The 120,218-nt window shown below is 44.3% G+C and overlaps 2 protein-coding genes across 3 annotated transcripts in view; one reads left to right on the plus strand and one right to left on the minus strand.

Annotated features, from left to right (window-relative positions):
• Window positions 1-17,373: 17,373 nt before the first annotated feature.
• COG3 (component of oligomeric golgi complex 3) lies at window positions 17,374-85,552 on the plus strand. The gene is made up of 23 exons (XM_002749031.6): window positions 17,374-17,675; window positions 22,247-22,393; window positions 24,068-24,129; window positions 25,159-25,324; window positions 26,403-26,477; window positions 27,488-27,580; window positions 28,277-28,402; window positions 30,011-30,091; window positions 35,379-35,422; window positions 35,855-35,981; window positions 36,906-36,997; window positions 38,394-38,533; window positions 42,112-42,272; window positions 52,111-52,216; window positions 56,721-56,845; window positions 59,796-59,885; window positions 63,752-63,872; window positions 66,337-66,425; window positions 66,516-66,650; window positions 72,957-73,032; window positions 77,952-78,079; window positions 79,168-79,266; window positions 83,356-85,552. The coding sequence occupies exons 1-23, from the start codon at window positions 17,502-17,504 to the stop codon at window positions 83,383-83,385; spliced, it is 2,487 nt and encodes an 828-aa protein (XP_002749077.3). The 5' UTR covers window positions 17,374-17,501; the 3' UTR covers window positions 83,386-85,552.
• Window positions 85,553-96,021: 10,469 nt separating this feature from the next.
• Window positions 96,022-120,218, minus strand: part of ERICH6B (glutamate rich 6B) — a 90,275-nt gene continuing 66,078 nt past the window's right edge. The window contains exons 11-15 of one of the 2 annotated variants that reach the window (XM_035302603.3): window positions 120,154-120,218; window positions 107,583-107,668; window positions 107,271-107,420; window positions 99,527-99,752; window positions 96,022-96,394 (exon numbers count right to left, since the gene is read on the minus strand). The exon at window positions 120,154-120,218 is cut by the window's right edge and continues 93 nt beyond it. In XM_035302603.3, coding sequence (XP_035158494.3) covers window positions 96,179-96,394; window positions 99,527-99,752; window positions 107,271-107,420; window positions 107,583-107,668; window positions 120,154-120,218 — 743 coding nt within the window. In that variant the 3' untranslated portion in view covers window positions 96,022-96,178. The remainder of the gene's footprint in view (window positions 96,395-99,526; window positions 99,753-107,270; window positions 107,421-107,582; window positions 107,669-120,153) is intronic. The other variant, XM_035302604.3, reaches the window with a different exon arrangement.

Consider the following 120,218-nt stretch of genomic DNA (forward strand, 5'->3'; position numbering starts at 1 on the left):
AATACCAGTGAACTTGATCTGAGGGCTGGCCTGGCATTTGAAATACCAGTGAACTTGATTTGAGGGCTGGCCTGGCATTTGAAATACCAGTGAACTTGATCTGAGGGCTGGCCTGGCATTTGAAATACCAGTGAACTTGATTTGAAGGCTGGCCTGGCATTTGAAATACCAGTGAACTTGATCTGAGGGCTGGCCTGGCATTTGAAATACCAGTGAACTTGATCTGAGGGCTGGCCTGCATTTGAAATACCAGTGAACTTGATTTGAGGGCTGGCCTGGCATTTGAAATACTAGTGAACTTGATCTGAGGGCTGGCCTGGCATTTGAAATACCAGTGAACTTGATTTGAGGGCTGGCCTGGCATTTGAAATTCCAATGGGATGACATCAGTGTGGTGAACTGTCAGGCTCCCTCAGCCCTTCTTACCGTGTCGGGTGTTGCTAGAGGCAGATGCAGGGATCCTTGGTCAACTGTGGACCAGGCAGGGACACCTGGTTGGCAGAAAACAGCCAGTGAACTCAATGTGAAGTGGATCCATTAATCTTTTTACTTGAAAGTATTCTGTAGGGGCCTGTTTTAGCACTTGAATTAAACGTTGTAGTTTATTTATAAACGAACATTGGGGCCAGGGTGTGATGGCTCATGCCTGTAGTCCCAGCGCTTTGGGAGGCCAGAGAGGGTGGATAGCTTGAGTTCAGGAGTTCGAGACGAACCTGGCCAACATGGTGAAACCCCATCTCTACTAAAAATACAAAAATTAGCTGGGTATGCTCACATGTGCCTATAATCCCAGCTTCTCAGGAGGCTGAAGCAGGAGAATCTCTTAAACCCGGGAGGTGGAGGTTGTATTGAGCTGATATCGCTGCAATCCATCCTGGGAGACAGAGTGAGACCCCATTTCACAAAACATAAATAAATGCTAAAGCTGGGGAAAGGGGGGAGCTTTTTGTTTTTGTTTTATTTTTTTTTTTTTTTTTTTTTTTGATGGAGTTTCGCTCTTGTTACCCAGGCTGGAGTACAATGGCGTGATCTCGGCTCACCGCAACATCCGCCTCCTGGGTTCAGGCAATTCTCCTGCCTCAGCCTCCTGAGTAGCTGGGATTACAGGTACACGCCACTGTGCCCAGCTAATTTTTTGTATTTTTAGTAGAGACGGGGTTTCACCATGTTGACCAGGATGGTCTCGATCTCTTGACCTCGTGATCCACCCGCCTCGGCCTCCCAAAGTGCTGGGATTACAGGCTTGAGCCACCGCGCCCAGCCTTTTGTTTTAAATTTTATTTGTTAGAGTGGTTATAGCAGAATTAGTGGAAGGTGCAGAGATTCCCATATACCCCAGTCTCTTCCATCGTCAACGTTCTGCACCAGAGCAGTGCATTTATTACAACTGATGAACCTGTTTGATGCATCACTGTCACCCAGAGCCCATAGTTTACGGAAGGGCTCACTCTTGGTGTTGTACTTTCTGTGGATTTGGATGAATGTATAGCGATGCATGTCCACCATTATAATATCATATAGAACAGTTTCACGGCCCCAAAACGGGGAGATCTGGCCTCAATTTTCCTACCTAAGACTGAATGACATACCCATGTACGGTTGCCTCCATGTGAAGGGCAGTGAGAACAGCTGGCTGCCGGTGCGTCCCAAATGCCTGTGAACAGTGAAATCCTCACTTGGATGGTGGTACCTGATAGATACGATTGGCTTTAAATCCCGGATATTTATTTTTAAACCTGCAGCTGGGGAAATGTGACAGGGTAAATTTTTGGTAGATTTCAAGTAGATTCATTCTCTGGCAAAGCAGGGGAATATAAGACAAAGGCAATGCATAAATCTGTTTCTCAGAAGGTTAAATAGTGGAACTATGAGTACCAAGAGCAAAACACAGGAAATAACTTAAATGTCTGTAAGCATCCCCTGCTTACCAGACTATGGTCCCTCTGTATAATGGCTTGCTATGTTCTTTTTTTTTTTTTTTTGGAGATGAAGTCTCGCACTGTCACCCAGTCTGGAGTGCAGAGTGCAGTGGTGTGATCCTGGCTCACTGCAACCCCTGCTTCCCAGGTTCAAGCGATTCTTCTGCCTCAGCCTCCCGAGTAGCTGGGACTACAGGCACCCGCCACCATGCTCAGCAAAGTTTTGTATTTTTAGTAGAGACAGGGTTTCACCATATTTGCCAGGCTGGTCTTGAACTCCTGACCTCGTGATCCGCCCAGCTTGGCCTCCCAAAATACTGGGATTACAGGTGTGAGCCACCGTGCCCAGCCTGGCTTGCTATGTTCTTCATGAGAAGAATAAGTTCCATCTCAGCCTGCTGAGACTACTATTTTTTTTTTTTGAGACAGTTTCTTGCTTTTTTGCCCAGGCTGGAGTGCAATGGTGCGTGATAATGGCTTGAGCCTGGCCAATTTTTGTATTGTTACTAGAAACAGGGTTTCATCATGTTGCTCAGGCTGATCTCAAACACCTGGACTCAAGCAATCCGCCTACCTTGACCTTCCAAAGTGTTGGGATTACAGGCATGAGCCACCATGCTTGGCTGAGACTCCTTTACAGGCAAAGAAATCAAAACTTCTGTCAGCTAGTGTTCACTTCAGGCTGAGATGATTTTTTTTAAATTGTGAAATACACATAACATAAACGTTTACCATCCTAACCATTTTAAAGCGTACAGTTCAGTGACATGAAGCTCATTTGCATGTCGTGCAACCATCACCCCCATCCATCTCCAGAACTTTTTAGAAATAAATGGTTTTGGATAGATTTTGGTTTTTAATTCATTTAGCATTGTGTGTCCTTGTGGCCCTGATACAGGCCCAAGTTGGAAGGTAAGAGCCCCAACTTCCATGTGAATACTTGGATTTTTCATATTTGAGAGGTTCCCACCGTTCCCTGAACTGATATGGAAATAGCAATTATCGTGTCAAGCAAATATTTTCCATTCAACCAGCCTACTCCCTGGGCTTCGAATCCTTTCGTGGGGACCAAAGCCAAATACCAGCAGTTGGTGATTGCTGTTTGGTTGCTCTGCAGTGCTGTTCCTCAGCATTACTGTATCTATACACAGGCACGGCTTCACCAAACACAACAGAGAGTGGCCCAGTGCACAGCTGCTTTTGAGTTGTGTAATAACTGGTGGTGCTTGTAAAAGCCCCAGCACTTTGTGAGGCCAAGGCAGGAGGTTTGCTTGAGCCCAGGTGTTCAGTTTTTTTTGAGACAAGTTCTCTGTCACCTAGATCATAGTGCAGTGGTGTGATCTCAGCTTACTGAAACCTCCCTCTCCTGGTTCAGGTAATCCTCCCCACTCAGCCTCCTGAGTAGCTGGGACTACAGGTACATGCCACCACACCCCACTAGTTTTTAAATCTTTTGTAGAAATGGGAGTCTCCCTATATCACCTATATCAAGGCAGGTCTTGAACTCCTGGGCTCAAGAGATCCTTCTGCTTCAGCCTCCCAAAGGGCTGAGATTACAGGCAGGAGCTGCTGTTCCCAGCCTCAAAAATCTTTAAAAAGTTAACTAGGTGTGTTGGTATGTGCCTGTAGTCCCAGCGTCTTGGGAAGCTGAGGTGGCAAGATCTCTTGATCCCAGGAGTTTGAGTCTACAGTGAGCCATGATTATGCCACTGCACTCCAGCCTGGGGGACAGAGCAAGATGCTGTCTCTAAAAACACAGACAAACATACGAAAACAAACAAATGGAAAGCTGGCGTGGCCAAGTCACTCAGAAGTTTGCCCACCATGCCTTAGCTGTGACTGTATGCTGAGGCATGGGGTAGTTGGAGGTTACAGCAGATCCCACACTGGGACAGGAACGGTGGCGTGCTGAAACTGGTCCAGCAGTGCACGAGAGCAGATTGTCACATTTTTGGGAATTTTGTGAGCCGGTTCTTACAGACATTATTTTTTTTGTTAATCAACGAGAGCTTGTTAGGTTGCTCAGGTTGGCCTTGAACTCATAGCCTCGCCTTCTCAAGCTCCAGGACAACTGGCCGGAGCCACTGCGGTTCCCTGTTACAGACACTATTAACAATTAAGTTATATAAACATAGTTAAATAGATTATATAAGACAAAGGCAACAAATAGACCTCACCCCTTCCTAACATCCACTCGTGTCTGCACTCTTGAGGTTCTTTCCGTCTGTTGTATCTGCCTGGTAGAAATACTGTAAAACGTGCTGTTGCACGTCTGCACAGCTGCACGTCGACGTTGTTGATAGCGTGACACTGGCCGTGATGGGGGTGCTTGTACTGCAGATACCGACAGATGCTACAAGTCAGGCCGTTGTTTTGTTTTTGCCCTCAAGAGCTGGTTGTTAAACATTTGCCAGCATTCTGCTCGCCACTGGGTAGGAGGGTGAACAGAGCCAGGTAGAATGTTCTATGAAGTCAGCCACCTGCCCCTGTGGGAACATGCTCCTGCAGACGTTGTTATTTTGCATCATATGTGGACCTTCACACCAAGATGATAAAAAATTCATCCCTTGACTGTGTCCCTCGAGAGGGCCCAGGGGGCACTCCCTTTAATGAGGTATTAGGAAATGTGCAGGCTGGGTGTGGTGGCTCACGCCTGTAATCCCAGTACTTCGGGAGGCCAAGGCGAGAGTATCACTTGAGCCTAAGAGCTTGAGTCCAGCCCAGGCAACATAGGGAGACCCCGTCTCTATAAAAAATTAAAAACTTAGCTAGGCATGGTGGTGTATGTCTGTAGTCCCAGCTACTCGGGAGGTTGAAGTGGGAGGATCGCTTGAGCCCAGGAGATCAAGGCCACAGTGAACTGTGATTATGCCAGTGCACTCCAGCCTGGGTGACAGAGTGAGACCTTGTCTTAAAAAAAAAAAAAAAAGAGGCCGGGCGCGGTGGCTCACGCCTGTAATCCCTGCACTTTGGGAGGCCAAGGCGGGTGGATCACGAGGTCAAGAGATCGAGACCATCCTGGTCAACATGGTGAAACCCCGTCTCTACTAAAAATACAAAAAATTAGCTGGGCATGGTGGCATGTGCCTGTAGTCCCAGCTACTCGGGAGGCTGAGGCAGGAGAATTGCCTGAGCCCAGGAGGTGGAGGTTGCGGTGAGCCGAGATCGCACCATTGCACTCCAGCCTGGGTGACAAGAGCGAAACTCCGTCTCAAAGAAAAAAAACTGTGTGGAAGAGAGCTCCATTTTCCTTTAGAAGCTGTGCAGTGGGTGTCCTCTGCCTGTTGGGGGTGATGATAAGAAATGCTGCTCTTTAAGAGGGCTTCCTAATTTTAGAGACACACTGGGCACAGTTATTTTCGTGGACGGCAGGGCCACAGTGGTAAAATGAATATTTTCAACTTGTGAGGATGTTTGGTAAGATCTCTAGGAATAAAATAGGTGTCGACTAAAATATGAGTTGATCTACATAATTGGAAATTATCGGTTCAGTAGAGTTCTAATTTGGGTCACCATAATAGTCAGGGCCCCTCCCGTACTTCTAGGATCTGAACAGTTTTGCAGACTGGAGCCCACTGATAGATACTAAAAATCATGGCAATAGCCTGAGAGACCCACGGCCATTGCCACGGGAGAGAAAAATACTTGGGACTGTTTCAGGATTGCTAAACACTGACTCTGAACTGATTCGAGTCTCTGAGATGTATGTGTTGGGTCAGGCCACTTTAGGCTTTGGTAACATTATCAAAACTCCCAGTGGCAAACAGCAAAAGTGTCGTCCTGTCACCCAGGCTGGGGTGCAGTGGCATGATCTCGGCTCACTGCAACCTCCACCTCCCGAGTTCAAGCGATTCTCCAGCCTTGGCTTCCTGAGTAGCTGGGATTACAGGTGCCCGCCAGCACACCTGGCTAATTTTTGTATTTTTGGTAGAGATAGTGTTTCACCATGTGGGCCAGGCCTGTTTTGAACTCCTGACCTCATGTGATCCTCCTGCCTTGGCCTCCCAAAGTGTTGGGATTACAGGCGTGAGCCATCATGCCTGGCCAATGAAAGTTAATTTCTCAGTCTTGCTAGGTGTCCACTGCAGCTTGACGGAAGCTCTTTTCCATTTTATCTTTACTCCAAATCCAGGCTAGTCTTGTGAAGAGGGAAAATACATCATAACAAAGCACACGCCTGCTCTTAGATCTTCTGTCTTAAGGTGACGCATGTCACTTCTGTTCACATTTCAGTTGCAGGTCACGTGGACAAGACCGGAGTTAGGGAAGTGTGATTCCTCAGTAGTACAGGAGCCAGAATATTTGGCAAACGGTGATATTCTACCACAGAGGTGATTTCCTGTTGTCTCTCCATTGCTTATCATCAATATTTAATTGATTGCTGCTGCTGTTTCAAATGTGTTCTTCTCACTAGAGCAAATCAGAATGGCCCTTGGCACCTGGGCTGCAGCTATTGATGTAAAACATACTTTTTTGTTTGTCTGTTTTTCCTGCTGTATGGGGTACAGGCTTTCACACGGCAGGACAGGAGCACATCTTCCTGACTTGAGCTCAGGTCTATGGCCACGCTCCCGTTCTGTCATAAGCGTTCTGTCATAAGCGAGGCTTCAGGGATCTTGATAATCACAACATCCCATAAAATGCAGAACTAGTCCATTATATGGGTAATATGCTGAGCATGTGACATTTCTAGGAGTTTAGTGGCCTGAGGGCTGTTGGTTGTTTCCTTTAAATGAGAACCAATTGCTGCTCATGTACTCCTATGGTAGGAAAGGATGGGTCTGTTAGGAGGTAATATATAGCACATGTGACCTCGCCGCCCTGGCCCATTTGTGAAGGAATTTGTAAGTTTGCGAGTTTTGAGTGGGGCCCAGAGCAAGAGAAGGGTTGCAGCACATGTCCTGTCCTAAAGCTTCCAAGGCAGACAGAGACACTGTAGGGAGCCTCCAGCCAGCCCTGATAGGAGAATCACAGTGTAGACCTCTGGGGATTTGCAAAAAGCCATATTATCTTTTGCAAATAACGTTTTTCTCTTTGAAAAATAGCTCTTGTTACTGGGTCTTTGTTAAAAACTGAACATTTGATTTGGGAACCTGATCATGAACTGGGTGTGCACAACAGCAGATGGGGGTGGTGTCTACACACAGTGCTCAACAGCACTCTGTCAGCAGATGAAGGAGGTGTCTACACACGGTGTCCAGCTCAAACAGCTCCTGAAGGCAGCAGTCCAGGCTCAGACATCTGCTGTGCACAACAGCACTCTGTCAGCAGATGGAGGTGGTGTCTACACACGGTGCACAACAGCACTCTGTCAGCAGATGGAGGTGGTGTCTACACACGGTGCACAACAGCACTCTGTCAGCAGATGGAGGTGGTGTCTACACACGGTGCACAACAGCACTCTGTCAGCAGATGGAGGTGGTGTCTACACACGGTGCACAACAGCACTCTGTCAGCAGATGGAGGTGGTGTCTACACACGGTGCACAACAGCACTCTGTCAGCAGATGGAGGTGGTGTCTACACACGGTGCACAACAGCACTCTGTCAGCAGATGGAGGTGGTGTCTACACACGGTGCACAACAGCACTCTGTCAGCAGATGGAGGAGGGGTCTACACACGGTGCACAACAGCACTCTGTCAGCAGATGGAGGTGGTGTCTACAAAGGGTGCACAACAGCACTCTGTCAGCAGATGGAGGTGGTGTCTACACACGGTGCACAACAGCACTCTGTCAGCAGATGGAGGTGGTGTCTACACACGGTGCACAACAGCACTCTGTCAGCAGATGGAGGTGGTGTCTACACACGGTGCACAACAGCACTCTGTCAGCAGATGGAGGAGGGGTCTACACACGGTGCACAACAGCACTCTGTCAGCAGATGGAGGAGGGGTCTACACACGGTGCACAACAGCACTCTGTCAGCAGATGGAGGAGGGGTCTACACACGGTGCACAACAGCACTCTGTCAGCAGATGGAGGAGGGGTCTACACACAGTGCACAACAGCACTCTGTCAGCAGATGGAGGAGGGGTCTACACACGGTGCACAACAGCACTCTGTCAGCAGATGGAGGTGGTGTCTACACAGGGTGCACAACAGCACTCTGTCAGCAGATGGAGGAGGGGTCTACACACGGTGCACAACAGCACTCTGTCAGCAGATGGAGGAGGGGTCTACACACGGTGTCCAGCTCAAACGGCTCCTGAAGGCAGGAGTCCAGGCTCAGACACCTGCGGCTGCCTGTCCCTCAGACCACACCTGCAGCATCGTAGGGATTTCCCTATGGCCAGTCGACAGAGAAAGAAAAAACTGAGGCCTCATTTATTGATGGTTCTGAAATATATACGTGTGTGTGTGTATGTGTGTGTGTGTATGTGTGTGTGGGTATGTGTGTGTATGTGTGTGTGTATGTGTGTGTGTATGTATGTGTATGTGTGTGTATGTGTGTGTCTGTATGTGTGTGTGTATGTGTGTATGTGTGTATGTGTGTGTGTATGTGTGTGTGGGTATGTGTGTGTATGTGTGTGTATGTGTGTGTATGTATGTGTATGTGTGTGTGTGTCTGTATGTGTGTATGTGTGTGTGTATGTATGTGTGTGTGTGTGTGTGTGTGTATACATATATAGGCACTTATCTATCTATAGGCACCAGATAGAAATGAATTGCTGCACTATGAGAGCCCCAGTCATGAGTGTCACTGAAAAATAGTTGGATGGAAAGAAAATCTTCCAAGTGTTTAGAATTCCGAACAGTACATATATACCTCCAGGACTGGAAACCTTGAATCCATGAGCAAGGACAAGATGATCAATCTCCATTTGCCCTGAGAACTGTGACTTCAGTGCCCTGCACAAGGTCTCTCTTTGCCTGCTGCCATCCATGTAACATGTGACTTGTTCCTCTTTGCCTTCTGTCGTGACTGTGAGGCCTCCCCAGCCATGTGGAACAATAAGTTTAATAAATCTCTTTCTTTAGTAAATTGCCCAGTCTCGGATGTGTTGTTTTTTTGTCTTTTTTTTTGAGACAGAGTCTCACTCTGTCACCCAGACAGACAGGTGTGCAGTGGTGCGATCTTGGCTCACTGCAACCTCCTCCTCCGAGGCGCAAGTGATTCTCCTGCCTCAGCCTCCCCAGTAGCTGCGATTACAGGTGCATGTCACTACTGCCTGGCTAATTATTTTATTTTTAGTGGAGATAGGGTTTCACCATCTTGGCCAGGCTGGTCTTCAACTCCTGAACTCAAATGATCCACCCACCTCAGCCTCCCAAAGTGCTGGGATTATAGGTGTGAACACCGTGCCTGGCTCTTGGGTATGTCTTTATCAGCAGTATGAAAATGGACTAATACACAACCCAACACACAATAAATATTTGACAAGTGGATGAGCAAATGAATGAATGGGTAATCTGTAATGTTACGAGATCTCTAACATTGTACAGCAAGCACACACACATGCACACACACAACAAACATGTAGGCATAATTATTTTATATATTATATCATTATAAATAATACACACTCATTAAACATTTTTTTTTTTTCTGAGGCAAGAGTCTTGCTCTGTCACCCAGGCTGGAGTGCAATGGCGCCATCTAGGCTCACTGCGATCTCCGCCTCCCGGGTTCAAGTAATTCTGTCTCAGCTGGGATTACAGGTGCGTGCCACCACGCCAGGCTAATTTTTTGTATCTTTAGTGGAGATGGGGTTTCGCCATGCTGGCCAGGAGGGTCTCGAACTCCTAAATTTGTGATTTGCCCACCTCGGCCTCCCAAAGTGCTGGGATTACAGGTGTGAGCCACCGCATTTGGCCCATTGAAACATTTAAAAAACAAAATACAAGTAAAATTTTATGAAAATTTAAATGTAATTGAAATGATGATAAGCCATCAAGCAAATTCACTATAATTCTCTATTTAAATTATTTCTACATGTTTGTTAATATCCTACTATGAGCATCTTTGTAGATTAAGCTTTTATTACAAAAAAATTAAAGGATTATCAATTTATGAAAAAGCCGTAGAAGGGGAAGTTAAAAAAAACATGAGCATTTCAAGGCTAGTGACAGATACAAAAATGATTTTCCTGACATTTACTCTCGTTGCCAGGATGTGACTTTCTTACATGTGTTTTAATTTTACTACTAGCAAAGAGGCAGTTCATAGCTTTTTGAGGTTGAAATCTTGGAAGGTAATTACGCCTTTCTTCAAAATATGCCTTGATTCTAAATATTGATTCTGAATTCTAAGCTGGGGTACGACTCGTCTAATTTTTCTGTTATTATGAAATAAAGTCTTAGCTACTGTTTAAATTGTCAAGGTTTACAGTGATTTGTGCAGTCATTGCTGTGTGAATGGGAAATTGATAACGTGAGGAAGAAAGGAAATAATTTGGAAAGGAAAACAGACCTCAGACCCTCGATGAAGCTGTAAAATCCTACAGCAAGGGAAGTGGTTCTTCTGACAGGCTGGAGGACCGGACACAAAGAAATCCACCAATTCCACATGAACATGCTCTGAAAATTCACGAGTTACGTGTACACAGGCAGGTGTATGACAATGATTTCTTTTTAATTATTCCATTTTGTAACTTTGCTGTTTTGTTTGTTTGTTTGTTTGTTTGTTTGTTTGTTTTTGAGACGGAGTTTAGCTCTTGTTACCCAGGCTGGAGTGCAATGGTGCGATCTCGGCTCACCGAAACCTCCGCCTCCTGGGTTCAGGCAATTCTCCTGCCTCAGCCTCCTGAGTAGCTGGGATTACAGGCACGCGCCACCATGCCCAGCTAATTTTTTGTATTTTTTTAGTAGAGACGGGGTTTCACCATGTTGACCAGGATGGTCTTGATCTGTTGACCTTGTGATCCACCCGCCTCAGCCTCCCAAAGTGCTGGGATTACAGGCTTGAGCCACTGTGCCCGGCCAACTTTGCTGTTTTATAAGCAATGAAGTAAGAAGGAAAATGACCCGAGAAGTCTGTGTGTTCTAACGTTCCTCCTCTTTTGTGCCATGATTTAGTGTTTTGGTGCTCGTACAACCTTGAAGTAGCATAGAACGTTGGCAGGCAGGGCTGCGCATCCTCAGAACTCATTCTAGCTAAATACCTGTGACAGAACAAGTACTAATGGGTTCAAATGTATGTCTTCATGTTGCTCATTTTCATTTGTATTAGCATAGAGGGAAAGGAGAAGGTCCTGCCCAGTGTCCTGGTTCCAATGACAGGTCTGCCCTTTACTGTCGAGCAGCTCCCAAGCCTTCCTGAAGTTTACTTTTCTCATTTATTAAATAGGGCAAAAAATAATATCTACCAACCTCCTACCTGAGTGAAAGTGAGGAGCAGATGGGAGGTGCTTTGGAACCCATCCCACGAGCTTTTCTTGCAGTGCCACGTTATTAGCAGGGGTCCCTTGCAGTGTCCAGGTTTGAGTCATTGAGGCAGGCTGACCACGGCGAGGCTATGAAGCACCCATTACAGGGAGGTCTTTGGATCCTCACCGCCATCTCCTTCCCTCTCTCTCCCCTTCCCTGACCTAGAGCACCTCTGCCCCTTGTCCCTTAGGCATTTTTCCATCTCCTGACCTCATGACCCACCCGCCTCAGCCTCCCAAAGTGCTGGGATTACAGGCAAGAGTCACCGTGCCTGGCGTTTTTCAATAATCTGAAGGAAGACCTCGTCCTACTCTCTTCTACCTGCTCTGCCAATCCAACCCCTAGAGATGAACTACAAATACCAGTTTGATGTGTGTTTTTTTCAGACTTTTTTACCCTGTGTGTTAGTGTTTTTGAACCAAAAAATGGAATTGTGGCAGGCCAGTTCTCCCTGACAGTCACACAGACGGGCCTGCATGATAGAGACACAGACAGGCCTGCATAGCACCCTAGCTACTCAGATTTCCACAGCACTGCCTTAACACTGAGCAGTAGTTAAACTGAGGGAAATCAATGCCCAGACCTCAAAGCTAGAAATGAAACATACAGTCAGTCGGAGCCTTGGACAGGATCCTCTCCCTTGCTCCCTGGAGCAAGCCAAAATAACAGAGACAGTCTCAAATTCCTGGTGCCAGGACTCATCTGAGACGGAATCTGAGACAAGTCAAGATAACTGAGGCAGCTGTTTGAATAGGTTCATTGGAGATTCTAAGGCAGCTCTTCGGACCAGCTGTAAAAGAGATAAGATAGAATCACTCCAGTACTAATTTTTTTTTTCTATTTTTAGTAGAGATGGGGTTTCACCATGTACCACAGTAAACAGGCCTTGAAGGTACTGGCTCTTTTAAATTCGCCTTAGCAAGCATTTTGCCTCTGACCTTCGAGTTGAAACAAAATTAATTACCAGTAGACTTAGGCGAATGCTGTACTGCATGTAGGCACATTACCCCAACCTGTATAAGCGCTAAGAAAACTGTAACACTTTGAGTTGGTCTGGTGGAATTATCTCCGGCTTTCTCCCTGTATCCAGTCATAGCAATAAATTCCCTTCTTTCCTAGTTTGTCTGCTTCTCATCATTGGGCCTCAAGAAAATGCAGCTGAACTCGGCCTGTTTTCGGGAACAGAATTACGTTCATACTGTAACTGATGTAACTTGCTTTCTGAATTCAGTAATATATGGCGAACTACCTTCCATGTCAGTACTTACAGATATACTCACTTCTCCCCTCCCTTTCCGTTCTGTTAAGGTATAACTGAAGTACGTTGCATATGCATGTGTATACTACACATTTAAAATGTACAATTTGATCAGTTTTGGGGTATGTGTACAGTTGTGAGACCATCACTAGGCTAAAATAACGTTTTAATCACTTTTGAAAATTTTCTCATGACTTTAGGTAATCCACAGATTACACAGAACAAGAATCCGTAAAATACTTCCTTTTAATGGTTGTAAAGTATCACGTTTGTGGTAGATTTAAAATGTTACACGGTCTTTGCTGCTGCTCTCATTGAGAGGCGGAGCATATTTCCCTTCTCTTGAATCTGGACGGTCCATGGAGGTGTGCTGGTGCGCTCTCTCTCTCTCTCTGTCTTTCAGTGCAAGTGACCTTCTTTTTTTTTGAGACGGAGTTTCACTGTTGTTACCCAGGCTGGAGTGCAATGGTGCGATCTCGGCTCACCGCAACCTCCACCTCCTGGGTTCAAGCAATTCTCCGGCCTTGGCCTACCGAGTAGCTGGCCACCATGCCCAGCTAATTTTTTGTATTTTTAGTAGAGACGGGGTTTCACCATGTTGACCAGGATGGTCTCGATCTCTTGACATCATGATCCACCGGTGATTAGTTTTTTAAACATCAATCGGCGACAGGAAAAAAAAAACCTGCTCCTATTGATGAATATTTAGGTTTTGTCCAATTGTTCTCCATTAAAAACTATCCTGTAAATGTACTTTTTTGCATACATAAGCATTTCTCTAGAATAATGTCTCAGAGATAGAATGATAGACCTGCTGGATCCAAGGACTATCTTCTCTATCTCTCTTTCTCTCTCTCTGTCTCACTCTCCATTTCTCTAGCCTCCATTTTGATAAGTGTTGGCAAGTTTCCCTCTAAAAAGAGCATATCAACTCCTGCCCCCCAAAAAAGTGGCATTTTTCCTTCACTCTCTGAAAAGTCTTTGACAATTCACTTCATCTCCTTCTGTTTTATTTGCTTCTCTTTAAGTGGAAAATAATAACCCTACCCTGCTAACGTACAGGGCCGTGATGAAGACCTCAAAACTGAGATCTGTTTTTAACATTTCTTTCATTTTTGTGTTTTTCCTTTATGCAAAGACATGCTATTTTGACAAACAAAGCTGAAATCTGAGTACGATTTTACAAACAAGGTGTCATCCACTATGATATGGGGACCTTAATCATTTGGGGATAAGACTCCTCGACTTTGTCCTTTTCCTGAGATGTTTTGGGCAATCCTGGCTCTTATTTTCTTGCTCTTTCTAGCTCTCTCTCTCTCAAACACAATACGTATATTTAAACCTTCCACGTATGGATGTACTCCATGTTTAAGTGTTTATTCTATCTATTTGAATCATTTTATGGGAACATTACCAATACTTAAACACATTTTAAGAACTGCAATTGTATTCATCCTGGTGTCTAGTCCTTCTGGCAGTAAGCTAAACATCACCTAGAAACAGGAAGAAATTTGACTTGTAATACAGAGCATGACAGTGAATCCATTCTAGGGAGTTTGTACTTTTGGGTGGTGGTGGAGGACTAGACAATATTTCTTCATACAGAAGAGAAGCCCAGAATGAATAGAAGCTTCAGCATGTTGTATACCACACTTTCCACTAGATTTTGAGCAACACTGCATTGCTTAAATGTATATACTTCCATGCTAGTGTTCTACACAATTAGAATACCCCATAAAAACTGCTGTTAGTCTATTTCATTGGTTCCTCTCCTGTCCTTCATAAGCCAGATGGTGACTGCTAGATCCTGTAGGCATGGCTGACTTCCTTGGCTCCCTCAATTCCTCATTCAAGAATAGATCAGTCATCATTGTGTCTTCCTTCCTCTCTCCTCATTTGACCTGATTAAACCTTCAGCCTTGGCCCAGATCTTTTCCACTGTTATCATGACCTACTTTGCATCCCTTTAGCACCATGAATCACCAGTTGGTAAAAATATTTTGGCAGGGCAAGGTGGCTCATGCCTATCTTCCCAGCACTTTGGGAGGCTGAGCCAGGTGGATCACTTGAGCCCAGGAGTTCAAGACCAGCCTGGGCACCATGGTGAAACCCTGTTTCAACGAAAAATTCAAAAAAATCAGCTAGGTGTGGTGGCCCATGCCTGTAGTTCCACCTACTGGAGAGGCTGAGGCAGGAGGATCCCTTGAGCTGGTCAAAACCTCAGTGAACCGTGATCACGCCACTGCACTCTAGCCTGGGTGACAGAGTGAGACCCTGTCTCAAAAAAGGAACTGAAAGCAATGCTTAGAAGAAAGAGGAGTGATCTAGGATTCAGGACAATCTGCGGTAGCAACACATTTGGGAAAGCAGTTGCTCACGTTTGGCCCTTGAAGGATAGTGTTTGGTAAAGAGATGCCATCACAACTTTCAGCAGGATTAAAATTATTTTTGAGGATTGTGGAAATAGAGATCACTCTGTCTTGAAGAAGAGAAATTATGTTTTAGGCACTTAGGCAAATAGAGTCACATGTCTGTACATATCTATAAGGCGACTTTCTTGCTGGGCGCGGTGGCTCATGCCTGTAATCCCAGCACTTTGGGAGGCTGAGGCGGGTGGATCATGAGGTCAAGAGCTCGAGACCATCTTGGTCAACATGGTGAGACCCCGTCTCTACTAAAAATACAAAAAATTAGCTGGGCATGGTGGCGCGTGCCTGTAATCCCAGCTACTCAGGAGGCTGAGGCAGGAGAATTGCCTGAACCCGGGAGGCGGAGGTTGCGGTGAGCCGAGATCGCGCCATTGCACTCCAGCCTGGGTAACAAGAGCGAAACTCCGTCTCCAAAAAAAAAAGACGACTTTCTTTAGAAAATAGTGGTGGATTGGTGATGGGGAAACAGTGCTCCAAAGCTGAGTTGAATAATTTAAAAAAACCTCTTATTCTACTTATGCTAGAATGCAAAACTCATTATAAAAAAGAAAAAAAGAAGAAGGAAGAAAGAAAAGAAAAGAAAATCATCAGTAATCCCAACCACCTGTCTATGTTTTGGAACTGTTCCTTTACGCCAAAAGGATCATATACTGTTTCATTTGCCTTAATTATATTGGAGCCATTTTCTCCAAACAAATACATGTTTTCTATAACATGAGATTTTAAACTCTATTTTGAGATAATTTTAGACTTAAGAAAACTTAAGAGTAGTTCAAATATGTTGTTCACTCAGCTTCTCCTAAGGTTATTATCTTACCCAAACAAAACCAGGAAATGAACATTGGTGCAAAACGATTACCCTATCCCCTAGCTACAGACCTTGTGTGAATTTCTATATTTTATTCTATAATTTTCTCCACAAATGTCCGTTCCTGTCCCAAGATTCACTTCGGGATCTCACATTGCATTGAGATGTCTTGTCTTCTCAGCGTCCTCGGAAATGCAACGGTTCCTTGTCTTCCCTTTGTCTTTTATGACACACTGACACTTTTGAAGAATACTGGTCAGTTGTTTTGTAGGAGGCTCTTCATTTTGAGTTTGTTTGATCTTTTTTCACGATTAGAATGAGATTTTGCATTTTTGACAAGAATACCGCAGAAGTTGTATCCTGTCTTCAACCCATATTTTCAGGAGTTTCACGATAGTTGACTTTGGTCACTGGGTTAAGGTGGCGTCTGTCAAGTTTCTCGTCTGTGAAGTTGCTATTTCCTCTTGTTATTAACAGATATCCCAGGGAGATTCTTTGGGATTAGGCACATTTCTGTTTCTCCTTCAACTCTCACCTGTCATTTTAGCATTGATCCTTAGATCTTACCCGCAACAATTATTACTGTGGTGTCCTAATGATTTTTAATTTCTCTCTCTCTTTCGACATTTATTGATTGCAGTTCTTCTGTAAGGTAGAAGATTGTCTCTTCTCCACCATTTATTTATTCAATTGTTTATTCATAGCAGTATGGACTCATGGGTATTTATTTTATTCTGTAAATTATGATCCGATACTATCATGATTTATTTTGTTGCTCAAATCTACAATATGCTTTAAATGTTGGAATAGAATTATGTTTTGTGCCACAAATTATTATTATTATTATATATTTTGAGACAGAGTCTCACTCTGACATCCAGGCTGGAGTGCAGTGGCGATCACTATAACCTCCACCTCCCGGGTTCAGGAGATTCTCTTAACTCAGCCTCTCAAGCACCTGGGATTACAGGCGTGTGCCACTATGCCCGGCTAATTTTTGTGCTTGTAGTAACGACGGGATTTAACCACGATCCGCTCATCTCGACCTCCCAAAGTGCTGGGATTACAAGTCTGAGCCACCGCTCCCGTCCTGTACCACAAACTATTGATCCAGTCCTTCAATGTTAGACATTCACGTTGCCTCCAGTTATCTGATACCGTCAATGACGTCTGAGATACACATTTTTGCATTTTTTATGTTTCCATAAATTAGTTCTCTAGCAGGGGAACTACTGGATGTTGGAAAAGTTTATGCTTTATGTTTTGATCCAAGAGGCGGAAATTATCAACATGCCAACATGGAAATTACACACTCCAGACACTCCCCCCAGACTACCCAGCTGTGAGCAGAGAGGTGTAGATCCAAGTACCCTGCTGGCAGGGTGATATAACGCAGTTGTCAATAATCTGTACAACACGTAACAATAAAGTTATTGATGTTGAGGAAGAGACTTCCGGTAGGGGCATTCCTATTTCCGTTGGGTCCCGTCTTCACCTTCTACGTTTCAACCGGAAATAGTCGTACCCATTTAAAGCCACGTCTGTACTGGCCTCGCTCCCGCCCCCCACACTGCGGAACCATTTCCGGGGTCAGGGCATTCCGGCCCGCCCCGCCGCCGGTGCAGTGCTGGAAGCTCCGGGTCTCCCGGAAGTGGCCCGGGTCTCTCTGTGGGGGTCCCCTCCACCCCCCCTGCTGCTGAAGGCCGCGGGGGCGGGGGCGATGGCGGAGGCGGCGCTGCTGCTGCTGCCCGAGGCGGTGGCGGAGCGGGACGCTCGGGAAAAGCTGGCTCTCTGGGATCGGAGAGCGGACACGACGGCGCCGCTGACCGACCGGCAGACGGACTCGGTCCTGGAGCTGAAGGCGGCGGCAGAGAACCTGCCGGTGCCAGCCGAGGTGAGGTGATGGGCGGGAACCGGGCCGTGGCGACGGGGCTGCGATGCTCCTCGGGCGCCCCGACAGGACCCCGGCCTCACGCAGCTTTGCCCAGGATCTCTCTCCACTCCTCCCTGGCCCTGGTGGCGGATCCGGTGGGAGGGGCCTCCACCTCCTAGGCTGTCAGGCTTAGCGCTGCCTGCGACCCGCACCCTAATCCTGCCCGGGGGCTGCTGTGAGGGCGTCCTGCGGCTGGTGCCCACCGGCGCCCAGTCCTCCCCCAGCAGCGTGGGATGGTTGCCCGGGAGTCATGCCCTGAGCGTCTTCCCCAGAGGTCCCTCCTGTCAGCCGAGGCGTAATCTTGCTGCCCACTCTCTCCCAGGAGAGGCAGTGAACCCGAGGCGCTCTGCTGCGGGAGTCTCCAGTGCGTGGTCCTTTACCTGCTGAATGAATCACCTGGCTTGTTTTGTCCATGGGGGTCTTGGGGAGACCAAAACTTGATCCTGAATGACAGTTTCATTTATCGCACCTGTCAAGTGCAGGTTATGGGAGATCAGATTTATTTCGCCTATAGCAAAGCAATAAAAATGAATTTTATTTGAAAGCTGGGTCAGTACATTATTGAGCAGTGCTGGTTTTCGGTTTTAGTGTCCACATGCTTAATCCACTTAACGTTAGGATATTAGGCACTGCTGTACTTGTGCGATTCAATTCAATGAGTTATGATAGCAGGACGTAACATGAATTGTCAGATGTTTGACAAACTTTTTCCAGTTTTGAGGGCCAGGTTTAGGAAGATTATTTTGCAAGTAGTGGTGATTGTTACTTTTGATATTGGAAGCATTCTTTTTTCTCGCTCTGTCTGCCAGGCTGGAGTGCAACCTCCACCTCCCGAGTTCAAGCGATTCTCCTGCCTCAGCCTCCGAGTAGCTGGCAGCACAGGTGCCTGCCACCACGTCCGGCTAAATTTTTGTATTTTTAGTGGAGATGGGGTTTCGCCCTGTTGTCCAGGCTGTTCTTGAACTCCTGACCTCAAGTGATCTGACCGCCTCGGCTTCCCAAAGTGCTGGGGTTACAGGCGTGAGCCATTGTGCCCGGCCCGAAGCATTCTTTTTATACGATTTGGAATTGTGTCCAAACCGACATTGAGTTTAGGATCTTCAACTTTTTCTGTCCTCCTTCTTTAGAGGTTTGATTTAATCGTTCTCTTCACATTCACTATTGTATGCTCTGCCTCAAATAGGCGTTCTTCTTGGGTTTCTGTTTCTGCCTCTAGGATGTGGTGCCGGAATGGATCTGAAATGAGGGAGCAGGTGGAAATTTTTTTGGCTCATCCATGAAACTCTTTTATACGCTGGATAATAAAAGTTGTTTGCTCTATGATTTTCCATTCTGTTTATAATTGATTTGGCACTGGGGGTGTGATGGGGGCGATACATATTCTACAAGAAAATTTGTTTTCATTGTCGTGGATCATGAACTATTATTTCTTATTCTCATTGAACATGAAGGAGAAGGTTTGGAATGAACTAAATGGACTTGTTCATTTTCACCCCGCTCTTCCATGTCTGTCATCAGCCACGTGCAGTATTTAACGTATGTTGCGTTCCTACTCTGAGTTAGGAATTGGAGATAGAAAGGTAAATAGGAAAGATGAGATCCGTAGCCTCACGGAGCTGACATAATTGTGGGGATCATGAACATGGAAAAAAAGAACAAAGAAAGTATGTTCAGACAGTGGCTCATAATATAAGGAAAATCAAATAGGATGGTGTGACGGGGGCGAAGTGTGCCCTAGAGACAGAGAGATGGCCTCTCCAAGGAAGTGACAATCTGAGATGAGAGGTGATGGCGGAATACCCGAAGCCAGCTTTGTAAAGACTGAAGAAATAACATTCCAGCTGGAAGAAAGAACAGTGTCAGCTTATGGGTAGGGGATGAGCTTAATGAGTTCAAGAATTCAGTGAGGGGCCTCTGGTAGGTATAGCTTGGTATTAGATTCCTGTGAGAATGCAGTAGCTGAGGCCAGGCTCAGTGTCCCACGCCTGTAATTTCAGCACGTTGGGAGGCCAAGGCAGGCGGATCACTTGAGGTCGGGAGTTCGAGACCAGTCTGGTCAATGTGGCGAAACCCTATCTCTACTGAAAATACAAAAATTAGCTGGGTGTGGTGGCACATGCCTGTAATCCTAGCTACTTGGGAGGCTGAGGCACGAGAATAGCTTGAACCTGGGAGGCAGAGATTGCAGTGAGCCAAGATTGCACCATTGCACTCCAGCCTGGGAGACAGGCAAGATTCTGTCTCAAAAAGAACAATGCAATAGTTGAGCTGTTATGCACACATCCTGGACTCTTTGAGATGGAAGTTCTCATTGCTCTTCAGTTTTACAGCCCTCATTTTCCTTTTCTAAAGTGTTTATATGTCTGTTGGGAAGATTTTGGAATTAATTTTTTTAGCCCCATTACTACTCTTTTAACACTGGCACCAAAGAGAGTGTGACAGTTTTCATTTTGTCCAACCAGTATAGCTCAAGGAGTTTCTGTTTCACCATTTGCACGAGATAAATTACTTCCTGAACAGCTGGAACTGAGCAGGTTAGTAGAAGAGCAAGAGGCCAACTAACTAAGTACATATCATAAAGATGTCAACTTCTTTAGACAATAGCTTTCTCTTTTATGAAAGAGAACTAGTTTTATCTTAAAAAGGAAATATGCCTTTTTTTTTTGCCATTAGAGAAAATAATTTACCATAGAATATTAGGTAGTCTTTTGTAGCCAGGGCAAACTTACTAGTAGTGAGGGGCCTATTTCTTTATGCTGAATTTAGTAATTCCTGATAAAATGCTAAAATAATTTGCCATGACACTTACTTATAATTTACTGTTACAGCTGTTGTTTTCTTGTAGGCTGTGTGACCGTAGATGTAATGTTTATCTTTTCTGAGCCTTAATTTTCTTTTTTATACAATAGGGGCATAACTCATGATGGATACTTATAGGGAGTTGTGGGAATTACATGAAATCACGTATGTAAGGTGCACATGGCAAGTCACTTGCTAGTATTATTCTTGTGCTTTCTTTCAAATCATTAACATGTTAAAAGAATAGATTAAAATCCTGTGATGCCGAGCTGGTCTAAAGTGTCATTCAGACCAAAGGTAAGAAAAGGAGAGGTCAGGTGCTTGAGGAAGAGCTTGAGACTCCGTCTGTACCGCTTCAGTAATTTGCTCCAAACTGAGAATGTAACATCAGGTTTCATTTGGGGAATTAATTGATCAGAGTGATCATAGAAGTGGTTTTCTCCAACCCAGAACTCTGCAAGAAGTAGAGCTTGGGACAGAAAGTTATGTTACTTGTTATGTCCTGGACCTGCTCAGCTGGTCAGGCAAAACTTGATTATTTAATGTTAGTGTCTCCATTTGCGTAAACTATACAGTCGCTCTACGGCACCGCCGCTCTCTAGTGTGCTCCATCTGGAAGCCAGGACAGTGCTAGTAAGCAGGAAGCAGTCACCTCCTCCTTAGAAGTGAATGAGAAGTCAGAACAGGAAAGTGTGAGTCCAGGAGTTTGAGACCAGCCTGGACAACATGTACAGACCCCCAACTCTATCAAAAATACAAAAACTAGCTGGGCATGGTGGTGCATGCCTGTTGTCTCTGCTCCTTGGAGACTGAGGAGGGAGGATGGCCTGAGCTCTGGAGGTGGAGTAAGCAGTGAGCTGAGGTGGCGCCATTGCATGCCAGCCTGGATGACAGGCAAGACCCTGTCACCAAAAAAAAAAAAGAAAAGAAAAAGCTTACTAACGGTGGGACTTCAGTGTCATGTTTATATTTTGAGACTAGCATTTAACATAGAGCCTGAAGTGTTAGTATTATATGGTATTTGTATTAACCTAATACAGTTTTTTTTTTTTGTTTTTTTTTTTTTTTGAGATGGAGTCTTGCTCTGTTGCCCAGGCTGGAGTGCAGCCTCAGCCTCCTGAGTAGATGGGACTATAGGTGTGTGCCATCATGCCTGGCTAATTTTTGTATTTTTAGTAGAGACGGTGTTTCACCACATTGGCCAGGCTCGTCTTAAACTCCTGACTTCGTGATCTGCCCGCCTTGGCCTCCTAAAGTGCTGAGGTTACAGGCCTGAGCCACCGCACCTGGCTAACCTAATATGATTTAATGGAAAATATTTCTTTCTCTTTTTTTTTTTTTTTTTTTTGAGACGGCGTTTCGCTCTCGTTACCCAGGCTGGAGTGCAATGGCACGATCTTGGCTCACTGCAACCTCCGCCTCCTGGGTTCAGGCAATTCTCCTGCCTCAGCCTCCCGAGTAGCTGGGACTACAGGCGCGCACCACCACGCCCAGCTAATTTTTGTATTTTTAGTAGAGACGGGGTTTCACCAAGTTGACCAGGATTGTCTCGATCTCTTGACCTCGTGATCCACCTGCCTCGGCCTCCCAAAGTGCTGGGATTACAGGCGTGAGCCACCGCGCCCGGCCTTCTTTCTCTTTCAAAACAACTGAGGTGGAAACTCAATCTTGAGTTAAGTTCACAGACTTTTCAAGTTTCTTAAGTATTATCTTTGTGACTCTCTTTCTTCAAGCTCCCGATTGAAGACTTGTGCAGTTTAACGTCCCAGTCACTGCCCATTGAACTGACTTCAGTCGTGCCTGAATCCACAGAAGACATTCTCTTGAAGGGCTTCACCTCCTTAGGAATGGAAGAAGAAAGAATTGAGACCGCACAGCAGGTGAACTGCAGTGTCTTTTCTAAGGATGGCTGATTATTTTAGATGTCTCAAGGCAAGGCTAATAAAGGTCCTAATTAAAAGTTGTGAACACGTGTCACCATAGTTAACATCAAGTCTTTCTAGAACATTCTCGATTGTGTGATAGTTGTGGCTGTTTAAGTGTTTCAGATGAATCTATTGCCCAATTATAGTTATGGATATAGGGAGAAAACATGATTTCCAGGCTGGATGTTGATAGATTGTTGAGGTTTTAATGATTTATGCACTGACTCCCCCGCATCTGTCTTGTGTTGACCTGTCCCCTTGGTGTATGCGTGCGCACCCCTTCATCCCACTTGTGGCTTGGTAGGTCCTTTTTTAAAAACCCAAATATCCTCTTTATATCAACACTTACAGTTAGTTTTCAATAATTTAGCGTGTGTAATTTTTCTTGGTTTTTGTTCATTCCTAATGAGAAGCCTAAACTTATAGTAGTTTCTTCTGCCACTTTTCTTGTCCTATTAAGAGTCAAAGTCGAGGCATTTACCAAACAAAACATAAAGTACATGCACTGGTTTGCATATATAGTAAGTCGGGAGAGGCAGTTCCACAAACCCATGAAGAGCTCCAGCTCCTGAGTTAGGCTGACCTGCATCGGAAAGTCAGCGCCATCACTTAGCATCTTGGTGAGCTTAGGCAAATTACTTAGCTTCTTAGCTCTTTAGTTTCCTAATCTGTAAAACAGGGATAATTGTATATTATCTCGTAGGATTTTTGTGAGAGTTAAATAAGATAACGGATGTAAAGGCACTGTGTAGCAAGTACACAATACATGCTCAGTAAATGATAGCCAAGGCACGCGGCGAGGCTGTACACCTTGACATTGAGTCTTATTTGAGATTCAGTGTTCTCACTTTCACTTGAAGGTAGTCTTGTACCACATCTGTGAACTTGTTTGGACTGCTTAAAAAAGAATCTTCTGGATGAAATTTGTTCTGTTCTCACTTCAATTTAAAAAAAAACTAATATACTGACTTATAATTTATGTACAATAAAATGTATTCATTTTAAGTGTCAGTTCAACGAGTTTTGAAAAGAGTATATACCTATGTAATTAACAACTATAATTGAGATATAAAACGTTTCTGCATACCTGTTTAAGGTCAACTCCCCACATTCCCCTTTTAAATGATAGATATTTTTTGGGCCAGAATTGAGGCTCAGGGCCAGCTGATACCAGAGTCCGTATTCTTAAACCCCTCTGTAATATATTTTTGAGTTATGGCCTCACAGTTCCTATTAGATAACGTTAATATTGATATTTACTCAGATTTTGTAAATGATTATAGCAAGTAGGCATTAGCTTATTAGGAAGAAATATTCATTTTTTACATATTTTATGTTTAAAACTCTTTTTTATTTGACTCTGAAAATGGCCAGTTTTTCATTTGTTTGTTTTTTCAGTCCTTTAAGACATCTGAAATGGCCAAAGTTTTAATATCCTTTGCTTTTCCTTTCATGTAGATATTGTGGATGTAATTAAATTGTCTTCTCCTGGCTTAAAACTGATTCTGTCTGAGCCCTAAGCAATGAAACTTGGATAGCATCTGTCCTTTTGACTTGATGTTTAGCATGTAGCCTCTTTTAACTTTGTCAGTTTTACTCTTGTTGACAGTGTAATACTCTGTTTTCCAGTTTTTCTCATGGTTTGCAAAGCTGCAGACTCAGATGGATCAAGATGAAGGAACCAAATATAGGTACGTGTGTCTCTTGCGTTTGTGGGGGATCTTGAGTTTTAGATCACATTTCATAATCAGTGTTTTTAAATAAATTAAGGTACTAAGAAGACGCTAACAGCCATATGTTCTTTAAGAATAGCCAGTGAGAAGATTTGGGTCTTTAAAACTGTTATTAGAAGTTGCGTGATTAAAAACAAAAAGAGAATGATGTTATAATTAATAGGTTAGGAGGCACAGAGTTTAGTTTCTAGTTAACTCCAGAAAGAACTAGGTTTAGGTAGAAGCTTTAGAGGAATTCTAGAAGGTGTTTGTTGTTCTTCTTTAGAAGGAGAAACATCCCTGAAAGACTTTCAGGATGGCCCCTTAGGTTGGGTGTAACATGGTTCTGTCAGTGGATGTTGACAGCATGAGGGAAATGACAGTGTACAGTTTCTAGCTGATTTGGGGGCTGCGGGTTGAGTGTTCACATTCAGTGTATTGATCTATAGATGGCTATTATTGCTAGGCAGTGTGGTATCATCCCATTTAATCTTCATAACAGCTGTGTGAGGAAAGATAGTACTATTCTTACTTTACAAAGAGGAAACTGAGGCCTGGAAATGATAAGTAATGTCATGCAGATTGGGGCAGAGCTGGGGCTTGGACCCAGGTCTTTTAATTCTAAATTCATAATTCTTTCCATGACATCACACGATCTTTCAAAGAGGGAAGTGATCTGAAGGATTGACCTTACTTGGTTCTTTGGGATGGCTTTGGTGTCCCAGTCTTTAGAAGTTGAGCCAGTGATTAATTACCTTATATGTGAAAAGCCAGGTTATGGCTTCAAGGCTAATTACTTTTGTTACTTACAGTACTTGCCTTCTTAAGTATTGAAACAGTTTATGACATCACTTTTGATACATTTCTTAACATAATCAACGGGGTGTGTAGGTCAGACTTTCCTCCTGAAATCTGAACATTTTGGGAAAAATGAGCCTTTGTTGTTACTTTACTGTGCTTACTGGGGGAAAAGATTATTGCCAATCCCCTTTTGGTTCTGTTTTCTAGACAGATGAGGGATTACTTGTCTGGGTTTCAGGAGCAGTGTGATGCTATACTGAATGATGTAAACAGTGCTCTTCAGCATCTGGAGTCTTTGCAGAGACAGTATCTTTTTGTGTCCAATAAGACAGGAACCCTACATGAAGCCTGTGAACAGCTCCTTAAAGAACAGGTAATCAGAGTAAGAGAGAGGATTAGTCATTGTGCTTGATATTTTAAAATAGATGAATACAGTTTTTTAAAAATGTTCCTAATTTCTCTAAGATGTTCGACTCTGCTGTGTTGAGGCCCTGTGCTAAGCATGCAGATAGTTAAACTGACAGTACTTTTTCTAGTAAAGTCATGGAATAAGAGGAAAGGCAAGCTTTCTTATGTTTTCAGCTGTTAGGTCTCAGTACAATTTCAGAGTGTAGTGGACATGTTAGTTTGCTCTTTCTCGTCTTTATTACTGAGACTTTATTTTTTATTTTTTCACTCTGTCCCCCAGGCTATAGTGCAGTGGTGCGATCTCAGCTCACTGCAACCTCTGCCTCCTGGGTTTAAGCATTTCTTCTGCCTCAGCCTCCCAAGTAGCTGGGTTTGCAGGCCTGTGCCACCACGCCTGGCTAATTTTTGTTTTTTTAGTGGAGACAGGGTTTCACCATGTTGGCTAGGGTGGTTCCGAACTCCTGACCTCAAGTGATCTGCCTGCCTCGGCCTCCCAAAGTATTGGGATTACAGGTGTGAGCCACTGTACCTAGCTACTCACACTTTTCAAACAAGCATAGTGATTGTACTAATGGTGAGATTTTGAAAAGATCAACTGATGGATTACTTTTGACTTAATGGTGAGATTTTGAAAAGATCAATGATGGATTACTTTTGACTTAATGGTGAGATTTTGAAAAGATCAACTGATGGATTACTTTTGACTTAATGGTGAGATTTTGAAAAGATCAATGATGGATTACTTTTGACTTAGAGATAGAACACTCGTTACTATATTTATCTCAGTATGTACTTTTCTCTGTATGTGCTTTTGTGTGTTTAAAAAGTGTCATCATTTATTATTTTATAAAGAAACATGAAATTTACTGTAATAATTATCACATATTTGAGAATTCTACATGATTGTAGAAATACTTGAGCTGTATTCTTATATCTGATATAAACCTCTGTCTAATGTAAATCTGTTTAGTGTAACTTTGAGACTGGTGTGCTGATTCTTGTATTCTTATAATAATTTATTTTTCTCTTTTAAAAAATGCAAGTCGGAACTTGTTGATCTGGCTGAAAACATTCAACAAAAGCTTTCCTATTTTAACGAATTGGAAACTATTAACACAGTAAGCATTGTTCTTTACTTTTTATAAAGTTAGTGATTCTTATTTTATTTTTGCCTTTCTTGGTGTAATCTTTAAGTCTGTAAGTTGGCTTGAGTGATATTTTAACTGAGCTTGTTTGCTGATAGATATTCCGATTTGTATACCGTGGAGGTACCATTACCAGTTCAGATTTTTAAAAATTTGAGTTAAGATGTATTTCTTAAATTGTATTCTTGGTATTAAAATCTCTTTACTGGTTACCTCTTATGGTTTCTTATTTGCAGGCTTTGAAGAAGATTGTAAGAAGAAATACTCAGTTTTAGATCTTGCTGTGGTTGTGCTAGGACTAGGACAGTAATCAAAACATTTTTAAAACTTACTCTCATGTTTACTTTGAAGAAAAGTATGGTCCTCCTAGTGTATACTTGTATCCCAGTAAAGACAGCGACGTCAATTATATTCTGTGTTTCTGACTCATAAATTAATCATAATTATCTATAAATCATGTAATCATAAAGTATTTATTAAAGACATAGAAATGAGACTAGTGGGTAGTTAACAATGGAAAGTAGTTCATTGCCAAGCTCTTTGTATATCAGGTTAAGAAATGATTGACTTGTTGTATTTTACTTCATGTACGACTGCTGGTTAACCCTTTAAGCTTCAGGAAATCACCGCTGTTTGCAAGTAGAAAAATTATGTATATTGTATATCAGAAAGTGAGAACTCTAGGTACTTCATATATTATGTTAATATGACATTGTCTACTGGGGTGAGATACACTGTGTCCTCATTCATGAAGAGTCCCATTAAAGCTTATTAGGAATAAACGGAATTAAATCAGAATTCTTTTTCTATTTATCCCTTTATTGTACATGTGGGCTACATTTGCGGATATTCTGGTGACTTTTAAAATGTATTATAAAGACCTGTTATATCCTAAAGGCAGATACGCTGATTCTAATCCATAGTTCCTAACTTCCGTCTGTATGCTTTTTGTGAATTAAGATTGTTTTATTTTTCCTTTAAAGAAATTGAATTCCCCTGCGTTGTCGGTGAATAGTGATGGATTTATACCTATGCTGTCCAAGTTGGATGACTGTATAACATATATCTCATCTCATGTAAGTCATGGTGTTTTTGCATGTGTTAGAGAAATCTTAAGATTCCTGTTATATCACCTCTTGTGCTGTAAAGTGATTATTTCTGCCCAAGGGAAGAATGTGTATTTGTAGCATATTAAAGAAAAGCTGTAGTGAATTCTTGGTCATTATTAGCAGTGGTGTGAAAGTACTTTCAGCTCCTGCAGTGGCCCCTGGAATGGACCGCAGCCTGGCTGACTCAGCTTCATCCCACCTAACAGGACAAGGGGTTTTTAACGTGTTGGCATCTTGATGTGCTAGGATTTCTTTGGAAACAGAAAGTGTTACCTGGGGAGAAATAAAGGGACGAGCCCTTCAATTGAATCACCCTCTATTTGTATTTCTTCAGGATTTATTGCTGTGTTTATTTCCCGTAACTCCTGTTCTTTCCTTAGTTGGGCGTTGCATATTAGCCTTGAAGTCTGTGGGGTGCTGAAAATATCTTTTGCTAACAACTGCAAATATGTGTTGAGCTCCCTCTTTGTGCTAGATACAGTAGGTTTGACTATGACTAAGACAGTCACAGTATTTATTCAGCTTTGTGGAGTTTATGATCTTTGTGAAACCTGTTTTGAACTTTATATATTGCTTTACGTGGGGACACCTTGGTTTTCACTAAAAGATTGCTTTTTGTCAGTGTTTGTCCCTGGTTTTTGAATCTTTCTCTTTTCCTTACAGCCTAATTTTAAAGATTATCCTGTCTATTTGCTGAAATTTAAACAGTGTCTTTCTAAAGCCTTGCACCTCATGAAGACATACACTGTGAACACACTACAGACCCTCACAAATCAGTTACTGAAAAGGGTGAGTTAACTCATCTCAACAACAGATCATTTTCGTTGGTGTGTTTTGATTCATTCATCTTCCATCATCTTTGGCTGAGGTTAGTACTTTGTAATGCGAAAAATGTTAAGTAAGAAAAGGTACCGCAGCTTTTTATTTATACTGGGGAATAATGACTATGTTATAAATACCCCTTGCAAATCTTACTTTCAAATAACATTTAATAGTGTGAGAAGTATTCAGTACTATATGATGAATAATAAGATACAAAGTATTTGTTGCTTAAAACACTCCTTTTTCATTCCATATTAGAAATTCCAATTTCATTCCATTTCAGTATTAGAAGGAAATATACCAAAATCGTAAAAATGGTTCTGTCTGAGTGGTGGGATGCAATGCATAAGTTAAACTTTCTTCTTTTTTTTTTTTTTTTTTTTTTTTTTGAGACGGAGTTTCGCTCTTGTTACCCAGGCTGGAGTGCAATGGCGCGATCTCAGCTCACCGCAACCTCCACCTCCTGGGTTCAGGCAATTCTCCTGCCTCAGCCTCCTGAGTAGCTGGGATTACAGGCACACGCCACTGTGCCCAGCTAATTTTTTGTATTTTTAGTAGAGATGGGGTTTCACCATGTTGACCAGGATGGTCTCGATCTGTCGACCTCGTGATCCACCCGCCTCGGCCTTCCAAAGTGCTGGGATCACAGGCGTGAGCCACCGCGCCCGGCCCTTAAACTTTCTTCTTTACATTTTTTTTGTAGTTTTCAATTTTTCTGTGTTTAGCAAACATTTTTATTGAGCATTGCCTGGTGCTTGATATTATATTAGGAATTGTATAGTAACGAAGAGGAGCCAATACTGTCCCTGCCCTCATGGAGCTTATATTCAAAAGAAATGACCAGTACAGAAAGAAACAAGTCAGTTAGTTATGGATTATAGGTGATTCTAGGTGGAAAATTAATAGAGTATAAGGTTAGAAAATAAGACTAGAACTAGCTAAGACGGTCATTGAACATATTCCTTTCCTAAGAAAATAAAATCATAAATGTTATGTTTTAGTTTCTAAGCGTACTTTCTAAAGAATGTGGCGTGTCTTTTTGAACTTTCCATTCAAAGCTGGTGATATTTGGCATTTTTACTGGTTACGTTGTTCTTAGCTGACATAACAGCCAACCTATGTATTTTTGTATTTTGCAAAATTTTCATTAGGTTTAGGCAACTAATGTCTTATAAATACTGGTACCTGTCATGTGCTAAAGCTTCACTGTTGGGCTGCACCAAACCTTTAGGACTTGAGCGGATGCACTGAGCCTCAGAGGGACAGAGTACTCGGGCCAGGGTCCTACATTCAGTGAGGGCAGAATGCGAAACTGAATTCAGGTGTGTTTACCACCAGAATTTAAGTGATGTAAGGTTAGTTATAACGATAGAGGAGAGAGAGATGACAGTTCCATTTAATTATTTCTCATTTGTAGCCATAATAATATTCAATTTCTCTGAGATTTTTCTCCCTAAACTTTGGCTGGTGTGCAGGCCAAGCAGTAGCCACAGGAGATGGTTGGTGTTAGGTTTTCTGAATGATTGTTTGTTTGCTAATTATCTTCCTTCCCTATCCTCCCCCATGTTTCTTTAGGATCCTTCATCTGTACCTAATGCAGACAATGCCTTCACATTATTTTATGTGAAATTTCGAGCTGCCGCCCCCAAAGTCAGAGTAAGTCTATTGACATAACTAGGACATTGCTCTGAGATTTGCTCATCCAGCCCCTTTGAAGTGTTATTGTATGTTAAGCCCTTTATTTATACCGAAGGAAATGAACGTGAATGAAAGGTCGACATCGTCTCTCTGAGTTTATAGTGGTGTTTCTTAGTGTTGTGTCCTGGTTCTTGAAAAGTCTGCAGAGCAGGAAACATCTGACTTTTCCTGTGATGCTCAGGGATGCTTTCTAGATGAATGTGATAGTCGAGTTATAAAAGGTTGGCTAGTGGTCTTGAAAAGGGTATTTTGATACAGAGAGAACAGCACATGTAGGGAAGGTTGTAGGAGATACAAAAGACATACATTTTGGGAGAGATCTTTATATGTTGTTATGACTGGAATGTGGGATGTTAGTGGGATATGATGGGAAAGAAGACAGGAAAGATGAAAAGACTCTCTCACGAGGGATGTTGCATGTTGTGCTAATTTAGGAAAAGCAGAAAACCAATGAAGTGGTTTCTTAAATGAGTAGTGATTTGGTCAGATTTGCTAAACAAACACATAAACCAATGGAACAGAGTAGAGAACTCAGAAATAAATGCATGTATTTTCAGCCAACTGATTTTTGATAAATGCACCAAGAATATTTAGTGGGGAAAGGATGATTGCTGGGAAAACTAGATATTCATATGCAGAAAAAGGAAACTAGACCTCTGTCTCTCACTATATACAAAATCAAAACAAAATGGATTAAAGACTTAAGATCTGAAACTATAAAACTGCTAGAGGAAAGCATAGGGGAAACGCTTTAGGACATTGGTCTAGGCAAAGATTTTTTTTTTTTTTTTCTTTTTGAGACAGAGTTTCGCTGTTGTTACCCAGACTGGAGTGCAATGGCGCGATCTCAGCTCACCGCAACCTCCGCCTCCTGGGTTCAGGCAATTCTCCTGCCTCAGCCTCCTGAGTAGCTGGGATTACAGGCACGTGCCACCGTGCCCAGCTAATTTTTTGTATTTTTAGTAGAGACAGGGCTTCACCATGTTGACCAGGATGGTCTCGATCTCTTGACCTCGTGATCCACCTGCCTCGGCCTCCCAAAGTGCTGGGATTACAGTCTTGAGCCACCGCGGACAGCCTAGGCAAAGATTTTATGGCTAAAACTTCGAAAGCACAGGCAACAAAAACAAAAATAGACAAATGGGGCTATAATAACCTTAAAAGGAAACGATCACCAGAGTGAAGAGACAATCTGTAGAATGGTAGCAAATATTTGTAGAAATATTCATCTGACAGGGGACTCATACTCAGAATATACAAGGAACTTAACAGAAAAAAACCCCGAATAATCCCATTAAAAAGCAGGCAAAGAGTGTGAGTAAATGTTTCTCAAAAGGAGACTATGCAGATGGCCAACAGATCTATGAAAAAACACTCAGCATCACGAATTGGTAAATTTACTCATGTAGATCGAAACCACAGTGAGATATCATCTCACCCCTGTTAGAATGGCTGTTAACAAGAAGACATAAAAGAAGTGCTGCTGAGGATGCAGAGAAAAGGAAATTCTTACACCCTGTTGGTGGGAATGTAACTTAGTACAGCTGTTACAGAAAACAGTGTGAAGATTTCTGAAAAAACTAAAAATAGAGCTGTCATACTATCCAGCAATCCCACTACTGCGTGTTTATCCAAGACCAGGAAATCAGTATATTAAAGGGATACCTGTGTTGAATGCACCACTATTCATGATAGTAAATAGATGGAATCAACCTAAGCGTCGATCAACAGATGAATGGCTAAAGAAAATGTGGTATATGGGGGGCAAGGGGTATATATAAACAATAAGATACGATTCAGCTGTACCAAAAATGAAATCCTGTCATTTATAGCAACATGAATGGAACTAGAGGTCATTATATTCGTAAAATAAGCCAGGCACAGAAAGACAAATATCGTATGTTTTCACTCATATGCGGGAACAAAAAAGGTTGATCTCATGGAGGTAGAGAGTAAAATGATAGATACCAGAGGCTGGGATGGGTGGAGGAGAGGTGGAGCGGTTGGTTAATGGGTATAAATGTACAGTTGATAGAAGAAGTGAGTTCTAGTGTTCAGTAGCGTAGGATGGCTATAGTTAACAATTTATATTTCAAAATAGCTAAAAGGGAAGATTTGAAATTTTTCCAGCACAAAGAAATAATAGATGTTTGAGGTGATGGATACTCTAAACACTCTGATTTGATCATAACACATTGTATCCATGTATCAAAATATTACATTTACCCCACAAATATGTACAATTACTATGTGTTGATGAAAAAGATCGGTTGGGTGACGTGGCTCATGCCTGTAATCCCAGCACTTTGGGAGGCCAAGGCGGACAGATCACGAGGTCAGGAGTTTGAGACCAGCCTGGCCAAGGGACCAGCTGGCCAACATGGTGAAACCTCATCTCTATTAAAATAAAAAAATTAGCCAGGAATGGTGGCGGGAGCCTGTCATTTTGGCTACTTGGGAGGCTGAGGCAGGAGAAATGCTTGAACCCAGGAGGCGGATGTTGCAGTGAGCTGAAATCGCACCATTGCACTCCAGCCTGGATGGCAGAATGAGACTCCGACTCAAAAAGAAAAAAAAGATTAAGGATACAGTATAAAGAATGTATCATGATGAAGAGAGATTTGAGACAGGGCGGCCTCATGACTAAGGAAGATTCTGTAGTAATCCAAGTCAGATATTAGGGGTTGAATTAATGCATTGGTAGGGTATTTCATGAGGTTGGGTATGTATCTTATTCATTCTGCGTAGCAGTGTCTGGTACATAAAGGAATGCACAATGTATTTATTTTAATTGATAGCATGGCGGGGGCAAAGATAAATATGTGTTATGTTTTATAACATAGCTGAGATACATTTTATTGAAGCTGGTGCATATATATTCTTTCTACTCATTGCTAAGTTTCTAGAAATAATAATCTGCTTCTGCTGACTGACTTCACTTCCTCACTTGTTTCTGCCAGTTGACGGCTGGGTTCAGTGGCTCACACCTATAATTCTAGTACTTTGGGAGGCCAAGGAGGGCAGATTTTTTAAGTTTAGGAGTTTGAGATCAGCCTGGGCAATATGGTGAAACCCTGTCTACCTAAAATAGAAAAATTAACTGGATGTGGTGGCATGCACCTGTGGTTTGGCTACTTGGGAGGCTGAGGTGAGAGGGTCGTTTGAACCCAGGAAGTCAAGGCTTCAGTGAGCCAAGATAGTGCCACTGCACTCTGGCCTGGGTGACAAAGCGAGACCCTGTCTTTAAAAAAAAAAAAAAAAGCCAGCCAATTGAAAGGATTTTTTTTTTTTTTAAATGGGAGAAACTTAATTTTGTTTATAGACTATATATGTGGAATATGGGTACAACCTAGATGTCTAGTAGATGTGTAACTGGATGTCAATTGATGGCATGAGATTTAGATTGTGCCTGATTGATTGCTTTTGCTTATTAGCCAAATACAAATGATAAAAATTTGATTAGAAAAGAAATGGTATAGATAAGAGGGTTCAGTGTAGTGGACGATTATAAAGTGATTATATAGTAATCAGTGGCTTTCCTACATACCATTAGTAACCAATTAGTATATGTGATGGGGTCCCATTTATATTATATCAGTGATAAAAAGCATAAAATACTTACCTAGTAATAACCTTAACAGATATATGAGAATGAAGAAAATGACAAAACTAGACAGAAAATCATAAAAGATTAAATAAATGGTAAGCTCATCTTCCTCCTAGTTGGGGTGATTTAATTTTTAAAATGTCACTTTCTCCCAGAGTAATTTATTGGTTAGAATGTACTCCTAGCAAAAATTCTAATAAATTTTTTTTCATGATTCTCAACTTTATCCAGTAAATAGACAAGACTAAAGAAGAGAATTTTGTAAAATATAGTGTCATTGATTCAGGCATTCACTGACAGATCATTGGAATGGAAAGTTGTAATACTTAATAAATAAACATCCCAAATAAAAAAGGAAAGGCTGGAATTTTCTACATGGAATTGGGAAGATTTGCTAAATATTTGAAAAAAATAGTAAGCTTTTTACTCTGTAACATTACCAAAATAATATATTCTGAGTGAACTAAAGAGCTAAAGAAACTAAAGAAAGATGAATAGCTAATAAAAAATGACCAGATTACTCACAGAACATGTGGAAAATATATGCAAGTTAAGGTTGGGTGACTTATTTTTATCTGTCAGAAATTGGCAGATTAAGGTCAGTGCTTTTGAGGATTTATGACACAGACAATGCTGATAGAAATGTAACTGAATTCTTTCCTAAAAACATTTTAGAACAATAGACCAAAAGCCTGTAAAAATAGATACCTCTTTTGAGCTGGTGTTTTGGGGTCCCCACCTGGGAGGTAGGTGCTATTGTTATATCAGTTTTACACAGTAGGTAGTGGAATCTCAGAAGTGAACCAGCTTGCCTGGGCTCAGGAGTGAGTGCTGGAACCCGCTAGTTTCACTCCAGGCTCTTCACAAATGGGCTGTGATTCTTTGAAAACAGCCTAGTTATCTGTCAGTAGAAATGGGATATTATGTAGCCTTTTAGCATTAATGTTTAAATCATGTTTATTATGATTCATTAAGTGTTTACTAGGTACCAGATACTATGCTAAAGGCTTCTGTACATTTTCATCTAGGATTGAAAAGTATTTAATGATAGGAAAATGTTTATGAAATAATGTTAATTTTTGTTTTGAGCCTGTCACCCAGGCTGGAGTGCAGCGGCATGATCTTAGCTCACCGCAACCTCCACCTCCCGGATTCAAGCAGTTCTCCTGCCTCAGCCTCCTGAGTAGCTGGGACTACAGGTGCATGCCATCATTCCCGGCTAATCTTTTGTATTTTTATTAGAGCTGGGGTTTAACCATATTGACCAGGCTGGTCTCAAACTCCTGACCTTATGATCCGCCCACCTTGGCCTCCCAAAGTGCTGGGATTACAGGTGGGAGCCACCACACCCAGCCCCAATAATGTTAATTTTAAAAAAATAGATTATAAAGCAGAATATGTACTATAATTACAGTTTTGTGTAACAAGAAAAATATAGGAACTGTGGATATAAAAAAGCTGAACAAAAATATACTGAAATGCTGTGATTAATTTTTGGTATTACAAGTGATTTGTATGATTTTTAACTTTTTTATATTTACAGTTTTTCTGAGTATGTGATATGATTAATATTGTAATCAGAAAGTAATGGATAATATAACAGATGGCTTTTTAAATGCATTTTTTCTTACTCTGCAGACTCTTATTGAACAAATAGAGCTGCGATCTGAAAAAATACCTGAGTGAGTACCTAGAAGTTAATCTGGTTTCCACATTAGCCTCGTCTTGTAGTACTGTTTCTCCAAATCGGGTTTTGTCTCTGATACGAGCAGTTGCATCCTAGCTTGTTCTTGTAACACACAACTTATTTTGGGGAGCAAGGTCACAGACCTAGTAAGTTTACATGACAGCAGTTTTTCCTGTACTAGGATTTCCTTCTTATTTGGGCAGATGTGGGGTCCCTATTCTTGGAAAAGAAATCCTTTAAAAGATGAAGCTTATGGGATCACAGTTCATTATGGTTTGCTTTTGTTTTGTATCTACACTTATTATTAAATAGTTAATGTGGGCAAATGAAAGGTGACCATTACAGCTTTAAAAGAGGTTTGGATTTAAGATGAAATTTAATTTGTATATCTAAAATCACAAGTTTAATCTTACCTGTCTTCTGTCAGATACCAGCAACTGCTCAGTGATATCCACCAGTGTTACCTTGATCAGCGGGAGCTCCTTCTGGGCCCTAGTATAGCTTGCACTGTTGCAGAGCTAAGCAGCCAAAATAACAGAGACCACTGTGCCTTGGTGAGTGTCTCCTTGTTTTGGGTAAATGTTAAATCTTCCTTTGAGTTATGTTGATGCCCTAGAAACTGTATGTGGTTAAACAAGTTTTGGTGCCCATAGTGAACTAAAAAAGTGTTTTCAGTTATGACAAATCTAGTTTGGTAATCAGCCTTACTCAACTTTGCAAAACAGTCTAATTTTTTTACTATTTATTTATTTATTTATTTTTGAGATGGAGTTTCGCTCTTGTTACCCAGGCTGGAGTGCAATGGCGTGATCTCGGCTCACCGCAACCTCCGCCTCCTGGGTTCAAGCAATTCTCCTGCCTCAGCCTCCTGAGTAGCTGGGACTACAGGCGCGCACCACCATGCCCAGCTAATTTTTGTATTTTTACTAGAGACGGGGTTTCACCAAGTTGACCAGGATGGTCTTGATCTCTTAACTTCGTGATCCACCCGCCTCAGCCTCCCAAAGTGCTGGGATTATAGGCGTGAGCCACCACGCCCGGCCAATAGTCTCATTTTTATTTATTATTTTGAGATAAGAAGATTCACAAATAAGTATTGTTCTTGAAAAATGACGTTTCAAAGTTTGTAGATTTAACAATTTAGCTTAGCTTTTACGTCAGAAGTGCTTTTTTGTTTAGTGTTATTAATTCATACCATAAAAAATGAATAAGGACTCTTTTTTGAAATACCCACTTTTGAACTAGAAAAGTAATTTGTGTTTATTATTAAAAGTCTGGAAACGAAAGCATTAAGAAAATAAAAATCACATAATTTCGTTATGTATAATCTATGGAAAACCAACCGTTTTCTGTTCTTCAGTAAGTTATTTAAGAGTATGTATGTGTAATCTCTGCAGATAAAGCGCAGGCTTTATTTCATAAACACTGGAAATGTTGTGTGTCTTTAACTGTAGGTGGTGTGTGTTTGTTTACTGCAGGTTCGTAGTGGCTGTGCCTTCATGGTTCATGTCTGCCAGGATGAACACCAACTTTACAATGAATTTTTCACAAAACCAACATCAAAATTAGAGTAGGTGGTTGTGGAATCTAACTCTTGTTCATAAAATTTAACTTGCTAATGACCATATTGAATTAGTATATTTTAGAAGTATTCTGTTGTGAACTGCAGAGTGTTTTAACGTGTGTGTGTGTGTGTGTGTGTGTATGTGTGTGAACAGAATATTGTTGGGTGGGACAGATATTTTCTTAAATGTGCAACTTACATGCTTTTGTATTTGTAATGTAATTATTTAGATATTGTGGTGTGATAGGAAGAATCCTCTACAGGATTCTGTAGCCTGGGGGTCTAGATCCCTTTCTCTCCACAAAGTACAGTAATTCCTTCTAGTTTATAAATTCTGGGCCGGGCGTGGTGGCTCAAGCCTGTAATCCCAGCACTTTGGGAGGCTGAGGCGGGTGGATCACGAGGTCAACAGATCGAGACCATCCTGGTCAACATGGTGAAACCCCGTCTCTACTAAAAATACAAAAAATTAGCTGGGCACGGTGGCGCCTGCCTGTAATCCCAGCTACTCGGGAGGCTGAGGCAGGAGAATTGCCTGAACCCAGGAGGCGGAGGTTGCGGTGAGCCGAGATCGCGCCATTGCACTCCAGCCTGGGTAACAAGAGCAAAACCCCGTCTCAAAAAAAAAAAAAAAATTCGGTGATTCTAACTAATGAGAGATTTAAAAATACAGATACTATTTAATAACCTTTTCTTTATTTTTCTCAAAATGTCTTTCAGATCCACTGGTCACTTTTGGTTTCTTCATGTTTGCTCTTTTGACTTTTAGAGACATTCTAAGCCTTTGACTCTTGTAATGGGGAAGAGAAAAACCCTTTATCATTGTAGTGGAAGTGATCACTTTTGATGAAATACTCTGTATAGAAGAGTACCATTGACAATACGAAGCATGTAGACAACTTAAGTTTTTCTTTTTAAATGTTTACGATTTCTCGAAGTACTTGGTGTATGACCAAAGCACTTTGAATTTTATTTATCTAAATCTTTAAGTATTCAAAAAATTTGAACTTATCTCTCCTGGGGGAAAAAATACCATTTGATTCATAGTGAAGTAGAATATAAAAGGTAATTACATCTTCAGAAATATTTTTTATTGTTTTTGAAGGGACATACAGAAAATTATTGCTGAAATAGATAAAAATGGTAATAGCTTGACTTTTGTCTGGGGGCAGCTACTTTGAGTTGACTGCTGTGGATTGCTTATTGATTCTGAGCTTTTGAAGCAAAAACAGTTTATAGAATTACTTTCAATCAACTTTTCCCTTATCATTCTGTAATGTTCTCAGATACTATTTTCCAGTAGATACTTATCATTCTTATCAACTGGAATGAGGCTTTCTAAACGATTAGAAAATCCTGAAAAAACGACTACTAATAGCCATGTTTTATTCTTTCATTTTAGTGAGCTTTTGGAGAAACTGTGTGTGTCATTGTATGATGTCTTCAGGCCATTGATCATTCATGTTATTCACTTAGAGACTCTGTCGGAACTTTGTGGGATTCTTAAAAATGAGGTGCTTGAAGATCATGTGCAGAACAATGGTAAATGAGTAGAAATGATCATTTTAAGTTATATCACTGGCTCAATGAATTTGAAAAAAGAATAGGTTCTTCTTCCCTCACCCCACTAAATACTTAAATTTAATATTTTTGGAGCTTGGCTTGATGCCTTGCCCCTTCTTGAATGAATTTACACCTTATTCTGTCACTAAAGACATAATCAGATAGGGAAAGAATCTTAAAATATGGTACAATTAGCTATAAAATAATTATAGTCAGTTTTCTTTTTGGTAACTGGAGTCCAGAGAGAACACATCATCACTTTTGGGTAGGCATTTCCAGCATACCGTTACCGGAATACAAAATACATAAATAAATAATCGAATATATTGTATACTTTTGATTAAAAAACGAATTGTTTTTGTGTATATTCATAATAATAGTTCATCTTTTTTATTACAAATAAAGAAAAGTAGGTTTCTGGAGTAGCCCTACTTTGTCCATCTGGTGCATTTTTCAGTATTTGATTTGATTGACATAGAGAACATGATTTTCCTAATAGTACCTAGGTACCTTTAGAAAATACCCTGTAATCCCAGCACTTTGGGAGGCTGAGGCGGGTGAATTGCCTGAGGTCGGGAGTTTGAGACCAGCCTGGCCAACATGACGAAACCCCATCTCTACTAAAAATACAAAAATTAGCCGAACCTGGTGGCAGGTGCCTGTAATCCCAGCTACGTGGGAGACTGAGGCAGGAGGATTGCTGGATCCCGGGAGGTGGAGGTTTCAGTGAGCCGAGTTCGCACCATTGCACTCCAGTGTGTGCAACAGCCAGACTGTCCCAAAAACAAACAAACAAACAAACATACCCTTCAAGTAATTATCCTTTTATTTTTGAGACAGAGTCTCGCTCTGTCGCCCAGGCTGGAGTGCAGTGCTGCAATCTCAGCTCACTGCAACCTCCACCTCCCTGTTTAAGGTAATTCTCCTGCTGCAGCCTCCCAAGTAGCTGGGATTGCAGGTGCACGCCACCACACCTGGCTAATTTTTTTGTATTTTTAGTAGAGATGGGGTTTTGCCACGTTGGCCAGGCTGGTCTTGAACTCTTGACCTCAGGCGATCTGCCGCCTTGGCCTCCCAAAGTGCTGGGGTTACGCGCCCAGCCCCTTCCAGTAATGATTTTACCTGCAGAATTTATTGTCCTCACTTTGGCTTTCATTGAGACGCTCTGGATTTGTTACTCTTCCAGAGTTACTTCACTGCATTTAACTCATTCGTTTTCTCACGTTTTACTGCTTCTGAATTTTTTTTTTTTGAGATGGAGTCTGACTCTCACCAGGCTGGAGTGCAGCGGCACAATCTCGGTTCACTGCAGTCTCCACCTCCTGGATTCCAGCGATCCCCGTGCCTCCACCTCCCAAGTAGCTGGGACTATAGGCATTCGCCACCACGCCTGGCTAATTTTTTTCGTATTTTAGTGGAGATGGGGTTTCACCTGGTTGTCCAGGATGGTCTTGATCTCCTGACCTTGTGATCCACCCACCTCAGCCTCCCAAAGTGCTGGGATTACAAGTGTGAGCCACCATGCCCGGCTGCTTCTGAATTTTTTATGGCCTCTGATTTTAAAGTAAGAATTTTTTTTTGGTTTTGTTTTTGGGTTGCGGTCTCACTCGTCACCCAGGCTGGAGTGCAGTGGCATGATCTTGGCTAACTACAACCTCTGCTTCCCGGGTTCACGTGATCTTCCCACCTCAGTCTCCCAAGTAGCTGAGACTACAGGTGCATGGGTGTCACCACCATGCCCAGCTATTTTATATTTTTTTTGTAGAGAGGGGATTTTGCCGTGTTTCCCAGGCCAGCCGTGAGCTCCTGGACTCAAGCAATCTGCCTTCCTTGACCTCTAAACGTGCTGGAATTATACGTATGAGCCACTGCAACTGGCCAAAATTAATGTGAATTTTTTTTCTCTCAGCATCCCCCTCCTCCTTCCTCCTCCTCCTCCCTCTTCCTCCTCCTTCCTCCTCCTCCTTCCTCCTTCTTCTTCCTCCTCCCTCTTCCTTCTCCTTCCTCTTCCTCCTTCCTCCTTCTCCCTTCTCCTCCTCCTCCCTCTTTCTCCTCCTTCTTCCTCCTCTCCTCCCTCCTCCTTCTTCCTCCTCTCCTCCCTCCTCCTCTTCCTTTTCCTCCTCCTTCCTCCTTCTCTTCCTCCTCCTCCTCCCTCCTCCTCCCTCCTCCTCCTTCCTCCTCCTCCTCCTCCTTCCTCCTCCTCTTTCCTCCTCCTCCTTCCTCCTCCTCCTTCCTCCTCCTCCTCCTTCCTCCTCCTTCTCCTTCCTCCTCCTCCCTCCTCCTCCTCCTCCCTTCTCCTCCTCCTTCCTCCTCCTCCTTCCTCCTCCTCCTCCCTCCTCCTTCCTCCTCCCTCCTCCTCCTCCCTCCTCCTCCTCCCTCCTCCTTCCTCCTCCTCCCTCCTCCTCCTCCCTCCTCCTCCTCCCTCCTCCTTCCTCCTCCTCCCTCCTCCTCCTTCCTCCTCCTTCCTCCTCCTTCCTCCTCCTTCCTCCTCCCTCTTCCTCTTCCCTCCTCCTCCTCCCTCCTCCTCCCTCCTCCTCCTTCCTCTTCCTCCTTTTTTTTTTTTAAATAGAGGTGGAGTCTCACTGTGTTGCCTAGGCTAGGTTTGAACTTGTGGACTCAAGTGATCCTCCCACCTGGGCCTCCCAAAGTGCTGGGATTACAGGCATGAGCCACCGTGCCTGGCCTCATGTGATTCTGTGGTATATTTAACACCTTGTCTTTTCGAAGGCTGTTACTAGATTACTAGTATGTCTTAACATTGATGGCAGTTTTTTTTTTTTTTTTTTTTTGAGGCAGGGTCTTACTCTATTGCCCAGGCTGGAGTGCAGTGGCATGATCACAGCTCACTGCAGCCTCAACTTCCTGGGCTCAGGTGATTCCCACCTCAGCCTCCCAAGTAACTGAGACTATGGCTGTGCATCACCATGCCTGGCTAAGTTTTTGTAAGTTTTTTTATTTTTGTGGAGACGGGGTTTTGCCATGTTGCCCAGGCTGGCTGATTTTGAATGCCTGGGCTCAAGATATCTGCCTGCCTTGGTCCCCCAAAATGCTGGGATTACAGGCATGAGCCACTGCGCCTGGCTGATGGCATCTTAAAAATAAAGAAATACTATATACACTCATACGTACTTTACTTTGTACTTGTCTCTGTGAAAATGTCAACTAGTCATTTAATATCTGTGGTATTCAATTTATTTGAAAAATGGGAATGATGATATCCCAGTTAATAAGCTACCATAGCAGTTTCTCAGGCTTGGTCTGAAGCTATATGAAATACATTTTAAAGAGCAAAGCACTCTTAAAATTCAGATTTTATTATTCATATTAATAATATGATTAATTTAACAGTATTGCCCAGTTTTACAGTTGAGGCAATTGAAAGACATTCATTAAACTTTTCCAAGCGCATTGAGTCATACCGAGATAGAATACAGCCACAGCGTTTGAAGCAAAAGTGGTTCATACTGTGTCTGAACAATTTAGTAATGCCTTTGCTTGTTTAAGAGAAAGTGTTTTTCTAAATCTAAAATAATGGCTGATTGCACTTTCTTTATCAGCTGAGCAGCTGGGGGCGTTTGCCGCTGGAGTCAAGCAGATGCTGGAAGACGTTCAGGAGCGGCTTGTCTACCGAACCCACATCTACATTCAGACGGACATCACGGGCTATAAACCGGCTCCTGGAGATCTGGCCTATCCCGATAAGTTAGCCATGATGGAGGTAGGATCTCCTACTTGACCTCCCCTTTGCCCCACACGGCTTTTAGATGTTGTTATTATTTTTAAATTCATATATTAAAATAGAGGCAGGGTTTGCCTGTGTTGCCCAGGCTGGTCTCAAACTCCTGAGCGCAAGTGATCCACCTGCCTCCCAAGTGCAGGGATTATAGGCGTGAGCTATCCTGCCGAGGCTAGATGCTTTTTACTAGTTAAAATGGGATTTTTCTTTTTAATTATTCCTCAAAATGTAAAATCAAGATAAGCTTGCTCTAAAAATTGAAGGAGATAAAATTGAAAAGAATTAAACAGAAATAATTTGTTAGGTTGTCTTTCCTTCAAGTTATGTTTTATAAACATTCTATTCCATTCTTTTCCCTTTGGCAGGAAATACCCATTCTCAATTTTAAAATTTAATTAGTGATCTTTGTGATTTCTCTCTTTTGTTTGAATAAGTGGCATAGGAGAAGGTTGATAATGTGGGAGCCACCAGGTTGACGGTGATGATGTAACTGTGTGTCATGCTCGCTCATAAAAAGCCTGGAGGCCATCTCCTCAGAATTACACAGTACGAGTGTCCAGTTTATGGTTTGAAGACTTGGGTTTATCTTCCTGATCTTCCAGTTCCATATATATCTTCATTTTCTTTGAGTTCTAGACAGACTTTAAATAATCCCTAAAACATTAGTATTAAAACAGAATTAGAACATTTTTAATGGAAATTTTCAAATATAAGCCGAAGTAGAAACTGCAATATAATGAATTCTTAGGTACCATTACCTCAGCTTCAGTATGGCTAGACTTTTTGTACTCCCTTTCACCCCCCTTTAATTATTTTAAAGCAAATTCCAAACATGATTTCAATTAATAAATAATTCAGGCTGGGAATGGTGGCTCATGCCTGTAATCACAGCACTTTGGGAGGCTGAGGTGGGAGGATCACTTGATCTCAGGAGTTGAAGACCAGCCTGGGCAACATGGCAAGAAACCAACCCAATCTTTACTAAAAATACAAAAATTAGCCAGCCGTGGTGGTGTGCACCTGTGATCTCAGCTACTCAGGAAGCTGAGATGGGAAGATTGCTTGAACCCGGAAGTGGAGGTTTCAGGGAGCCGAGATCATGCCACTGCACTCCAGACTGGGTGACAGTGCCAGACCCCGTCTCAACAACAACAAAAAAGTGTGACCGCTGAAGCCTAAGCAGGATGGAATATAACTTCACGCTCCTGAAGGTTGTAGATTCTGGGTTACTCATTCTAGGTAGCAGAAAGCAATGAGCAAAGAAAATCAAGTCAAGAGGTTAAATAAGCAAAACAACAAAACAACAAAATTTTAAAAAAACCTTCAGTAGGTAACTCTAAAAGGTAAGGGCATTTTTATTTTTAACACACCGTAATATAATTTTTGCACTTAAAAACATTGTGGTTCCTTAAGATCAAGTATGCAGTTGAATCTAGAACTGATTTTTCAGATTCACTAGTTGTTAATATTTCATCGCATTTACTTTATCTGTCTGTGTGTGTTTTGCTGAGCCACTCGAAAGTGGCAGATGTCGTGACTCCTCATTCCTGAGTATTTCAGTTCTTATTTTCCCAGTTGTCCTTTAAATGTCTTTTTTTTTAGACATAGTTTCACTCTGTCACTTAGGCTGGAGTGCAGTGGCACAGTCTTGGCTCACTGAACCTCTGCCCCCCAGGTTCAAGTGATTCTCCCACCTCAGCCTCTCAAGTAGCTGGAATTACAGGCGCCCACCACCACGCCCAGCTAATTTTGTATTTTTAGTAGAGATGGGGTTTCACCATGTTGGCCATTCTGGTCTTCAACCCTTGAGATCAGCCTGAAGTGATCTGGCCACCTCAGCCCCCTAAGTGCTGGGATTATAGATGTGAGCCACTGCACCTGGCCCAGATGTCTTTTGTAATTGGACAAAAAATTTTAAAAAGTGGGATTCAGTCAAGGTTACCATGTTGCATTTGGATTTTATATACCTTAATATCCTTAATTCAGATCCAGACTCCTTCCCTTCCCCTTTGTTTTGTCTTTTGTTTTTCTGGCATTGACTTTTTCTCAAGGGACCAGCACAGTTTTACTGTAGAATGTGCCACGTTATGGATTTGTCTGATTGTTTTCTCTTGCTTAGATTCAAGTTAAACTTTTTTTTTCCCCCTCAAGAATATTGCATAGCTGATATGTGTTTCTTACTTCATTACATCAAAGGCAGATGATGTCAGCTTGTTCTGCTATTGGTTAAAGTGGGGATTGCTAGTTCTCTTCATTATAAAAGTATACAGCTTTTCTTTCTTTGCAATCAATAAGTAATTATAGGATGGTACTTTGAGATTATTTGAGTTCCCCCAAATCTTTCCAGTCAGTGATTTTAGCATCCATTCATGATTCTTGCCTGTACTAGTTATTACACTGGGGGGCAGTAAAATGGTGATTCTTCACATCTGCCATTTCTTCTACCTTTATAGCAGTCTGCTCTAAAGAATTAATTTCCCTTTCCTTCTTTATTCCTTTCTTTTCCCCACCCCTGCTTCATGTAGCACTGTAGACTAGTAGATTTTTTAAAGTCATTGTATTTTAATCTATTATCATCATTTTCTTTTCCTTTCCTTTTCTTTCTTCTCTCCCTCCTTTTTTTTTTTTTTTGAGACAGGGTCTTACTCTGTTGCCCAGGCTGAAGTGCAGTGCCTTGACTTCCTGGGCCCAGGTGATCCTCCACCTCAGCCTCCCGAGTAGCTGGGATTACAGACATGTGCCACTATGCCTAGCTAATTTTCTATATTTTTTTGTAGAGATGGGGGCTCTCTGTGTTGTTCAGGCTGCTCTCAAACTTCTGGGCTCAAGTGATCTGTCCACCTTGGCCTCCCAAAGTGCTGGGATTATAGATGTGAGCCACAATGCCCAGCCATCATTATTCATTTCAATGCTCAAAATTGTCCCAAATTTGGATAGTGGTAGCCCCTTTACTCTGGCTCCTCTGTCCATTTGACTGTAGTCTCTTAGTACTTTTTTTTAACTGCTTTATGGAGTTTTATAGTTTTAGCTTTCATATTTAGGTCTTTAATCCATTTTGAGTTAATTTTTGTGATGTGATGTGAAATAGGGGTCCAATTTCTTTTTTTTTTTTTGAGATGGAGTCTCACTCTGTCGCCCAGGCTGAAGAGCACTGGTGTGCTCTTGGCTTACTGCAACCTCTACATTCTGGGTTCAAGTGATTCTCCTGCCTCAGCCTCCCGAGTAGCTGGGATTACAGGTGCACGCCACCATACCCAGCTAATTTTTGTATCTTTAGTGGAGACTGGGTTTCACCATGTTGCTTAGGCTGGTCTCGAACTCCTGACCTTGTGATCCATGCACCTCGAACTTCCAAAGTGTTGGGATTACAAGCGTGAGCCAACTGCTTGGCCCATTCTTTTTTTTTTTTTTGAGATGGAGTCTCACTCTCTCACCAGGCTGGAGTGCAGTGGCGTGATCTCCGCCCACTGCAACCTCCGCCTCCTGGGTTCAAGTGATTCTTGTCCCTCAGCCTCCCAAGAATTTGAGATTACAGGCACCCATCACCATGCCCAGCTAATTTTTGTATTTTTAGTAGTGACAGCGTTTTACCATGTTGATCAGGATGGTCTCGATCTCTTGACCTCATGATCTGCCCACTTTGGCCTCCCAAAGTGCTGCGATAATAGGCGTGAGCCACTGCATCCTGCCAACCCTTGGTTTCTTAAGGGGAAAGAGGGTGGTATTTGAAACCAAGATCTGAGTGTTAGGTGTGCTCATTGCTAGTGGAGTATGTCATTACCCCTAAGCCCCTTTAAAGAGCTAGCAAATACACACTGTAAAAAATCATGAGTTCCTACCGAACCTCCAATTCAAATCCAGTTCCACAGGGTTCTTCCTTTTCCCATATCTCATATTTGTGTTTTCCAACTCACAGAAGAAACCCTGGCTCCCAGCACCTCTCACGTATATACTCATTTGCTTCAAGTTATAACGTACACAAAATAGTTTCAGAATTACAACACTAATGCCATGACTAATAGCAAACTCATTAAATTTAAGAATTTGGTACTTGTGTTGTTCTTAGAATGTATCCTACTAAGATATACAATCAGATTGATGTCAGACATTTGATTCTAAATACGGATTTGCGGGTTTCAAATCTCTTTAGAGATTTTGCCCATGTAAGCTTGCCATTTGCATGCATGGGGGAAATAGAAGAGTTGATAGACCTGGGTTCAAATCGTAGCCCAGTTAGTAGCTCTTTCTTATCCTTTATTAGTATGTTTAATTGTTTGTAGGACGGGCGTAATACTGACCCTGGAGGAGTATTGTACGAGGAAAGGTAATGACCAGAAAGCACTTGCGCTGGTAGTCACAGGGTAGACAGTGGCTGTCGTCATTTATTCGGCCCTCGAAGTATTTAAAAACCTAATATTTGACTTTTTAAAAATAGTTTTGGCTAAGCACAGCAGCTCATGCCTGTAATACTAGCACTTTGGGAGGCCAAGGTGGGCGAATTGCTTGAGTCTAGGATTTCAAGAGCAGCCTGGGCAACACAGTGAAACACCATTTCTACAAAAATTTCAAAAAATTGGCCAGGCATGGTGGCACAGGTGGGACTCAGGAGGCAGAGGTGGGAGGGTCTCCTGAGCCCGGGAGATAGAGAGGCTGGAGTGAGCTGTCACTGTGCTACTGCATGCCAGCCTGGGTGACAGACCCTACCTAAAAAATTATAATAAAAAGATTAGAGGCCTGGTTATTTTATTTGAAAAATTCCAAAGGTGATTTTGGTACTAGTGAATTTTAAAAAATGTCCCCGGAAATAATTTTGCTAAGTCATCATGTTTCTAACATACTGAAAAAATCTATAATTTTGAGAAGTCTATAAGCTATTAAAGTTTTAAAAGTGTAATCTAATTTTTACCGGGTTCATGTACTAATATTGCTTAGTTAGTTTATGTCAGGAGTGCTGTAGACCTAAATATCCGTGCAGAATAGACGAAAGGTCGTTTCTTTATAAGTGTGTCCCGTATTCATCGGTGTATCTTTTGTCACCAAGTGGTAGTCTGTGGTTAACGTTGTCAGATGTGGCTCAGATACTGTCCTGTTTCTAGTTAGACTGCTTGTCTTGGATGTCAAATGTCATAATTTCCTTTATTTTTATTTTTAAAATAGACTACATTTTAGGATAGTTTGAGATTCATAGAAAAACTGAGAAGGTAGTACAGAGTTTTTATGGACCCTGCACCCAGCTGCTCCTGTTACCGAGATCTTCTGTTGGTATGATACCTTTGCCACAGTTAATGAACCGGTAGTGACACTGGCATTTATTTACTGGGGTCCGTAGTTTATTCAGATTTTCTTCGTTTTTAATGTCTTTTCCTGCTGCTGGGTCCCATTTACAACAGCACATCACACTGAGTTTCCACGTCTTCTTAGGCGCCTCTTGTTGTGACGGTTTTTCAGATTTCCTTGTTTTTGATGACTTAGCAGTGTTGATAACTGCTTTATAATGTTGCCCTGAGTATTTCAAGCTTTCTATGGGAGGCCCCTTTGTTGGAATTCATCTGCTGTTATCCTTATGATTAGACTAGCGTTTTGGGTTTGGGGGAGGAAGAGCACAGTGGTGTAAAGTGCCATTGTTACTACATCGTATTAAGGGTGCAGCCTTTCAACATGAATGTTCACTGCTGACACTGAACTTGACCATCTGGCTGAAGTCGTGTTGCAGGTTTCGCCACCAGGCGGTCCTTCCTCTTCCCCACTTCCCACGCTGTGCTGTTTGGAAGGAGGTCCCGTGTGCAACCCTTGCTGAAGGGGGGGTTGTGCTCTACCATTTCTGAGGGCGAAGTATCTACATAAGTACTTGGAACTTTTCTGTAAGGGAGATTTGTCTCTTTTTCCAGTTTGTTGATTTAGTCCCTTACTGATCACTAAACTGTAGACTCGCAGATACTTACTCATACTTCGGGTTATAGTTCACTGGTGCTGTATTTTGCTGCTCCAGCTTTACCACTGGGAGCCCTTTCAGTTGGCTCCTGTGTCCTTTTGACATACTCATGTAGGTAGATTTTTTATTTTGAGAACTTCCTTACTTCCTGGCACTACAAGAACTTAAGGTGCATCGATACATCTCCTGCCTCTGTCCTAGAGAATCAACCATTTCTTCAAGGAGTGCTGGTTCCTTTATTGAAGGGTTGCATTAGAAACTGAGATCTGGACATTAGGCGTACTCTTGCTCCAAGAGCTCTCAGGTGACAGCAGAGAAATACATGTGTGTATACTAGATCATTCTGTTGTTCCGCATCCTCACCTGCATTTTGACTTAACCTAATTTATTTCAATGCCTAGATGGATAAATGTGTAATAATAGGTATGTTTGTTTTAAAGGTAATAGGCTGGAAATATGCCTTTACCTGTTTTAAGGATGTTCTCCTAAAATGACACCCTTTCCTCTGACTTCTGTTTAAATTCGTTGCACTTTGGCTAGTTATATTAATTATATGTTGTTACTTTAAATAATATGCAAAATCAACCTTGTAGGGATCAGATGCCCTTGTAGGGTGGGCAGTGGGGGCTGTTTCTTTTTGGTGGTCCATAGCAGGCATTATCTTTACATGTCTGGGTATTGCGGATAACAACAGGGAGAGAATAGGTGGTCTATTTGCAGGAGTTGCCTTGACCTTGAGGACCACAAAGGTATGATGAAGACTAGGTCTCTTTCTCAGCCTGATCCAGGGAATGGTGCTATCTCCTTTCACTCCCCTTGAGGCCTTCATTAGGGATATTAGTTTTCATATTATAGATAAGAATGCCTGTTTTAATTGTCATGTCTGATAGGAGGTTAGGCGATGAAGTTTTCTGTGTGCTCCCCTCCCAGCGTAATTTAGTGATATATCTAGTATGTTTATGCAGTCATCACATGGCTCCTATCCTGGGTGCTCCTTTGTGTGGTTGGCCTTTTGGCTTAAGGGTAACCACTTGCAGTAAATATGCTTACTTTGTTTTTCTTTTGATGAGGGACTGGGGTATAAGAGTGGTCTGGCTTTGGCATCTGCGTACCATTTAGGGCTTAGCTGTACTTTCTAATTTCTGCACACAGAACAAGTGGACTGGCCTGGCTGGTAGGGAGTCTGTTTCCTAAGCAGTTCTCTGGCCATTAGAAATTTTTTTATTTTTTAATTTGAATGGTTTTTTGGGTACAGGTGGTTTTTGGATTACATGGATAAGTTCTTTAGTGGTAATTTCTGAGATTTTCGTGCACCTGTCATGCAAACAGTGCACACTGTACCCAGTAGACAGTTTTTATGCCTTACCCCTGTACTCAGTAGACAGTCTTTATGCCTTACCCCTGTACTCAGTAGACAGTCTTTATGCCTTACCCCTGTACTCAGTAGACAGTCTTTATGCCTTACCCCTGTACCCAGTACACAGTCTTTATGCCTTACCCCTGTACCCAGTAGACAGTCTTTATGCCTTACCCCTGTACCCAGTACATAGTCTTTATGCCTTACCCCTGTACTCAGTACACAGTCTTTATGCCTTACCCCTGTACCCAGTACACAGTCTTTATGCCTTACCCCTGTACTCAGTACACAGTCTTTATGCCTTACCCCTGTACTCAGTAGACAGTCTTTATGCCTTACCCCTGTACTCAGTAGACAGTCTTTATGCCTTACCCCTGTACTCAGTAGACAGTCTTTATGCCTTACCCCTGTACCCAGTAGACAGTCTTTATGCCTTACCCCTGTACCCAGTACATAGTCTTTATGCCTTACCCCTGTACTCAGTACACAGTCTTTATGCCTTACCCCTGTACTCAGTAGACAGTCTTTATGCCTTACCCCTGTACCCAGTAGACAGTCTTTATGCCTTACCCCTGTACCCAGTACACAGTCTTTATGCCTTACCCCTGTACTCAGTAGACAGTCTTTATGCCTTACCCCTGTACCCAGTAGACAGTCTTTATGCCTTACCCCTGTACCCAGTACATAGTCTTTATGCCTTACCCCTGTACTCAGTACACAGTCTTTATGCCTTACCCCTGTACTCAGTAGACAGTCTTTATGCCTTACCCCTGTACCCAGTAGACAGTCTTTATGCCTTACCCCTGTACCCAGTAGACAGTCTTTATGCCTTACCCCTGTACCCAGTACACAGTCTTTATGCCTTACCCCTGTACCCAGTACACAGTCTTTATGCCTTACCCCTGTACTCAGTAGACAGTCTTTATGCCTTACCCCTGTACTCAGTACACAGTCTTTATGCCTTACCCCTGTACTCAGTACACAGTCTTTATGCCTTACCCCTGTACTCAGTACACAGTCTTTATGCCTTACCCCTGTACTCAGTACACAGTCTTTATGCCTTACCCCTGTACCCAGTATACAGTCTTTATGCCTTACCCCTGTACCCAGTACACAGTCTTTATGCCTTACCCCTGTACTCAGTAGACAGTCTTTATGCCTTACCCCTGTACTCAGTAGACAGTCTTTATGCCTTACCCCTGTACTCAGTACACAGTCTTTATGCCTTACCCCTGTACCCAGTACACAGTCTTTATGCCTTACCCCTGTACTCAGTACACAGTCTTTATGCCTTACCCCTGTACTCAGTACACAGTCTTTATGCCTTACCCCTGTACCCAGTAGACAGTCTTTATGCCTTACCCCCGTACCCAGTAGACAGTCTTTATGCCTTACCCCTGTACCCAGTAGACAGTCTTTATGCCTTACCCCTGTACTCAGTAGACAGTCTTTATGCCTTACCCCTGTACCCAGTACACAGTCTTTATGCCTTACCCCTGTACCCAGTACACAGTCTTTATGCCTTACCCCTGTACCCAGTACACAGTCTTTATGCCTTACCCCTGTACTCAGTACACAGTCTTTATGCCTTACCCCTGTACCCAGTAGACAGTCTTTATGCCTTACCCCTGTACTCAGTAGACAGTCTTTATGCCTTACCCCTGTACCCAGTACACAGTCTTTATGCCTTACCCCTGTACCCAGTACACAGTCTTTATGCCTTACCCCTGTACCCAGTACACAGTCTTTATGCCTTACCCCTGTACTCAGTACACAGTCTTTATGCCTTACCCCTGTACCCAGTAGACAGTCTTTATGCCTTACCCCTGTACTCAGTAGACAGTCTTTATGCCTTACCCCTGTACCCAGTACACAGTCTTTATGCCTTACCCCTGTACCCAGTACACAGTCTTTATGCCTTACCCCTGTACTCAGTACACAGTCTTTATGCCTTACCCCTGTACTCAGTAGACAGTCTTTATGCCTTACCCCTGTACCCAGTACACAGTCTTTATGCCTTACCCCTGTACCCAGTACACAGTCTTTATGCCTTACCCGCCTCCCAGTTTTGCCCCTGAATTCCCAACGCTCATTGTCTCATTTCTGTGACTGGCTATTCCTTTTGACAATAACTAGATGACTGTTAGGTCTTCATTTCTGCATATTTCCACATTTATAATTAATGTAAATTAGTGGGATTTTCATTACTAATTTAGTAGTTGGTGTCCTTTGTATACTGCACGATATTCTTCAGTCAGGGAGTCCGTGATAATTTTGTAAAAAAATCTGTTTCAAAAATAGCATACTGAGCTGTTATCACATAAAGAAAAAGCTTGTTATTTGGATTGGCCAGTTAGTTGAACAAAAGCATGTCTGCTACTCAGAATGTATCCAGTCTTAAATCTGAATACTTCCTTTCCAAATGTTAAGTTGAAAAAAATATATATGTATTTTTACTTTGTATAAAGAACACGTTCATGTTGCCGAGCAGTGCTGAAAATGATACTGTTCCTTCTGATTTCTCTGTACAGCAAATTGCACAGAGTTTGAAAGATGAGCAGAAGAAGGTACCTTCGGAAGCTTCATTTTCAGATGTTCAGTTAGAAGAAGGAGGGTCTAATAGTCTGACAAAATCCGGTATGTTATGATGTCTTAACTAGCAGCGTTTATTCCTTTGGGTTGATGACCCTTTACTGAGGACTTGTCCTATCCCAGGCATGAAAAACAACCTGTGCCTTTGAGGAGCCAACCCTTTATGAGGGGAGATTGGAATTCAGTGGTGAGTGAGATGCTAATGGGATTGCACAGGGTGCTCTTGGACCATGGATGAGGGTCATGGAAATTACGAAGGGAGGCGAGCTCTTGAGGGCAGCAAGGTGGGCTCAGGGTGAGGTGTGGCATCTGAGAGCTGTAGTGTGTTTATGAAAGAGCCAGGTGAGTTAAGGCTGTTTAAGATAGGTGGACTAGAAGGTAGAAAGGCATGCAGGAATGGAAAACCATGGCTGTTTTGGGTAATTCAAGTGGTTTGGTCTGTTTGGGCCCAGGTTGTATGTGGGGAAGGAGCAGTTGAAATAGGCCAGATTGGCATAGATGTCATGTGATAGTCTCATGGCCTCGGGACTTCTAGCTGGCATGGTGTACGTGGCAAGTAAACCGTCAGATTTGCATTTTGTAAACGTATTGTCTGGAACTTGAGTGAAATATTGACACCGTTGCGCGGGATACCTTGGACTAGGGTGAATGTTATGCAGGGAGCACAACTGTCCCAAGAATAACCTTGGCTACTCGTTAGGGACCTAGACAGCAAGCCAGATGGAAAGTAAGCCATCCCCTCCGCACCCAGCTATACGAGTGGCTCTAAAGCTCAGCTCCCCATGGGATAACTGGGAAGGTGGGTGCTGTAACTCCGTGGGCTTGAAAGGGCCCCAGCTGCCTCAAGGTCCCCAGGGGAAGGGCATCATCAGATGTTCTGAGTCTACTCTATAAACAGCTGCTATACCAAATGCAGACTGCCAAGTGGCTGGATATCGCCCATCTGACAGAGCCATCTTATCACACCCCCCGTTGCGGGGAGGACTCCCAGAGGGCTGAAATTTCCTCCTGTGCAGTAGAATCCATGCCATGTCCCAGGATACCTCTTGGTACTGGAGTGACGAGAGTACGTTTCTGTCTTGCCAAACCCGGCCTTGTGCGGTTTCTCTTTCCCCACTAAAGCCTACTTTTTAACCAATTACTGGCATTACAATGAGGCCTTATTGGCAGAACCGTTGAGACTGATGAGGAAGTCGTTATATTTTTCCATTTGAAAGATAAAGGTGGTTTGAACCAGGGTGTTATTGGGGGGATGGAGAGAAATACAGAGATGAGGGATATGGTTAGAAGTTTGAATGAGTAGAATTTGATGGCACAAATTTCAGATGTGAGGGTTGAGTGAGGTCCATGTGGAACAACTGAGAGGGTCTGTGTGAGATGGTTCTAGAAGCTGTACTGTCCAATATGGTAGCTCCCACCACTGGGCATGGGAAATGTGCCTAGTCTGAATAATGTGCTGTAATCGTGTAAGATTCACACCAGATTTCCAAGACTTAGTATGATATAGGGAATGGAAAACAGCCTGGGTGCAGTGGCTCATTCCTGTAATCCCAGCACTTTGGGAGGCCGAGGTGGGCAGATCACCTAAGGTTAGGAGTTCAAGACCGTCCTGGCCAATATAGCAAAACCCCATCTCTACTGAAAATACCAAAGTTAGCTGGACATGGTGGCATGTGCCTGTAATCCCAGCTACTTGGGAAGCTGAGGCAGGAGAATCTCTTGAACCCAGGAGGTGGAGGTTGCCATGAGCCAAGATCGTGCCACTGCACTCCAGTCTAGGTGACAGAGCGAGATTCTGTCTCAGAAAAATTAAAAAAAAAATGGAAAATTTGTTCTTCGTCATTTTTATATTGATTACATGTTAAAATGATATTTTGGACATACTGGATTGAATAAAATATACTAAAATTAACCCTTCTTCTTCTTCTTCTTTTTGTTTTTGAGAGAGCCTCACTCTGTTGCCCAGGCTGGAGTAGAGTGGTGCAATCTCAGCTAACTGCAACCTCTGCCTCCTCAGTTCAAGCAAGTCTCCTGCCTCAGTTTCCCAAGTAGCTGGGACTACAGGCGTGTGCCACCATGCCCAGCTAATTTTTGTGTTTTTTAGTAGAGATGGGGTTTCACTATATGTTGACCAGGCTGGTCTCGAACTCCTGACCTCAGGTGATCCTGAGTCAGTGCAGTGTTGGGATTACAGGTGTGAACCACTGTGCCTGGCCATTCCTGCTTTCTTTTTCTTTCAAAGAGATGAGGTATCACTATGTTGCCCAGGCTGGTTTTGAACTCCTGTGCTCAAGCAGTCCTCCTGTTTTGGCTTCCCAAAGTGCTGGGATTACAGGCATGGGACACCATGCCTAGCCTTTTTATTTATTTATTTTTGAGACAGTCTCACTCTGTCACAAGGCTGGAGTGCAGTGGTATGATGTTTGCTCACTGTAACCTCCACCTCCTGGGTTCAAGTGATTTTCCTGCCTCAACCTCCCAAGTAGCTGGGACTATAGGCCCACACTACCACGCCCAGCTAATTTTTGTATTTTTAGTAGAGACGGGGTTTCACCATGTTGGCCAGCCTAATCTTGAACTCCTGACCTTGTGATCTGCCTGCCTCAGCCTCCCAAAGTGCTGGGATTACAGGTGTGAGCCACCGCACCCGGCCTTTTTTTTTTTTTTTTTTTAATAGACAAAGAGTCTCGCTATGTTGCCCAAGATGGGTCTTGAACTCCTGGCCTCAAGTGGTCCTCCCACCGTGGCCTCCCAGAGTGCTAGAATTACAGACATGAGCCGCTGTGCTTGGCCTCTTTTTACTTTTTATTTTGAAGACAGGGTCTGGTTCTGTCGGGCAGGCTGGAGTGCAGTGGTGCGATATTGGCTTACTGCAACCTCTGCCTCCCACGTCAGCCTCCCACGTAGCCTATGCCATCATGCCTGGCTAATTTTTTTTACTTTTTAAAATGTGATGTTTTCCTGTGTTACATTTATAATTCACATTATAGTTCTATTGGACAGCACTGCTCTAGAGCTGTAAAGAGAAAGATTGGTTTAGAATTTAAGGATGAGGAGAGTTGGTGCTTTGGGCTTACGTAAGATCATCCTGGGACTGTAGCAGAAGTCTTGGGAGGGAAACTGAGCCAAGTTTAAGGAGCAAATGGAGATAGAGGAGTCAACTGAGCCCACCAAGAAAGAACAGCCAGCAAGGTCAGGGGTGGGCAAGTGAGAGTATGGCTGATATCAGAGGAGGAGGGGTTTGCAGTGTAGTTTGCATAAACAGGTGAGAAGACCAAAATCTTGAGAACAAAGTGACGTGCTAAGTTTTAGAATTTGAGGGCGGAATAGCTGAGAGGAGAAGAAAGTCCGTAGAAAGCAGTAAGAATGCAGTTCCGCCAGTACTCGGAAAATCTGCCTCTAGGGTAGAGGTGTGAGGATGGAGGTGAAAGTCTTTGGAGTTGAGGAGGATGAACAGCCCATCATCATGCAGTTATCCGTGCTGTCACAGTGTGCTAGAACTTGGTGTGGAAAGCAAGGCTCCGAATCAGGTAGGAAGTGGAGCAGAAACAAAAAGAGTATGTCTTCACTTTTCCTGGTTCTGAGATACGTTGGAAGTGAGAGAATGAGGAGCCTCTGTAAGGAGGGCTTTAGTTGATGAGGTGTTCGTGGCATAGAAGGAGGTGTCGTCAGGGCAAACTGGTGGAGGGACCATCTTGTGAAGAGACCAGTTACCACCACCTTCAGAAAGCACAGCTGTATTCTGTATGTAGAGCAAGGGAGTGGGAAGAGAGGCCCACAGAGGACAGTGGAGGCAGCCGTGCAGGAGGCTGTGGGGTAAGCCCAGGTCCCGGGCTTGCTCTGCTCCTTGAAAGAGGCAGCAGGAGGCACTCACCTGCCGTTTGTTGCTTTACTTTGGCCAACAACTTAGTTACACGGGAAAGGGGAAGAAATGAACACAAGCTGGACTTCTGGCTCTAAAGTACTTAAACACATTTGTTTGACTAAACTTTTATTTGGGGGAATTCTTTTGGCACTTTATTTTGAAGAAGGGATTCTGGAGATGGCATATTCCTTAGGCAAACTATATTTCATTTCCTAATATTCTTCGATGTAATTTGTTTATTCTTTTTTTTAAAGAAACTTCATACAAATTAGACATTAGTTTAAAATGAGCTCTCATGGAAGATATTTAAAAGTTATACAAGTTGAATAGGAGTGGTGAGAGAAAAGGGAAAGATTAAGTATTACTTGTTTTTGGAAAAAAGCTTACAAAACTGTAAGGTGAAAGCACTGGCTAGTGCCTTGGGTTGAACATATGTATATGAAGCTGGAATGTACATATGTACATGTTCATATGTGTACCTACGTATACATTCTCACTTACTGTGTTAAATCTCACCTGTCACTGATTTAGATTTCTTATGGTATTCTTGATGAGAGCTGAGGCCCTCTAGCTATGGACAGCTAACAAGAATAAACAGTTATGGTTGCCGTGTAAATTATTGTAAGTGTATATGTGAAACACCCACAGGTGTGAAATGTGTCTTCTTTTCCATTTGGGTCTTAGGTTCAACAGAGTCCCTCAATCCTAGACCACACACCACAATTTCTCCAGCGGATCTTCATGGAATGTGGTATCCTACGGTTCGAAGAACTCTTGTCTGTCTCTCCAAATTATACAGATGCATAGATGTATGTGTATCTTTATTGTAAATTGCTTGCTCTTTCACTTGAAATATTTTTTAATTTACATTTTAAGATCTTGATGAAGTATTTTTTTGGCTAGTCTTAAAATCATGATTTTTAGATATAGAAGTAACTTGAAGGTCAGGCTAATTTAGGAATTTCCAACCTGAGCTTTCTATGGAACTTTAGAATTTAGTACTGGGCTTTGGGGAGTCTATGGACATCTCAAAATTGTGGGCAAATTTTGCATGACTGTTTTATATGTGCATTTCTGAGGAAAAGATCTTTAGCATTCATTGATTCTTAAAGGAGTTCACAACCACAACTAAGTTTAAAACAACTGATTGGCCGGGCGCGGTGGCTCAAGCCTGTAATCCCAGCACTTTGGGAGGCCGAGGCGGGTGGATCACGAGGTCAAGAGATCAAGACCGTCCTGGTCAAAATGGTGAAACCCCGTCTCTACCAAAAATACAAAAAATTAGCTGGGCATGGTGGCGCGTGCCTGTAATCCCAGCTACTCGGGAGGCTGAGGCAGGAGAATTGCCTGAACCCAGGAGGCGGAGGTTGCGGTGAGCCGAGATCGCGCCATTGCACTCCAGCCTGGGTAACAAGAGCGAAACTCCGTCTCAAAAAAAAAAAAAAAAAAAAAAACAACTGATTAATTTGCCTGCCTTAGTTTATAGATGAAGACAGAGATATAGAAAGGTTAAGTGAACATCATTGTCACATGGGATAGTATACATTTAGTATTAGATTTTTTATTTTTTTGAGACAGAGTCTTGCTCTGTTGCCCAGGCTGGAGTGCAATGGTGCGATCTTGGCTCACTGCAACCTCACCTCCTGGGTTCAAGAGATTCTCCCACCTTAGCATCCTGAGTAGCTGGGGTTACAGGCACCCACCAGCAGTCCCAGTTAATTTTTGTATTTTTAGTAGAGATGGGGTTTCACGATGTTGGCCAGGCTGGTCTCGAACTCCTGACCTCAGGTGTTCCACCCACCTTGGCCTCCCAAAGTGCTGGGATTACAGGTGTGAGCCACCAGGCCTGGCCTATTAATTAAGTTTAGTATTAATTGTTTTGCACTCAGTTTCAATCCACATCCCTAACAAGGAGTATTAAGGTGACATGTATTTCTAACCAGGGACTTAGTAATTCACTAAAGTTAGCAGTTACCTTTTTAAAGTTCAAGCACCAGCTTAGACTACTGTACACTGATTTCAGAGGACAGAGTTATTTTAAGCATTCCAGTTTAATGATATGATGGTCATTCTCTGCAACATCGGATTGGCTGTGAGTGATTTGTTGCTAAACCAATATATTTTATAAAATATGGTGGTTTTAATTCATTTGATTTATTAATTTGATTAAGTATAGCAGTCATGTAATGAATTGTCTAGATGCCACTATTTCTTAAGGATATAGTTCAAAACAGTATGCATTTACCCTTATACCACAGAGTCCTAGGGCTGCACAGTTGTTTCATTGGGGTCAGTAGATTCTACACTTCTCTTTATTTAAGTTAAAATGCATAATTGCTGGGCTTTGTGCTTATAGATTTTGAAATGCTACCAAAAGTGCCTTTTGCCCAGTTCTGGGACTTTTAAAGATGGGCCCAGATCACCTCTACAGACTTAGATGCCTCAGCCTTTTTACCCAGCTGATGAGATCTCTTCCAGAGAGAGGTTTGGACACTTGGCATCTCTTCCTCCCCAGGCTGTCCTTTAGGTTTGTTGAATAATAATATTAGGCTGAGATTCAGCAACTTCTTGCAGTGGAGACAGGACCCCAAGGAAAATACACAGGAGGCATATTCCACATAGAACCCATTGTCACCACAGACACTAGTAAATAAAGCCTCTTAGGGTGCTTAAGGGGGATTTTAACTAAATATTAGGTAGGCCTGAGGAGGTCACTGCCAGTTTGGTTTTATGCCTTAGCCTTGCTTATTCTTTTTTCACCTAGCTTCTATTCAAATCTCAACACTTTCAGTCTTACCGATGAAAGGTGAGGAAAGATAATCCAGTGTAAGATACAGTGAGGCTGAGCAGAAGGCGAGGGTCTTGGTCTCAGCTGCCCATCTTAAGCTTCCCTAGGCAGGGTTCGTGACCCAGCAGGTGGCAGCTCTAATCTCTCCTTCCTGCATAGCCTTGTGGGAAACCACAGAGTGGGGAGAAGCAAAGTAAAGACAGAATAACAGCAAGTTGGAGCCCACGGCCCAGAACAGGGGCCTAATAAAGACCAGGCTCATATCCATCCACCTCAGGTGGAATGGAGGCAGGGAGGGAAGCAAGGAGACTAACCACCGTCCTGCACCTCAGGGAAGATTATAATGGCAGAATTAAAGTAAGACTCATGCTGCACATACCATTTTGTAACCTGGTTTTTTTTTTTTTTAACTCTATTTTATAAGAACTTCAGTGCCTCCTTCAGCATTCTTTGATTTCGTAAACAGTATTCTATAATTTAGATTTAGTAGTATTTTGTCAGTCCCCTGTCATTGAACATTTATGTAACATAAATAATACTGTAATGAAGAGCCATGTACATGCTGATGTATTTTTAGAAGTGGATTTACTGAAGGTTTGTTTTAAAGTTGGTCTTAGAGACTGAAAAAACAGCCCCACATGCGATCATGTTGGAGTGAGGGCTCCATGAGGTCAGAACCATGCCTGCCTCTATTTCTAGCATCTAGCTCAGTGCCTAGCATGTAATCAGTATTTATTGATGGGTCACATGAGTGTCTCCAGAGATGACTGCATGTTACCGATCTTCGTGTCGGTCTAGAAAGGTTGCGTGGGGTCTACGGCCATACCGCCCTGAACGCGCCCGATCTCGTCGGAAAGGTTGCATGGGAATAGGGGTCGGGAAGAACAGCTCCAGCAGTAAATCGCTGCACCCTAGGATTTTCCTGTTTTTGTCAAGTGCCACGGGCTGATTATTCTCTTTTGTTCCACCAGAGGGCAGTGTTCCAAGGATTGTCCCAGGAAGCCTTGTCTGCCTGCATTCAGTCCTTACTGGGAGCGTCAGAGTCAATCAGCAAAAACAAGGTTTGATGAAGCGTTAGGGGAAATCCTGTTTCCTGGTAAAATCCTGGGGAATACAGCATTTACTTATAGGCACAGACATGTAGAGCTCTTTGGGCAGCAGGGTTTGTTTGTTTAACATGATTGAATTTTGCAGCTCTTTGAGAGAAGCTAGTGATTCATCATACTGCTAAATAAAGACTGTACTATATAGGAGAGTCCAGCTTTGCTAAAGGACCACAAGTGGTACTTAGGTCACACATTCTACAGGGTAGAGATTTCCTCTTGTAGCCCTAGCCACTGGGGAAAGGTACCATTTTCCTGCAATACCAAGAAAGCATTTTCAAGGAAACATCATAATTTATAATCATCTCTACGATAATGTTTTAAATAGCTGAATGTTCTTACACGGAGGAAATGAGTCAGTCAGTTTTGAGGACAGGTAATGGTGGCTCTGGGTTGTGTGACTGGAAGGAGATACCGTGACTGTGTGGCGTATAGTTTTGTTTGTTTGTTTTTGAGACAGGGTCTTGCTCTGTCTCCAGGCTGGAGTGCAGTGGTGTGATCCTGGATTGCTGCAGCCTCCATCTCCTGAGCTCAATCCACCCTCCTACCTCAGCCTTCCAAGGACTTGGGACTACGGGCATGCACCTTCATGCCCTGGCCAAGTTTTTTATTTTTTGTAGAGACAGGATTTTGCCTTGTCGCTCAGGCTGGTCTCAAACTCCTGGCCTGAAGTCATCTGCCCACCTCGACCTCCCAGAATGCTGGAATCACAGGTGTGGTGAGCCACTCGCCCAGCCTTTTTTTTTTTTTTTTTTTTTTTGAGAGAGGGTCTTATTCTGTCACCTAAGCTGGAGTGCAGTGGTGTGATCTCTGTTCACTGCAGCCTCAACCTCCTGGGCTGAAGCATTCCTCCTGCTTCGGCTTCCTGCACTGCAGGACTATAGGCACCTGGCTCAACTTTTTATTTTTACTTTTTGTAGAGACGGGAACTCACCCTCTTGCCCAGGCTGGTCTCAGATTCCTAGGCTCAAATGATCCTCTTGACTCAGCCTTCCAGAGTACTGGGAATACAGGTGTTAGCGATTGTGCTCAGCAGTTTACAGGTTTTAATCCAGAAGGGGTCTGGGCTGAAGGCTGCTGACATGTGCTTCTCCCATAGCCCCTGAGATTTTCTTTTTTTCAGGAGGTAGAGCATGTTCAAAAGTGTTGCTCTGCTTAACTCTCCTATTAAAATATCTGCCACCTATCGGGAGGTAGCTGTGGGGGCTGTTTCCAGCCAAAATTGTCTTCCCACCTGGAGTGTTCAAATCGTGTGAACTTTTTTGACTTACAGATTTGTAAATGTGACTTTTAAGTTCAAGGCTTTAGATAAATTGTGTATACACACACACACACACATCACCACAAAATCATTTGGGATCTTGGGATCTTGCTGCTAGGAAAGCTCTACCTTTGTGATCACTGTTTTTCTCATTCATGAAATGAAGAGGTGAAATTTCACATGGGACTGGAAATAAAGTTATAGACAGGCAGATTTAAGTTTTAACAGGTATTTTCAAGTCTGTGCCCACACATTTTGATAATAGATGAAATTAGAACACGCATGTCTAACATTAAGGAAAAATTGTGGCATGTTTTATATAACAGAATATTACACAGTCATTAAATTTTTAAAAATGAAACAATAAAATTTAACTTAAACATATTAAGGCAATAGAAATTCAAGATGCAAATCAGATATATGATGTGACCGTGTAATAAAATGCATTGAAGAAAATATGTAGCAGTGAAATCTTTTAGGTGACCATGGGTGATTTTTTCTCTCATTTCCTGCACATTTCTTCATTTTCCACAGATCATCAGGAAAGAAAAAATGACCTAATTTTTAAAAAGTTCATAGGCTTATATCTTCTTGTACCACTGTCCCCCTTTTTCTTTTTTAAAGGCAGAATCTCACTCTGTCACCCAGGCTGGAGTGAGGTGGCATGATCTTGGCTCACTGCAACCTACATCCGTTTCCCGGGTTCAAGCCATTCTTGTGCCTCAGCTGCCCAAGTAGCTGGGATTACAGGCGTGTGCTACCATTCCCAGCTGATATTTGTATTTTTAATAGAGACAGGATTTCACCATGTTGGCCAGGCTGGTCTTGAATGCCTGACCTCACGTGATCCACCCACCTCGGCCTCCTAAAATGTTAGGATTACAGGCGTGAGCCACTAAACCCAGCCATGTTCTCTTTTAAGGGAGGCATGAAAAGCCTTTTGATCTTTGGTCTTTTGCCTTCACTAGCTGTAGCCCATCCTCTTTTGTCTCATTCTATTTCCTACCTGTCATAAGAGGTGGGAAGCTCTCAATTTGTTAAGACACCAGCTGTTATTCTCATGTTGACTTTGTGTACTTTTACCTTAAAAAGTGATCAGTGAAAATGGATTAGTGTCTTAAAGAGTTTTTTAAGGCAAGAAATTATTCTTACATAAACTGAGTACCTGTCTACAAGTTAACATGATACTATATGCTGGCTTACAATAGCTTTAGTAAAGTAAGTAAAATCTATATGATACTATTTTTGGCATCAGAGTTGTTATGTCTTCTAAAAATAGAGCAAATATTTAAAATATGTAGCATTTCCTACTTACCTGGTGCTCCGTGTGGCAGGATGCAAAGTGAGTTTCCATTACCTAAGTCATTGATTATGTTTATTAAAATGGGTGGAGAGAGAGCGAGAGACTGGGGAGGAATCTTCATTTATTAACTCCTTTAAAATGATATTGCTTACTGAAAGTTAACTTTATCTTTTCCTGAGGTAATATGAAAATTTCATTAGCAATATTTTCAAAATGAGATGCTGCCTTGAGGAACAGCAAGAAGGAGCAAATACAGCCTTGCTCTTATTAATACACAGCCTCTTTTCTGAAAGGAGAGCTACGATTATTCAGTATTTGAGGACTGAGCCAGAGGTTTGAGAACTGAGCTTGAATCCCAAGGCTCTTGTGGATGGGTCCTGAGAGGGCACAAGGACATGCCGGACTCTCAGGGATGTGGGTAGTCAGAGCTGTGTTGGTGGCAGGAGGATCCAAAATGGCAACCCCAAGTCATTTTACATTTGTGTAAATATAGGTGTGTGTTATGTTCTAGATACTGATCAAATAGTGAGAGCCATGTTCCTGAGGAGAAGCTAGAAAGCCAGGCCAGGTTAGGATCGAGCTTATTCCTTGAGCCTTTCTTTACCTCTTCTGCTCTGGGCCGCTGTCAGGCTGCCTCGTCTTTTCTACTTCTGCACCAGGTGAAAGCAGATTGGACTTCTCTTTCTAAACATGTTGCTTTACAGCCTTGTGTCTGACTTTCTTGGATTTTTAAAGTAGAGCGAGCGACAATGCCAATAAGAGTTTGAAGCTGGTTGGGTGTGATGGCTCATGCCTGTAATCCCAGCACTTTGGGAGTCTAAGGCAGGTAGATCACCTGGGGTTGGGAGTTCGAGACCAGCCTGACCAACATGGAGAAACCCTGTCTCTACTAAAAATACAAAAATTAGCCGGGCATGGTGGAGCATTCCTGTAATCCAAGCTACGTGGGAGGCTGAGGCAGAGAATTGCTTGAAGCTGGGTGGTCGAGGCTGCAGTGAGCTGAGATCATGCCATTGCACTCCAGCCCCGGCAACAAGAGGGAAACTCAAAACTCAGTCTCCAAAAAAAAGAGTTTGAAGGAAGATTTTTTTTTTTTTAACTTAATTCTAGCATGGGGAGAGTTCATGGCACAACAAAAGGGAATTGACACCATAAAGCCATAAATGTGGGTAGATTACTGCTGACAAATAATGTATGCCTTATGTGCTCCTATTTTGATTTAATCTGTGATCATATCCATTTTTCTGTCTTATGATTTAGACTCAAATTGATGGACAACTTTTCTTAATTAAGCACCTTTTGATACTTCGTGAACAAATTGCTCCATTTCACACTGAATTCACCATTAAGGAAATTTCCCTGGACCTCAAGAAAACTAGAGGTACTTTGCTGTCCTGGCTGGCACACTCGGGCGTGTTTGCTCTGTCCAGATGTGTCAGCACAGGTTTTAGGTTTATTTTATGTTCATCTGCAATTTTTGCATGCTTTACTTGCTAAATATGTTACTTGTTCATACTACGCTGATCTGTCACCATCCTGATGACTTCTGACTTGCTGTATTTTCTTTATAAGGGGAACTGTATCTGGACATTTCAGTAATATTAGACTCTTTTACACTTTGCCACATTTCCTACAACCAGTTAAAATGTGAAAAATCAGTATAATAACTGCTTCCTAATAAGTGAGTAGTGTCAGCTAGTTGGGGTGATTTTAAGCGCTGAGTTGAGTTTGTCAGTTTATGAAAATTCAGGAAGTCAGCTGGGTAAAATAAGAAGAGTACTTGTCTAAGAATTTGAAAGAATTGGGTCTTGTTCCTGTCCCATCATTTCCTGGCCCTTGCATAATTTTGGGTGGGTGTTTCAGCTTCCCTACCCCACCTTCCTTTTGGGTAAAATGAGCATGATCAACTTGTCATGATACCTTCCTGAGGTTATCAAGGTCATTAAGACCGAAAATGAATGAAAACATATGTTCATGTCTTTCTAAGTTTCAGGCGCTTCATCATACTCCAGTGGTACTGAATCCGTAATCATGTAAGATGCGGTCTTTGAGCTGGAAATAGATACTAAATCATTTTGAGAAAGATGATTCATCCAGCCTAATGATTTGTCCCTGAGTTAGTAAGAGATGATTTTTAAAAGATCAAAGTAGCTATTGTCTAAGAGATTGATCGTAAGCAGTTAAAAACACCCCCGTGTCCCTTAATTACTTACAAATTTATGTAAACTTTACCTTAAACATTTCTAAGAGATTTATGCTCTGATGCCTTAAGCCATTCATTTATGTGATCAGTTAACCTCTCTTGAATGTTTTGGGGCAATTAAAAAAAAACCGGTCACTCAAATGATTTTCTACGTGTTCTGGTTTAGAGGAACCCAAAATATATGATTTTCAAGAATGACGGGTTTTAGTTCCCCAGTTGCTGTGCTTACCTGACAGTGGATTTGATTTCCCTCACCTGAGCCAGTGTGCCCTCATGGTGATTCCCCTTAAGCAGTCTGCTCTTTCTTATTCCCTGTCACTGTGTCTTGTCCCCCACGGAGAACGTATTTTGGTTCTGTAAAGTCTGTGTATGTGCTTTGTGATCCTTTAATTTTTGAATTTTTAAAATTTTTTTTCTCTGATCTTGGAAGTAGCATACCATTTGTTTTTGTTTTGTTTTGTTTTTATAAACAGGAGCCAGATTTCGTGGCTTTTGCCTTTATAGAACACATAGTTTTTTTTAAAGCTTATTCTCATCAGAGGCTTCCATCTCCCACCCATTCTGGTTATTTCATTCCTTTCTTTCAGTGTGAGGTGTGGGAATCGTGCTCTTACACCTTGAAGAATTCCCAGCTGCTGACAGTTCTCACTTTAAGTGATGGGAGGGAGCAGGGTTGATTTACTTTCTTTCATTTTTTTCTAATTTGTAATTTGTTGCTGCTTGGTTTTAGTGTAGATCAACTGAGGTGAAAGAAAGTGAAATATCTTGAGATTGTGGCAAAATTTGGTTGAAAGTGTTTTCCTACAAATCCTGCAAAGGCTGTGTAACCCTACCATTTTATTCTGTTTAGTGCGGACGGAATCTTTGAGGGGTCTTACAGGAAAGGTAGCAGACACAAAGCACCATTTACTAAATGTTTACTCTGAGTACTGAGCTGATAGAGGGAGGTCCTTGTTCTTTACCCCAGGCCAAGGCAGTAGGTATTACGGGAGCGTGTGCTTGCAAAACCAGGGCTGGAAGATTTCATGCTTTGCTCTATCTAGTCTGGCAAAGTAAAGACGTGCTTTTTCTTAATCACTTAATAATACTTGCTCTCTTTGCTTTCACGCCTCTAACCTCTCAAGACTAACGTTATATCATATTGCATTTGAACATCAATGAGACCTCGGCTAATACTTCGCATAGATTCTAGTTAGTCTGGAGGTTAAGGGGTAAATATGTCCTTTTGGTGTTTTCTTCTTGGCTGACACATTAGTTTATTTATTCTACTTCAAATGAATAAATTTCTGTGCCAGCCAGCTTTTAACAAAGAAGCTGGGTAAGTATACGAGTCTTTTTTAAAAACCTATTTAACATCCTAAAAGGAAAGCAGTGACATTTTAAGGTACCGATTACCATTTATCATTTTTCTTTTGGTAAGTGAATAATTGAGATGGATAGTCATTTTGCAATTCGAACTTCTAGAAAATAACTCTGTGAGTACTGTAGCCATCACTGGTGCTCATCTCACCCTCAGCCTTCCATGGAGGTGAGTTGGTGAAGGTGAATTGGCTTTTTGCCTTGTGGAGAACTGGTGTGTCTGACATGTGGCTTTACTGTTGAAACTGTACATGTTCACTGGATGAGTAATTTTGTTTCACAGATGCGGCATTTAAAATCCTGAACCCTATGACTGTTCCAAGATTTTTTAGGCTGAATAGCAACAATGCCTTGATAGAGTTCTTGTTGGAGGTGAGAAGTGGGAGATAAACAACATTCTTTACATGTCTGATAATTTCTAGGCACATAAAAACAGGAAGAAATTGTTATCTTCTTTTTAAGGGAACCCCTGAGATAAGAGAACATTATCTTGACTCTAAAAAAGACGTAGACCGTCATCTGAAATCAGCCTGTGAGCAGTTTATTCAGCAGCAGACCAAGCTGTTTGTGGAGCAGCTGGAGGAGTTCATGACGAAGGTATAGACCATGGTGCCTATTGGAAAGTCACTTTGCATCTTCCCTGGGTTTCCTGTTGAATTACCTCTTGTGTAAACTCTGGCAGAGGAGATGGTGAGCCCAAGTCTTAATGATTCTGTCTAGGAAATCACTGTGCTCCCCATTATGGATGCTGTTTGGTTTATGGACTTTCAGATACACTTGCACGGTTTTTGTTTTAAGAGGAAGAGTGGAAATACTGCAAAGCTAGTTATGGCTGACTCCTGGTTAGCTGTGTTCTGTTTACCCACCTTGTCGGTTATCTGCATGTGGGCTGGGAGTCCCACTTTGTTCTGGAATCTCACCTTCTCCTGGACCTGCATGTCAACAGCCAGAGTCCTGGGTACCAGGGTTTCCTGTTCCTAAAATGGGTGGCTTATTTTCCCCCTTGTTTTACATGCTATTCCTCTCTTCCGTTTTGTATGGAGAATTGAGAATTGAAGAGTTTATATCAGAGCATCGTTAGCCGCCGGATAGATGGATTAATTGTACAGTTAGTCCTCTTTAACTTTGCTAGTCGCTTCCTGGAAACTGTGACTTTAAGTGAAAAAGCATAAAATGAAACCAGTTTTTTTTCCTCATCAACAGTATAAGGAAACAACGTTGAACCGTGCAAGGAGACAACTTTGAGGACATGCTATGCATCATATCCCTTAAAGTCACAGTTTTCAGGGACCTATTGCTGATTTTCAGTTAGGACTGACTGTACGTGTGGATGGTATATTCTTTCTGACTCTGTCTTCTAAGCTAAAATCCATCAACTGGCGAATGCCAGCAAAGAGAAAAGCAGATCATGGCTATTTTCACATTCTTGCTTCAACCTACTCATTTTTTAAAAATTTAAGTATCATCACCAAGGACTTAAAGATTTTTATTTTTTAATCTTCACATTTTTTACTTTTTGAGACGGAGTCTCTAGTGCCCAGGCTCGAGCACAGTGGTGCGATCTTGGCTCACTGCAACCTCTGCCTCCCGGTTCAAGTGATTCTCCTGCCTCAGCCTCCCAAGTAGCTGGGACTAATTTTTGTATTTTCACTAGAGACGGGATTTCACCATGTTGGTCAGGCTAGTCTTGAACTCCTGACCTTATATGATCTGCCCGCCTTGGCCTCCCAAAGTGCTACGATTATAGACATGAGCCACCACGCCCTTCCTAAAGATGTTTAAGACATCTTGAAATTAGGTTGGGTGTGGCGGCTCATGCCTGTAATCCCAGCACTTTGGGAGGCTGAGACAGGAGGGTCGCTCGAGCCCCAGGAGTTTGGTACTGGGCAACATAGTGAAACCTAGTCTTTACAAAAAAGAAACAAAGTCAGCCATGTGTGGTGGCGTGTGCCTATAGTCCCAGCTACTCAGGAGGCTGAGGTGGGAAGATTTCTTGAGATGGGAGTCCAGGGTGCCGTGAGTCAAGATCATCCCACTGCACTCTGGCCTGGGTGGCAGAGTAAGACTGTCTCACAAAAAAAAAAAAGAAAGAAAAAAAAAAGTCTTTCTTGAAATTTTCGTTTATTAAGCCTCTACTGTGTACCCCAGACTTGTGTTAGAGGACATCATAAAAAGAATAAAAATGTGATGGCTCTTATTTTCAAATACGACTAATGTTAACTGGGCAGACTTCATATAGATATATATGTATATAAAATAACAGAGAGACAGCTAAGCAGTTGTTCATTAGAAACTTCTTGTGGGGTCCATCAACATTAAGACGTCTGAAGCCTGTGATAAAGACAGAAAATACAGGCTTTAAAAAATAATTAAAAAGGCCAAAATTGCACAGAAATGGTAAAGTACTCTTGTTTACCATGGCATATATTGCTTGTTAAGTGGATTTTACTCCACATATTTGGAGTATGTGTGTATTTACATGTTTTTTTTTTCCACCACAGAAATGTAAAAGGAGGGGGGGTTGAAATGCTTTCTCCCAGGTCTTGTTTTTCTAAAAAAGTTTTGAGTATTGGTACTTTGTAAGTTACAGATAACTTACAGTTTTTACTGAAACTACCCTCAAAAACGAGCTGGTAGATTGTGTATTTCTGGGAGAACACCCACAATAGTACTGGGGGGCAATATTATAGGTGAATATTTCACAATAACAGAACAGCAGAATAAGTCTGCTAAAATAAACAAGTTGATTATAATGAAATCTAGGATGAAAGGGTTGTTCTAGAGCAGCACAGTTTTTATAGAAATCAAGAGAATAAAAATAAAAATTCACACATGCCCATAATCCTGGCCACTCTTGGTGGCTGAGGTGGGAGGATGGCTGAACGTAGGAGTTTGAGACCAGCTTGTGCAACATAGCAAGACCCCATCTCAAAAAAATTTTTTTGAAAAAGTAAATAGAGGTTTATGTAGAAAATATTCCAAGTCTGAATTATATAATGGTTCTCCGTGGACATGCTACACTCGTGTAGCAGGGATCCCTGAACAAGTGTTCATGGCCCTGTTTCTGTGCTCCCTTTGTAATGGGATTGGGAAGGGAAAGGCATTGTCTCTCGTCCCACCTGATCAGTCTACCTGCAGCTGCCTCCCTTTTCCTCTGTCAACCCTGGGCCCTCACTGCTGCTCACTGAGTTTCTACTGAGTGCACACTGCAGCCTGGAGGACTGAGCATCCCTTTCATGGTGTCTTATTCCAGATTCAGGTCCCTTTCATCTGGCGGCATAAAGTGAGTCAGAGACAAAGATGCATACATGCATGCCTGTGCACGCGTGCGCGCATACACACACACACACACACACACACCCATTTGAGACACTGCATCTTAGAATTTATGGCCCAAAGACTTTTCTCTTTTTACCTGGTCACTGTTACTAGCATTCCAAAGAGGAAGAGGAAGACTTTATAGAAAACTTAAAAATGATTTTCTTTAGAGGTGAATCTCAGCGTTAATTAACTGCAAGTGAAGAATCTCATGCCTCTTTAATTTAGTTAGCATTTTGTTATTTTAATTTTTTTATTTTTGAGACAGAATCTTGCTCTGTCACCCAGGTCGCAGTACAGTGGCATGATATAGGCCCACTGCAACCTCTGCCTCCTGAATTCAGGCAATTCTTTTGGCTCAGCCTCCTGAGTAGCCGAGATTACAGATGTGTGTGCCACTGTGCCTGGCTAATTTTTTTATATTTTTAGTAGAGACGGGGGCTTTATGTCGTTGGCCAGGCTGGTCTTAAACTCCTGGCCTCAAGGGATCTGCCCGCCTTGGCCACCCAAAGCGCTGAGATTACAGGGGTGAGCCACCACACCCGGCCTTAGCACGTTATAAGGCAACTGGTGCTTGTCCCTCGATAAATGATTGCGGGAAAATCAACACCCATAATAGGTACAGACAGGAAACAGTCTTTCATCCCTCATTTGGATGTGTGTTTGTAGGTCTCGGTATTTATCATTTGGATGTAAGCCTCATCAAGAAAATGTCCTCAGCTTATTTCTCGGACTAATTTTTAACAATATGATGTATTACCTTGTGGAGAATATTTTTTGGTTGTCAGAAGGCTTGATTTTGAGCTTACAGAGTTAGGGCTTGATTTGGATCCCTTTCATCCACTGTAAATTGGCCTTGTTGTTTAGGTAGCTTCTTCCTCTGTGCTCCTTGGTGAGATGCTTTCCATACATTAATTCTTACTGTATATCCCTGGAACCTGGAGGAAGAGAAGCATCTTTATTTGACAGGTGGAATGTTCATGAGATAAACATTTTCTAAACATCTTCACCAGTCTGGTTTCTATTTACTATCTGATGTTTGGTATAATTATTGGTCTTAACCGGGAAAAAATAAAATAAGTACTAGAAGAGCCCATGTGATCTGTTGCCTCATTTCCTGCCGCTGGAAGAATAACCTCTTCTCTAAGTGTTGGGCCTGAGGAAATGTAACACTATTGTAAGGGTTAGGAGTAGAGGCTTCTGTGAAAACATTTGACTTAGTTTCTACCAAACTTCAAAAACTTGATACTTTTTCATTGTTCTAGAATTCCATTGTACTGAATGTTGCTTGAAAGGAACTGTGAAATAGGACTTGGGATGGGAGTGGGTGTAGTGGGAGTGGGTGTAGTGGGAGTGGGTGTAGGAGAAAGCACAGAACTTCGTGGTGTCACGGCAGCTGAGGCCGAGATCCTACAACTCCTGCCACCTTCTGAGTGAAGTTAAGGTTTTCACGAGGACACAACAAGATCATCTGGGCATCTGTAACGTGCTTGCTGCAGAAATGTTATTTTGTAGTACAGTTTGACAAATTTGAGGTGAAGATTTTGCTTTATCAAAAAGTCTAAACTAAGGCATTTTAAAAGAAGTATGATTTCAGGTTTGTGGGTAAGCCTAAAAGTGTTTTTTCTGATGGGACCAGTTTATGCTAAAAACTCAGACATATGTGTAAAACATTCATTTTCTTTCAAGCAATTTGATAAAGTATTATGAGTCTACCTTAATATTCCCTCTGAAGTGTTGTAAATTTCCTCAGTAACACTATAAACTTACATTCTTTTCTTGATCTAGTGCATGTAACAGAGTTTGCATTCCTGCTCTCAAGGAGATGTAACCTAAAGGGAAATCAAGGCAGAATAAAATGAGGCTCCCACTGCTTCCCTTGATTAGCCTCCAAGAAAATGGGGCTAACGGGGGGTTGCTCTTTAAGGTTTGACTTAAAGATAAGTAAACTATCTGGATAGTAAAGAGAGATGAATATACTGGTTTATATTTGTTTCCAACATAAACATAACTGTGGGAACCTAAATATATATAAATATATGAAACTGATTACATTTTGGAGCAGTGTAACAGCAGACAGCCATTACCATTAAAACTGCCGGGATGGGCGCGGGGGCTCACGCCTGTAATCCCAGCACTTCAGGAGGCTGAGGCGGGAGGATCACGAGGTCAAGAGATCAAGACCATCCTGGCCAACACAGTAAAACCCCATCTTGGGTGTGGTGGCACACGCCTGTAGTCCCAGCTATTCCAGAGGCTGAGGCAGGAGAATCACTTGAACTTGGGAGGTGGAGATTGCAGTGAGTCAAGATTGCACTACTGCACTCCAACCTGCAGACAGAGTGAGACTCTGTCTCAAAAACGAAATGAAAATAGCAACAAAAACTCTTGGACACGGGAGAATGACCAGACTGTAGATATAAGTGGGGAAAAAACGTTCACAGAACACCGTTCCCGGATTCATAAATGTAGAAATATTGATATATTTATATTTTTACAACGGAAAATATTTTGGATAGCACACACTAAAGTGTGAATGTATTTTTCTTTTAGCATTGTCTGCTATCTATAATATACATAATTCATTTTTAAAGTGCATCTCAAAAAATAAAGGTATGGAGAGAGATGGAGTGGGAGGAGGAAAGAGGTGATTTTATACAGGTGGGCAGTAGGAGCGAAGGCCTAGAGTGGTCCAGGAGGAGAAAGAGAAACTAGAAATAAAGTAGAAATAGAGGGGGACTGAAGAGACCTTGTGTCTGCCTATCCTCTGCCTAAATGTTTGTATGGCCTTTTGTATGAGAAACCTAGAGCTCGTGCTCAGGTTTTTCTAATGAGACTTTCCTGCAAGGCCACGGCCATGGACTATGTTTGGCACAGGACTGTCCATTTTAAAACATATTTTATACAGTTTCTCTCTCTCATCCTCCCCAGCTACCCTGTAGCTCCACTGTAGCTTACTGTCTTAGAAACAGTCTTGTTCAAGCAGCTAAATGCCCTATTTTGGATCCACTTCTTGATATTGCTGCTAAGGAATGAAAAGAGATGACTAGAAGATGGGCATTCAGGTCTGTCTTTAGCACTGATTGGTCATATGTGCCTTTTGATCATATTTGAAAACCTTATTTGTTTGTTTTAATGACATTCTCTCTGCCTGTGATACAATAAGAACAATGAGTCTCCAGTTAGAAAGGAGATTTTGTCCAGCTAGGGTGACATTTTTCTAATTGCATAGAAAAATAATTTCATATTGATGTAACAGTCCCCTAAGAGAGGCCTGTTTTATGTTGACATTTCTCTGGGGCTTCATTCTGGTCTTCCTAGTGGGAAGTATTTCGGGTAGAATGCCTCAGGATGTTTGTATGATTTTTAGCAAGATAACCATATGCCTTGAAATCATAAAAGACATTTCACTAAAAATGTTGATTACCTGTAAAGGATGATGAGATATGATGCATTTTTGTTAGGGCTGCAATCTGATTATCATTGTGTGTTAATAGGTGTAAATGGTGTTTGTATCTCTCGAGACCAGTACCGTCTAATCCGTCACTGATGAAATGAAACTTTTCTTTTTGTCTCCTCTATTAGGTTTCAGCGTTAAAAGCAATGGCCAGTCAGGGAGGCCCCAAGTATACTCTGTCACAGCAGCCTTGGGCACAGCCAGGTACTCTGATCTGAGCATGCTGGGTTTCTTTTTTAGGGTGGGATTCACCTGCATTGATCGAGTGCTCACTGTGACGGCTTCCCTTCACTCTGGGTGCTGCAGTCTGAGTTAATACAGGCTTCAGTTTGGAGCTGACAGGTCTTAACTGGCCCGCACGACTTGCATTCCAAGGAAGGGAGAAGGTTTTCTGAAAAATCACCCAGTTAAAAATAAAATACGGCTAAGCTGGGAACGCGCTGAGTCTGTCGATTTCTGTTCACCCCCTATCCACTGTGTTCAAGCTTTGACGATAGGAAGAAATTATGGAGACTGTACCTACTCTCAAGTATATGAAGAAATGTTGGGCTACTGTTTTGTTCCACATTTTGTCCAAGTTTATATCCTCTGTTGACATTTTAGAGTATTTGAAAAAAAAAAGGTAAAAATCGAGGTGTCAGTTGGGAGTTGGCAGGCATGCTATTTTCTGATTGGCAGTGTATTCGAGATGTGCCTAGTCTTACTTTACTTAAATGTAAATTTTTTTGTGCTGGAGGGTTTTGGTTTTTTTTTTTTTTTTGGTCTTTAGCGGTAGACGTTTAAAATCACGACTAACTTTGTGAGTTATTTTTGGTACATCTTGCGGCATTTTAAGTTGCCATTAAACCAGAATAAATCATGTTGTTAAATTGATATTCTTGGCCATTCCCTGGCCAATATTGTGATAGAAAGCCTTTGAAATGAAAATGGGCAACATGGCGGAAGCCTGAGTGTTTTAATTACGGGTAAGCTGTGTCCAAGTTAGAGGGCAGCTTTCGCTCAGTGAGAGAGATCCAGAAAGTGATTCTGGCTTCACACCCGTGAAAAGCTGGCATGCGCAGGCACCTAATCTGGAATCAACTCTTTAACATGATTGGCTTTCCATATTGAAAGAGCATTATATCTGTTGGGTATTTATTTTCTTTGGTAAAAAGGATTGAAGCTGTTCAAAGCCTCCAAAATTTTTAATTTTTTTTTTTTTTTTTTTTTTTTTTTTTGATTTGGAGTCTCGCTCTGTCACCCAGGCTGGAGGGCAGTGGCATGATCTTGGCTCACTGCAACCTCTGGCTCCCGGGTTCAAGCAAGTCTGTCTCAGCCTCCTAAGTAGCTGGGATTACAGGGGCCCGCCCCTATACTGGGCTAAGTTTTTTATTTTTAGTAGAGACAGGGTTTCACTGTGTTGGCCAGGCTGGTCTCGAACTCCTGACCTCAGGCAATCTGCCTGCCTCAGCCTCCTAAACGGCTGGGATTACAGGCTTGAGCCACCACACCCGACCTCAAAATGTTTAATTATTAATGCCTCAGGTTAACTTGAAGTTGAACTGAGAAGTTAAAAGTGTTGCTAAGTATCATTTAGGAAGATTTGTAAATATAGAGAATGTCAGTTGTCTTTGAAAGGAAGATACATAGGATTTTGTTTCAAAGGTTCCTCATGTGAACTTTGATGATATCAATACAGGTTTGAGTTGATTTGTTTTATTGCAAATAAACTTCGTAATATTCTTTAGGTCTTTGGTTTACCATGATGCAGATAAGGAGTGTTCTAACTGTCTTTATTATTTTAAACGTTGTATTGTGTGTGAAATAGAAATCTTTGACGTCTTACTGTAAGAGTACACTTAATACGGAGTACACTCTGCCAGAAGACAGAAAGTCAGTTCTTTTACTGCCAATACTGGGAATGCTGATCATAGCCTGGCGTAGTACTAACCACCTCTTTTGATTCCTCACAGTCAAGAGGCAGCCTTTTCAATTCACAACTCGGCTCACCTCTTGAAGGAACTCTTCTTTGGGGATTTATTGGAGCCTTTGACTCAAGGTTCCAATTACTGTTACAGGGCTTAGTTAGAAATAGGAGCTGACTTTTATTTTGAACATTTATGTAAATGAAACTCTTGGGTACAATAAATGTGTGTTAAGATAGATAGAAACCAGTACCGCTAAGCCCAGTGTCTTGATGCATAATTAATGTATTGCTCTTTCCCCTTTGGAAAGATCCTTTTCCTCAAAATAGGGGCCGTCATTTTCTCGAGTGGAACCCAATAGGATTCAAGGTGTTAGATGTGCTCTTAAGCATGACTAGAATTTAGAATTGCCATAGTAAAGCAGGAGTGGCTAAAAGGAAACGACAGGACAGATCGAAGTAGGACCTGCTGCTTTGCCGTTTAAGCCATTTCCTTCCTTCCTTAGTGGGGAGATCTTAGTGACAGTTCGGTTCATCATGTAGTCGTGTCCCCCATCACATTGAGGCACACTGGAGGTATGGAGTTGGTTTTTAGGAATCTGCAGTACTTGAAGCCCACACTTGAATGTCAAAGAGAGGCTTATGGCCCCTTGGGGTGGGAGCATTGAGAACAATCCAGGAACTGTCTTGGGTCCCTCCGCCCTAAAAGCTGAGGGTTACTGGTTCATTCAGACTTGGTCAGGTTCTCAGGGGTCATCTCGTGGTAAACTCATGAGAGAGTGAGTTATAAATTAGGATGCCCATTCGTTAATTCTCTGACAAACCTTTTTTAGGAAGTAGAGAACACTTTAGTCGCCAGCCTGCGTACCCACTTTCTGCTTATCAAGGGCTCTGAAGACCGAGTTAGTGATCCCTGAGGCATGTTAGTAACGATAGAACCAGAGCACATGGAAGTAAGGGTCCAGAAGGACCTTTCATCTTTAGTGAAAAATAAGCAGTTCCTGAATTCTTTATTCTTTTTTTGAGAGTATCAGAGGCATTTGAAGCAGAGCAACTCCAACTTGAGAGAGGGCTGGGAAAAATGGGGGTGGGACGTGCTGGGCTGCGTTCTCAGGTTAGGGACCCCAGCCTCTAGATGTTTGCATTTAAGGAAACAGACTAATAACACACTAAACAGACCCAGGCCGAGGAACGTCCTGATATCTTGAGGACAAAAGCATTCCTAATTTTGCTTTAAACATAATAATATTGATTCTTGCAAAATAGAGCAATTAAGAAATATTAACCCTTTATCACAAAGTAGCAGAGTACATTTCCCCATGATGTTTTCTGTTATCTTATGTATAAACAAGCATTGTACCTGGGGTGGACACGCTCTTCCTTTCACTTTTACAGAGAACACCCTCCTCTGTCTACGGAGTAGCTATTCTTTCACCACTTGACTGTTCTTTTGAGACGGAGTCTCACTCTGTTGCCCAGGCTGGAGTGCAGTGGCGCGATCTCTGCTCACTGCAACCTCTGCCTCCTGGGTTCAAGTGTTTCTCCTGCCTTAGCCTCCCAAGTAGCTGGGACTACAGTTACGTGCCACCATGCCTGGCTAATTTTTTTTTTTTTTAATTTTTAGTAGAGATGGGGTTTCACCATGTTAGCCAGGATGGTCTCGATCTCCTGACCTTGTGATCTGCACGCCTAGGCCTCCCAAAGTGCTGGGATTACAGGCGTGAACCACCACGCCCGGCCTTCACCAGTTTACTTTCTTAACAAACTTGCTTTTAATTTATACTGTAGACTTGCCCTGAATTCTTTCTCGCATGAGATCCAAGCACCCTCTCTTGGGGTCTGGATCAGGACCCTTTCCGGTAACAAGATCATTGGTACTTTCTTACCCTGCTTTACTACAACTTTCCTCCATTAAAAAAAATATGTTTACATGGTACACTGTTTGAACTATGAAGAGCTATAAAATGAAAAGTAATGATACTTTCTACCTCCAAACCAATCCTTCTCTCAAAGGTGACTACTGTTAAAGCTTTTTTCCCAACATTGTTTATGTGTATACTAGCATATGTGGACTTAACTATCACCCAGATGAGATTGTACTAGACCCCATGCTTTTTCACTTCCTGTGTATTTTAGAGGCCTTTCTGTATAGCATATCCAACTGGATCCGTTCTATTTATTGGATGTGTTGAATACATCACTATAGCATGCTTTCTTTTGTAATTCTTGTAATGGAAAGTTAAATTATTTGCAGTTTCTGTTTTTCCTTATACTCTTAACTGCTTTGTATACTCATATCTTGTTATTTTTTGAGTATCTCCATAGAGTAAATTTCTGGCAGTGGAAATGCTAAAGGAAAGAATATCCGCATTTTCAGTTTTGCTAGATACTGCCCAATATTTTTCCAAAGAGGTTGAACCATCCTGTACTTCCATCAGCAGTACACAAAGATGTGTGTGTCTCCATACCCTCATCAAACATGAACATCACAATCTTAGTATATTTTGCCAATCATTTGTAAATATCTCACCACTTTAATTTACACTTATTTAATTATGAGTGAGGTTGAGCATCTTTATAATTGTTGATCATCTTTTTTCCTTGTAGTTTTCTGATAACTTCTTTTAAATACTTTGTACAGATGACTGCTCTCCTTTTCTATGTAACTCCTTCAGACACTACACTTGGGTTTCATACTTATTTTTGTTATAACATTTTGGGATTCTGTTCCCTTTCTCGTAACACAGCATAAGAATATAACAAACAGATATTTAATTCCCCTTAAATATATGTGGATGTTTTCTGAATGATCTAAGTGTCTCTTACTGTGAGTCACTTCTGCAGATGAACAAACTCATTCATTATGAAGTAATTCTTGCTAGTGTCTCCCCGAGAATGACTTTTTTTTTTAACCTTAATCTCTTACCTCCAAATTCCAAAGGTATATGTTACAGTCTCCCCATATTCTCTTATGAGTGTCCTGAAGCCTGCTAGGGGAGTTATTTTGCTGCCTTAACCCTTGGGAATAGAATTTTGTGTAGTAGATATTTAGTGAGTGTTTATAGGACTTAGAATTAAACTTGGTAAATAAGCTATAAAAATGAAAGAAATTCTTTGGGGGAAATAATTGGTTTCTTCTCCCTTTATTCCCCTCTGGATTAAAATGGAAATATTTCTTTTCTTTTTCTCTGCGACACTAACGGGGTTAATTTCTTTCCAGCAAAGGTCAGTGACCTCGCGGCAGCTGCGTATAAGACAATAAAAACGAAGCTGCCTGCGACGCTGAGAAGCATGTCCTTGTACTTGTCCAATAGAGACACCGAGTTCATCTTGTTTAAGCCAGTGAGGGTGAGTATCGGACGACTCATCTGAATGTTGGTGGGTGACTTCAAGTACTCTCTGCCTCATTCACGTTTTCTTTTTCCCACAGCCATGTGAAAATGTTGGTACTAGTTCTAGTGACGTGGAGTAGTCACTGTGATTCAGGGAAGGCTTACAGAGCCTGCCTCTGTCTGATTATCTTTTTTTCTCACTGTCACTTTGTCTGGAATTGTTAATGTTACTATTGAAAGTAGAAATTAGTACATAAAAAAACTCAGACCCTTACATTGCATGTGGCCCAGCTCTCAAGAGAGCAGCACTTCAGGAATTATGCCCCATTTCACGGGTGAGTAGTAGAAGTAAATGGCTTGCAGCGGCCACCAAGGGATTAAATGTCACAGCAATTTAGGGCCCATAACTTCCAGCTCTGCGTCGAGCTCCTGTCCTTACCCAAGGCTTTGGTTGATTTTTAAAATCTATTTTATGTGTCTAGGAACTTTATGGTCTTTTGTGTAAGAAATTGTTGCAGAAGACTCTTAAAATTATTCTCTGGGGGGACAAGGCTCGCTAGAGTTTAGTTTTCCTGGGAGGTGTTGGTGATGAGTCTTCGTCAGGTTGTGCCAGCTTTGAAATACTAAGAGCAAATTATATGTCTTTGTGAGATCATGAAAGACGCATTGCCTCCACTGTCTTTGGCAAATACTGCTAGTATTTAACATTCCTGGTGCTTCATGTTTAAGTCAACTCACGGCCGGGCGCGGTGGCTCATGCCTGTAATCCCAGCACTTTGGGAGGCCGAGGCGGGTGGATCACGAGGTCAAGAGATCGAGACCATCCTGGTCAACATGGTGAAACCCCGTCTCTACTAAAAATACAAAAAATTAGCTGGGCATGGTGGCGCGTGCCTGTAATCCCAGCTACTCAGGAGGCTGAGGCAGGAGAATTGCCTGAACCCAGGAGGCGGAGGTTGCGGTGAGCCGAGATCGCGCCATTGCACTCCAGCCTGGGTAACAAGAGGGAAACTCCGTCTCAAAGAAAAATAAATTAATTAGTTAAAAAAAATTTAAAAAAATAAGTCAACTCACTTCATGTGATCTCCTCTCCTCCTTTCTAAGAATAATATTCAGCGAGTCTTCCAGAAGTTCCACGTCCTGCTGAAGGAAGAGTTCAGCCCTGAGGACGTCCAGATCATTGCCTGTCCGTCCATGGAGCAGGTACTTGGTGGACTGAAGAGCCTTAGTACTTTTTTGCTCTCTTGGTTATTTCACTTGAGTAGATAATGTCTTTGAGCAAACATTTAGTTTTAATTTTATTCTGATGAGTAAGAATTCAGACTTTGAATTGTTCTCCCAAACTGTTGGGGGATGATTTTAGAATTTTCGGCTGCTGTTTAACCCTTTCTGATATGACTGTGGCTGTGTTTAAGAGAATGACCTGTTTGTAAAAGTCTCAAATAGTGACATTTAGCTTGTTGAAACATTTTGTTTGAAATAGGCATACAAAATTTTAAACCATAGGTTATTGGGGTACAGGTAGTGTTTGGTTACACGAGTAACTTTGTTAGTGGTGACCTGTGAGATCCTGATGCACCTGTCACCCGAGCGGTGTACACCGCACCTTTTTGTGGACTTTTAATAACTTGCATATTAAAAAAAGGGAAGTTATTGAGTACTGAGTGTGTATTAGGAGGAGCCTGGTGCTGTGGAGGATATTTTATTTCTGGTCTTCAGTTTGGGATAGTTTAGAAATGTAGTATGTGCTAAGGACTGGAGAATTTGGGGAGACTGATCAGGCTGGCAAGAGGATCAGTTGGACTAGAGAATTCGGGGATGTGTAGGGTTAGGGGGACAGGACTAGGCAATGACGAGTGTAGATAAATCTTGCGTTTTTTTTATTTTTGTTTTTGTTTTGAAACGGAGCCTCATTTTGTTGCCCAGGCTGGAGTCCAATGGTGCAATCTCGGCTCACTGCAACCTCTGCCTCTCGGATTCATGCAGTTCTTGTGCCTCAGCCTCCTAAATAGCTGGGACTATAGGCACCTGCTACCATGCCCATTGAAATTTTGTAGTTTTTGGTAGACAGGGGGTTTCACCATGTTAGCCAGGCTGGTCTTGAACTCCTGGCCTCAAGTGATCTGCCTGCCTCAGCTTCCCAAAGTGCTGGGATTACAGGCACCTGGCCAGAATCTTTTGAGGAGTGTTATTGTAGGGGGGAGGAGAAAAATGGGGGGGGTGGTAGCTGGAGGGAGAAATGGGGTCTTTTTAAAATTGAGATGTAGTTCATATACCATACAACTCATCTTTTTAAAGTGCGGAGTTCAGTGGTGTTTAGTGTATTCACAGAGTTGTGCGTTCATCACCACTGTCTAGTTCTAGAACATTTTCATTACTTCCCAAAGAGCCCCCTAACCCATTAGCAGAGCTCCATCTCCCCCTCGTCTGTCTGTGGATTTGCCTATTCTGGATATTTCGTTAACTGGAGTCATACAATATGTGGTCTCACAATAGCTGCTGCTCTCATTCACCTAGTGTGTTTCCGAGGCTCATCCATGTTGTGTGTGTCAGAGCTTCGTGTTTATGGCTGTATATATTCCTTTATGTGGATAGATGGGTCCTATTTTAAAAAGCTATTTGTGTTGTCCTAGGATATTTGTGCAGTCCAAATATTTCTTAATAGTTTATTTGAAGTAATTACTTTCTATGTGATTGTACCACTAAGTTGATACGTAGTTGGTTTTCTTTTCAATATTTACAGATTTTTTTTCCATTTTAATTTTGTGTCTTAATGATGTAAAATCCTTACATGATCAGAAATACAGAACAAGTTACATTTGGAGAAGTCTTGTTCCTTTTCCAGTCCCCTCCAGCATTCCATTCCCTTCCCTAGAGATAACGCTTTATTAGTTACTGGGTTATCCTTCCATTATTTCTTTTAAAGATGGGAGAAAACGTGTGTTTTTATGTTCGAGGGGGAAGACCTACAAGGAGGGGAGTATCTTGAATAGAAAGTGTGGGGTGGAATCTCAGGAACGGGCAGGGTGGGGCCTTTGTCATGGTAAGAGGAGGAGGCGGGCCTGTGGGCATGGATGGGGGGGTGTGGCTGTGACAGGAGCTCCTGGCCATGCTCATCTGAGTGCTTCCTGTTTCTGACGGAAGGAGGAAGCCAGGTCCTGACTGAGTGAGGAGGGAGGCTGGGGGAGCGCAGTGTTGGGAATCCAGGAGAGGTGTTCAGCCTAGTTGTGTGTGTGTTTCCTCCAGTGGACTGTTCGCTTGCAGGAATGCAGATGTGGAGCAGTTGGATCATGAGGTCCAGTTGATGGCAGAAGACGTCATTTTGTCAGTTTAGTTTGTTATAATGTCGGACTTCAGTGTGAGGCGCGCCCGTATGTCCTTTCCTCCATGTTTGTTTCGCCCCATTTGCTTCATTTTTCTCACTTTTTCCCTCCCCGTCCCTCAAGCCAGCCCCTCTTTTAAATCACTGGAGAGGGAGTTGGGAGACCTTGTATTCCTTTACCCCTAAATACTTCTGAGGGTATTTCCTGAGAACAAGGAAATTCTCTCACTACCCCTGTTCAGTTATCAACACAGGAAACTTAACATTGATACTGGTGTCTCATTCACAGTTCATATGCACATTCCATCAGAGTCCTGATATTGTCAGTCTCCCAGTGCAGGCCTGGCCCCAGGTAATGCACTGTCTTCCTGACACTCTCAGTCTCCCCAGGCCGTGCACTGTCTTCCTGACACTCTCAGTCTCCCCAGTCCAGGCCTGGCCCCAGGTCATGCACTGCCTTCCTGACATTCTCAGTCTCCCCAGTGTGGGCCTGGCCCCAGGCCATGCACTGTCTTCCTGACATTCTCAGTCTCCCCAGGCCGTGCACTGTCTTCCTGACACTCTCAGTCTCCCCAGTCCAGGCCTGGCCCCAGGTCATGCACTGTCTTCCTGACATTCTCAGTCTCCCCAGTGTGGGCCTGGCCCCAGGTCATGCACTGTCTTCCTGACATTCTCAGTCTCCCCAGTCCGGGCCTGGCCCCAGGTCATGCACTGTCTTCCTGACATTCTCAGTCTCCCCAGTGCGGGCCTGGCGCCAGGTCATGCACTGTCTTCCTGACATTCTCAGTCTCCCCAGTGTGGGCCTGGCCCCAGGTCATGCACTGTCTTCCTGACATTCTCAGTCTCCCAAGTGCGGGCCTGGCCCCAGGTCATGCACTGTCTTCCTGACATTCTCAGTCTCCCAAGTGCGGGCCTGGCCCCAGGTCATGCACTGTCTTCCTGACATTCTCAGTCTCCCCAGTGTGGGCCTGGCCCCAGGTCATGCACTGTCTTCCTCACATTCTCAGTCTCCCCAGGCCGTGCACTGTCTTCCTGACACTCTCAGTTTCCCCAGGCCGTGCACTGTAGTCAATTGTCACATCTCTTTAGCTTCCTTTGACCTGGAGCAGTGTGAAGGCCTTTCTTGACCTCACAGGTCAGTTGTTTTGGAGACTGTCTCTCCATTTGATGTTCTCTCTCACCATGATTAGATTCAGGCTTTGTGTTTTTGGAAGGAAGAGCACAGAGGTGATTCTGCATCCCTCTTCTGACGGCACTCGTTTATGAATGAGACCCGCATCAGCAAAGCAGCTGTACTGACAGTGGCTCACAGCCAGGTCCATTTACCCACAAGGCTCTGAGGCTGGGTGTCAGACACCGGCAGTGCAGGCAGCCATTTCCCTCCCGTCACTGCTGTGTCCTGGCTCTGGCGTCCCAGGCCTCTGCTACAGAGTGGTCAGGTTGCTCCTGCAGTTGGTCAGAATTGGCACGTGTGTTGAAATTCACTTGTCATGTCTGTTCTTGTACATTTAAAAAGTCAGTTTAAGGACAGCTAACCCACAACTCTTCCCACAGCACTCTGCATAGAACAAGGCACAGTGGATTATGGAGATAGGTTTCTGTCACCGTCAGTGTTGTATATAGTTTTTGCCGTCATCCTCATTGGATTTTAAGTGATCTGACAGCCTAGATTTGGTGTCAGGGCCTTCCAGTGGCCGTGCCCAGTGGCTGCCTCAGAAATAGGGCAGCATTGTGGGCCAGTTTTACAGCCATGTTTACTAGTCTCATAAAAGTCTTGGTGTTTTTCTCTTACTTTGTTTTGGAGGCTCTAACAGCTTTATTTTCCATTCAGGGAATGCAGCGCAGGTTAGTTACCTGGCTGTGTTGCATGATGCTGAGGCATTTCAGCCCTTGTTCCCCTTCCTCCCCGACTTTTCCTGAGGACGGTCTTCCATGGGAGAACTGACATAGCTCTTAACTTTGCTTTTCAGCTGAGCCTCCTGCTGTCAGTTTCTAAATAAGCAGGCCCGCCGGGGTGTGCACCTGAACCACCTGTCTGGGAGGAGCAGGCTGAGAAGTCTGGCAGTCTGCAGGACACCGAGGGATTGGATGTGGGAGTGTCCCCGAGAACCACGCTGCCCGGTGCTGACTGCAGAATGAAATAGAATAAAGTGTTACAAGATCGATGTTTTCTTCTCTAAAACATCAAAATGCCAAAGATTAATCTGTGATTGGCGATAACTGCCTCATTTAAATGGTCACAAGAAATGTGAAGAGAGAGCTAGGGCAGACACGCAGTGAGGTGGTTCTGGTAAAAGATGTGCAGTAGACATAGGTTACAGTAAATAGTGCCGAGAACTTTACAGAAAAGCAGCCTCGCTAAAACGTGAAACACTGTAACACTTTTAACCACTGAGCATTCCACAGTGACTCTTTTTTTATCTCCAGAAATGGGGTATTTCTACACCCTTATTTAATGTAATATTTCTTCTATCATTTTGAAGTTTACTTTGGAGTAGATTGGTTGCTTCTGAGAACACATTCTGCCCTCCTGGGAATTCCGGGTGTCACCCTTTGCTCTGTTTGATGTGAGGTAGTTTAAAGAGAGGACTTCCTGTGAAGCTCCAGCATTGGCTCCCCTTGAATTGCTGCAGTGCGAGAGGTTCTAAAGCAGGGAGCTGCAGCCCCTCACCATCGGTGTGTGCGGTGCCGTTAGTGAAGATCCTCATGGTATGATAGGGCGAGTCTGTGAGTGCAAAGTACCAATCAAGGTGTCTTAAATTTGGTGCATAAAGGAGAGAAGGAGACTTGATGAATAGTGTCCACATGAGTGAAGGTCCAGGTCACCAGCCTCTGTACGCTGCCTTTGGTTTCAGCAGTTCTTTGAAAAGCAGACACTCGAATGTCCTGTCCATTCATTCAGCTGGCTGTGCTGTACTGTGGGCCAGCCGTGTGGATCTCCAGCCTGGCTGCAGCAGAATACATTTTACCAGCAAACCTAACAGTATCCACATCTGAAAACCACCACACCATGTCAGGAATCATAAATTATGCATCTCTATGAATTTTCCAACAAATTCCTGTTTCCTGATTGGATTGGTTTTGCCTCTGATGACAAGGTACCCAGCTTCTTAGTTCAAAAAGAATTCTGGATCGGGTGCGGTGGCTCATGCCTGTAATCCCAGCACTTTGGGAGTCCAAGGTGGGCTGATCACGAGGTCAGGCGATTGAGACCATCCTGGCTAACATGGTGAAACCCCATCTTTACGGAAAAAAAAAAAAAAAAAAAAAAAAATACAAAAAATTAGCCAGGCATGGTGGCATGTGACTGATGTCCCAGCTACTTGGGAGTCTGAGGCAGGAGAATCACTTGAACCCGGGAGGCGGGGGTTGCAGTGAGCTGAGATTGCACCACTGCACCACTCCAGCCTGGGTGACGGAGCGAGACTCCATCGCAGAAAAAAAAAAAGGAGGGAATTCTGAGTTATTCAAACACTAGTCTAGAGGTGGACACTGTCAGGGATTCTGGAATGGGACCAGGGGACCTTTTGATGCCCGTTAGACATGACGGAGGCAGCGCTTCTGCGGAGTGCACCTGGGTCACCTGCCCTGATCGTTGTCATTTTAACAGCTCACTTCCTTTCACTTAGTTTAGATTGGTAGTGGGGGTTGCTTGATAGAGGTTTTTACTCTCTATTTTGAGAAGGTAGAAAGTAAGAAGGCCCATATTCATTTTGCCATGAAATGAATGAATTAGGAAGATTGTGTTTACTTAACTTTTTAAACACACGTTTAATGAAATAAACTGTAAAATATCCAGTTTTGTGTATTATATGTACATTTGATTTTTAATAGCCTTTCCAAAGAAATGAGGGCACGATTACTGTACAGTAAGTACTGTGACTGAGTTAATTTGATGTTCTTATAAACATATTTAATGACAGTGGTTCTTGTGTTTTGCTCTTTTATTTCTGAAGCACTCAAACACCTTACGAGGTGCTAAGTAGGTAATAGTGACCCAACGTGTTTGCTAAATGATCGTTTGTTTAAATCTGTACAGTTTAAGTGTTCACTTATACAAAGAGTGTATATACTTTCAGGTAATTTAAAATGCTTTATATTATTTGGCTAGAGATTGCTGTTTTTAATAAATGTGAATTTTTTAAAAATAAAGATTTTTGCTTCCTATCTTGTCCTCGTGTGTCTGGTATGTGTGCAGATTCCTTGAGGACAATGTCTTTAATCGAGATAACTTGTATCAGACTCACATGCAGTTGTAAGAAATAATACAGAAAGATCCCACGTACCGTTTGCCCAGCTTCCCCCAGTGGTAACCTCTTACGAAACTATAGCACAGTATCACAGCCAGGATATTGACGTTAATGTATTCTATAATCCTACTCAGGTTTTGCCAGTTTTACTTGTACTGTATACATTCCTTTGGCAAGAAAATTATTGTGAAAAGACATTTTTGAAGCATATTAATATTTCATTAGTTAAAAGACAGTTTAACCTTTTCTCTGTGAAACTGACAATTTCATGAGTATTGTCAGCATCGTCCTGACAAAGTTGTATCAACATTTAGTATTATTGCAGGAGCGGTAAAAACCTTTGTATTTCTTCCCTGGTTTAACAACACCTGGTTTAAATTTTCTTGTGCTGTTACCTTATAAGTCAGACAACTTATAACAGCCAGCCAGAGTTGGACGTCTGGCATATACCCTCCAGATGTTTTTCTATGTATATTCTAAAATAACTCTTCTTACAAAATTGGGCCTTTTTACACATGGTAAAGGAAATCAAGTGGGTTTTAATCATTAGTTTATACAAACACCCATATATGTTCTTTTGCTAAACTATTTGAAAGGACCTTGTGGTCCTTGTGACACTTTACCTTTAGTTTGTACCCCTACTAATTCAGCATCTGTTTCCAAAGAATGAGGACATTCCCCTACATAACCCCAAACCATTATCGCACCTAAAAAAGAAATTCAGTAATATCTAATACGAAGCCCATGTTCCAGCTTCCCTAATTGTTCCCGAAAATGTTTCAAGCTTTTCTTTGTCCGGGTTCAGCATTTTACTTGGCTGTCACGTCTCTTTGTTCCTTTTAGCTTAGACCACTACTCTTAAGAGTTTTCATTTACTTATTTTCTTTTTTTTGTTGTTTTTTGTTTTTTGCTTATTTTCTTGACATTGCATTTTTTTTTTTTAAAGGAAGAGTCTAAGGCCCACTATCTTACAAAACGAATCACAGTGCAGACGGTCCTGTTTCCCATTAGCAAATTCAGAATACCCTAACATTTCAGGATACATCTTCTCATATACAGGGAGGAGTTGCCAAGATAGATGTGCTGGGCCATAAGGAAAAACCAAAACACCCAAGCATGACCCACAGCAGTGGCAATCTCCTGCTCCCACCCCCAGCCCCGGATACGTGGCAGTGTCTGAAGACATTTTGGTTGTGACTGGCGTGTGTGTGTGTGTGTGTGCACACGTGTGTGTTAGGGGTGGGGCGTTACTGGCTTCTAGTGCACAGAGATCAGGGATGCTGCCGAGCATCCTACAGTGCACCGGACAGTCTCCATCACAAGGAATCATCAGGCTCCAAATGTCAGTAGAGCAGAGGCGGCAAAACCCTGCTATGCAGAAGAGCGAGTCCGAGTCCCCAGCACTTGCTGTTCCTCTCACCTGTGTTGGTTGTTTTCATACCTGGCACATGACGTATTTTGCTTGTTTTCTGTCTTCTCCGTCAACCCAGATCACAAACTCCTTGGGAAAGGAACTTTGTTTTGTTTATACGCAGAGTCTGCGGAAGGTGCTCCGTGAGTGTCGTGCGACCGTTGTGAAGCCACGCTGCCCTCCCCACGTCATCCCATTACTAAGTGCTGGGCGTTTTCTATCCACACAGCTCTTTGATTTCTTCAGTTTTTCTGGTACTGTGGCCCCGGGTCAAGGCCTTCATTTGCTTTTCCTTTCTTTTTTTTTTTTTGCCCATCTTTCCTGAAGAAGGGCCTTCGTTTTCAATCCCTTCTGGGAATACTGAAGTACCTCGTTTTTTTTTTTTTTGAGATGGAGTCTAGCTCTGTCACCCGGACTGGAATGCAGTGGCATTCCCGGCTCACTGCAACCTCTGCCTCCTGGGTTCAAGTGATTCTCCTGCCTCAGCTGCCCAAACAGGTGGGATTAAAGGTGTCCACCACCACGCCTGGCTAATTTTTTGTATTTTTATTAGAGACAGGGTTTCACCATATTGGCCAGGCTGGTCTTGAACTCCTGACCTCATGATCCACCCTCCTCAGTCCCCCAAAGTGTTGGGATTACAGGCATGAGCCACCGCGCCTGGCATGAAATATCTTTATTGCAAGAGCCCATTCTTATTAAGAGCTCCCTGCCTCCTTGTTCCTAAAATAGAAAGCTCTGGACTTCTGAGGGCACAGCGGGTCTCAGGGGAGCCCCTGCCCATGTTCCAGCCTCATCTCCTTACGGCTGCTCCTCCGTATCTATTGTGGTCCTTGAGAGCAAGCAACGGAAGATGTCACTGTCTAATTTGAGCAGCAAAAGACTTTACTGGGAAAATACTGGGGGACAGACCAGACAGAGGCTGGAGGACCAGAGGAATAAGAGCAGGAAGCACCACGTGCGCACTTTTTTTTTGAAGCAGGAAGCGTTGATTCAGACTGTCTCCACTCTGTGGCCAGGTCTGGACTGGGAGGCGCTGCAATTGCTTTCATCTTGGCCAAGCTAACTCCCCATGGGGCGTGTGTGTGTGTGTGCGTGTGTGTGTGCGTGTGCGCGTGTGTCCATGCATGTGTGTCTGTGCATGTGTCAGTGCGTGTGTGTGCGCGTGTGTGTGCATGTGTGTCGGTGCGTGTGTGTGTGTCCATGCATGTGCGTGTGTGTGCATGTGTGTCCGTGCGTGTGTGTGCATGTGTGTGTGTGCGTGCGTGTCTGTGTGCGCACGCGTGTGTCTGCATGTGTGCGTGCGTGTGTCTGTGCGTGTGTGTGTCTGCGTGTGTCTGTGCGTGTGTGCATGTGTGTGCGTGCATGTCTCCGTGTGTGTGTCTGTGCGTCTGTGTGCACGCGCGTCTGCATGTGTGCGTGCGTGTCTGTGGGTGTGTGCGTGTCTGCGTGTCCGTGCACGTGTGTGCGTGCATGTGTGTGCGTATGTCTGTGCATGTGTGTGTCTGCGTGTGTGCGTGCGTGTGTCTCTGCATGTGTCTGTGCGTGTGTGTCTGCCTGTCTGTGCGTGTGTCTGCGCGTGTCCGCACGTGTGTGCGTGTGTGTCTGTGCGTGCATGTGTGTGTGTGTCTGCGTGTCTGTGCGTGTGTGTCTGGTTTTCTATGCTTTGAGTGCTGGAATGGAGGAGTAGGATTTTTTCTGTGCCGGCTGTCACTGCACTGCCTGTCAGCTACAAATCCACCCCGTTGCCCTAACTTGAGATTCTGGAGCTGGACCTTGGCAAACGTTTTTCCCTTACCAGCTGGTGCAGTGCTAGGCTTTGTAGGGTGCTGGAGGGTATGCTGTGAGCCTAAGGGAAGGGTCTCTTTTCGTGTCTGGTGTGGATGTTTCTCCTTCCTCCTTGTGGCTGTCAGCCGTGGCAGGTCTGCTGGCATTCACTCCCCAGTCAGGTTTCTGGGTCTCCTAGCAAGAAGCTTCTTGTGAACCAGCTTTTGCACCTTGGCAGGCACTGCCTGTGCACCAGCGCCGCTCTGAGGGGGACGGGGAGAGAGCTGCACTCTGCGCTTGCTCTTCTTTAATTCTTTGAATGAAATTTAAATTGAATTTTACAATTCTCTTTTACCTTTTTTGGTATTAACAGTTGACATTTCACTTTCCCTGTACAAATCATTGGTGTGGTTTCTGACGGGACCCTGACTGATAGAACGTTTTGTAGTTTCCGTGCTTGGAGGCAGGGCGTTGCCTCCTGTTACTAAATCTCACACGGGCGATTCCCTCCCAAAAAGGAGCACGGGGTTGGACACCCAAAAAATGAGGCCTGCCCAATACATCTGCACGTGCCATCACCTTGTGTCGTCCTTGATGCCGGGCTCTGTGTCTCTGCACATGCCGTTGCCTCTCCAGGGCTCTCCAGGGGTCTCCCAGTGGGCACCACACCCCCAACTCCTCTTCGTTCTGCAGCCCAGCTCAAAAACAGGCTTCCCGTGGCCCCTCCCTCGCCTCAGCTTCCGTCCTTTGCCTCCACTGCGCTTCTGCCATAAAACAAGGGCCTTGCCTTGCTGTGCTTGCATCTCTGATCCTGAGTGCAGACAGCCTGTTCCCCTTGTCTCCTGAGCACATGGTGGTGCTCAGCGTATATTTGTTTTGCTTTGCTCTTATTTATTTATTATTTTAAATAGAGACGGGTCTCACTGTGTTGCTTGGGCTGGCCTCGACCTTCTGAGCTCGAGCAATCCTTCTGCCTCGGCCTCCCAAAGTGATGGGATGACGAACGTGGGCCACGAAGCCCGGCCAGTGTCTGCTTGTCGTGTGGCTGAATTAAGTGCGGAGGAAGCGCCCTTGGAGTGCACTGGGAGAGGCTTCGTTTCCCTTGGAGCATTCCCTGATTAATTGCCCTTCGGAAAATTCTTATGTGTAACCTACTGGGTTAGTCTCATTGATCAACAGCCCAACTTAGTTCATTTTCATTTTCAGGAGAAGACCCTTTCTCTACCAAGTCATTGAAGATAATGTGACACTGTGTCGGAGAGAAGTTGTTCCCTCAGCAGTGTGGGGTCCTGGGAGGTGTCAAGGGTGTCGGGCAGAGAGGGGGTTACGGGTTGAATTGTGAGCGGACACCCTAAGCCCTGGTCACTCAGAATGTGACATTATTTGGAAACAGGGTCGATGCCAATGCGATTAGTTAAGATGAGGGTATACTGGAGCAGAGTGGGCCCCTGATCCATCTGACACAGATGTAATACCAGGGGAACAGCACGCAAGGCTGCCACCAACCAGAGCACCAGCAGCTGGAGATTCCGTCTGGCCTGGCACAGATCCTTCCCCAGGGCCCTCAGAGGGAGGGCGGCCTGGCACAGACCCTTCCCCAGGGCCCTCAGAGGGAGCGCGGCCTGGCACAGACCCTTCCCCAGGGCCCTCAGAGGGAGCGCGGCCTGGCACAGATCCTTCCCCAGGGCCCTCAGAGGGAGCGCGGCCTGGCACAGACCCTTCCCCAGGGTCCTCAGAGGGAGCGCGGCCTGGCACAGATCCTTCCCCAGGGCCCTCAGAGGGAGCGCGGCCTGGCACAGACCCTTCCCCAGGGCCCTCAGAGGGAGGGCGGCCTGGCACAGACCCTTCCCCAGGGCCCTCAGAGGGAGCGTGGCCTGGCACAGATCCTTCCCCAGGACCCTCAGAGGGAGGGCGGCCTGGCACAGACCCTTCCCCAGGGCCCTCAGAGGGAGCGCGGCCTGGCACAGACCCTTCCCCAGGGCCCTCAGAGGGAGGGCGGCCTGGCACAGACCCTTCCCCAGGGCCCTCAGAGGGAGCGCGGCCTGGCACAGACCCTTCCCCAGGGCCCTCAGAGGGAGCGCGGCCTGGCACAGACCCTTCCCCAGGGCCCTCAGAGGGAGCGCGGCCTGGCACAGACCCTTCCCCAGGGCCCTCAGAGGGAGCGCGGCCTGGCACAGACCCTTCCCCAGGGCCCTCAGAGGGAGCGTGGCCTGGCACAGACCCTTCCCCAGGGCCCTCAGAGGGAGCGCGGCCCACCAACACCTTGATCGTGGACTTCTAGCTTCTAGAACTTGAGACAGGGAGTTCTGTTGGTGAAGCCACTCACTGTGTGTGGTATTTGTTATAATGGCCTCAGCAAAGTAATAGAGAGGCTGGGACCTGGCTTTTCCAGTTCCCAGCCAGCCGGCTGGCTGCTTCCATTACCTCCCCCACGGTGCATGGGGTGCTGACACTCTCTTTTCCTCCCGAGCACTCATTCTCTCCAGCCTTCGATGATAGTCCACGCCAGGCAGCACTTACAACACAAGCTGGAAATCCTATTTCTGTGTGAAATCTCCTGTCTTTTAAAGGTTGGCAACAAAATATTTTTTAAAACGGGGCTGACCAAAGAAAACGCCCCGTGAGGCCGCCTGCTGACAACCTCTGCCTTCGTGGAGTAACGTGAGAAGCTGTGTGAAGGGAGAGGAACTGACGGGCGGTAACAGGAGCCAGCGTGTACCGAGCACCGAGCTGGTGCCGCACCTACGGTATATCGCTTAATCCCTGTGACACCCTGGGAGGTCTGTTCTGCGATGGTCCTCATATTACAGAGAGGAGGAAACTGAGTCACAGAGGGCCCATTCCCTTACCCAAGGTCACACCACTAAGTGGCGGTACCAAGACCCAAACCCAGGGCTGATTCCGGGGCACATGCACCTCCTTCCTGTTGTGTGTGGCGAGGGCATGGGGCTGTGGGCAGGGAAGCCTTGGGGCTGGGGCTGAGAGACAGTCACAGGCTAGGGGTGACTTGTGTGTTGCTCCGATCACTTGGGAGCTCCTGTCTTTGATGTGTGGTAAGGACAGGGGTTTCCGTGTACCCCAAGCATAGGTGTGGAACTACCCCAGCCCTCAGACTTTGTGGTTATGTGAAGGGGTGCAAGCACAGCAGTCACTTATGGCTCATAACCGTGCAACAAAGGAGCCATTGTGTTAGCCAGTGACAGCATTCGTCAGGAGGGTGTGACTGTCAGGCGGAGGAAGTGATGCGTAGCGTCCTGCCGCTGACAGCCTGACTGTCCTGGTCCCAGCTCAGCTGCACAGGTGATGTTTAGGGGTGAGGACAGAGCATTAAGTGGAGGCTGGTGTCGGACAGTAGGGAGCATCGGGGAGAAGGGCCGTGAAGGTGGCATGTGGGTGTCACTGTTCACAGTGGAGGATGGCTAATTAGAGGAACGGTCCCCTCCCCTCCCCTCTCCTCTCTTCTCTGACAGGGTCTCACTCTGTAGCCCAGGCCTGAATGTGGTGGTGTGAACACAGCTCTCTGCAGCCTTCACCTCCTGGGCTCAGGCGATCCTCCCACCTCAGCCTCCCAGGCAGCTGGAGTACAGGTGCCCACCACCATGCTCACTTTTTCTGATTTTACACTTGATCTTAGCCAAAAGGGTGAAAAGAGATTACTTTTTTGTATTTTTAGTAGAGACGGGATTTCGCCATGTGGGCCAGGCTGGTCTTGAACTCCTGACCTCAAGTGATATGCCTGCCTCAGCCTCCCAAAGTGCTGAAATTCCAGGTGTTAGCAACCGCACCTGGCCTGGGGTTTTCTTTTTTTGAGACAGGGTCTCACTGTGTGATCCAGGCTGGAGTGCAGTGGTGTCATCTCAGCTCATTGTAACCTCCCCACCTCCTGGGCTCAAGAGATTCTCGTGCCCCAGCCTCCCGAGTAGCTGGGATCACAGGTGTGCCCCATTATATCCAGCTGATTTTTGTATTTTTAGTAGAGGCAGGGTTTTGTTATGTTGCCCAGACTGGTCTCTAACTCTGGCCTCAAGTGATCTGCCCACCTTGGCCTCCCAAAGTGCTGGGATTTCAGGCAGGAGCCACCATACCTGGCAAGGCCTGGGGTTTTCTATACTGTCTTGGTTGAGGCTGGAGCTCAGGTCATTCTGGGAAGTTTGCAGGTGTTCTGAGATTGTAAAAAAATCCTCCCGTGGGGGCTGCCCAGCTGAAGTCTCCTATTTCTAGAAACAACTGCTCTGGGATCAGCTGGGAGCCATTTACAAGACGTACTCCCACCTGCTCTTACTGCACTGGATTGGAGCAAGCGTGGGCTCCTGCCTTAATCAGGGCCAGCTGTGGAGACCACGTTTTTTTTTTTTAGGAGAGATTGAGAGACAAAGCCCTGTGACTTCAGATGTGTAGAAAACGTCTCCAGGACGAGACCTGGCACCTGCAGCCTCTCCACCTCAAGCATTTCTGAGACCCATCCTATCTTCTGTTCAGGTCAGTGTTCTCTCCAGAGGACACATTTTCCCATTTTGTTCAAGTTGGTAACTGTTACCATTGATCCCAAGTGTCCCATCCGCTTCCTGGGGGGAGCTGGCATGTGGGTCTTTTCAGGCTCTTGGTCAGGTCCTGGTCTGGGGGACTGGGTTTGGGCTGCTGTAAGTTTGGCATCTGGGTTTCCCTCTGCTTTGGCAGGGTGGACAAGGTGTGAGGAGGTCAGGGTTGGAGAGAGCCTCCGGGGCCATGCAGGAAGCGTGGGGGATCCAGGCAGTGGGCCACATGTACCCTTCCCTCTCTCAGCCTCAGGAGGAGGCACTGTGTGCTGGGGTGGTGCCCAGAGGCTCCAATGCCAGTATGAGGGGCTGGACCCCCTTCAGGCTGATGCATGGTTTGTGCCAAGTCAGCAGTAGCTGGGTGGCCGGGATTGGCCTCCAGAGCTCCCTGGAGTGGGGTGGGGGGGGGCAGGGACTGTGCAACAAGGTAGGATAAGGGCAGTAGCACCTGGAGTGGCCTTGAGTCTTTGAGAAGCCCTGGACTGGTGGGGGTGGGGTCAAACATACTCATATTATCACCACAGCGATGTCACCTTGGTGTTGAGCTGAGTAGGCTGGAATGTCGGTCTTTACTGTCACGTACTGGCGCATGATCCTGGGTGAGTCCTTTGACCTCTCTGCATCCCAGCGGCCACGTCCTGGAGCCACATGAGCTAGAGCTGGCACAGTGCTTATGAGGCCTGCCTGGCTCGTGTGCAGGCTCTGTGACCACAGGGAGCATCATGAGGAGAAAGACCTGAGAAGCTGAAGGGGCTGTGCCTTTGCAGCCCGAGGAAGCCCAGGCACAGCCTGAGATCTGCAGACCTGACAGACACACCCTGCCTGGGAGCTGCGGACCTGACAGACACACCCTTCCTGGGAGCTGCGGACCTGACACACCCTGCCTGGGAGCTGCAGACCTGACACACCCTTCCTGGGAGCTGCGGACCTGACACACCCTTCCTGGGAGCTGCAGACCTGACACACCCTTCCTGGGAGCTGCGGACCTGACACACCCTTCCTGGGAGCTGCGGACCTGACACACCCTTCCTGGGAGCTGCAGACCTGACAGACACACCCTGCCTGGGAGCTGCAGACCTGACACACCCTTCCTGGGAGCTGCAGACCTGACAGACACACCCTGCCTGGGAGCTGCAGACCTGACAGACACACCCTTCCTGGGAGCTGCAGACCTGACACACCCTGCCTGGGAGCTGCGGACCTGACAGACCCTGCCTGGGAGCTGCGGACCTGACACACCCTTCCTGGGAGCTGCGGACCTGACACACCCTTCCTGGGAGCTGCGGACCTGACACACCCTGCCTGGGAGCTGCAGACCTGACAGACACACCCTGCCTGGGAGCTGCGGACCTGACACACCCTGCCTGGGAGCTGCAGACCTGACACACCCTTCCTGGGAGCTGCAGACCTGACAGACACACCCTTCCTGGGAGCTGCGGACCTGACAGACACACCCTTCCTGGGAGCTGCGGACCTGACAGACACACCCTTCCTGGGAGCTGCGGACCTGACACACCCTGCCTGGGAGCTGCGGACCTGACACACCCTTCCTGGGAGCTGCAGACCTGACACACCCTGCCTGGGAGCTGCAGACCTGACAGACACACCCTTCCTGGGAGCTGCGGACCTGACAGACACACCCTTCCTGGGAGCTGCGGACCTGACACACCCTGCCTGGGAGCTGCAGACCTGACACACCCTTCCTGGGAGCTGCAGACCTGACACACCCTGCCTGGGAGCTGCAGACCTGACACACCCTGCCTGGGAGCTGCAGACCTGACAGACACACCCTTCCTGGGAGCTGCAGACCTGACACACCCTGCCTGGGAGCTGCGGACCTGACAGACACACCCTTCCTGGGAGCTGCAGACCTGACACACCCTGCCTGGGAGCTGCAGACCTGACACACCCTGCCTGGGAGCTGCAGACCTGACACACCCTGCCTGGGAGCTGCAGACCTGACACACCCTGCCTGGGAGCTGCAGACCTGACAGACACACCCTTCCTGGGAGCTGCAGACCTGACACACCCTTCCTGGGAGCTGCGGACCTGACAGACACACCCTTCCTGGGAGCTGCAGACCTGACAGACACACCCTTCCTGGGAGCTGCGGACCTGACAGACACACCCTTCCTGGGAGCTGCGGACCTGACAGACACACCCTTCCTGGGAGCTGCGGACCTGACAGACACACCCTTCCTGGGAGCTGCAGACCTGACAGACACACCCTTCCTGGGAGCTGCAGACCTGACACACCCTTCCTGGGAGCTGCGGACCTGACAGACACACCCTTCCTGGGAGCTGCAGACCTGACAGACACACCCTTCCTGGGAGCTGCAGACCTGAAGGAAGAGCCAAGCTGACAGTAGCTGGAGTGACGCTTCCTGAGTGGCTCCTACAGGCCAGACCCTGTCATAGGGACCGTGCGTCTATTAACTAATTCAATGCTCCCAGCTCTGTGGTGATAGTTGCTATTTCTAGGCCCATTTCACAGAGGAGGAAACCGAGGTAAAAAGCGACTTGCCCGAGGTCTCACAGCCAACAAAAGACAGAGCTTTGAGCACAGTCGTTGTTCTAAGGCTGGTTCTAAAAGCCACATGAGAACTTCTGCAAGTCCGTGCTGTCGATCAGGGCTGTGAAGCCTTTTCTGTGCTCAGCCACAGACCGTCAGTGCCCTCTGCCAAAAACGTTTATTTCTAACCAAGTAGCTACGACAGGTCCCAAGTTACAAACCGACTCTCATAGCACGTCAGCAGGTTTTTGGGTTTTTTTTTCCCTGGCGCTCCCAAGGTCTCCACCTTCCCAAGACATTTGCCAGAAAAGCCCCGCCCTAGAACCAGGGTCGAGAGTGCAGCTGCTTCAGGCGCTTGTCCATCAGCGACATCCTGACGGCCTCCACGAAGTTTTCCAGCTCGGGGATCGTGACGTAATGCAGGAGCCTGTTCACTTTCCCGAGAAGGACCCGGATCTTCTGGGCCGTTGGGCCGGGTTCTGCCTCCAGGATGGCTGTCGTCTTCATCTCACTCAGCATCTCTGGGTTCACAAACTGCGGGGATGCAGAGGACTGTTGAGGGTCCACGCTGCCTGGGCACCGTGCCCCCTCCCTCCCCAGGCCAGGCCTCCTGTGGCCAGAACCAAGTGTTCCCTGAGCTTTCACCCGAGAAAGCACATCTGTGTTGCTTCCAAATACAGTCACTTGGCTGCAGTTGTGCTCACGTGGACCATGGTCATGTGGGCCGAGGCCACACCCACACCTGGCCCTAAACTGGAGGGAAAGCAGCTCCAGTGACCTGGCATGACCTGCCCTCCAAAGGCCCTGCTTTCCTGGGGCAGCCGGGCTTCTCGCCATGGGGTCCTGACCGTGGGGCTAAGCTTGGGCCCTGGGAGGGCTGGGATGCCTCACAGTGGCTTCCTGCAAGCCACGCCTCCACCTTCAGCTCCTTGGGAGTGTGTCTGGGTTTTGTTGAGAGGAAGGCCTGGCCCCGGGAGGCCGCCTCTGTGCTAAGCTCTGCCTGGGTCTGCAGCCTGCAAAAGACGGAGGACAGAGTCTCCTGGAGGGGATCACACAGGGTGACACCCGTGTGCTCCAATCCTATGCATATGAAATGTCTTCACACAATATTGTGGTGGTTTTAGCCACACAGTAACCTATGTCCATCTTATACAAGACCGTGGGCTCAGACCACAGGCTAGTGTCACCCAGGAAGTGGAGAGGCCAGGTGCAGAGGGGCCTGTTCTTCCCTGGGCACGCTGCTGCCCGCCTGGGCTGACCCTGTGCCAGGCTCTGTCTCCTTTCTTTGGCTCTGATTAGTTACACTCATGCTGATTCGCTCTGTCTGGGACGCGCCCTGCCCAGGCACAGCTGCCCCTCCCCGGGGCTCCAGCTCTCCAAGATATCAGGCTCCCTGGTCTCTCTGTGCACTGCAGCCCTTCATGCACTCTTGCTGGGCACCACCCTCCTCCCTCCACCATTCAAAGCCTGGTGCCCCAGGCCCTCATGCTGTCCAGCCCCAGCACATCCTGGCCATGGCAGGAGAACGAATCAGCCACTCTGGCTTGGTAGCGCTGGCCTCTTCTTCACTGGATTGGCTGCTCTGAGAAATCCAGGCTAGGCAAGGATGCTGGGATGCCATTATTCACCTGCAAAATAGGAGGTCTTGGCAGGCGAGGGAACCCGGGGGGCCGGAAGGCCAGACCTGTTTGGAACTTCCCCAGTTTTAGCACTCAAAGTCCCATACCCCAGAAGACTCCATTCTGGGCAAACCAGGGTGGCTGGGCACCCTAACCTCGCAGACTCCCGCTTCTCTTCCAGATAGTCTGTACACAGCTGCATCTATTCTGCCGCAGTCTGCTGTTATGCGCTGCCGCTCAGCGGCTTCACTCCCAGGGGCATGTCTGTCCATCTGTCTGCCCAGGCAGTCCTGCTCCCAGGGGCCTGTCTGGAGGGGGCTCTGTCAGTGGAGCCTTCCATGTGGATTGGGTTGGGGGAGCTGAGAAGGAACAGGACCTTGCTTAGGCCTCACTGGGGGAGCCAAAGACACCCTCATTCCTCTCCTTGAATCTGGTACTCAAGAAGGGTCTCAGGAACCTGCCTTCTTCTCCCACCACAGTTGGGGCTCTGGGGGTCCAGCCTCAACATTTCAAGTAGGTGGAACTGTGTCCCCCAAAAGCGATGTCTGAGTCCTCACCCCAGTGCCGGGGAACGTGACCTTCTTCGGAAACAGGGTCTCCGTGGACGTGAGTGAATTAAGGCTCTCAGGATGAGCTCCTGGATTTAGAGTGGGCCTAGATTCAATGACTTGTAAGGAAAAGGAGAAGGAGGTTTGACACAGACACAGAGGAGAAGGCCACATCAGGGTGGAGGCAGACACTGGAGTGATGCCACCAGGAGCCACCAGACCTGGGAGAGCAAGGAGGTGTCCCCCATGGAGACTCCAGAGGACGGTCCACGGGCACCTTGATCTCAGACCCGGCACAGAGTCTGAGAGAATAACCTTCTGTCGCTTCAGGCCTCCTAGTTTGTGCTGATTTGTTCTAGCAGCCCCAGGAAACCGACACATCATTGCTCCTCTCCCGCCTGCCTGGGCAGGTGCCTCAGCCTTCCAGGGGACCATGTGTTTAGAGATGAGTGTGTCTGGGGGGGAAGGAAGAGGACACAGCAGCAGGGCTGGGGACACAGATTCCCGCCCTTGTTTCTGGCCCCCACTTCTGACACGGCTGCTGTGTCAAGTGAGGTAATACATGTTGACATCTTTGGTTTATTGTGGACCATATGCTTGGCTCAAGTGACCTCCTGCCTCAGCATCCCGAGTAGATGGGGCTACAGGTGCGAGAGCCGCCATGCCCAGTTAATTTTATCTATTTATTTACTTATTTATTTTTTGAGGCAGGGTCTTGCTCTTTCATCCAGGCTAGAGTGCAGAGGTGTGATCTCAGCTCACTGCAACCTCTGCCTCCCAGGTTCAAACAATTCTCCCAACTCAGTTTCCTGAGTAGCTGGGATCAAAGGTGTGAGCCACTGGGCTCAGCTAATTTTTTGTATTTTTAGTAGAGATGGATATACTATCATTTAGCAAATACTGAGATGGGGTTTCACCATGTTGGTCAGGCTGGTCTCGAACTCCTGGCCTTAAGTAATCTGCCTGCCTTGGCCTCCCAAAGTGCTGGGATTATAGGTGTAAGCCACCACATGTGGCCCATGCCCAGTTAGTTAAAAAAATTTTTTTTGTAGAGAAGGAGTCTTGGTATGTTGTCCAAGCTGGTCTCAAACTCCCAGGCTCAAGGGATCCACCTGTCCGGGGGTTACAGGTGCACGTCACTCTTCCCAGGCTGGCCTGAGCATTTGGATGTGGATTTCCTCAGAGCCTGAGGCCACGGTGCTGGGAAGTTGCATGAATGCATTTGGATGTGGATTTCCTCAGAGCCTGAGGCCACGGTGCTGGGAAGCTGCATGAATGCATTTGGATGTGGATTTCCTCAGAGCCTGAGGCCACGGTGCTGGGAAGCTGCATGAATGCATTTATGACTTACACATCAGGCAAAGCAAAGTGGCCTTGTTTTTGGGTTGGCACATATAGAACAAGCCTGGAGACCCGTGGCGTGGGCAGTCCAAGCCAGCAGTGGCCTTTGCACAGGTGAGCACCCCACCTGGTGGAGGTGTAGGGAGTCGTGCCCTTACCTTGTACCTGGTGCCCAGATTTAAACAAATCCGCTTCTGTTCGTAGGTGAAGCAGAAGATGATCTTATCCTGGCTCCTCACTTGTACCTGGATGTTCTCGTTGATGTTCATGGAGATGGGCCAGACGGGGGGTGCATGGACGTGGATGTTCAGGTTCCACCAGTTCCAGGCCTTCTGGAGTTTGTCTTTGGGGAAGTAGTAGCCCAGGGTGGAGCTCAGGTTCAACCTGCACCACGAGAAAGCGCGTCAGGCAGCCAGGGCGCTCAGCCCCGGGCCGCTGCTGCTCCTCCTCTCCTTCCCTTTCCTTCCCCGACTTGGCTGCAGAAAGACTGACAGGGACTTGATGGGTGGGAGAAGCTCCAACATGGACAACCAGCCCCACACCAGGCGCCGCCCTCTGCTGGCCTCACCGCGTGGCCCTGCCCCGCCCTCCTTCCCTCCCCTTTAACACGCAGGCTCTTCCTGCTCACTGTTTGTTTGCAAAGGTCCCCTGCCTCACATGGCTTGGCTGGCGCCTACTTATCCTCTAGGTCTCAGCTTTGATGTCACCTCTTCGGCCCGAGCAGCCCCCGGGTTCCCTATGGGACTCTGCATTGTCATGCCTTTTTGGTTTCCTTCAGATAATTTAGGAATGGATACGGTAAAGTCTCACTGTTCACTGTAGTCCGGTTCTAGAAAGCCAGTGATTTAGCAAATACTGAACCAACCCGTAGCTCCTAGGGAAAATACACACACACACACACACACACACACACATACACAGACCACACACACATACACCACACACACATACACACACCACACACACACATACACACACCACACACATACACACACCCCCCCACACATACATACACATACACACATATACCCACATACACACATACACATCACACACCACATACATACACATACACACATACATATACACACACCACACACACATACACATACACACACATACACCACACACACACACACATACACACCCCTCACACATACACATACATGCATACATATACATACACATACACACATATACCCACATACACACATACACATACACCACACACATACACATACATATACCCACATACCCACATACACACACACATACACACATACCACACATAAACACATACACATACACACATATACATACACACACATACACACATACACACCCCCCACATACATACACATACACACATATACCCACATACACATAACACCACATACATACACACACATACACACATACACATACACACATACACACACATACACATACACACAGACCACACACACATACACCACACACACATACACCACACACACACACATACACATACACACACCACACACATACACACACCCCCCCACACATACATACACATACACACATATACCCACATACACACATACACATCACACACCACATACATACACACACATACACATACACACACCACACACACATACACACACATACACCACACACATAAACACACATACACACCCCTCACACATACATACACATACACACATACATATACATACACATACACACATATACCCACATACACATACACATACACCACACACATACATACACATCCATATACCCACATACACACATACACACACACACCACACATAAACACACATACACCACACACACATACACACCCCCCACATACATACACATACACACATATACATACACACATACACACACACACCCCCACACACATACATACACATACACACATATACCCACATACACATAACACCACATACACACACATACACCACACACATACACACATACACATACACACATACACACACATACACACCCCCCCTACACATACATATACATACACATACACACATACACCCACATACACATACATATCACACACACCACATACACACACGCACACATATACACACCACACACACACCCACCCACACACACATACACATACCACACATGCACACACACATACACCCCCACATACACACACATACACACCCACATATACACATACATTTCACACACACCACATACATACACACATACACATACACACCACACACACATACATACATACACATACACACATACACCCACATACACACATACATATCACACACACCACATACATACACACACACATACACATACACACCACACACACACATACACACACACCCCTCACATAGGTTATCATCTTAAATCCTAAAAGCAGCCCATCGTGCTAGATATTGCTTTTTAATTTTTATTTATTTTGTTTTTTGGGATGGAGTCTCACTCTGTCACCCAGGCTGGAGTGCAGTGGTGTGATCTCGTCTCACTGCAATCTCCACCATCCAGGTTCAAGCAATTCTCTGCCTCAGCCTCCCAAGTAGCTGGGATTACAGGTACCCACAACTACGCCCAGCTAATTTTTGTATTTTTAGTAGAGACGGGGTTTCACCATCTTGGCCAGCCTGGTCTGGAACTTCTGACCTCGTGATCCACCCACCTCAGCCTCCCAAAGTGCTGGGATTACAGGCATGAGCTGCCACACCCAGTCCGAGGTACTGCTTTTTTTAAAAAAAAAATTCTATTTTACAAAAAAGAATAGGAGGCTCAGAAGTGTCATGTGACTTTCCCGAGACTATCCCAGTAAGGGTGGGATGCTGGAGCTGGGATTCAAACCCTGTCCGACCAGCCCCAGAGCTGAACTTCTTGCTCTGCACTGCACTGTCCTGTCCCCCATACCTCTGTCCTCTGGTTGTCTCTGCAGGAGAGCCAAGCAGGAAGGCAGAGCCTGGTCTTGTTCGATCTCAGCCAGCAGTGTGCACACTGGGAAACTCAAGCTTCCCCCTGCTCCAGGCACACTGTTCCACATGAGTGACGTGTGTGTGTGTGTGTATATGTATGTGTGTGTATGTGAGTATATGTATGTGTGTGTATATGTATATATGTGTGTATGTGTACGTGTGTGTATGTGTGTGTATATGTATGTGTATGTGAGTATGTGTATGTGAGTATATGAGTATATGTGTGTGTATATGTGTGTATATGTACGTGTGTATGTGGGTGTATATGTATATGTGTGTATATGTATGTGTGTATGTGTGTATATGTATGTGTGTGTATGTATGTGTATGTGAGTATATGTATGTGTGTATATGTGTGTATATGTATGTGTGTGTATATGTAGGCGTGTGTATGTTTGTATATGTATATATGTGTGTATATGTACATGTGTGTATGTATATATGTGTGTCTAGGTATATATGTGTATATATGTATGTGTGTATATGTGTGTATATGTATGTGTGTGTATATGTAGGCGTGTGTATGTGTGTATATGTATATGTGTGTATATGTATGTGTGTATATGTACGTGTGTGTATGTATATATGTGTGTGTATGTATATGTGTGTATATGTATGTGTGTGCATGCACACGCATGTGTATATATGTATGTATTTCCCCTAAGAGCAAGGAGTTCTGTTCAGTGTCTGCAATGACTTTGTAACTAACATGAATCCTGAGAACGAACTGTATTTGCCATCATCTGTTCTCTCTCACTAAAACACAAACTTCTGAGGGCAGGGACCTTGCCTGTCTGCTGCCCTGCTGAATTCCTGCCGCCAGCCCTCTGCAGGGCACCCACATCGATAGGTACAAGGGAATGGGGGTGGATGGGTTTCTCTCTTTCATTCCAGGTCCTACGCTCTGGGGCTTGCCTGCCTTCTGAGCCACCCTGTCTTGACGTTTCAAACCCACCCTATCCCTGTGGCCCTGGCTTCTGCTTTTCCAATCCCAACAGGGCACTTCCTAGATTGGTGCCCTTGGGGAGGCAGCGTCTCTGGGGAGTGACATGAGAACAGGAAGCCATGCTAAGGCCTGGGTTAGTCTGGAGAAGGAGGGCTTGGGGAGCTTGGGTTACTCAGTCTGCCAGGCCTCGTTTGGCTGTCCAGGGCGTGGCGATGTCCTTTATCTAGAAATACCTGTTCAGTCTGTTTTGCCTTTCTTTGAAAACAACCCTCGATGTTGTGGCGTACATGATAGGCTTTGACGCCCATAGCTGCCTACACGTTCCTTCCAGGGCACGTACACTTTTCTCCCCAAGATGCAGGGCCCGGGTCTGGGAGGTTTGGATGTGGAGATCTACCTGTCTAGCATCCACCCTGGACCCTGCTTCTGCCTGTACGTCCCCCTGGGAAATCACCTCATACGGACAAACTGCATGCATCAGTCTTGCTCTTTGGTTTCTCGGCTCCCTCTGCGTTTGGGGGTCACTTTGTATCTACGAACCTTTACAGAACAAGGGGTGTCGTTGGAGTGAGGAGGTGGCTCAGAGGCTGCTATGGGCGGCCTTGCTCACCTCCGTGGGGAGCACTTCCCGTCACTCAATCCCAGGTCCCACTCCCCGATGAACAAAAAGCGAACCTGTAGGTCCTTCCGTCTTGAGGCCCCAGCCTGTTCCGCCTCATTCCTCCTCTAAATCAGAGGCTGTGCACACAGCAGCGAATGAAAAACCTGGCTCTTTGGTACCGAAATTATAAAAATAGCAAATGAACGAACAAAACCCTGGGCTCTGGAGCCAGGCTCTCAGTTCAAAGTCCGGCTGTGCCACTTGCAAACTGACCACGGGCCAGTCCCTCCACCTCTGTCTCCATTTCCTGAACCGTCAAACACAGAGCATAACAGTGCCTCGTTCAGAGGGCTGTGCAGGGGGTAAAAGTCCATACACGGCAATAACCGCGAAAACACTAACGTTTCCTTGTTATCACTGACGGGGAGGAATCTTCCTCACTGTGGGGAGCAGATCCTGCTAGCTTTTAACCTTTTATTATTATTATTATTATTTGAGACGGAGTTTCGCTCATGTTACCCAGGCTGGAGTGCAATGGCGCGATCTCGGCTCACCGCAACCTCCGCCTCCTGGGTTCAGGCAATTCTCCTGCCTCAGCCTCCTGAGTAGCTGGGATTACAGGCACGCGCCACCATGCCCAGCTAATTTTTTGTATTTTTAGTAGAGATGGGGTTTAGCCATGTTGACCAGGACGGTCTCGATCTCTTGACCTCGTGATCCACCCACCTCGGCCTCCCAAAGTGCTGGGATTCCAGGCGTGAGCCACCGCGCCCGGCCCGCTTTTAACCTTTTAAATGGCTCCCATCAGAGTTCTCAGAGATGGGCAGGCGGCTTGGTTCCCAATTATAAGGTGGTCTGGAGGATAAGAATTAAAGTCCCTGTCTCAAGCTCCCGCTTAGCTAACTCTTAACCAGTCAGTAACAAAAGGCCAAGAAGCTCCTATTTCGGGTGGCTGTGCACTTCCCTGAAGCCCTGAGACTTCAGCTTCAACTGACAGTTAGCATCTCCTTACTTTCCTGCTAAAAAGCACACCTGGGTGGGAGTTTAAAGTGCTAATGCTACGTCAGATGAAGGAAGGCACACGTTGAGCCACTGTGGCAAGCAATAGAAAAACTGCCCCTATTCCTGCCCTGTCATAACCCGTCCCTATAGACAGACCCTAGAAAACCAGCCCACACACTACACTTGGGGAGTGGCCCATTCCTTTTCTTCTGCTGGCTCCCTTGTGCACAAGCTGAAATAAACTCTCCTTTGCTGCTATGTTTGGTGATCTCTCTTGATTTCTATCCTGGGAGATCCAAAGAACCTAGGATTCCAGTAGCAACACTCGGCCACCCCCCACTCCCCAGGAAATAGATGTGGTAAATTCTCATTGCTTAGGAATAGATATGCTAAATATGAGTGCCCAGCTCTGGGCTAAGTCTCCCTTAAAAGATGGGATCTGGAACATCTGGGAATGGTCAGAATTGGGCAGTTCCTGCTCAGGGGCTGAAAAGATCCTGACCTGTGGAATGAATAGAACCCACCCACCGAGGACCCTGAGTTTGGACAGGTCTCAATACTGTGTGGGACCCTGAACCTTCCTTCCTCAGGTAGGAAGCCTGGCCTGAGACCCCTTGGACTGGGAGTCAAGGGCAATGATGAATTTTAGTTTCCACATGTCTGGCAAAGGACAGCCACGCCTTCCATCTTCCCTGAGGAAATGAAAATCAAAAGTGACCTAAGAAGTATTCAGCTCTTGAAATAGTCTGGCTCTAAGTCCCTCCCAGTGCCCGAGGTACCAAGGAGAAGCCCTGTTGGTGCTGAGGAAATTCTAGCAGTTAGGGTCGGGACCCTGGCCAAGCGGCTCTGTGTTGACAAATGACTCTGGGAGGCTTTGCCATAACATCCTCTAGTGTCAATGAAACTGCAGTTTTGCTGAAGAATTCCCTTGGAGACCAAGCTCTGTGGGTAACATTTTTCTCTGGAGCAGCTGCCTCTGGGGAAGGAATGAGTCTGGGGGTGGGTCAGCCTATTCACAGAGGCTGGCCCTGTGGTTTGACTTTTGTGGGGTGATGGGTGCTGTGAACGGACATACAGGGACCATCTGTCTCTCATCCAGATGCTCATGTGCGGAGGTGCCGGGACGTGCTGATAGGACTGGGCGGGGAGCTCTTCCCTTCCTGATGTTGGCTTGCTTGATGATCTGTCACCAGATCCTCTCTGAGGTAATTAACTGAGAATTTCTTGCCCCGACTCCTTTGTGCTTTCTGTACCCAAGATTTTGGTCCACTTCTTAGAGAGCATCTTCTATATACAGGACGTTCAGGGGAGGGCAGATACTTCCACGAGGAAGACAGTCAGGAAACGGTGTGTAAAAAGGCTCACGGTAGAGAAAGTATTGTTAAGAACCAAACTCTCCAGCTTGAAAATCATTGTTTTTGGAATTACATTTGGCTTTGACTAGCAAGAAGAAAGTATAAAGTTGATCCAAGATAGTTTAAGTCCCCTTGGCTGGGCGTGGTGGCTATGCCTGTAATTCCAGCACTTTGGGAGGCCAAGGCGGGTGGATCACCTGAGGTCAGGAGTTCGAGACCAGCCTGGCCAACATGGCAAAACCCCATCTCTACTAAAAATACAAACATTAGCCTGGACTGGCAGAGCATGGCTGTAATCCCAGCTACTCAGGAGGCTGGGGCAGGAGAATCTCAGGAACCCAGGAGGCAGAGGGGGCAATGAGCCGAGATCACGCCACTGCACTCCAGCCTGCGTGACAGAGCAGGACACCATCTCAAAAAAAAAGTATATATAAATCCCCACACCATGACCACTTAGAAGAGGAAGGGAAGGAGAAAATCCTGAAGAGAGAGTCCTTGCCTTAAAGAGACGGGGAAGCATTTTGAAGTGACTGAGTTGTCTTGAATTGGTAAGATAGTTTTCCACCATTACCAGAAATGGGAACTTAAGAACTAAGTCCAGTTATAGTGAAATATTTAGAAGTCACCTTTTGGACCATGGACTCTATGCATGTGTCCAGACCCTCACCAAACCCTCCTCTCCGAGGCACCCAGAACAGGGAGGCCCCGGGTTTTCCTAAGGTAATTCTCACAAGGGTGACTCTCAAGAGGTGCTTGCTTAGGAGATGAGACCCATAGAATGTGGTTGCTGTGGGGCCTCGACTGCTGTTTCACCCACCGGGGAGCAATGGTGACCTACTCTGCGGTCAGGGACCTGACAAACTGGTCCATCATGGTGCTCATTCTCCCATTTCCAACACGTGGGAGTCTGAGACAGGGAGAGAGGAAGTTCGTGCAAACTGGAGGCCTCAATTTTTCCAGCTGCTTCTCCAGGGGCAGGAATGTTAGGGACTCATGACCCAGGCTTACCTGATGTCTCTATTTTCATAGAAGGTGGCATTGCCTGAGTTGTTGATGAGGGCCCGGATCCGCCCTTGCGGACTGTCTTCCAGAATGATGAATGTGAACTTTTTCATTTTCACTTGTAAGATGAGCATAGCCAGGTTTCCGGATGGATAACTGGGAGGAGGTTAAGGCACAAGCAGTCAGTCCTTGGGATTCCCTGGAAAAGGAAGGGCCCTGCAGACGATTCAGGCCTCAGTCAAACCCCACACCCTGAATCACAGGCATTTTAGGTGCCAATGTATGTCAACACGAGTCTCCCTGTGCTTCTGTGGATACTGTATCTGGCCTGTCCCATCAGGAAAGAAAATCTGATAGACATTCTCGTTGGGGTAGAGAATTAATTTTCCATCACCTTGATGCACCTGGGAAGAAAAGACAAGCCTATGAAACATGGGAAAAGTGCTTGGGCACCAACTGTCCTCCTGCAGAGTGTGGTGTGGACACCTGCTTGCTCCCTGATGCCACATGTGACCTCACCAACTTGCTGGGGAGCTGCGGGGCTTCCGTCTACTTGTCTAGACAATGGGGAGGCTGAACTGGATCTGTGTGTGTGTTTAGATTTTAGACTGTCATTTCAGTCACCCCAATGGTTATTGATGGTATTAGTTTCCCAGGGATGCTGGAACAAAGTCTCACAAACTGGGCAGCTTAAAACGACAGAAATTTAATCTCACTGTTGTGGAGGCTGGAAACCTGAAATCAAAGGATCCCGAGGGCTGGTTCCTTTTAGAGGCTTTGGGGAAGACTCTCTTCCATGGTCTCCCTTGGCTTTTGATGATAGTCAGAGACCCTTGACATTCCTTGGCTTATAGACGCATCACCCCTACTCTGCCTCTGTCTCCGTGTGGTGCTCTCTGTGTCTCCACATGGCGGCCCTCTTAGGACGACACCACATCGGATTAGGGGCACACCGACTTCAAGATGACCTCATCTTAGCTAATTACATCAGCAATGACTATTTCCAGGTAAGGTCGCATCCGGAAGCACTGGGGGTTAGAACTCCGGCATCTCTCTTCCAAGGGAACACAATTCAACCCGTAACATCGGTATACTCAAGTTTTTTATTTCTTCTTTAATCAGTTTGTGCAAATTATTTTTCTAGAAAATTGTTCATTTTATGTAAACGGTCACATTTGTTGTCATCACAATTTTAAGTCGATGCTGTTTTAAAGAAATCTGTCTCTGCCCCGTCCTCATTCGCTGTATTATTTTTACCTTCTGAATCCACCTCGGCGGGAAGTTTGCCTATTAGTCTTTTCAAAGAACCAAGTTTTGGTTTGTTTATTTTATTATCCCTTTGTTTTCTGTTTTATCCATTTCTGCTCATATCATTATCATTTGTATCCTCTGCTTTCTGTGGGTTTTCTGGTCTACTTTATTTTTCTAATTCCTTAAATTGAATGCTGAACGCTTCTCTCTCCTGCTTTTGTCTTTCTTCTTCTTTAAGATCCTCCTCCTACTCCTCCTTCACCTCCTCCTCCTCCTTAATTAGATAAAGCCCTTAAGAAAAAACCTCTGGCACCCATATTCCCAGGCAGTCTTCTTCCAAGTAGTAACCAGGCCCAACTCTACTCAACTTCTAAGATTAGACGAGATTGAAACCATGCAGGGGGATATGGCTGTAGATTTTAACACGTGTGTTTAAAGCTGTTATGGTTTGAATATGTTCCCCGAAAACATGTGTTGGAAATTTAATCCCCAAGGCAACACTGACGGGAGATGGGGGCCTAATGGGAGGTGTTCAGGTGATGGCGCTGGAACCTCATGAATGGATTAATATCAATTATAAAAACCTTGATGGCCGGGTACAGTGGCTCACATGTGTAATCCCAGCACTTTGGGAGGCCGAGGCGGGTGGATCACGAGGTCAAGAGAGATTGAGATCATCCTGGCCAACATGGTGAAACCTCGTCTCTACTAAAAATACAAAAATTGGCTGGCTGTGGTGGCACACGCCTGTAGTCCCAGCTACTCGGGACGATGAGGCAGGAGAATTGCTTGAACTTGGAAGGCGGAGGTTGCAGTGAGCTGAGATCGCGCCCCTGCACGCCAGCCTGGTGACAGAGTGAGACTCCATCTCAAAAAAAAAAAAAGAAAGAAAGAACACCAAAATAATAAAATAAAGGGGCTTGAGGCTGCGAGTCTGATCTCTCGCTCTTGTTCTCTCCCCCACCCTCGTTTTGCTTTTCCACCGTGGGATGATGAAACAACCCCCCTTTGCCACATGTGACCCCTCCATCTTGCACTCTCCAGCCTTCAGAACAATAAATTTCTGCTCACTGTAAACTACCCAGTCTGTGGTACCCGTAATAACAGCATGAAACAGACTCAGGAAAAAGCTATAACATTCCCCTCAATTTACTGTTTTAGCTGTTTCCCTTAAGTGTATTTACCTTTCATTTTACTCCATTCTAAATATTTTCAAATTTGACACCTAAGTCATTTACAAGGATGTTCTTAAATTTGCCAATGTACAAAGCACTTCTGGTTATGTTATTACTATTCTTGATTGAAAGTCACTGGGGCCAGGAAACGTAGGCTGTACAGTATCAATTCCTTTGCGTTTGCCGAGATGCGTTTCGTGACCTAGCCTGTGATCAGTGACAGTAGCTCACACTTGTAATCCTAGCACTTTGAGAGGCCGAGGTGGGCGGATCACCTGAGGCCAGGAGTTTGAGACCAGCCTAATATACAGAAACCCTGTCTCTACTAAAAAAATACAAAAATTATCTGGATGTGGTGGTGCACGCCTGTAATTCCATCTACTCAGGAGGCTGAGGCAGCAGAATCGCTTGAACCCAGGAGGTGGAGGTTGCAGTGAGCTGAGATCGCGCCATTGCACTCCAGCTTGGGCAACAAGAAATTCCGTCTCAAAAAAAAAAAAAAAAAATTATAGTAGATGTTTTGCATGTGCTTGGAAAGTGTGTGTGTCCTCTAATTGTCCCCTGTCCCCATGTTGGTGTTAAAACCCAAGCCCCTGGATTGTCAACAGCCATCGTTCCCCTGCTTCCCCGGCACACACACCTGGCTCACATGCTCACCCTTCTGCTTTTGTAGTTTTTCTGTTTCTGGCAGAGGTCATTTCCCTTACTTTCTTACATTCTCTGTTCTGCATTGAAAAGGATACTTGTTATGTTTTATTTCAGTTCCCAGGTGTTTGCAGCAGAAGGCTTTGCAGACCATCGCTGTCCCACATCAATCTAACTAGAAGAAGTCAGAGTAGCGATTTTCAAGCCACTTTAATTTTTTTCTAAGAAGCAATAGTTTATTTTTCTAATCAAGTGACCCAGCTACTGAATCTTAAGGCCTCAACAAATGTCGCCTCTTATTGTCATCGAACAATAAGGTCTTCCATTTTGATATTCCAGGGAAATAGAGATTTTTGTCTCCAGTGGTTTTCATTTGCCAAACAGTCATGAGAGATGGTTTAACATGGCGGCTACGGCTGTCGGGAGATTTTATCGGATGAGTCCTCATGTCCAGCACAGTAGTTACTGGGAATTTTCTACTGAAAGTTCATCCATCAGGACTTCTCTTCCGTCTGGCTGCTGAACGATATTCCTGAGATCTCATGGATATCCTTTGCGTCATTTAAAAATATTTCTGTAAGCGATGTTCCGAGCAGGCGGTCTCTCGTGAAGTCTCTAACTCAGTTAAAAAAGCAGTTTTCTATACATTTCTTGTAGTTACAAGGCATTCTGTAAACTGCTTTATCTGATCAGATTCTGGTATTCGTGCAGCCATGTTCTTTCTGTGTGTTTATTAGTCACTGTTTTTGACACGTGAGTTTCCTTTCTGTTCTGGAGAAGTAGTTGTCCAATCTTTGCTTGAATGTCTCCAGTGAGACATGATTTCTTAGTTAAGGGCTGACTTTCTCTTCTGACACCGGTATGAAGCTGGGGACCGCACTGCCGGTGGCATCTAGGGGTGGAAGGGTTGGGGTTATGGTGAGCACTGTGGTCACTGGATGGGCTCAAATTATTATAGTAAGAAGCTGAATGATTCTTTGTCCAAAGAAAGCTTCTAGCAGAATGCAAAATTTAAGGTGATAGGAGACAGAGATGCAGTTCTGTTTGAGAGAAAGCTGTCTGTGGGCTTCCACCTGGACGACAGGTAGAAAGCACTCCTCAAGGTGACAGTGATGATGTGAGCAACAGTAGCTGTTTCCTTATGCCCAGCACTGCACTAAGTGCTTTAATTTCACAGTACACTGACCTGACAAAACATGCACTATCATTTATTCCTGTCTGAGAGAGGCTAATGGACTTACACAAAGTCATCTAGTGAGAAGAGAGCCAGGCTCCAGCGGTCTGACCCTCAGGCCTCAGATTTATCTGTGATGCTGCCTCTAACCATTAAGCTCCCAGCCACCTGGGACATTTGGTCTACAAAGCACTGGTTTTTTCTTTAAACCTAAAAGCCCTTCACACATTTTTCTTTCTTTAATTGACAAGTAAAATTTGTATATATTTATGTTGTCCAACATGATGCTTTGGTATATGTATACATTGTGATTGGTGAAATCAAGCGATTTAACATATGCATTACCTCACATAGTTGTTTTCTTATGGTGAGAAAACGTAAAATCTCTCTTCACAAATTCCAGGTACGTCGTTATTAGCTTGAGTCCCCATGGCGTACAGTAGGCCTCTTAAACTTACTCCTCCTGTCTGGTGGAAACTTTATACCCTTTGATCAATACCTCCTATTTCCCTACTCCTCAGCCTCTGGCCACTCTCTGTTTCTATGAGTTTGACTTTTTTTTCCCTTGAGATGGGGTTTCACTCTTGCTGCCCAGGCTGGAGTGCAATGGTGAGATCTTGGCTCACTGCAACCTCTGCCTCCCAGTTTCAAGCTATTCTCCTGCCTCAGCCTCCTGAGTAGCTGGGATTATAGGCATGCTCCACCATGCCAGGCTAATTTTGTGTTTTTATCAGAGACGAAGTTTCTCCACGTTGGTCAGGCTGTTCTTGAACTCCCAATCTCAGGTGATCCACGCCCCTCGGCCTCCCAACATGTGGGATTATAGGCATAAGCCACCACACCCAGCCCACGTTTGGTGTTTTTAGGTTCCACACATAAGTGATGTCATATAGTATTTGACTTTCTGTGCCTGGCTTATTTCGCTTAGCATGATCCCTTCCAGGTTCATCTACATTGTCACAAATGACAGGATTTCCTCCTTGGTTAAGGTTGAATAGTATTCCATTGTGTATATAGACCGCATTTTCTTTTTTCATCCATCCTTCGATGGACACTTGGTTTAAAAAGTGCTTTGGCACCCACAGTTGATTTGCCTTGGGGACCTGTTGGAAACATCCAGATGTTTTTCATGGGTAGAGGGTATTTGTCTCTTAGGTCTTATTTTCAGAAGCTACCCAAAAGCCAGACTTTCTTGAGATGCTTTCTGCTTGTCGAATTCACTTGTCATGTAATGAAATTTTTCTGATGATAAGGACCCCCTGGGCAAATCACAGTCTCTTACACAGAGCTGGAGTTTGCACATGTTCTCTCAATGGGAAATGGATAACAAATGGCACATCTGAGAGCCTGAAGCTCATCAGCATTTGCTTGGGACAGAATATGAGGCCAGAGCTTAAAGTGCAGAGTGAAGATACTACATCTCTGGCCTTTCCTGCAGTCCTGCTAGAGGAAATACAGTGTCTCAAAGGCGGGACCCTGAGCTGTGCCGGAGCTGTTCTGCGAGCTCGCCATGGCTGCTGCGAGGTCCGCGGTCCTGGTCTGGAGCGGTTGGATTCAGCCTGAACAGCAGCACATGCAGAAGGTGCTACCGCACTCAGCGTACAGCTCGGGATTTATTAAAACAAACAAAGCCAAGTGTGCCACTCCCTGGCATACCTCATGGGTGCTTGGTGCAGCCCAACATGAATGGTAGGTGAGAGAGGATCCTCTGCTTAGAGATCTTGGTGAGACTCTTCCTCTTGGCTGCAGGGAGGACATTTTCAGTGTTAGTGGGGAGGGGGTGCCATGGAGGGTAGATGATGCCAGAGCTGGTGAAGATCTGAGGCAGGGTAGGGTTCGGAGTGTGGAGTTATATCGCCTAATCAGAGCAATTAGCCAAGTAAGGTTTCTTCTGTGTATTAGGAGAAGCGAGGCCAGGGATAGGAGGAAGCTGAAGACTTTGTATGTACATTGTCTGCTACAACCTGGAGAGCCCCCTTCTTCTGTCCATAGGAGTTCTGACTGGTCCCACAGACTTCCCTTTTCAGCGCAGGACAAAGAGCTGAATGAAAACTGAACTTCTCATTCCTTCTCTGGAGGCCAGAAGGGTCCACATCTTGGTTAACCATGTTGGCTTCCTATTCTCTTCCACTTTTGCCACTTTTGCCATAATCATGATGTAAAGATGTCCTATTGCTTTTCCTCTTAGTGCAGGCCATTCCATTTCCCCACACACACAGCAGGAGCACACTTCCCAGCTCTCCTGCAGCTAGCTGCGGTCATGGGACCCAGTCTGGTCAATGGAATTTAAGCCTGGTCCTTGGCTTCTCTTCTTGTCCATACAACTGGAGTTAGCTCCAAGATGGTGGAGACTTATGATGAAAGGACCCAGATCCCTGAGATGCACTTTGAAAGGGAAGAGCTACAAGGCTTAAAATAGACTTGACATGAGAAAGAAATGCGCATCTCTTCATTAAGCCGCTTGGCTTTGGGAAGCATTTGCTTCAGAAGCTGATGCGCATTGTCCAGACGAATCCAGCTTTGGGTCCTTGAGGCGGAGGTTCTACCTGACTTGGGCACCCAAGCTAATTTCCTGTTTCTTTCCCACTTGCCGATGGCTGTCCTTGAAGCAACGGCCTCAGGCCTTTGCACCTGTTGGTTCATCTAGAATGCCCTTTCCCCAGGAGTCTCCATGGCTCATGTCCTCATTTCATACATGCCTACGCTTAAATGGTACTCGTCCCAGCTGGCCTTGCCTGATCACTCTATAGGCATGAGAGCAACTCCTCTCTCAGCCCAACTGGAGGGCCTCCTCTGCTGTTGCTTCCTTATGGCTCCTAACAGAAGCCGACATATCACCAAATAGTACTTCGGTGTATTGACTCTCTCCTCAGCCGGAACAGATAAGCTCCCTGAGAGCGGGGGCTGTGTCTCATTTGCCTCTGCATCTCTAGCACCTAGAAGAGTGCCTGGGGCACAGTATGTTCTCTCCTACACACCAACAGCAACCAAGCTGAGAATCTAATCAAGATCTCAAATCTCAATTCCTTTTACAATAGCTGCAAATAATAATAATAAAATACTTAGGAATGTACCTAACCAAGGAAGTGAAAGATCTCTATGAGGAAAACTACAAAACATGGCTGAAAGAAATCAAAGACAACACAAACAACTGGAAACACATCCCATGTTCATGGATGGTTAGATCTCTCAATATAATCAATATTGTGAAAATGACCACACTGCCAAAAGCAATCTACAAATTCAATGAAATTCCCATCAAAATGCCACCATCATTCTTCACAGAACTAAAAAAAAAAATCCTAAAATTTATATTTACTGAAGACATGAAGTCTATCACATCTTTTAAATTCCCACCTTAATTTAAATGAGGGATTTCTGAAGGGCCTTTGGGTTGCTTCCCTATTTTTGCAATTGTGAATCGTGCTGCTATAAATATGTGTGTGCAAGTATCTTTTTGGTAAAATGACTTCTTTTTCTCTGGGTAGCTACATAGTAGTGAGGCTGCTGGATCAAATGGTACTTCTTTTTTTTTTTTTTTTTGAGACGGAGTTTCGCTCTTGTTACCCAGGCTGGAGTGCAATGGCGTGACCTCGGCTCACGGCAACCTCCGCTTCCTGGGTTCAGGCAATTCTCCTGCCTCAGCCTCCCGAGTAGCTGGGATTACAGGCACGCGCCACCATGCCCAGCTAATATTTTTGTGTTTTTAGTAGAGACGGGGTTTCACCATGTTGACCAGGATGGTCTCGATCTCTTGACCTCGTGATCCACCTGCCTCAGCCTCCCAAAGTGCTGGGATTACAGGTGTGAGCCCCTGCGCCCGGCCCCGGAAGTTCTACTTTTAATTCTTTAAGAAAGTTCTACACTGTTTTCCATAGTGGTTGTACTAGTTTACATTCCCGCCAGCAGTGTAGAAGTGTTCCCTATTCACTGCATCCATGCCAAAGTCTATTATTTTTTGATTGTGGCCATTCTTGCAGGGATAAGGTAGTATCTCATTGTGGTTTTAATTTGCATTCCCTTAAACATTAGTGATGTTGAGCGTTTTTTCACGTTTGTTGGTCAATTACATTTCTTTTAAGAATTGTCTATTCATTTCCTTAGGCCACTTTTTGATGGGATTGTTTGTTTTTTTTCTTGATAAGTTGCTTGAGTTTGTTGTAGATTCTGAATATTAGTCCTTTGTCAGATGTATAGATTGTGAAGACTTTCTCCCACTCTGTGGGTGGTCTGTTTACTCTGCTGGCTGTTCCCTTTGCTGTGCAAAACTCTTCAGTTTAATTAAGTCCCAGATATGCATCTCTGTTTTTATTGCATTTGCTTTTGAGTTCTTGGTCGTAAAACCCTTGCATAAGCCAATGTCTGGAAGGGTTTTTCCTATGTTATCTTCTAGAATTTTTATAGTTTCAGGTCTTAGATTTAAGTCCTTGATTTATCTCGAGTTGATCTTTGTGTAAGGTGAGAGACAAAAATCCAGTTTCATTCTCCTACGTGTGGCTTGCCAATTATCCCAGCACCATTTGTTGAATAGGATGTCCTGTCTCCACTTTATGTTTCTGTTTGCTTTGTCAAAGATCAGTCAGCTATAAGTATTTGGGTTTATTTCTGGGTTCTCTATTCTGTTCCATTGGTCTATGTGCCTATTTTTATACCAGTACCATCCTGTTTTGGTAACTATGGCCTTATAGTGTAGTTTGAAATTAAGTAATGTGATGCCTCCAGATTTGTTCTTTTTGCTTAGTCTTGTTTTGGCTATGTGGACTCTTTTTTGGTTCCATATAAATTTTAGGATTTTTTTTTTTTTTTTAGTTCTGTGAAGAATGATGGTGGCATTTTGATGGGAATTGCATTGAATTTGTAGATTGCTTTTGCAAGTGTGGTCATTTTCACAATATTGGTTATATTAATTCTAACCATCCATGAACATGGGATGTGTTTCCACTTGTTTGTGCTGTCTGTGATTTCTTTCAGCCATGTTTTGTAGTTTTCCTTATAGAGATCTTTCACCTCCTTGGTTAGGTATATTCCTAAATATTTTATTTATGTTTTTCTTTTTATTTTTTTGCAGGTATTATAAAAGGAGTTGAAATCTTGATTTGATTCTCAGCCTGGTTGCTGTTGGTGTATAGGAGAGCTACTAATTTGTGTACATTAATTTTGTATCTGGAAACTTTGCTGAATTATTTTATCAGTCCTAGGAGCTTTCTGGAGGAGTCTTTAGGGTTTTCTAGGCGTGCAATCATATCATCAGCAGACAGTGACAGTTTGACTTCCTGTTTACCAGTTTGGATGCCCTTTATTTCTTCTCTTGTCTGATGGCTCTGGCTAGGACTTCCAGTGCTATGTTGAAGAGAACTGGTGAGAGTGGGCATCCTTGTCTTGTTCCAGTTCTCAGAGGGTGCTTTCAACTTTTTCCCATTGAGTATTATGTTGGCTGTGGGTTTGTCATAGACGGCTTCTATTACATTGAGGTGTGTCCCTCGTATGCTGATTTTGCTGAGTTTTAATTAAAAAGGGATTCTGGATTTTGCTGCATGCTTTTTCTGTGTCTATTGAGATGATCATGTGATTTTTCTGTGTCTATTGAGATAATGTATCACATAAACAAATGAAAATCCCTGGCATGAAATCCACTTGATCATGGTGGATTATCTTTTTGATATGTTTTTGGATTTGGTTAGTTAGTATTTCATTCAGGACTTTTACATCTATGTTCACCAGGGACATTGGTCTGTGGTTGTCTCTTTTGGTATGTCCTTGCCTGGTTTTGGTAGTAGGGTGATACTGGCTTCACAGAATGATTTCGGGAGGATTCCTTCTTTCTCTATCTGTGGAATAGTGTTGATAGGATTGGTACCAATTTTTCTTTAAATGTCTTGTAGAATTCAGCTGTGAATCTGTCTGGTCCTGGACTTTCTTTTGTTGGTAATTTTTATAATTACCATTTCAATATTGCTGCTTGTTGTTGGTAGGTTCAGGGTATCTAATTCTTCTTGATTTAAGCTAGGAGGGTTGTATATTCTAGGAGTTAGTCTGTTTCCTCAAGGTTTTCTATTTTTTGCACATAAAGGTGTTCATAGTAGCTGTGAATGATCTTCTGTATTTCTGTGGTGTCAGAGGTAATATTTCCTGTTTTGTTTCTAATTGAATTTATTTGGATTTTCTCTCTTCTTTTCTTGGTTAACCTTGCATATCGTCTATTAATTTAATTTATCTTTTCAAAGAACCAACTTTTTGTTCATTTATCGTTTGTATTTTTTTGTTTCAATTTCATTTAGCTCTGCTCTGATCTTGGTTATTTCCTTTCTTCTATGTGGTTTGAGTTTGGGTTGTTCTTGTTTCTCTAGTTTCTTGAGGTGTGATCTTAGCTTGTCTCTTTGTGCCCTTTCACCTTTGTGATGTAGGCATTGAGGGCTACAAACTTTTAGCCGCTTTTGCTGTATCCCAGAGGTTTTGATAGATTGTGTCACTATTGTCATTCAGTTCAAAAAAATTTTAAATTTCCATCTTGATGTCATTGTTGACCCAATGATCATTCAGGAGCAGGTTATTTAATTTCCATGTATTTGCATGATTTTGAGTCCTTTTGGGGTTGATTTCCAGTTTTATTCCACTGTGGTCTGAGAGAGTGCTTGATATAATTCCTGTTTTCTTAAATTCATTGAGACTTGTTTTGTGGCTTATCATACAGTCTATCTTGTAGAGAGTTCTATGTGCTGATGAGTAGAAAGCATATTCTGCAATTGTAGAAGGTTCTGTAAACATCTGCTAAGTCCATTTGTTCCAAGGTAGAGTTTAAACCCATTGTTTGACTGACTTTTGTCATGATGACTGTCCAGTGCTGTATCTGTTAAGTCCATTTGTTCCAAGGTAGAGTTTACACCCGTTGTTTTTGCTGACTTTTGTCTGGATGACTGTCTAGTGCTGTATCTGTTAAGTCCATTTGTTCTGAGGTAGAGTTTACACCCGTTGTTTTTACTGACTTTTGTCTGGATGACTGTCTAGTGCTGTATCTGTTAAGTCCATTTGTTCCGAGGTAGAGTTTACATCCGTTGTTTTTACTGACTTTTGTCTTGATGACTGTCTAGTGCTGTATCTGTTAAGTCCATTTGTTCCGAGGTAGAGTTTACACCCGTTGTTTTTGCTGACTTTTGTCTGGATGACCTGTCCAGTGCTGTATCTGTTAAGTCCATTTGTTCTGAGGTAGAGTTTACACCCGTTGTTTTTGCTGACTTTTGTCTTGATGACCTGTCCACGGCTGTCAGTGAAATATCCAAGCTCCTCACTATTTTCATGTTGCTATCGCATTTCTTAGGTCTGGTGGTAATTGTTTTATAAATTTGGGATCTCCAGTATTAGGTGCATATGTATTTAGGATTGTGATATTTTCCTGTTGGACAAGGCCTTTTATTATTATATAATGTCCCTCTTTGCCTTTTTAACTGCTATTGCTTTAAAGTTTGTTTTGTCTGATATAAGGATTGCTACTCCCGCTGGCTTTTGGAGTTCATTTGGATGGAATAAATGACTTTAATATTTTGAGACTAGTTTTCATTCAGATCTTTGTATAATAGTATCCGTCTTTATAAATACTCCATGTGATTGATTTTCTTACAGGCTTCATTTGTTTTAGAGCAGGTTGCGAAAAAATTGAGTGGAAAGTAGTTTCCCATATATGCACAGCCTCCTAACCAACAACGCCCCCCGCCCAGGCGTGGTACATTTGTTATAATTGATGAACCTACAATGACACACCATGATCACCCACAGCCCAGAGTTTATATTAGGGTTCTCTCTTGATGTTGTATATTCTGTGGGTTTGGAAAAATGTACCATGACATGTATCCAGCATTGTGGAATCACACGGGAGAGTTTAATTGCCCTAAAAATCCCAAGTGTCACCTTTTCACCCTTTCCTGCCCCCATCCCCTGGCAAACACTTACCTTTTCACTGTCTCCATAGCTTTGTGTTTTCCAGAGCATCATACAGTAGCTGTGGTAAGACGTAATCTTCTCAGGTTGCTTTCTTTCACTTGGTAGTATGTGCTTACGTTTCCTCCATGTCTTAAGAACTCATTTCTTTTTAGTACGGAATAATATTTAATTGTGTGAATGTACCACAGCTTATTTATCCATTCGCTGTGTGACTGATTTTTGATATGGATTCTAATCTGTTAGGGGGATGGATCTCTATGTCTTTTTATTTTTAGATGCAGGGTCTTGCTGTGTCACCTGGGCTAGAGTACAGTGGCTATTTGCAGGTGTGATCATAACACACTGTAGCCTCAAACCCCTGGGTTCAAGGGATCCTTCCATCTCAGCCTCCTAAGCAGCTGGGACTACAGATACATGCCACAGTGCCTGGCTGGGGCCTGTGTAATACACATTTCCTTTATTCCACTCTCAAACCCACCCAGTTGCCTGATACAGACCTGCAGGCAGAAGATTCTCAGTAAATCCTGGAAAAATCCTCATCAGTCTGCCCACAACCCACACGCTCAGGTTGTACCTCTGATTCCGTGGATGCATTTTTGCATTCACGTTGTGTGTTATTCCTTACAGCTCTCTGATGGGTGTGCACACCTCACTGGAGCCAGAAAAAGTCCTGTGCAAAGTAAAAACACCAAGGCCCTGCCCCTCTTACCACTGCCGTCTTCTGTATCCATTCCTTATCTTGTTCTAATTTCTTCCTACGACGAACAACACGGC

This window comes from Callithrix jacchus, chromosome 5 (assembly GCF_049354715.1).
Source record: "Callithrix jacchus isolate 240 chromosome 5, calJac240_pri, whole genome shotgun sequence".
NCBI classification, from domain to species: Eukaryota; Metazoa; Chordata; class Mammalia; order Primates; family Cebidae; genus Callithrix; species Callithrix jacchus.

Excerpts from the sequence above, each read along its gene's own strand:
- COG3 (XM_002749031.6), top strand. The coding sequence starts at position 17,502 with ATGGCGGAGGCGGCGCTGCTGCTGCTGCCCGAGGCGGTGGCGGAGCGG. Across the intron at positions 27,581-28,276 it reads TAACATATATCTCATCTCAT|CCTAATTTTAAAGATTATCC; the intron begins GTAAGTCATGGT and ends TTTTCCTTACAG. Across the intron at positions 35,982-36,905 it reads ACAGAGACCACTGTGCCTTG|GTTCGTAGTGGCTGTGCCTT; the intron begins GTGAGTGTCTCC and ends TGTTTACTGCAG.